This window comes from Microtus pennsylvanicus, chromosome 9 (genome assembly GCF_037038515.1).
Source record: "Microtus pennsylvanicus isolate mMicPen1 chromosome 9, mMicPen1.hap1, whole genome shotgun sequence".
Classification (NCBI taxonomy): domain Eukaryota; kingdom Metazoa; phylum Chordata; class Mammalia; order Rodentia; family Cricetidae; genus Microtus; species Microtus pennsylvanicus.
Genome location: NC_134587.1, coordinates 86,341,686 through 86,485,864, shown reverse-complemented (window position 1 = coordinate 86,485,864; position 144,179 = coordinate 86,341,686). Strand labels below are relative to the sequence as shown.

The 144,179-nt window shown below is 43.7% G+C and overlaps 2 protein-coding genes and 1 pseudogene across 7 annotated transcripts; 1 reads left to right on the top strand and 2 right to left on the bottom strand.

Annotated features, from left to right (window-relative positions):
- Positions 1-8,132: 8,132 nt before the first annotated feature.
- On the bottom strand, positions 8,133-14,782 carry LOC142857038 (fatty acid-binding protein 5 pseudogene; annotated as a pseudogene).
- A 50,524-nt stretch (positions 14,783-65,306) lies between these two features.
- Rwdd4 (RWD domain containing 4) lies at positions 65,307-80,402 on the bottom strand. Of its 4 annotated transcripts, XM_075986744.1 has the most exons (8): positions 80,126-80,400; positions 75,617-75,697; positions 71,292-71,401; positions 71,062-71,212; positions 69,961-70,078; positions 67,337-67,386; positions 67,202-67,204; positions 66,448-66,610 (listed from the first exon to the last, which is right to left on the bottom strand). In XM_075986744.1, exons 1-8 carry the CDS (start codon positions 80,147-80,149, stop codon positions 66,578-66,580), a joined length of 570 nt encoding a protein of 189 aa, XP_075842859.1. In that variant the 5' UTR covers positions 80,150-80,400; the 3' UTR covers positions 66,448-66,577. The 4 variants fall into 4 exon arrangements, with proteins under 4 accessions (XP_075842858.1, XP_075842859.1, XP_075842857.1 ...); XM_075986743.1 differs by lacking the exon at positions 67,202-67,204 and having other exon boundaries at positions 65,307-66,610; positions 80,126-80,402; XM_075986742.1 differs by lacking the exons at positions 66,448-66,610; positions 67,202-67,204 and having other exon boundaries at positions 67,265-67,386.
- Positions 80,403-80,580: 178 nt separating this feature from the next.
- Positions 80,581-124,219, top strand: Trappc11 (trafficking protein particle complex subunit 11). Of its 3 annotated transcripts, none has more exons than XM_075986740.1 (30): positions 80,581-80,750; positions 83,431-83,656; positions 84,610-84,779; positions 86,240-86,310; positions 87,228-87,342; positions 89,482-89,581; positions 89,924-89,997; positions 91,423-91,519; positions 94,038-94,171; positions 95,240-95,387; positions 96,984-97,077; positions 97,778-97,857; positions 97,960-98,038; positions 98,114-98,168; positions 98,477-98,622; positions 99,240-99,301; positions 99,423-99,555; positions 100,814-100,944; positions 104,678-104,833; positions 106,137-106,324; positions 106,431-106,579; positions 108,482-108,603; positions 109,086-109,205; positions 110,662-110,727; positions 110,834-110,990; positions 113,090-113,201; positions 117,603-117,694; positions 119,269-119,402; positions 121,545-121,712; positions 123,286-124,219. In XM_075986740.1, the coding sequence occupies exons 2-30, from the start codon at positions 83,453-83,455 to the stop codon at positions 123,328-123,330; spliced, it is 3,402 nt and encodes a 1,133-aa protein (XP_075842855.1). In that variant the 5' UTR covers positions 80,581-80,750; positions 83,431-83,452; the 3' UTR covers positions 123,331-124,219. The 3 variants fall into 3 exon arrangements, with proteins under 3 accessions (XP_075842855.1, XP_075842853.1, XP_075842854.1); XM_075986738.1 differs by having other exon boundaries at positions 80,582-80,750; positions 123,292-124,219; XM_075986739.1 differs by lacking the exons at positions 113,090-113,201; positions 117,603-117,694 and having other exon boundaries at positions 80,615-80,750.
- The last annotated feature ends 19,960 nt before the right edge of the window (positions 124,220-144,179 follow it).

The following is a 144,179-nucleotide window of genomic DNA, read 5'->3' as shown; positions in this document are numbered from 1 at the left end:
AACAAACAAGCAGTCTCCCCCAATAGGTGTGTGCTGGCAGGTGATCCCTTCTACAATGGTTGGAACATTAACAATTTCCTTTGGATGGTCTGTTCCTAGGTGGTGCCTGGGTGGTCTCAGTTTGTGGTCTCTCTGGGAACCAGGTATTGCCTTAGGGTAAATTACTTGTCATGGCTGGGTCCTACAACCTGCCTGGACTGAAATGTCTTTGAAATCGTGAGCTAAGATAAATGCTTCTTTCTTTATGTATTTGTTTGTTTGTTTTGTTTTTTGTTTTTGTCAGTTTGGCCATAGCAACATCACAATAACTAATACGATCCACTTAAGGCAACGGCTGGTTTGCGTTGTCTTTTACTATGGAGTTGAGCCATTTTTTAACCGTCCACATGGGACCTTTCTAGATGGGAGGTAAGGGAGAAAGGTGAAGAAGATTTATTTAGCTGGAAATGTGGTTATAGCAAGTCTCTAGATGTCAAGAAGGCTTTCAAGGATGTGGTTTAGCCGCCAATAGCCCCAAGAGCTAAAATCTGGCATTCCTGCATTGCCTCAGTTTCCCTGTGCTACCAGAAGAACTGGCCTGCCCTCTGAGGAGTGGTGTGGAGAGAGGAGCTCCGTGTCCTTCATGCTACTGTCAAAGCCATAATCAAGGCTCGTTGACTTCTGATGGATTGGAGCAGAGAAAAAAATGGGAAAGGAATATTCAAAGGGAAAATATATTCATAGATGACTGGTTTTCAACCTTCCTAATGCTGCAATGCTTTAATTCAGGTCTTCATGTTGTGGTGACCCCCAACCATAACATTATTTCATTACTACCTCATAACTGTAATTTTACTACTGATATAAAATGTTAATATCTGGCTGGGCCATGGTGACGCACACGCCTTTAATCCCAGCACTCGGGAGGCAGAGGCAGGCAGATCTCTGTAAGTTTGAGACCAGCCTGGTCTACAAGAGCTAGTTTCAGGTCAGGCTCCAAAGCTACAGAGAAACCCTATCTCGAAAAAAAAAAAAAAAGGAAATATCTGGATAGCTGATATGTGATTCCCTACCCCACACTCCCTGCCACTGTGGGTTTGTGACCCACAGACTGGGAGCCGCTGATAAACACAAGTACCTGAACTATGGCTCTCTTCTGTGTTCATCCTTTCCTCTCTCTCTCTCTCTCTCTCTCTCTCTCTCTCTCTCTCTCTCTCTCTCTCTCTTCTCTCTCTCTCTCTTTCTCTCCCATTCTCCTTCTCTCCTCCCTCTCTTTCTGTCTTCTATGTTTTCAGCCAGCCCAGGCCTTGGTTGAACCCAGGTTGTCAGGCTTAGTAGGAAATTCCTTTACCTGCTGAGCCATCTTGCTGGACCCAGCTGTTACTTTTTGACTCCCTTTGACAAAACTTTTCTTAAGACACTGAGGATTTTGGTATCACGAAGGTCAGCCCCCTTTTCCTGAATGTTCTCCAACTATTTTCTTTGCAGACAAATAAATACACATCTGTTCATTTCCAGCAAACTCTGTGTTCTATGGAAGGAACTCCAGAAATCTCATTTTAGGGCAGCATTCTCTTTTTTTTTTTTTATGCACATCGTCACTGCGGGACAGCCCGGCTTGCTTTCCAGCAGATGAATCACAAATCTGATTTTTACACTGGGATAGGAAACAAAGCCGTGTCTTCTGAACCCAAAGTTATTGTACCCCAGTGCTGAATTCGGGGATGGTGTGCACAGCATGCATTACAAATTACATACTAATTAAATGGCTGGCTTCATTAGTCCCCTCTGAAAACAGGCAGCCTGTCCCAGACAATTAGCATTTGATTATGTTTCCATATTGCTGCCTAATTGCTCCTTGTGTTTGGTCTTTAGTCTCCAGCCAGACTACCCACCTCTGGCAGGCAGGGATGAGGCTTCCACTTCTTTGAACCCCCAGCTCAGCAGGACTCGCTGGTCCTAATCAGCGTTGTCCCTGGCGAGCGTGGGTGTGTTAGGACAGAGATGATCACATGAGGACCAGCTAATTGGGGAAAAGGCTGGGCAAAGCTGAAATAAGCTTACAAAAGGAATGTTGCAGAACACTCAGTGAATTCATTTATCGCTCGCCTCCTCGGAGAGCGGGATCCCGTCTTTCTTTGCTGTTGCTGTACGCTAACATCCAGCTCGCAGTTTGAAAGCATGCGCCGTCTTTAATTAATGAATCAATAGATTTCTGGAACTCTCCCTGTGGCAAAGCCTTGTGCTGTGCTGAAGATATCATGCTAGTCTTTTCAGAAGGTTCTAGCTGGGAGAAGATAAGGAATGGCAGAATTGAAAACAGACATTGAGCCGGGTGGTGGCTCTCACCTTTAATCCCAGAACTCTGAGGCAGACGCAGGCGGGTCTCTCTGCGTTCAAGGCCAGCCTGGTCTACTCTACAGAGCGAGTTCCAGGACAGCCAGAGCTACACAGAAAAACCCTGTCTGAAAAAACAAAAACAAACAAACAAAAGGATATATTGAACTAAAGTGAGCAAGTGAGGGCCGTGTTTGCAAGAGTCTTGGGGTTGATCTTGTAGGCAATGGTTTCCAGGGGACATTTCCGAGCTGGGATTTGATATCAGTAGATTTGGATATGGAGTGATCACTAAACAGGATGGCAATAGAAAGGACCAGAGTGAGAGAAACGGTAGACACAAAGATCGCTTTAAAGGGGGCCTTGGCACTTTGAGTTACGGATGGTAAAGGAAGGGATGAAGAAGTCTTTTACTTCTAGCTTGAGTAGAGACCACGTGACAAACAGCAGCATGGGCTTGGGAAAGGTTTCTTTCTAGGCTGGAACAATGCAGCCTTGTTCTGTCTGTTCACTTAGGCCTTGCTTTTTCTCTTCATACTGGAGAGGGGTCTCTCCTTTGTGGAAAAGGGAGAGAGGTTTCTTCCCTGGAGGTCAAAACTTTACACGTGTGGAAGCCACCTTGGAAGGAAAAAATGTGGACTTAAGCGAGAGGGCCCTCTGACTCTCTTGAGCCTGATGTCATGATGCCCTCACCAGACACCACAGGCTTCCAGACTCAGAACGTGTTTTATTACCTGTGTGATACACTCACATGGCGTCCTCTGGTTTTCTTCACTTTTCCTACAGTTGAACTATCGCTGCTTTAAGGAACAGTATGTCTCCTCCTTCACACTGGTGAGAAAAAACGACAAGATGGATTTGGGGTGGATTCTCTCTAACACGTGACTCAAACACTGGCCCTGGTGGTGGATTTCTTTAATCCCAGCAGTTGAGAGCGGTGGTGCCAGATCTCTGAATTCCAAGCCAGGTAGGTCAACAAAGCGAACTTCAGGGCTAAAAATTGAGGAGGAGGCCACTAAGGCATTTCTGCCACTAACTGCTTAACATTAGCTAAACAGTGATGGTTAGAGGCAGGTCTTCCCATGATTCCTTGCTTCCATAAACAATAGATACCACACACTAAGAACATCAGATACATTCCTAAGGCTAGCCCTTTCTATTTTGTTAGAAAGGTATTCCGGGGGAAATATTTTCCATTATTTTGCCTTCATCTTCCATGTATATCCAATTAATTTTGCCAATCTCTTCCTTTTCTTTCTTTCTTTGTTTTTGAGACAGCGTCTCCCTATGCATCCCTGACTGGCCTGACATTCAAGAGACCTGGGGGAAAAGGTGTTTGTCACACATTCTCCCCTTCATCCTACTGTCGTGGCCCCACGGTACAGGTCGGGCCCAGATACTTGGCAGCTGCACTGACCAGCTGACATCCCTGCCCTCTTATCTTGCCCATCCCATGTTGTGTTGCTGCCTGAATTATCGCTGAAAACAAAGCAAAGCAAAACAAAACAAACAAAAACCAATTAAATCATTCTTTTTAGAAGCCTTGGTGGTTCTGTTTTTCTTCTGAATGTTTAGTATTTACTGTCAGGTCCAAAGGAAGCTGATTCCTCAAAGTCATGCATCTAGACATGAGCTCAACCTGGACTATAGGAGGATTCCTGGTAGCCAGGAATCCAGAAATCCTCCTAGAAAGCCAGCATTCCTCAGAAACTCGTGAAACCGGTTTCCATTTGCCAAAGGAGTCATTTCCCTTCTGGCAGAAGGGGCAGTGATGCCTATTAGCATACCAAAGCCCGTGCTGATCCGACCCTCAGCGTCACAAGTACCTGTTACCTAGCATCTCAACCCTTCTCACCTCCTCCCCTACTCTAAACTCCCTCCAGCTCACTTCCCTCCCCACGGCTACGCTCCTCCACTCTGCTCTGCCTATGTTTTCTCCATTCTCTGGTTCCTGCTCTCCCTCCCCTCTGCCCAGTCCTAGCCTAGTCTGCTGTCCATGTTCAGTCTACTTTTTCACTCTACTCTGGACTCTTCCAAATGCCTCTGGCTGTTCTCTCTCTCTCTCTCTCTCTCTCTCTCTCTCTCTCTCTCTCTCTCATATCTACACTAGAAAACAAAACAGGGGGCTGGAGAGTGGCTTAGAGGTTAAGAGCATTGCCTGCTCTTCCAAAGGTCCTGAGTTCAATTCCCAGCAACCACATGGTGGCTCACAACCATCTGTAATGGGGTCTGGTACCCTCTTCTGGCCTTCAGGCATACACACAGACAGAATATTGTATACATAATAAATAAATATTTTAAAAAAACAAAACAAAACAAACAAACAAACAAAAAAAACCTTCCCCTTTAACCACACCACGGAGCGGCCACACAGCAGTTTCTTTACTGCGCCCCCCTCGAATACATCTGGTGTCCAAACTATCACATCCATTAACTGTGAAACTACCCAAAAAAGACAAAATGAAAGAACTGGACTCTTTTCCTAAAAATACCTCATAAGAACTTCGTAGTATAGAAATGCTTCTATGTATAGAAATGCTCTTTGAATCTTTTCTTACAGATTTATTTTGGCTCATGTGTTCAAGTGTTTTGCCTGTATATATGTGTGTTTACTACATGTGTGCCTGGTGTCTTCAGAGGTTCGTCTGAAAAAGGGGTGGAACTGGAGTTATGGATGATATTGAGTCACCAGGCGGGTGTTGGGAAACACACCATGAGCGATATTACCAAAGTTTCTGTGACAAACAGTTTTCCCCACTCACCATGAACGCCAAACACGGGCGTGTGGCTTGCTGGGACAGGTGAAATGTGAGTGGAGCTGATGTTTGCCACTTAAGAAGAGGCTCTTTCCTGAGGGAGACACCTTGAATTGCTAAGAAACATGGACACCACGCTGGTTGCCTTTTTAAGAAGTGGTGTGATCAAAAGAGGTTTTGTTTTGTTTGGCCTGGCTGTTCAGTGGCCTCAGGGAAACACTTCCTTTGAAAAGCACAACCTTTAAAAGACTTTTTAAATTTGTGTGTTTCCCTGCATGTATTTATGCATGCTTCATCTATACTGGGTGCCCAAGGAGGTCAGAAGAGGGAGTCAGATCCCTGACTGTGAACTGCCCTGTGGATGCTGGGAATTGAACCCAGGTCATCTGCAAGCGTTACAGGCGCTCTTAGCCAATGGGCCGTCTCTCCAGTACTTCCTTTATGACATTCTGGCCTGGTTCTGCACATGCAGAAACTTTATCTTCTCAGTAAGATTGACACCGTAAGACTGATTTGACAAATGGGGAGGATGGGTCTTGCTGACGTCGTTCACAAGGAAACAGCTATACATACACATACGATCATCATTCCAACTTAGAAGACACCAGTCTCCTTCTTGTTGGTCACAGTTTACTTTCCAGTTCCTTTTGGGTGCTTGGTTCAATCTTAAGAAAAGCTGCTCCGCTGACGCAAAGAACTCCAATCAAACCAGGTTAGACAGAATTAAAATGCCTGTGGGTGGACCTAGACAGCGTGGTGGGCAGAGTATCCCATGTAAACCCAAAACCACGTGTTCCTTTTCCTCGTGGGAGCCTAAATAGCCTGTGGGACAGGTCCTGCTCCTCCCCGGGGGAGGGGTCAGCGCTTGGCAGGCTGGGAGTTGTAGTCCGAACCAACGCAACTTCCAGGCCAGGGGCTGTGATGATGTCTCCAATCATTCATCCCAGACTCCTTGGATATAGGGGTGTTAGAGGGCTGGGGTCTCACTTTCAATCAAGCATTGGGTAGAGAGGATATATATATATATATATATATATATATATATACATATACATATACATATATAAATATTATATATATATAAAATTCTCCAAGAAGATCTCAGAAACTCATGATAAAATCTCTGGGTGAGTGTGGAAATATTGAGGAAATACAGCTCAGCTCCTAAAGTTGGGAAACCAGGCGCAATTAATGTAAATTGCTTGACTATGTGTATCAAAGGCATCAATCTTCTTTTGCGCAGGGCCAGATTCATTCCCCATTCCCCTCAGAGACGGCCCCCCTTTCTTCTGTGCTCTGCCGTCTACCCCTCGCTGATGCTCTTCTTCCCCGTGTGTACAGCAAGACTCTGTTAGCAATCAGATAGTTATTTCTTCGTTTTGCTCTTGGCAGATCTTCCAGTTCTCAGTTTAAAGCCACAGTAGGAAGTGGACATTTGTGTTGTGGATATTTGAAGGCACAGTGAAACTCCAAGACTATGTTAATAAAATTAACCTTGGATCAGGGGGTGGAGTTAGCGACTAGTTGGCAAGAATTAGCCCTAGAGAGTAAGAAGGACCTGGGAAGGCGGAGGAGAAGGGAGGGACTTAGATGTTGTAAGCTTTCCCTTCAGGATCACCAGACTGCAAATAATGACATGGAGACTTCTCATTGAAAAATTTCTGCATCACAATAAGCCTCTCCTCCGACACAATAATACAAAATAGACCAAATCAATCAATCAAATAAATAAATAAAACAGACCAAATCAAACCGAATTAGAAAAAGCCCAGATACAAGGGCTCCCGGATGACTTTCCACACCCCCAGAGAGACGGGAAAGGAAGACCGGAAAACCATGTGTTTTCACTTAGTAATTATGGAGGCTTGGCCATTAGCTTTGGCTTGTCCCACTAGCTCTGATAACTTGAATTAACCTGCCTTTATTAACCTACATTCTACCACATGGCTTGGTTACCTCTGCTCTGTACCATATGTCTGACCTCTTTAGTGTCCCCCTCTCGTGTCCTCTGGACCTAAATTCTTCCCCCTCCGTTCTTCTCTTCCCCCGGAAGTTCTGCCTGTCTATCCTGCATAGCTATTGGTCATTTAGCTCTTTGTTAGACCAATCAGGAGGCTCCTTAGGCAGAGACACGTCTTTACAGTGTAAACAAATATTCTGAAACACTTAAAGAGATTTGTGGGCGTTTTTTGGTTTGGGACAATGTGGAGAGACACTCTCCTGCGGCATCTCTGGCCACAAAGGAAGGTCAGCTGGTGGCCTCTCGGCATCTCTGATCTAGCAGAGAATATTCACCCCAGTATTTGACTTCTGAGGCTTTATTGGTAAACAGAGCAACTTAGATTGAAAGCATGTTTGTAGCCAGACAGATCCAGGTGCAAATCTAGGCTTTCCTACTTACAAACTGTGTGTTTCTTAGCTGATTTCAATTTTGTTATTTGAACTATGAAAAAAAAAAGATATCCATATTTACCTTTTAGGGCTATTAGGAGAAAAAATAGGTCATTCTAACCTAGTTAACACACATGTACACAAAGAAGGATTCTATTACTTTCTATTTCTATCAAACTATAATTATGTTTAATAAACCCTGATAGTGGGCTAGGTACTTGTGTGCCGTTACAAGTCTCCCTTATGGTGTTCTCACAAATCTTAGTTTTGTATAGACGCTAGAGACTTTCTGAGACCCAGGAAGCCTTATTTCTTAGCCTCCTCCTCCTGTAATTACGAGGCCTCTTCTTATCCACACAGCTGGATATCTTCTGAAGCATTCTTTCCATGAGCTCCCAGCTCCCGTCAAGGGCTTAGGAAGGCTTGAGTGTGTATCAGGCGGAAGATGAACCTGTAGCTCCACAGGACCATCCTTAAGCTTCTCACCGATGGTTCCTCTTCTTCTTTCTTTCTTTTTTTTTTTTTTGAAGTAGCACAAACACGTTTATTTACTAACCAAAAGGAAGATCCCAGATAAATCAACACTTTGACATGAGTTTCATGTAAAGTGCTGGTGATAAAGGTGGTTGAGCAGTCATGAAAACTAAAACTGAAGAAAAAAAAGCAGTCTAGATATTTATGACCTGCTCATTGAACTGAGCTCATTCACTCCTGTCCGGGGTGGAGAGGCATCCTTATTTCACCTTCTCATAGACCCGAGTACAGGTGACATTGTTCATCACACAGTCCGCCACCAGCTTTCCATCCTTCACCCTTCTGGTTATTGTGCTTTCCTTCCCGTCCCAGTTCTGGTGCTGGACCAGGGCACCGTTGGTGAAGGTGCAGATCATCTGAGTTTTCCTGCCATCGGCTGTAGTTTCATATCAAACTTCTCTCCCAGTGTACAAGAAAACTGTCGTCTTGAAAGTGCTCTCGGTTTTAACAGTAATATTGTTGCCGTTACATGTGATGACACAGTCTGGTTTGGCCATGGCACCCATCTTCCTAAGAGCCAGTCCTACCCCTAGCTCCTTCATGTATTCCTCAAAGCCTTGGCTTTCCGTCAGGCGCCACCTCCCCTCGAGGTCCTTAATGCTGGCTATGGCGGGCGGGCAAGCACGAAAGCAGCAGCAGGGAGAACGCGGTGGCAGGGGCGCTGTGCTGCTCCGGGCTCAAACCCAAGGACGGTTCTTGAAGACGGTTTACTTCTCTTTCTGTCAATCTAGCTGAGGTCTCTACCCAGAACCACCTTTGGCCACACCCACTAGGCCACGCCCACCACCACACCTGTTAGGCCCACCTCTGGTCACGCCCCTGCCCCCGCCCACTAGGACTACATAGCCCTCCTCTGGCCACGCCCACACCCGCTGCTTCCTTCACATCAGCTTTGTTTTGGCTCCTCCTCTCTCAGACAAAAATCCTTCCCTTGCTTCCTTTCACATAAATCTTACACTTCCTTTAAGTCACAATTATGGGCTTTGTCTCATAAGATTTTCCAAGATTAAGCAAATCACAAACTTATAAAACTGTCTCCCTAATTTATTGTACTGTTTGTCTCCAAGCCTAAGTCCGCCCAAGGGAAACGGCCGGATTTTATGCGCTGAAGCAAATCATGGTTGGAATGATCAGTAGGCCAGAGAAATGACGGTCACCAAAAACCTCCCTGGACAGCAAAAGGGTTCATCTTAGTCTGTGGAAAACACCAGGGCTTAATTGAGAAGGACTCTATGTAGGGTTAATTTTGCTTTATAAATTGTACATTTGGGTATTTTTAAATGCTTTTATTTATTCTTTGAGAATTTCATACAAGAAATGTCATATTTTGATCATCATATTCTTTCCCCTTCCCCAACTCTTCCCTTCCCCTATGAACCTTTCTACCCATTCAACTTCCTGTTCTTTCTCTTTCTTAAAAACAAACAACAACAAAAATCCATGGAGTCCCAATTTAAGCTGACCAGCCACTCCTGAGCATGGGGCCTACACTGCATGCAGTGTCTGAAATGCCTAGGGTTTTTCCACTGAAGAAAACAAACTTCCTTCATTTCCTCCCAGAAGGGATTGGCAATTTGTAGATAATATCAATTGATAAATTGCAGATGGCTTCTTGGACGAAATGGATTTGGGGTTAGATTCTCCTCTTCTGTATTGGGATTTTTTTCCTAGCGAGTTTATACGCGCTGTCACCATCTCTGTGAGCTCCCATCTGTATCCGTCCCACTGTGTCGGAAGATGCTCTTTCCTTGGCGTCAGCATTACCTCCGGCTCTTAGAATCTTTTGGGCTATTCTTCTGCATAAGCCCTGAGCCTAGAGGGGTCTGATAGAGACATCCTGTTTAGGGCTGAGCTCTCCAAAGCCTCTCGCCTTCTCTTGTACAGCCAAGAGCCTCTGTGTTAATCACTGTGTCCTGCAAGAAGCTTCTCTGATGAGGGTTGAGCCACGTACCAACCTGGGGTTCCAGTTGGAACTATATTTCTGTTTTTTAAAGCCAACCTTCTCAAAAAGAGTCTAGCAGAAAGCTGAAGCTCAGCAATTAAGAACACTTGCTCCTCTTCCAGAAGTCTGAGACTCAGTTCCCAGCAGTATCACAGATCACAGCCCTACATACTTGAGCAAATGGGAAATTGTCAGTGAGCTTCTACGAGAGACAGAAAGAAAACAAAATTGTTGTGGAGGGGAATCTTCCTGGAGCCTACTGTGGACAAAACCAGTGGCCCAAACAGAATCGTCACACTTACTTGTCTCTGCACTAGTACATCACAAAGGAGGCAGACACACTAAGGGGAGGCCTGAGTGTTTCCTCCGGACTCCTGGTCCAGAGTCTGCAGGTGGGCCCAGAAGCTCCAGCTTGGCATGCATGAAGGGGTAGGGAATTTACCCTTTTTTTTTTTTGCTACTCTGTTTCAGTGTCTAACTGCGAGACACTGATCCTGGGACTCTGAACAACTAAGACAGGCGAGTTTTCTATGGAAATTACAAAAACATTTGGCTTTTCCTGTGGGAGCATTTCCACTGGGCTAAGCCTGGTCTGGCTCCAGAGTGCTAGCACCTAGCCCTAATTTGTCTTTTGTTTAGCAGATACCTTTTGTTTCTCTTGTGCCCTAATGTGAATCTTGTGAGCCTTTCCTGAAGGTGCAAACTCTTGGTTAAAAAACAAGCCAGAAAACTGCGCTTTTTTTTTGTTTTAAATCGAGAATTTGCACTTACCATTGTCCCTTTGGACGCTTCCTCAGGATGTTCTAAGGATATAAAAATCGACTTACTTAAGTATAAACGTGGAAAACAATAAAAATGCCCTGGGCGAAGGGAAAACAGTTCAGTCCTTAGGGACAGATCCACCCTACAGCCCAGAACAGCTAAATTCATTCTTAAGGTGCCTCTGAGTTTTCTTTCCATGATCCCATGTGAACCCCCACCCACGCCACAACATTTTCCTGTGAAATTCAAAAGCATAATGTCTAGAAATTTCTGTAACCTGTTTTGATAGAGAGCCAGAGTGATTTAATCTGTATAAACTTCTGCATGAGCAAGATTAAGAAGAGGCTGTGAGACTGGGTGTGGTGGTGTGTCCCTTCAATCACGGCGTCCAAGAGGCAGAGTTACGTAGGAGCTCCAGGATAGTCAAGGCTTACATAGGAGACACTGTGTGTGTATGTGTGTGTGTGTGTGTGTGTGTGTGAGAGAGAGAGAGAGAGAGAGAGAGAGAGAGAGAGAGAGAGAGAGAGAGGAAGGGAGGGAGGAATGATGGAAGGAGGGTACAGAGAAGAACTTAAATACTTCAGTGGGTTATTTTCTAGTTTTTATATTTCAAAGTTGCAAACAGAACAAAAGACTATTTAAAAACTGAGACTCAGGAGGTCAGGCAAGCAAGGCAGTGCCAACCTTTTAAACTATTTGTTTTGATGAGTGTTCTTTATGTAGCTGGTTGTCCCGAAACTCTACCTGTAGACCAGGCTGGCCTCACAGTGACAGAGATCTGCGTCCTCAGTGAACTAAAGGCCACCACGCTGTTCTTTGTTTTACTTTTGCTTTGTACCAGATTAAAAGGCAAATTATTGCTAGTAATATTTGACTATCAAAAATGAAGTAACCTTTTTCAAGCAGTGGGCAGCCTTTGCTGCAAAGTGCTTGTCAGCTGTCCTGGTCTGTGCTGTCATTTGGCCGCAGTGGCACTAACCACATAGACAGGGTTTCCAGGCCTTCAGTAACCAGCAAGTTGGGAGGGGATGGGGCTGAACCTGTTTCTAGAACTTGCCTTTACTGTCTCCTTTGGCCTGACGGGAGGCCTTCTCATTCCATTTCGCTTCTCTTGTGAACTCTATCCCAGTATTGTCCAAATAACCTTTCTTAGGATGCCCTGAGCATTCATTCACAGAAGACACCAATAACCTGGCTTTTGCGTGTAAAGTTTTACAAAACATCAGTTTATTTGTTTCGAGACAGGGTTTCAAGGTTCTTTCCTGGAATCTATTACATAGACCAGGCTGGCCTTGAGTTTATAAAGATTCACCACCTCTGTCTTCCAAGTGCTGGGGTTAGAGCTGTGTGCTGTCTTGCCCGGCCTTGGCGTTTTGTTTTCAGATGACTGCTCTCTGGCCCCACTGAGTCAGCCTTTACAAACCTTAGCTTTCCTGTTCCCCCTGGAGAAGGCCCCTATGTCACAGAGACACGCAATTAAATGTCTTTAAGAGTGGGCATGGTGAATGTCCACAGGCACCTAAGAAAGTTACCTGGACGATACTGGGGTTAGAGTTCATAAGCAAAGCGAACGGAATGAGACGGTTTCCCTTCAGGCCAAAGGAAAAGTGAGCACCGTCAACCACCTTGAACTGCAGCCTTCTGAAACTGTCTAGCTTCTCTGGCACCCTAGATCCAGGCGTTCTTTCCAAACACACGTCTAGACCTCCCCCCACCCCAGTTCCAAGCAGATCCATTATCCAGGAATTGACCCAAAGAAAGTGGGTAGCTCCAACATCTCTGGCTTAATCTTGGCATGCCCACATGGATGATTTTGTGTGTGTGTGTGTCTGTGTGTGTCTCTCTCTGTGTGTGTCTGTGTGTCAAACGAGCTTATGAACTTGGAAATGAAGGAAATAGGGTTCCTCAAAACGTTATACCATAACATTAGACTAGAAATCTACAATTCTCAGTGGCTCTGGAACAGATAAAAATACTAACAAACACAAAGGGCAACATCGCTTGTCTCCATAATCTGTCGCCATAAAGTGGGTGTTTGTGCACAGAGAGGGTTGCGAGCCGGTCTGAAAGGCTGGTGGCAGGTCCTCTGTAGAATGTCACCTGACAGAGAGGCTCACTATGTAGCCAAGCGAAGAAAGCAGGCAACGCAAGTCATGTGTTACTAAACATGAGAATGATCAATGTCTTTACTTTTTGGGAATCCACGCCTGTTAAGAAACACGCTGCGATGCAGCTTCCCAAATGCACAGGAGCTCTGGGCCCGTGTGCCAATTCTCTTTCCAATCGTAACGACAAATTGGAATTCAGATGAATATAACTCAATACCATCTCATCATCTTCCTCCAGTTGCATCAAATCTGGAACACATCTAGTTTCTTTGTTTTCAAAAGACTGCGGGCTGCTCTGGGAGTTTACTTATCGCTCAGCCGTTCAATCTCAACATCACCGGAAGCTTCTTATGGCCTGATTGGGCTCTGGAATACAGTATTGAGCCGAATAGATTGATCCTGAGCCCCCAGCGAGCATTCCAGCAGAGAAGTATAAGAAAATGTGACAAGCATCAAACCTTGAAGGAAAATGGATTCTGAGTCTGAATGGCAGGCGTGTGTTTGAGAAAGCCCCGTGGAGCATGCATTCAAACATCAGATTGATGGGTGGGAGGAGAGAGAAGACAGCGGGGAAGGCAAATATGGAGAGGCAGAGAAAAGAGCGCCGGAGAAGCTCAGGTGGGCTGGTATTTTAAATGCACCGGCAGGAAGCAAGACCCTGGGCAGATGAAGGGCCTCGTGAGCAAGCGCTAAGAAGCTTGACATTTATGTCGAAGGCCCCTGCACTGCTCAGCAATGAACTAGCATGATCAGATTGACAGCGAGAAAAACCCCTGGCTGTGTAATTACTTGCCTAGGGAAGATGAAGAAGTGGGAGTGGCCAGAACTGTGGCAGGGGATCCCTTCTAGAGGTGATGGTCATTCATAAAAACATGAGTGATAGCTGAAGGGACAAGCCAGGATTGGGAGAGAGGTATGGGGGTGGGGGAAACCTTTCAGAGCCATAGCTGAAAGGACTTATGGATAAAATAGGAGTGGGCTTTAGGGAGATGGGGGCTTTGGTATATCATTTCCAGCCTGCTGGACTGGGCAAATGACTGGATGGTGCGGGGACCGTGTGACCTGGGTGCTCTTTTGTTTAGACTTGTGTTGAACCTACACAAAAGGAGAGAGAGGAGCATGAGTGAAGAGAAGCATCTTGGGGCTAGAGAGATGGTGCAGTCACTGAAGTGTCTCCGTGTTCAAATCACCAGCCAACACAGAAAAGGCTGGGTGCAATAGCATTTGCCTATTGCAAATGAAAACTCCTCAATAGTGTGAGGGGTGCTGTGGGGCAATGGTTTTACCCATAAAGATTTGTTTCTTGTACTTGTTTAATAAAATGCTGATTGGCCAGTAGCCAGGCAGGAAGTAGAGGCGGGGCAATGAGAACAGGAGAATTCTGGGAAGAGGAAAGATTCAGTCTGCGGTCATCACCAAGATGCAGAGGAAGCAAAATGAGAATGCCTCGCTGAAAAAGGTACTAAGCCAAGACAAGAATTATGGGCTAATATAAGATGTAAGAAAGGGTTAATAAGAAGCCTGAGCTAATAGGCCAACCAGTTTATCATTAATGTAGACCTCTGTGTGTTTCTTTGGGACTGAATGACTGTGGGACCAGAGGGAACAGAAACCTCTGTCAACATTAGGGGTGGGGGGTGGGGTGTAAATCCGTGTTTACAGAAACTGACTGACTGATTAGAGTTTCAGTACTATAGAAAGATGGAATGTTACAGGTACCAAGGCCAATTAACTTATTTTGGGCTAAATTTTGACCCTCCAGAACAGCCACCCCACCCCCACCCCATCTCCCATGTTAGAAACAGATGAAAGCCTTTTGAGAATCTATTAGCTTAGCAATCATTAGCTTCTATCAATGCAAAAGCTAAGAAAGCCATCAGATAACACAGAGCCTGCAGAAAAGCCTCCTCCATCTCGATGTAGACGCCTTTCTGATGGACCCACCAATGTATTTTAAACTCGCCTTGGTCCATGACGTCCTCTTTTCTGTAAAACTATAAATACTTTGCGAAACCACTTCTGTGTTGGAACACAGAACTTTGGGTAGCCCGGTCCTACCCACTTTAGGATAAACTATCTTTTTTTTCCCCCCCCTAAGACAGGCTTTCTCTGTTTAACCGTCCTGGCTGTCCTGGAACTCACTTTGCAGACCAGGCTGGCATTGAACTCTTGAACTCACTGAGATCCACCTGCCTCTGCTGGTGCTGGGATTAAAGGCATGCACCACCACTGCCTGGCAGAATAAACTATCTTTTACTCCTCTGAGGTGAGAACTTTTCTTTCACGGCCAGCTTTCACTGCCCAAAGTGGAGCTCCAGGCAATCCTGCTTTTCTAATCTAAGTAGAGGAACCAACCAGATCAGTTCCAGAGAGCAACCCAGGGCTCCTTTTTGTGCCAGGTAGCAGCCCCGGGCACCCTTGTTGCCCACCATCTTGTGTTGCCTTCTTAAGTGGAAACTGTTGAGTTCATCCTCTGGACTTCCCTGAATTTCGTTTGTTCATTCTGAATGGAGTTTAGGATCCCTTTTAGATACTTCTTGGATCGTTTTCAAAGTGTTTTGCTTTAAGATAGCCATTTTCACTTGGTTAGAAAACATTTTGGTTGCTAGGTGGTGGTGGCACATGCCTTTTATCTCAGCACTTCCTTGGGAGGCAGAGGCAGGTTGATCTCTATGAGTTTGAGGCCAGCCTTGTCTACAGAGCTAGTTCCAGGACAGTTAGGGCTGTTACACAGAGAAACCCTGCCTCAAAAAACCAAAAAGAAAAAAAAAGAAAAGAAAACATTTTTTGTCTAGACATCCAGATTTGGAAGCTTTTAGGTCTCTGAAGACATTTTACGTTCTAGCTGTGTAGCTTGTTTTCAGTATTTTGTTGACTTTTAGAACTTTGAAGGTGTTTTGCTTTCGTTGGGTTTGTCTTGATTTTTGTGGCCTTTGAAATTGTTTGGCCTTTTCCTCCTGTCATTCCTCCTCAAATCCATACTTTTTCATTTTTCTGATGTTTCTTCTGTGACCTTGGCAAGCCTTTATCTTAGGAATCTTCCCACAGCGAACTCCCAGGACATGAAGAACTAAATGAAATAAATCCAGATGATTTTGCCTGTTGAAAAAGTCATCCCATCAAAGACTCTTTCCTCAGCCTCCTTGGAAAAAAACCTTATCTGGTACGTTTAACAACCTCCTGCACTGCAAAACCTCAGGGGGCAGATGTTTGGTTCATTTTTCCTACATCAAACATGTCCCAACTTAGGACACATCCATGTGGGCTTTAGAAGGATTGGGTGATGCTCATCTTTCTTACCTCCTCAATCAAGAGCTGTAAGTAAGTGACCTTAAACCCTAACTTGTTTGTGTAAACAGAGACTACACATTTGTTTCCCAGCTGTCCAGACCCAAATAGTCACACAGAAACTATATTAATTACAACACTGTTTGGCCAATAGCTTAGGCATATTTCTAGCTAGCTCTTACATCTTAAATTAACCCATTTCTATTAATCTATGTGTCACCATGAGATTGTGGCCTACAGGTAAGGTAAGGTTCTGGCGTCTCTTTCCTTTGGCAGCTACATGGCATCTCACTGACTCTGCCTACTCTTTTTCTTTAACTCTGTTTGGATTTCCTGTCTGGCTTTATTCTGCTAAACAATTGGACAAAACATCTTTATTCATTAACAAATAAAAGCAACACATATACAGAAAACATTCCATATTATCTCCACTTTTCTATTTAAATAAAAAGGAAGGTTTTAACTTTAACATAGTAAAATTACATATAGCAAAACAGGTATCAAGCAAGAGTTACAATTACAATATTCCTTTATGAATCTAAAGTTTCATATCTAATTTATCTCTTGTCATAACTAAGGAAAACTATAACTATCTAGTCTTTAACTCTGTCAAAGATCCCAGAAGGATATAATATTACAGGAAGTAAACAGGAAGTGCATTATAAGCAACTTCCAAAACTTTAGAATTGACGGTGGCATCTCACTGCCAGGACAGTCACCCAAAGTCCTTCTGTAATGTATGAGCATCCATCTTCAGCCTACAGGCCCATAATATCTGCAGACTTTTCCATGAAGCAGGAAGTTTAAAAGACTGTTTTGCCTATCTTGACAGTTTGTCAGTCATTTTCTTTTGAGTCCTACTGAATGTCTGGCAGACTCTTATTTTTTTTTTATATTTTATTTATTTATTTATTTGTTATGTATACAATATTCTGTCTGTGTGTATGTCTGTAGGCCAGAAGAGGGCACCAGACCTCATTCCAGATGGTTGTGAGCCACCATGTGGTTGCCGGGAATTGAACTCAGGACCTTTGGAAGAGCAGGCAATGCTCTTAACCACTGAGCCATCTCTCCAGCCCCCTGTCTGGCAGACTCTTTCATGAAGCAGGAACCGTGAAGGACTTTTTCAACTTCTTTTTTTTTTTTTTTTTTTTTTTTTGGTTTTTGGTTTTTCGAGACAGGGTTTCTCTGTGGTTTTGGAGCCTGTCCTGGAACTAGCTCTTGTAGACCAGGCTGACCTCGAACTCACAGAGATCCGCCTGCCTCTGCCTCCCAAGTGCTGGGATTAAAGGCATGCGCCACCACCGCCCGGCCTTTTTCAACTTCTTTAGTCAAGTTCAGCAGTCATTTTTATGTGGGTCCTGTATGTCTAGTTTATACAGCATACTGTCAAGCAGTCCAGACAAGAGCAATTTCTTGCCCAAATGGCTATCCTTATTACACCGAAGGCAAATTCCATAATGAGTTTCTTCAATGCCTATCAACCTCTATGAAGTAATTGGTACTGCGAGAAGCAGACATGTCTCACTATTGAGAACAGTCTAAGTTCTTAAAACATTTTAAATGCCATATCTGTAGGTCTTTGAAAGGTTTGAAGAATACCTATTCATCTGAAATATATCTCTGTATATCTAGAAAATCTAGTTAACATGTCTACAGTTTGACTATTATAAATGATTATTAATCCATAACTTTTAAATATTCATTACATTTTAAATGCACGGTATAAACATAATACCTTAAACAAGAGTAGAAATATACATATAACAAAACTGGACCTTAAATTTGTATCACTAAACCAAAGTTCATATCAATGTTAAGTATTCATTTCTATATCATATTCCCCTTTAACCGAAAACAACATTTATAAACAATCATTTTGGGGAATTTGGGGAATTCTCCAAACTGCTGTTTGTTGGGCAAAGTATTTTTAGGGTTCATGGAGATCTTCTAGAGGGTCTTGTTCCATCAAACCATATTAGCCTGGAAGGAATCCACAGGTTCTCATCTTCTGTGGAAACAAAGGCAGAACCTCTTTTCCAAAGCAACATTTCCTTATACTCAAATTTTGAAGTCAAGATACCCTTAAATATGTTGGTTTAGCTTAACAGCCTGTAAAATGAAGTGTCTCTCTGTACTTAGCTCATTCAACATCAAAAAATTCAAAGAAAATACAATAATATACACAATCCAGACTCTCTGTGTATATTAACCAAGATTGGCCAAATGCAAAAGACAAAAGAAATATCTTTTTAGAAGTGTAGGACGAAATTCTAGGAATTTAGAATTCCTAAAGACTAGGAATTCTCAGACATGCTGGATTCACTACAAATGAGCAAAGACATTCCTTAGAAAATAATTACTTTTAAGCTGGGTGGTGGTGGTGCACACCTTTAATCCCAGCACTCGGGAGGCAGAGGCAGGCGAATCTCTTTGAGTTTGAGGGTATCCTGATCTACAAGAGCTAGTTCTAGGACAGGTTCCAAGACTACAGAGAGACCCTGTCTTGAAAAACCAAGCCAAACCAAACCAAATCAAAACAACAAAAACAAACAAACAAACAAATCAAAAAAGACTACTTTCAAAAATAAAATGCATAGAGGGGATGCTTTTTGCAGAAGAGGGGAAAGGACTGGGAACTCTTCCAAAGGAAATGGTCTTCTACAGAACCAAGCTTCCAGGATGTGGTTCTTTAGGCTCAGGATCGCCCTTCAGCTTTACCCAGCATGCACTCAGACACACACTAGCATCCTTAGTTTAGGCAAACTGACACTTAAGGTTAACACGCAGATAGCCCTTGGGTTGTTCTTTCAAGGTAGCATTGCAATTTTCCTTTTGGACCTAGGGTTTAATTAACTTTCTGCGTTTCATCCTGAATTCCAACCCCTTGTCTGGACCTTAGTGAGTCATTCATCCCTCATGAATTACTGGATTGTGAACACTCTAAGCTAACACGTTTCCCAAGACCACTTGACTGACACAGGCCACTGTTTCCAAGCTGAGGTTTTCATCTACCAACTGTTACTGGCATTCCGTGCACTAATACGGAGATCTGTATTTTGAGGCATTTCAAAGACTATTCAGCTTTTTAGAAATTCTGTCACATTCCTTTAAACATCAGGGGGTAAAAAAGCTACATTTTGTTTGCCCTCGTTCTTTCTGAGGCTTTGAATTTGGTGTTGAAAGCGATGAATGAAAAACACAGACAATAAAATATGTGAAGAAAAAGCGCTATGCTGTCTGTATTGAAGATAATTTTCAGGAAAGATACATTATTTAGCAAGCCTCTGGGAGTCTTTCCATTAGAGCTGAGAAGAGGAGCATTCATTCATTAGCGAAACATCATCCACCTCCAGGAGACAGCGCTGCCTGGAAGTCTGAGCGTGTCCCTCTGGTTCCCTCTCTTTCCGGCTCTATAGAACAGCGGTTGTTTCCCTCAAACCTCCAGTTCTTTCCTGTCGGTTCTCTCTCGGAAGCCATCAGCCTCCAGATCTCGGTGTCCTCTTAACTAATAGCCCGGCGCCCGCATCTCCACTACGGAACCTGCCGTCCTCCGCTCTCACCACTCGCTCTGAGGAACCTCACTGGGCTATAGTTTTAACTGGTCCCTTCCCACTGGATTCTGCTCGTGATTTTTTTTCCTCTTTCAACCAAGTAAAAGCAAGCAAACAAACCAACAAAAAAGCCCCGCTCTAATTTACTTTCCCTGTGATAACCAATATCTCCCTCTCCATCCTTAAGCACCCAGGCAGTAGAAAATGCTTGGTTTTATGATTTTTGTTTGTTTATGGATTTTTGTTTTTTGCATGTTGCTCCTCCCACTCCCAGCAGTTCCCAGCATCGCTCCTTGTTCATTTCATCTGGCTCTAAACCACACTTAGCACAAGAACGATCTACCTTCCCCTAAAGCTCAGTCCTAAACTCTGACATGCCAGGAATCCATCCATTTCTATTAATCTAAGCTATGTGGTAATGACTTCCAGTTGATGTCACTATCCCAGGCTTCTAGTCTCAACTCCAGATCTTGTTAACCTCTCTTGTCTGCTTGCATATATATAATATTCAATTAAATTATATATATTTGGGGCTGAAGAGATGGCTCAGAGGTTAAGATCACTGGCTGTTTTTCCAAAGGTCCTGAGTTCAATTCCCAGTAACCACAGTAAGCTCACAACCTTCTGTAATGAGATCTGATGCCTTCCTCTGACCTGCAGGTGTGCATGCAGGCAGAACACTGTACACACAAAAAAATTATAAAGAAAACATTTAAAAAACCCCAAGAAACTTAAAATATATACATTTTAATTGAAAATATCTTTTCATACAATTATCTTTCTGATCAATTTCTCCTCTCTCATCTCCTACCAGATCTTCCCACCTTCCTTCTTATCCAACTCCACACCTTCAATTTTTTCTCTCTTTAGAAAACAAACAAGCAAATTAAAAAGAAAAAAAGAAGAAGAAAACGAAACAGGAGAAAAGATACACACAGACACATAGAGACACACACAAAACCCATAAAAACACAAAACCAGAGACCATAATATATAAGCAAAAGACTAATAAGGTTAAAAAAAAGCCCAAAGCGTTATGAAACAAACAAACAAACAAACAAACAAACAAAAAAATCTCCAAAATTACCACTGAGTTCATTTTGTGTTGCCATTTACAGCTAGGCATGGAGCCTGCTCTAAGGGGTGGTTTGTATACTGAGGGAGACTCGGTTGGAGGAAACTCATTTTTCCTTTGTGAGAAGCTGATACTTGAAGGCAGCTTCTGGGTCAGGGGTGGGGGCTTGTGTTCTCCTCTCTCAGCACTGGGACACGGTCTGATGTGGACTTGGGCAGGCCCTCTGTGTGCCGCCCCTGTCTGTGAGTTCATGTGCACATCAGCCCTGTTGTGTCGGGAGGACACCATCTCCACGGTGTGGTCCATCCCGGCTGACTAACAATCTTCCTACCTCCTCGTCTGCTGCGTCTGCGTCGATCCCTGAGCCTTGAGGGGAAGGCTTGGATGGAGACGTCCCATTCAGGACGGAGTGTTCCAAGTCTCTCGCTCTCTGCACCCTGTCCAGCTGTGGGTCTCTGTGTTCGTTTCCGTCTACTGCAAGGGGACTTTTCTCTGGTGATGGCTGAGCAAGACAGTGTGGGTGAAGAGCGTCGCTTCCTCAAAACTGCCTTTTGCTCAACACGTCTAAGACTGGATTTGTTGTCTTTCAGCTCGAAGCTGGGCCTCTCCCGGCTCCTTTTCTTAGTGAAGGGAACTGCCACGCACGTGTGGAAGAAGTTCTCCGGATGCTGTCTCCAACTACAGCTTTTCTTCACCTTCCAAATTTAGTAGGACAGAATTTTGCTGATTTAAACCCCTAACGGGCCTTGAACCTTCTTCTGCTGTTACGTGCTAGGTTAAGCAATTTCTAAGGATCTTCAGGGAAAGCAGATCACACTCAGGGATGATTTCTCCCCTGTCTCCCTTCAGGTTTAAATAGTAAAATCCAGTGGGCCTGAATTTTCAAAGGCGCCAACCAAGAGCCGTTGGATAACAATGAGGCAATCACCTAACAAGTTCATATAAATGGAAATTTATGATGACACTGTTGACATTTTCACAAAATTTATTGATTTTTATTTCAATTACATTCTGAATGAGACATTACTAAAAATTAATGTATAATTGGCAGCAATTACTTAATGGAAAGTATGCCTGGTTAAAGATGTAAACCGACTGAAAATAGCCCCCTAACCGATTATTGTAAAAGGTATACATCAGTAAACCAAAATAGGACTACACAATCCTATTTTACATAAACTCAATTTAAAGATAAGAGAAAAGTAAACAAGTCTGAAGTGAAAATATTTCAAATATAAACCGAATACAAATCAGGTTCAAATGAGAAAAATAAATACGTATCTTCAAAGATGCCTCATCGGGCAACACAATTACCATACACAAACTATGCCCTTCATCAAATGGGCATTGCCTGTCCAAAGTGGTTCCTGCAAAGAGGCCATGCAATATAACATGCAGACACGGTTTTAACATGGAAAAGAAAAGCAAAACCCAAAACGAAACCCCCAAATCCCTCTCCCTCTCAGCCCTGCAGACTGGGCTCTTCACTGTCACAACCAATAGCTGCTGGCAAGTAACCATGACAACAGGCTCTGCACCGGTTAGCAGTGAGTCTCAGAAAACTGATATAGTTCAAGGTCAAACACTGCATTTGCTCTTCTGTACAAACAAGTCATGAACTAACCAGACAGAATTTGAGGCTCTCTCAGTTTTGAAATGAGGGCCCCACATTAGTGGGGCCACCATGATTTCCTGTTCCTGGGCTTTCTACTTAAATCCACTTGAACCCCCAGCTACTGGAGATGTTGCTGGAGCAGGATTAGGTGGCCAGGAAATATTTCCACTTAGTCTGTCCATCCTGTGGTGTCTGGTGACAGCCGTTACAGGCCTCAACATGTCCAGCACCAGAACAGAAATCATATTCTCTTTTCTAGAATTTGTTGAGCATTTTTATGTGTGTGATATATCTCTTTTTGTTTTAGTTATGCCTCTGCTTTATTTAGCTCATTGGTTTGTAGTTTATGGCATGTGTCAAGGGTTCTCAGACTCTAGTCCAGGAGCCAAACGTAGTTTGCTACCTGCTTTTACTTAGTAAGACATCTCGCTTGCTTTTGCACCATAAGACAGAGCTGAGCCACCGTGGCTAAGATTACATCCTGTGGAGCTTAGAATACTCATTTCTCCATACTTTACAGGAGAAGTTTCTTCACTCCACATGAACATTTTAACTTACAACCCATTTCCTTCATGTTACGATTCTTCCCCCATACCCACTTCAGAGACAGCAGTTTAGAGCTGGGGAGATGGCTTGGTGGTTAAGGGTGTGTTCTGTTCTTCGCATTCCCAGGACCCAAGCTGGGATGCGCAACTGCATAGCCACATATTAACATAACTCACAAAAGAATCCTTAAAAAGTAGTCACTGTTTTGTTTAAAGAGAATGTTTCTTCTTTGAAGCAAAGTCTCATTATGTATCCTAGGCTGGCCTTGAACTTGTGAACATCTTGCTTCATGCAGCCTCTGGAATGCTGAGATAAAAGGCCTGCACCACCACCCCTGGCTTTTTAATTTTATGTGTATGAGTGTTTTGCCTTCATGCACCACATGTGTACCCGCTGTCCTCAGAGGTCACAAGAGGGTGTGGAACACCCTGAAATTGGAGTTCATAAACAAACAAAAATTATTTATGAACTCCACAAGCCAGCATGTGCTGGGAACTGAATGCTGGTCCTCTGCAAGAGCAAAAAGTACTCCTAACCTGCTGAGTCTTTCCAGGCCCATGCTTAAATATAGGTTTCCAGGCCATAGCTGTAAATATAGGTTTAGATATATAAGATGTTTCATGAGAAAAATGCAAAACAAGACATTAAAAATTGCCTTCCTTGCATTATTGTCACTGCTGATATCCCCTATTTCAGACTTTGATGTTAGACTTTCTCCTCAGGGATTTCTCCTCCTTTCGTATTTGCTTGTTCTGTTTTCTGAGGCAAGGCTCATATAGCCCAGGCTCCCTCCAATTCATTGTGGAGGTGAGGATGGCCTTGAACTTCTGACCCTCCTGAATTTGCCTCCTGAGAGCTGGGATTCTAGACGTGTACCACCGTGCCGGGATCAGAACCCAGGGCTTTGTGCCTGTCAGGCTGATACTTTCCCAGCCGTGTGCTGCCTAGTCCTCCTTTTCCGTTCCCTGCAGTGCGAATCTAGTGGTGATGGGTATGGTCAGCCTTTCTATGTCTGAACGTCTTCATCTTGACTGTGCCTTTTTTTCCCCCCTAGTTTTTCGAGACAAGGTTTCTCTGTGTAGCTTTGGAGCCTGTCCTAGAACTCCCTCTGTAGACCAGTTTGGCCTCAAACTTACAGAGATCTGCCTGCCTCTGCCTCCCGAGTGCTGGGATTAAAGTGCCACATCAGATAAAATTTAGAAGATATCTAACATCCAATAAGACATCACTAGATTGCAGTGAGGAAATGATAATCTATAATGAATAGAAGTGTCAATCAACATAAGCAGCCCCACAAATGAGAGAGACGGTAGTGAACAAGGACAGTTAGAAAATATAGTGATTTTTATATGTTCAAGAGTCAAAAAAAAATAAAGCATGTTGTCGTGGTGTTTCATTTGTATTTTAATAAATAAAGCTTGCCTGAGGAGCAGAGAGTAAAACAGCCACACTGGCCAACCTTACAGACCACGCAGTGTGACACACACCTTTAATCCCAGTAGCTTGATAAAGATTGCTATAGAAACTGGACGGTAGTGGTGCATGCCTTTAATCCCAGCCCTAGAGAGGAATATAAGACAGGAGACAGCCCTCACTCACAGTCTCATTCTGAGATTCCTGAAGGCAGGATCACTCTTTCAGTTTGAGGATTTCGTAGAGGTAAGAGCTCTCTACTGACTTGCCTGTTTTGCTTTTCTGATCTTCAGGTTGAACCCCAATCTCTGTCTCTGGGTTTTTATTATTCATGCTACAGCATGTGCCAGAAGGTAAATAACAGCATGCCCATGCTTTAAAATGGCATAGGAAATAAAAAGGTTCGTATGTCATGTCTGGTTGCACACACCTGCCATTTCACCTGGCCAGTCAGCTGAAGCAAGGTCATTAAGACTAGGGGTTCAGGACTAGCCTGGACACCAGAGTAGAAAGCACAGAAGAAAGGGTTAGCAGATGAGATATGGAAAGGGATTACCTCAACTAACAGAGGGGGTGGGAGGGAGGACTGACCAAGGAGCGGCTCCGTAGGAATTGTGGGGTGACTTCAGTCACTCAGGACCATGTGACTGTGGAACTGGGGTTTGCTGAAGAGGAATTGAGGGCCCTAAAAATGTTTAGGTAAGTTCCTGCAGAGCCTGATGTGAAACTGTCGATCTCTAATGCTAAGAAGCTCAACACAGTCCAATCACAAGAAATGAGAAGGAAGCTACCGTGACGGACACCAAGAACAAATTGTGGAAGAACAAGAAGGGAAGCAAAGCAAGGAAGTGGGCTCAGTAGGTAAAGGGGCTTGCCACCAAACCCGGTGATCTGAGTTCGAGCCCCTGGACCCATAAGATGAAAGGAGAGAACCAACTCCTTCAAGTTGTCCTCTGACCTCCACAGGCGCACACACACACACACACACACACACACACACACACACACACACACACACGTGTGGGCAAGATATTTTTAAAAACAGAAACACAAAACCAAAATCTCAACAAAGCCCAACATAATCATGCTGTCAACTCTTCCCAAGTCACTAAGCGGCAACCCTAGGAGCCGCATTCATTATCTAACTTTCTAATCATTATTATCTAATCTTTCAAACATCCACAACACCAAAGAAGATAGTTTAATGTGTTCGTGTAGCCACCTGCAATTTCAGCAGTTGTCAAAATTTCCACAGTTTTACGCTGTGTGTTTTCCCACTATGATTCTTTCGCCTTAAGCATCTTGAAGCAATCACAGACATATGTCTTATAAATACTTCAGTGTACATGTCTTAATGGTAATTAGCAAAGACTTAAAGCATGTAACACTCCGCCACTCATCGGTTAAGGAGATCAGTAGCTGTTCTTGAGTACTGTCTAATGTTGAGACTGTGTGAAGTTCCTGGCTTTAATTCTCCTTCCCTTCCTCCCTCTCTTTCATTCCTGAGCTCTTGGGATTGAAACCAAGACTCCCAGGCGAAGTAGGAACTCTCTCCAAGGTTCTCCTGCCCCATTTGACAGTTGACCTGTGACAGTCCACTCCCACATAATTATCATGGTTTATGTTAGATCACGGCAGCTCTTAAATCTTTTCCACATTTACAATACCATAAGGATTCTGTTATCTATAAGCTATCTTCTAGTCTGCATTTGTTGTTGTTGTTGTTTTTTGAGACAGGGTTTCTCTGTAGCTTTGGAGTCTTTCCTGGACTCACTCTGTAGACCAGGTTGGCCTTGAACTCACAGAGGCCACCTGCCTCTGCCTCCCAAATGCTGGTATTAAGGGTATGTGCCACCACTGCCTGGCTACAGTCTGCATTTTTTTGATCTTCCTTTGTGTTATCATTTCAGATGTGGATCAAACTCTTAGATCGCCCTCTAAACTGACAGTTGGACCTAGAAGTCTAAAGACTAGCTCAGGTTCAATTCTGAAAATTTGCATTTTATGTGTCTCGGTGTTTTGCCTGCATGTACATCTGTGTACCATGTCCACACCTGGTCCCCATGAAGGCCAGAAGGGGGCACCAGAACCCCTGGAACTGCAGTTCCAGGAGGTTGTGAGCCTTCAGGCGAGTGCTGTGAATTGAATCCAGGTCCTCCAGAAAAAGCAGCAAATGCTTTTATCTTTTAAGTCACTGCTTTCCCAGTCCAGTTTTCTAGGCAAGAACAATTGATATTCTTCTTCAGGCATTAAATTACCAACGACTTATTGTCCCACTCTTAGAAAGGTTCAGACTGAGTAGTACGTTCCAGACATATCAAGCTGACATCCTCTATTAATCTATCAATGTCCTCATCAGCATTTTATCTAATGGTCTAGACATCCTTCAAAGAAGGTCAGTATTATTAGGATTGGTTATTGGGCCTAGGATTTTTAGGGATGAAACTGGTTGAAGTGTTATGATGGTGGTTGTAAGAATATTTTTGGTCAGGCTGAGGTAGCATCTCTTTCTCTGTTCTCCATCAATCTGCCTGACCCATAGCAGAGATTTCTTGGCCTGTCGGAGAGACAGCAGCATTATTCTCATGTATGTTTTCAGTGGAGGAGTCATGCGGAGCCATATGAGATGTTAGAATCTTAATACTGGAAATTAAGCCCAATTGGGGATGGTGTGTGTGTATGTATGTGTGTATGTATGTGTGTGTATGTGTGTGTATGTGCATGTATGTGTGCGTATGTATGTGTATATGTGTGTGCATGTGTGTATGTGGTATATGTATGTATGTGTGTGTATGTATGTATGTGTGTGTGTTTAGATAAACTCATCTCTGAAAAGTCTTTGTTTGCAGTCATTCCTCTCTTCTGAAGGTTCAGCATCTTCTATTGATGAAATCATGTTTATTGTTCTTGGTCAGCAGCCATCACAAAGCTGGCAGGTTTATTTTAGTGGTCTGTGAAAGGAAAAAAGTCTCAGATAACAGGCCAAGACGATTCTCAACTAGGAATATATGAGACACACAGTGGCATGAAGCTTTTAATACTTTTTTTTTTTGAAGGAGGGTATGAGTTACGAAAAGAACAGATTGAGAAATACTGATCTGAAAGACAATGAAACCCGTGCGAGGAACATAAATCTATCAGGCGACAGTCGGAACTGGACATGTCTTCCTCTGTTTCCCTTGTAATGGCCCAGTGAAAGTAGACAGTTACATGAGATACCACTTCACACCCACAAAGATGGCTGTAACAAAAAAAGAATAACAAATGTAGAGACTGGTGTGGAGACACTGGTCCCTCACCTGTGGTTGAGGGGGACATAAAATGGAGCAGTCTACTTGAACAGTATCCTGGCAGTTCCTCAGACACAAGCCTAGAACCGTCATGTGATGCAGCAAGCCCATGTCTAGACAGCATTCAAAGGAACTGAAAACTTATGCACAAAACTCGTAGTATGGTCATAGTGTAAGTTGGTGATATGCCTCCAGGGTAAAGTGTTTACCTAGCATGTGTGAAGCCATGGGTGTGATCCCCAGCACACAAAAGGAAAGAAAACAGGTGAACTATTATAACCGTGTGCCACTGACTAGCTAAGACATTAAACAACTCGAGTCCATTTACTATTGATAGACGATACTACACCATGGATGGACCTTCAGGATTGTATGCTTAATGAAGAAACTAACCCATTCCCAATCGCATGCTGTATGATTTCTCTTACATACAATGCCCAGAATGATCAAATCCATACAGACACAAAGGAACTGGTGGCCTGTAGCATCTGAGGGGCCAGCATTGTACAGAGGAAGATGGATGAACAGCTCTGCTGTGAAATTTCTTTGGGATGATGAGGCATTCTAAAATGATTTCATTATAGCTGTACTCTATGCATATAATGAGTCACTGAACTAAACACTCTAAATGGGCAAATTGTTTGCTGGGTGAAATATGTCTTGATAAAGCTGTTATTAAAAATAAAATTGAGCTTCTTTTCCTTCTCTTTCTTTTGGCCAACCCCAGGGCCTCATCAGGCAAATGTTGTACCACTGACTTCATCCCTACTCTGGAACTGATATTTTTAGCCATCTGTTCTTTCTAAAAATTTCCTTCCTAATTGTTTTTTTTTTGTTTGTTTGTTTTTGTTTTTCGAGACAGGGTTTCTCTGTGGTTTTGGAGCCTGTCCTGGAACTAGCTCTTGTAGACCAGGCTGGTCTCGAACTCACAGAGATCCGCCTGCCTCTGCCTCCCGAGTGCTGGGATTAAAGGCGTGCACCACCACCGCCCGGCTTCCTTCCTAATTGTTATCTTCTGCCTTTATTAAATTCTTTTTGGCATTTATTTTCGTATGTGTCATAAGCTTGCCTGTTGAGGTCAGAGACAACAACTCGCCCAAATCAGTTCTCTCCTTCTATCGTGTGAATCAAACCGGTATCATCAGGCTTGGTAGCAAGCACTCCTACACACTGAGCAGTCTCACTGACCCTTTCTTTCTTTGTTTTAACGTTTTTAACTAAATTAACAAGGTTATCATGTTACCAACTATGAAAGATAAACCTACCAGCGTAACTGGCATCGAGAACTTCACTGAAGCAAATTAGATTAGAAGACTGTATAATGAATACAGACTTAGAACAACCATATCAGATGAAGCTGTTTCCTAAGAGCAGGGAGCTTAATATTTCCCAGGGCGTACTTAGACTAGTAAGTTATATGTTTATTTTACAGCTAGTTTTTTAAAAGAAAGAATGAGAGCTTTGGATATGAAAAGACAGACAGAGAGGAGCTAGGTTTGTTTAAATCTTGGAGCTTCTAGCACAAATTAGACAGGAAAACAATCTCCTAAGATAAGCAGAATAGAAAGAATATGAATCTGTGACTAGCTCTGTTCAATCTGAGTGACAGTCTATGAGAGAGCATCCTACCTGTCTTAGTAACCGAGTCTAGCGATGGATGGTGCATGACTATGGTGTTTTAAACATGGAAAGCTTTTTCCCATATGGAGGAAAACTGGTCCCAGACCACATTGAACTGCTTGCAAAAGGGCTCTATGTCATAACAGAAGGGCTCTGTGTCATCATAAAAGGGCTCTATGTCATCACAGAAGGGCTCTATGTCATCACAGAAGGGCTCTATGTCATCACAGAAGGGCTCTATGTCATCACAGAAGGGCTCTATGTCATCATAAAAGGGCTCTATGTCATCACAGAAGGGTTCTATGTCATCACAAAAGGGCTCTGTGTCATCATAAAAGGGCTCTATGTCATCATAGAAGGGCTCTATGTCATCACAGAAGGGCTCCAAAAGGGCTCTATGTCATCACAGAAGGGCTCTATGTCATCATAGAAGGGCTCTATGTCATCACAGAAGGGCTCTATGTCATCACAGAAGGGCTCTATGTCATCATAAAAGGGCTCTATGTCATCACAGAAGGGTTCTATGTCATCACAGAAGGGCTCTGTGTCATCACAGAAGGGCTCTATGTCATCACAGAAGGGCTCTATGTCATCACAGAAGGGCTCTGTATCATCACAGAAGGGCTCTCTGTCATCACAGAAGGGCTCTATGTCATCACAGAAGGGCTCTATGTCATCACAGAAGGGCTCTATGTCATCACAGAAGGGCTCTATGTCATCATAGAAGGGCTCTATGTCATCACAGAAGGGCTCTATGTCATCACAGAAGGGCTCTATGTCATCACAGAAGGGCTCTGTGTCATCACAGAAGGGCTCTATGTCATCACAGAAGGGCTCTATGTCATCACAGAAGGGCTCTATGTCATCACAGAAGGGCTCTATGTCATCACAGAAGGGCTCTATGTCATCACAGAAGGGCTCTGTGTCATCACAGAAGGGCTCTATGTCATCACAGAAGGGCTCTATGTCATCACAGAAGGGCTCTATGTCATCATAGAAGGGCTCTATGTCATCACAGAAGGGCTCTGTGTCATCACAGAAGGGCTCTGTGTCATCACAGAAGGGCTCTGTGTCATCACAGAAGGGCTCTATGTCATCACAGAAGGGCTCTATGTCATCACAGAAGGGCTCTGTGTCATCACAGAAGGGCTCTGTGTCATCACAGAAGGGCTCTGTGTCATCACAGAAGGGCTCTATGTCATCACAGAAGGGCTCTATGTCATCACAGAAGGGCTCTATGTCATCACAGAAGGGCTCTGTGTCATCACAGAAGGGCTCTATGTCATCACAGAAGGGCTCTATGTCATCACAGAAGGGCTCTGTGTCATCACAGAAGGGCTCTATGATGTCACAGAAGGGTTCTATGTCATCATAGAAGACTCTATGATGTCACAGAAGGAAGGGCTCTATGTCATCACAGAAGGGCTCTATGTCGTCACAGAAGGGCTCTGTGTCATCACAGAAGAACTCTATGTCATCACAGAAGGGCTCTGTGTCATCACAGAAGAACTCTATGTCATCACAGAAGGGCTCTATGTCATCACAGAAGGGCTCTATGTCATCACAGAAGGGCTCTATGTCATCACAGAAGGGCTCTATGTCATCACAGAAGGGCTCTATGTCATCACAGAAGGGCTCTGTGTCATCACAGAAGGGCTCTGTGTCATCACAGAAGGGCTCTGTGTCATCACAGAAGAACTCTATGTCATCACAGAAGGGCTCTGTGTCATCACAGAAGGGCTCTATGTCATCACAGAAGGGCTCTGTGTCATCACAGAAGAACTCTATGTCATCACAGAAGGGCTCTGTGTCATCACAGAAGAACTCTATGTCATCACAGAAGGGCTCTATGTCATCACAGAAGGGCTCTATGTCATCACAGAAGGGCTCTATGTCATAACAGAAGGGCTCTATGCCTTCACTGATGGGCTCTATGACGTCACAGATAATGCCACTGACATTTAACACACTTTAGTTAATTCTCTTCAAAGACTGTGCCTGACACTCTCGCAGTGTTGAGTGAGAACACAGGGCTCAGGTTGGTGGGTTATCAGTTTACAGGCAGTTTACCTTTGTTCCCGAGTCTCAGTTCTCCATCAATCAGCCTTTAACTCAGTGGTTCTCAGCCTTCCTACGGCTTCCTAATGCCCACAACATTATGTCGTTGCTACTTCAAAACTGCAAGTTTGCTAATAGGAATGATTGCAATATAAATATCTGATATGCGACCCCTGTTAAAGGGTCGGCGGACCCACAAAGGGGTTGCAACCCACTGGTTGAAAACCGCTGCTTTCTCTGGATTTGTGAGCTTGGACGTCCAGGAGCACACCACGATGGCCGGGGCTCACTTTTCTCGTACCAGCTTTAGATTCTCACTGCAGATTTGACGCGATGTCAAAGAAGCAGAGCTCTCATGTTACCCAGCCAGAGGGGCACGACAGCCAGGCTATTTATAACCCTGCCCTTTTAAAACTGTAGCGTTTGGTGCCTACCACAAGGCTTTAACCTGGAGTTAATGACCCAAGTGACCCAGTTGCTCAACCGCGATTCTAATTGTTAGCGTTACGTTCTAATTAGAAATGAACCATTAACACTTTAAAATCTCAGGGCGAAAGCATGGAGCTTTTTGGAGATATGAGGTGCGTATCATACCGTCCACCCTTTCAAAGTGCACAATTCAAGTTTCTCGCATACATTTGCCGGCTGATGCAACAGGCCTCCCATCTTCAGGATGTCTTGTATAAAGCTGCCGTGGTCTGCTCTGACTTCACTTTGCAAGATTTTAAGACTCATTCATGGTACACCACATGTCAAAAATTTCATTTCTTTTTATTGACAAATAACATTCCAAATGTTTGAATCTGCTACTACAAATTATCTATTTATCAGGTGGCAGATACCCTGTATATAAATTTTCTTTTTGTTCTTCTTCTTTTGGTTTTTCAAGACAGGCTTTCTCTGTGGAACAGCCCTAGCTGTTCTAGAACTAGCTCTGTAGACCAGGCTGGCCTCGAACTCACAGAGATCCGCCTGCCTCTGCCTCCCAAGTGCTGGGATTACAGGCGTGCGCCACCACCGCCTGGCTACACAGCCCCTTCTATAGTGAGGACGTATCTGCATGGATTCTCAGGATGCAGAGGGATGGAGGCCTAAATGGGACCCTCTCGAAAGGGATGGCTCAAGCTGTATAAAGGACAAGCTGGGTCTCACTTTGAAAACATAACAGAACCAGTTTTTGCAGAGCTGTGTAGTTTCCCTGTCAATAATCATTTCCACTAATTGATGGTTTGTTGTTGCCTGAAGATTAGGACTTCAAGACGTTCTGGAGCAGCTAAATAGTCACGGCACTACAGCAGCGTCGGTGGCTGTATGAAAGAAACGGCACCTTCAAAGCAGTTCCAGGCAGGTTGGAGCGATTTGAAAGAGTTCCGAATAAAGCATTGCAGAGCAGGGTGTAGGGGCAAACGGGTGGAGATGGAAGCAAGGCAGTCGCACTTAAACTCAGGCAGGCAACAAATGTCCTGGAAACACAAATGTTCCGGTGCTGGCTCAGCTAATGGACACCGTGCTGTGACATATGTTTACTGAACCGTAAGTGCAGATGGTGGAACAACTGTTAGAGTAGTGAGTTAAAACAGTGTCTACAAAGAGCCTAGAGCCCATCAGGCGTGCTGTAACTATAAGCCAACTCTGGAAGGATTCCAGTTTGGCCTATGTCAAGTGCCAGTGTAGAAATCTTTGTTTTATGAAACAATTCCCAGGGCTGAGGAGAGGACACGGTGAGTTCAGTGCTTGCCACACAAACGTGAAGACCTGGTTTTGGATGTCTGCAAGACATGTGAAAGGCCAGGCTTGGCACACATCCGAAACTCAGCACTGTGGGCCCCAGGGACTTGCGGGCCAGAAGGCCCTGCCAATCAGTGAGTCCCGGTTCAGAGTTTCTCTCAGAGAGTAATGCAAAGAGTGATAGAGGAGTATAGCCAGTGTCCCACTCTCCGACTTCCTCACGCGCATGAGCAGGTGAGTGTGCACACACACACACACACGTGCATTCTCTCTCTCTCTCTCTCTCTCTCTCTCTCTCACACACACACACACACACACATGCACACACATACACACGTGCATTCTCTCTCTCTCACACACACACGTGCATTCTCTCTCTCACACACACACATGCACACACATACACATGTGCATTCTCTCTCTCACACACACACGTGCATTCTCTCTCACACACACACATGCACACACATACACACGTGCATTCTCTCTCTCTCACACACACATACACACGTGTATTCTCTCTCTCACACACACACACACATACACACGTGCATTCTCTCTCTCTCTCTTTCACACACACACACATGCACACACACACACACACACACACACACACACACACACTTTCTGAGTCAACCACTGCAGCGGTTTTGAAAGTCTTTGCACAGTGCAATCAGTGGCTAGTTCACTTCCACATGACATCATCGGGCAAGAACAATATAGGACAAACACAGTAAGCAGTAGGAGGTCAGAGGTAACCCTACCATGCACTAGATGTAACTTCTGAGGAAAATGTTTTTGAGTCTCTTTTCCTCAAAATTTGATATTTTGAAAGGCGAAAGATTTATACCATCTGAAGAGAAACCAGAGAATAAAACTCAGCATTTTAAACGCATCACGAAATTGATGGACTTCTAGGAGACACGGTGGTTTATTGATGGAGATTTGGAACAGTGGCTGGAAAAGAGAGCTCAAGGCATCTGCCCAACCAGCAAATGTGAAAGTCTTGTGTGCCCGAGTGCCTTCTGTTTCCATTCAGGTCCAGGAATCACCTCTGTCTATTCCCCTACCTACTCCTCGCTGCATGAAGAAGAGCTAGGCCAAGGCTGTCAAGAATCCAGATGCGTGGGAACTGGTAGACCTTCTAATATCTCTGCAGTTCTCAGGTTCTATCCTAATTAGCTTCAGCTGTCAACTGAGACGAGTCACCTGGGAAGACGGAGGCTCTGCGAAAGGAGTGTCTTGCTCAGATAGGCCTGTGGACATGCTGCTTTCGGGCAGTGTTTTGGTTTTGTTATTATTTTGGTTTGGTTTTTCAAGACAGGGTTTCTCTCTGTAGCTCTGGCTGTCCTGGAACTCACTCTGTAGACCAGGGAGTGGGCGGGGCTTGTCTCTAAAAGGGACAGGACAGACCATTACACAAGTCCCTCCCAGACTCTGCAGGAAAGTGTGAATTGTGACTTCTCTTGTCAGCTTGACTTTGCCTTGAAACGTTACAGCTTAAATATATATAAACACATCAGTAGAGCAGGTCTTCTCTGGTTCCCTTTAGCTGATCCCTGCCTCAGAGGATGTTGTCTCTTGAGGTTGCCCGAGTCCCAATCTTCCCGGCATTACCACCAGCAGAAAGGACAGATGTGGACTCATGAGTGGACATAGGGCCAAGATAAAGGCAGAAAGGGTATCATGTTTAAGGAAGGAAGAGGACATATTAATCTGAGAGCTCTGCTAAATGAGAAGACCATCAGACTTGTGAAGCAATAGTCTCAGAAATTTATAGTTAAGATAGGTGTGGCTGTCACTGGGGGACTTCATGGGGACAACCCTGGGTGACAGGGCGTGGGTAACACTGCAAACAAAGCCAAGTACCTGCTTCAACGGCCCTCAGTGTTATTGCCAGTCAACTGAGAAGTGACCTGGTTTCATGAGTATGTAACTGCCTTTTAAAAATGGAATCAGGGACTCAAGAGATGGCTCAGTGGTTAAGAGCGCTGACTGCTCTTCCAGAGGTCCTAAGTTCAATTCCCAGCACCCACATGGTGGCTCACAACCATCTATAATGAGATAAGGTGCTTCTTTCTGGCATGTAGGCAGAACACTGTATACTTAATAAATAAAATCACTTAAAAAATTAAAAATAAAAATGGGATCATATTGTGTAGGAGGTATTTTGTGTCTGGCTTCCTTCATGTAGTATAATGCCTGGTTTTATTCTGTTCTTTTTTTTTTTTAATTTATTTATTTATTTTTGTTATGTACACAGTATTCTGTCTGCATGTATGTCTGCAGGCCAGAAGAGGGCACCAGACCTCATTACAGATGGTTGTGAGCCAACATGTGGTTGCTGGGAATTGAACTCAGGACCTTTGGAAGAGCAGGCAATGAATGCTCTTAACCACTGAGCCAACTCTCCAGCCCGGTTTTATTCTGTTCTTATGATCTGGAAATTCTTACGAATTTTGCATTTGAACTTACGTTTACTGAATGAAACTTGATGGAACAAATAGGCATGCTTGTGGACAGTGGAGATGCCAGGGACAGAGGTTCCGAGTGACAGCCAGGCAGCCAAGTGCTCTGTGGAGTTGGTAGGTGGCCAGTGCAGAAACTGGAACCCGAGCGGAGGTGACCGCAGTTGCCACAATTGCAGCCATGATAAAAAGGGAGGCTCCGTATGGGTCAGCCAGGACCAGAGATGGGATGCTGTTTGCTACGCTGTCTCCCTGCAGTCTGAACAAGCATTAGCTCTCTGGTTAAGAGCAGAAACAGGAGCTGTGGTTGACTAGGCAGCAACCTGGTAGTAAATTATTGAAGATGAAACTCATACACCTGGGCGCTGCTGTGAAGCACATTGGGAAGTGATTAGAATCTGCAGAGTATAGAATCTCTATTTTTTTCCCCCTAAATGTTGGACTATCACAGAGCAAATCCCCAGAGGCTTACAAGCGAAACTGAAAGTCATTACATTCATCGGAAAAGAACATTATTGCCACGAGAAGTATCTAAGAAGTTATTATCAAGAAAGAAAACTTTAAGATTAAATTTTCCTTGCAATAAAATTCTTTTTAAAACTACTGAAATTATCCTAGACTATAAATGAACTTACCAAGGTTATTGAAAATTGACCAATATAGAAAAGCAATGTGATTTTATTATGCCAGCAATAAGCACTTGAAACTTGAGATTAAAATGTGTGTGATGCATGATAGCATTGCAATTCCGAAATGTGTAGGCTCTCAGAGGATAAACTTCTGACGCATGAGTAACATGTGCTTCAAAGACAGTGTGCCAAGTAAAAGAAGCCAGACACGGCTTGTTACATAATGTGTGTTCGTTCAGGTGATCATCCTGGAAGAGAGAAAGCTAAAGCGGCAGTAATCAGCAATCAAAATAAGCTTGCCAGTGACTGAGAAACGGAGGTGGGGTTGTGGCTGCTTTGACTGTCAAAACAACAGGGTTTAGAGTCACCTAGGAGACACACAATTTGAGCACGTCTGTGTGGGTACTTCCAGGGAGGATTAATTGAGAATCGAGATCTGCCCTCAAAGTTCTTTTTAATGTCTTTGTTTTTGTTTGAGACAGGGTTTCTCTGTGTAGCCCTGACTGTCCCAGAACTTGCTCTCTAGACCAGGCTGTCCTGAAACTCAGAGATCCTTTTGTTTCTGTCTTTTGTGTGCTGAGATTAAAGGTGTGTGCCTCCATACCTGGATCTATTTGGTTCTTTTTTAAAATCATTTTTACTTCTATACTGATATTCTGTATTGGTTATCACTCTCAAAGCTTCCTTCTAATCCTTTAGATATAACTTTTTCTAGTCTTTTGGAGATGTTTTAAATAGCTGTCTTATGAGGGAGGGGGACTTGATCGTGGGAGGGGGAGGGAAATGGGAGGCGGTGGCGGGGAGGAGGCAGAAATCTTTAATAAATAAATGAAAAAAATAGCCATCTTAGTCATCATTACTATTTTTAAAACTATTTTATTATTATTTTATGTGCATGAGAGTTTTGTCTGCATGTAAGTTTATGCACCACACAAATATCTGGTGCCCTTGGAAGCCAGGAGAAGGCTTCAGATTCCCAGAGATTGGTTGTTAGCTGACACGTGTGTGCTGGGAATTGAACCCAGGTACTCTGGAAGATCAGCCAGTGCTCTTAACTACTGAGCCATCACTCTAGTCCCTCATCCCACCTCCTTTATGTCAGTCCAGCACCTAGACTTTATAAAGGACACTTTCTGTGCTGGCTAGTCTTAAGCCAACTTAATACAAGCTAGAGTTATTTGAAGGGAGTGTGGGTAGAGGTTGCTCGTTTGTTCCTGGCTGCCCAGATCTGAAACAATCACACAGAAACTATATTATTTGGCCAATAGCTTGAGTGTATTTCTAGCTAGCTCTTATATCTTAAATTAACCCATTTCTATTCTTTTGTATTTTACCATGAGGCTTGTGGTTTACCGGCAAGTTTCTGGTGCATCTGTCTCCTGCAATGGCTACATGACATCTCTTTGACTCTGCCTACTCTCTCCTCCTCTATCTGCTTGGAATTCCCACCTTGCCTTACTCTTTGCTGCAGCAGGTCCAAAGCAGCTTCTTTATTAACCAGTGGTATTCACAGCATACAGAGGGGAATCCTGCAGCAGGAGGGAACCTCAAATGAGAAAATGCCTCCATAAGATCCAGCTGGCATTTTAATTAGTAATTTATAGGGGAGGGCCCAGCCCATTGTGGGTGGAATCACCCCAGGTTGGTGCTCCTGGGTTCTACAAGAAAGAAGTCTGAGCAAGCCAGTAAGAAGTACCCCTCGACTCTTGCCTCCAGGTTCCTGCCCTATTTGAGTTTCTGTCCTGACTTCCTTCAATGATGAACAGTGCTGTGAAAGCGTAAATTGAATAAACCCTTTCCTCCTTGGTCACGGAGTCTGGTAGCAGCAGTGGGAACTGTAATTAGACACTTCCTTTCAGTTGCTGCTCTCTGAATACGTGCCACGTCTTCCTGCTGCTTGGTATGTCTCAAAAGTTTCTGGTACATTTGTAACAAGATAACATGGCAGCTGTATTCTCTATACTGCCTGGAGTTCTAGTGTTGTTGTTGTTGTTACTGTGTTAGTGTTGGTTAGTGTCTTTCCCGAGTTAATTCTGTAGTCTGTATCTTTTCTCACGCGTAGCCACTGGAACTCTTACTCAATTAGTTGAGCACTAGCTGTTAATTAGAGATTCCCTTAATAGCCCTCCAAGTCACTGCAGGTAGGCCACTTCTGTGTGTTAGCACACCTTCAACACTCAGTCAGGCAGCTGAAAATTCTGACTTAGCTTACACACTTGTGCCTAAAGTCACAAGATCAACCAGAAGCCAGAATTTAGAGCCTTCTTTAGTTATTCTGGGATATCCATATCCCTATCTATCTATCTATCTATCTATCTATCTATCTATCTATCTATAGATAGATATTGTGTGTGTATGTGTATGTGTGTGTGTGTAGTTGGTTCTCTCCACGGATCAAACTCAGGTCACTGGGCTTGCATGGGAAGGACTTCTATCCACTGATCCACCCCAGAGGTCCAGCAATTTGCTTTTAAATGTTCTCAGCAAACATCTCCAAGAAAAGGCTGTAGTACTGGGCATGCTCAGAATCAGAATAAAGACAGTCTTTGAGTACAGTCCCCAGGGACCAACCAAGCAGGTGAAATAATGCCAGCTCTCCAGGACAGAGCTCTGAAGAACTCTGACTCAGGTGGCTCCTTCCATTGCCTCCTGGCTGCTGGCTTTCTTCCTGATCAGAAAGCTGTGCAGGCTTCAAAGCTAACACAGCTGGGGGTGGTCGCTTTCTTTCCAGGTTTCAATCATTTTTCTTGCATAAATACTCCTTGCTTTGCTGTAAACCTTTAGCTAATTTTCAGAATTCTGGAGAGAGAAAAAAATTGGTTTTGACCATTTTGCCCTTTTTTTCATTGATTTTAGTGAAGAATGTTCAAGGATTTTTGTTATTTTCCTTCCTGTCTTTTCCTTTTTACTACAAACTTGACACTTTTTTTTTGTTGTTTTGTCAGAGGTACAGAATTTTAGAGATGAAAGATTATTGATAGAAGTTTTTAAAGAATCTGTGAAGTAGTCAAGAGAGATGAAAGAAAATGTATATCCAGCAATATCCAGGATATTTGCCATCTTCCCCCTCTCCCTGCTATTTTTTTTAAGTATTAAAATATAGGGCTGGACAGTTGGCTCAGTGGTTAGGAGCACTCACAAAGGACCCAGGTTCGATTCCTAATACCCACATGGTAGCTCACAACCATCTCTAATTCCAGTTCCATGGGATTTGATGGCCTCTTCTGACCTCTGTGGGCACCAGGCATGGATGTGGTACACGTCATACATACAGGCAAAAAAAATTAATACACATAAAATAATGAAATATATCTAAAAAATAAAAAAATATATAATTACATTACTTCCCTCCATTCTGTTTCCTTCCTCCATCCAGTTTCTCTCAAATTCCTGGCCTCCTGGTCTTTAATTGTTATTGTTTTAAACACACACACACATTCACACACACACTACAAATACAACCTTCTGAGTCTTTCAATGCTGTTTGCATGTACACTATTTCAAGGCTGACCACTTGACAGTGGATGACCAGTTAGGAGCTATCACCCTGAGGGAGACTATTTCTCCACTCTGGTCTGTGAGACACACCCACTACACATTATCATGTCTGTTGATGCGACGCTTGTTCAGGTCTGTTGTTCATTTCTCTTGATATCACCACACAATAAGAAAACATTGTCTATAACAAGAGGGAAAAAAAACAAGAAACAAGAAAGGGAGAGAGAGACTGGCCAATCCACATCATCAAGCCACACATATCCTTCCTGTCAATCTTTTTACCATTTTGTAGTAGGATATCACTGTTCTTTTGAGTGTTCCCAAAAGACCTACAGACACGCATCATTGGCAATGTGTGTCTGTGAGCAGATTTTCAGATATCCTTCTGAATTATAATACCAGGGATTGCGAAACATCTTGAGATAGCCTGTCCTTAAGGGACCAAACGAATAAATACGAGACAAAATGACATCTCAGTGGCTCCAATTAATTTTGTTTTATTAGTTCTGCATTTCCCGTGTTCCTGTTACATAATTATTTATAATTTATATTCATAACTGCTTCTTAATTTGTAGTAATTTTATCACTCGGAGGATAATTGTTAATTATTTTTCCCTGTGATTATCATGGAAGAGAAACAAGGCTTTTGCAGAGTGCAAAATTAAATTGGAAGGGAATTTCAAACAGTCACGCTGCCCTCGGCCCTGGCATCCCAGATGGTGCCGACGATTTGTGTTCGGAGTTACGCGCAATGACAGATGTCAGGGAGCAAATATTTTCCGCATATTAATGGGAGCAGATGCACTCTGCCCCTTCCGTATCAGCAGCTCTCGCGCTGACGAGGAATGCTGATGAGAACTTTCTCCACTGCAGCAGGAGAACGGTTCGCCCGCGCACGCTTGTTCTTCGGTACCCGGAAAATGAAACATCTTAGGCTCTGCTGCCCATTTCTGGAGAAAGTCACCGTGTGACTTCAGCGGTTCTCCCTTTGAAATAAGCTACTGGACTGACGCACGTGCTGGTGAGATGGCTCAGTGGTTGAGAGCATTCACCGTACTGGCGGAGGACCCGGGTTCAGGTCCCAGCACCCCTGTAGTGGCTCACAACCATCTATAACTCCACTTCCAGGAAATTCAGTGCCTCTTCTGACCTCCTTAGGTTCCTGCATGTATACAATGCTCATACACACACACACACACACACACACACACTTAAACAAATTAATATTATGTTTTAAGGCTAATAAGCATATAGTAACAACATATGCACTCAGCATCATAATTAAGAATAAGGCAATAAACAATTTTTTCCAAATAATTGAAACTTATTCTGAGGTCTGAAATATATATATATACATATATATGTATATATATTTAAAACACACACACACACATATATATATACATATATATATATATATGAATCAAGGCTGGAGAGATGGCTTAGCCTCTAAAGACTAGACTCATAACCAAAAACATGTATTTGAGGTTTCATAACCCAGGATGATCTTTAACCCATTGTGCAGCTGAAGGTAACTTTAATTTACAATCCCATGCTTCCACGTCCTAGGTGTCGGGACTATGGGCATGCGCCCAATACCCAGCTTATGACTGATGTCATATTGGCAATTATACTCTTGGAAATCTCTCTAAAACTTATCCCATAGTTAACTCGTTGATAACTGAGAGAGTAATTTCAACTTCAGCTTCGCACTTTAGGTCACTAGTGGGAAGGCTGAGGAGGCGGCTGAGTGACGTGTGTCATACACGGGGGTTAAAGAACAAAGGTCCTGCAGGAAGTCCCCCAAGTCTGATGCTCCATCCTGGAAATCCTGAGAATCTGATTAAAGCCTGAGCCCAGGTTTTTAATGAAGCCTAATGTATCTTTGGTATAATAGCAAAAAATATATCTACCCTAGACACATCATAATGAGAAAAAGAAAGCCAGAGATACAAGGGAAGAAGTTATGGAGAGAAAAAAAAAACCTTGTTCCTTAAAAAGAAGTTTAATCCCTCTTAACTCCTCATCGGTGACAGCAGCAGACAGGGTGCAATGACATCTTCTTGAGCTGGGAGGAAGTACCAGCCAGTCTAGAATTCTATATCTGGTGAGGGTATCTTTAAATAACGAGACTAATATAATAAGCTTTGAGCAACAAAAAGTTTGTTGGGAGTTTGCTGTGAGCGGATCTACCCTTGAAGATATCTGAAAAGATGTATTTTCTTTTTTAAAGGATTTGTTTTTATTGTGTGTACCTGACTGGCTGCCTGCATGTACGTGTGTGCAGCACAAGACTGCAGGACACACGGTGGCCAGGGGAGGGCGCCAGATGCCCTGGGAGCACAGTTACCGGCAATTGTGACAATTCTCCTGGGTGTGGGAACCGAATCCAGATCCTCGGAGCAGTGAGTGTTCGTAACTGCTGAGCCATCTCTGGAGCCCCGAAATGACACATTTGAAATAGGAAGAAGGCTAAGGCTGAAGCTTCTGGGGAGACACTTTACGACGTAATGTATAGCACCAATTCTGTGTTCTTTAGTCTCACGCTGCTGCCTCTGGAGCAGCGGTTCTCAGCCTTCCTGATGCTGCGGCCCTTGAATATAGCTCCTCAGGCTGTGGTGACCCCAACCATAAAACTATTTTCTTGCTACTTCATAAATGTAATTTTTCTACTGTTATGAATGGTAATGTAAACATCTGCTAAGCAGAACATCTTATATGTGACCCCCCCCCCACACACACACAAAAGGTTGAGACCCAAAAGTTGGAGAACCACTGCTCTAAATGATAGATAGATGACAGGTTTAAAGATCAGAGACAAGACATGAACAGGGTCTTCGTTTTAGATTAAATGCATGGAAATTGGATTAATCTTTCATTAGTAACTTCATCTATAACCCAAGGGCTAGGGGCATCTCTGATAGGAGCTGTAAAGAAAGCCATGTAGACAGAGAAGATAGGATTGCCGAAGCAGCTCTGTGTGCCTGGGAGCCAGCAGCAGGCACCCGTGTGTAATGGACATCACACACGTATTTGTTGAAGACTAAATGAGTAATGCTGAGCTGCAAATAATATGATCAAATTGATACAATAACAAAATTAATAGGAGCTGGAGAGATGGCTCAGTGGTTTAGAGCACCGTCTGCTCTTCCAGAGGTCATGAGTTCAATTCCCAGCAACCACATGGTGGCTCACAACCATCTGTAATGAGATCTGGCACCCTCCTCTGGCGTGTGGGCATACATGGAGGCAGAATATTGTATACATAATAAATAAATCTTTAAAAAAAACAAAAAAAAACCAAAATTAATAGCGAAAAAGGAAGTACAGTGAATGAGAAAGTAATTTTTGTTTCGTGTTTCATGTGAAGGTGGTTTCTTCCCAACTAAATTAAAGTGATAGTACCTACAAGCACAAATCAAAGTCTGTCCTCCAATGTCCTTCCCTTCCTTCCTTTCCTCCTCTCGCCCTCCTCCCTTTCTAAACTGCTGAAAAGAATGAACCAAGGATGCTGTCCCAGTATCTTTGCCTTCTCACTGCTGATTCTCCCTTAAATCTGCGATGGAGGTCCTGATTCTGGTGCCCTTCAGGACCTGAAAGTCATTAAATATCCCAAAGACCAGTAAGTCCTTTCTGTTGGCTTGCTCCCTTCTTGAAGGTGTGAAGGTATTTGACATCTGCAAGATGTTATTCCTGGAATCTTTCCAAGATGGTGAGATGGTGAGAAAAATATGTCCCTTCGACTGCCCTTTGTTTGTTTTGCCTTTTACTCTTCCCCCAAGAACAGCAGTTCCCTAAAATTCTGTGTTTTGTGTGCTGTGTCCAAACACTTCTCTTTGTACGTCTCTCCCCATCTCTTTGAAGTGTACCGCCCACTTTTAGAAGGCCAACCATTGTCACCGGAAGAAAAGCAGTGCTAGAGAAGCCAAGAGTAGGATTTTCTGAGGCGTTTTCCAATGCTGACCACTGACCCCCCCCAACCCCCATTCTCTGGACACTGTGTACCCTACAGAACAATTCAGTTCTGACACTAAGTGTCAGATTCCACAGGCTCAGACCAGTAACACGGACCCCATATCTGATAACTCACTAGTCTTGGCTACCTGTTCTGACTAAACAGTTTTTTAACTTGCATGTTTCATAAACCCACTCATTGGATGAAATAAAAAAATTTTAAAAAAAGGACGTGCCTACTCTTTGGCATGGTGGAGGGGAAAGTTTATTATAGATAAAGGGAGAACACAGCCAGAGGCAGGGACGTCTGGGAGAGCCCAGAGGGGCATGACCAGACTGAGCTGGTCCAAGTGAAGGGGGAGGGGGTACTACGTGCAACAGCCTGGAGACCAAAGGTACAAAAGGGGTGGGTAATGTAGGGGAGAGGCTCTGGGGGGCTGGAAAGTTCAGGGTAGGGGGTATGCCAATCACACCCTACGCCAGGTCTTCTTTGATATGTTAAACTGACACCTCAGCCTTTTGTCCTAGGGTCGAAGACTCAATATTCATCAGGCTCTACAGGGTCTCTCACCCCAGGGAAAGTGTCTTAGTGTTTTCCAGCTGACAGTAAAGGTAGCCGTCAGACAGCCAATGGAAGTGATGCATGGTACTGGGTGTGGGTAAACGTTTCTGTACCCCAGACACAATAATCCAAACCAGACCAAATCCAACAGAATTAGAAGCAGCCCAGATTTAATGGATACAAGGGCTCCTGGATGGCCTTCCAGCCCCCCAGAGAGGAGACAGGGGAGGAAGATGGAAAAAGCAGAGTTTGTTCTCTGGGGGAGTGCTCTTGAGCACCTCTGCAGAGGGGCCATCGTTGGGGGGGGGGCTCTCTTAGGGGCGGAGTCTGGACTGAGGCAGCTCCCAGGGGAGGGGTTGGGGTGGAGCTTCCACCTGAACATTCTAGGCTCTGGATATACGGATGCCAGGGGCTAGGGTGATGCTTCCACTCAGCACGCTTCACGTGTTAGTTTTCTTCTCTCGTCGTTGAGACAGAATATCTGACAGAAGCAAAAGTAGATTTTTTTTTGGCTCACAGCTTAGAGGCACATTGAGGTAGAGAAGTCATGACGACTCATTCTGTGGCCGCCGACACTGACAGTATGGCTTGTTCTTCTGCCAACTGCTCAGGAAACAGAGCGCTCAGACCAGAGTAAGAAATGATGAACTATCATTTTCCGGTCATTTGGCTAAGCTTGCTTGCAAAAGTGGACAACTTCTAGGCCATGCCTACCACATCACTTCTGCTGGCACAAGGCCACCATCTCAAAAGTGATACAACTTTCCTAAACAGTGTCACAAATGGGAAAAGAAACGTTCAAACATACGAGCCTGTGGGGGACATTCCACATTCAAACTACATCTTTCTGGAACTCTTACTGAAATTACCTGGTGCAAGTGCCAAGGAAATATGGAACGTGTAGAGGAGAGAGAGAGAGAGAGAGAGAGAGAGAGAGAGAGAGAGAGAGAGAGAGAGAGGAGTGTGTGTGTGTGTGTGTGTGTGTGTGTGTGTGTGTGTTTCATAAAACTTCACCTGGTAAACAAATATCCTGGTAAACAAATATCAGGACTCCCTCTGTTTTCAGCATCGCTAGCGACACAGGGCACTGTGGTGGTTCTTAGTTCTGTCTCAGCCTGTTCATGCTACTGTAACTGCATACCACAGGCCAAGCAGCTTTTTTGTTTTGTTTTGGTGTTTGACACAGGGTCTCACTCTGCAGCTGTTGTCTGGAACTCTCTTATGTAAACCAGGTTGGCTTTGAATTTATAGGTATCAGCATGGCTCTACCTCCGGAGTGCGGGGATAATAAGGCGTGTACCACCACTACCCGCTCAGACTGGGTCACTTTTAATGATCAGAAATGTGTTTAGCTTATGGTTCTGGAGGCTGGAAAGACCAAGTGGACAAGAGAGGGCAAGAGGGCATAAACCTAGACTTTTTAACAAACCCACTCTAAGGCGCCTACTCCAGCAGAGATCAATCTGTTGTTGCTCTGTCTTCACGATTCCAAGCATCTCCCACTAGACTCCTCTTCCCCATATTGTGGCTTCAAGGACCAAGTTTTCAACACATAGCCTTTGTAGTATACATTCAAACAGGGACAACCCCAGAGCACTGTTTCCAGCAAGAATGAAGAAAATATATTTCTATAAATCAGAGATTATTGAGTTACCTCTGGCTAATATACTGAAATAGGTTTTGTTCCTGGTTGCCCACAGAGCCTCAATGATCTCATTATTAAATGCTGATTTAAACTGAGGTGCAGCGAGGCAGTGTTCAAGGTGTTTCATTAAAATCTGCGAATTTGAGTATGATGTGCCCTGACTTCTGTCCCCCACACCCACCCCCAGTTATTTATATGGTTCCCTTTGGAACAGGGATAAAATTAGCTGATTCATTAAAGTGGCAATGATACAAAGGTAAGAAATAAATGTGAAGCCGAGCTGACACAGGAAAATCAGGTTGCGCAAGTGAATCATCCCACACACCCACCTGTATTTCTTTTGTATCTATAGTTGGGTGCATCGTAGAGTGCAATCATGAGGACTCATAGAATCTTTCTAAGGATATGCTTGGATTCGTACCAGCAGGATCCACCGCTTCCTTTACGGCCCAGTTCTAGTCATACCTTGAGGTCTTTGAGGAGAAAAGAGAAAGAATTAGTGACTCATAGATTAGTGACTCAAAAGGACTTGTGGAGGGCCCCATGGTCCCCTTACAAGCTGGGGACAGCTATAGAATGCAAAGAGAGAAGGAACAGGGGGCTGAAATCTTTCCATTTTTGTCTTATGGCCAGCAGTTATGGGGTGGTTGGGAAGGAAGTGGTGAGTGAAAGAAGGTCAGGTGACCAATAAACATCTTTTGTCATCAGTCATTACTGGGGTCAACAGGATGGGCACCTGGGTAGCTAGAAAAACAAGCTGGAACCAAATTACTTTAGTTTTGGGAATTGCATTACCTAATTAGAATGGAAGAGCTTTACAAAATGTTGTGATCATTCCTACCTTTTGGTTTATTAGATAGATGGAAAATGAGAATACTTTACAGTCTAACTACTTTTTGCTGAACAAGCATAGCACCTATGGTGACCTGGATGAGGATTGCCCCACCCCTATCCCCGCCCCATAGGCTGGCATCTTTGAATACTTGAACAGTTCCACCAATTCGTGGAACTGTTTGGGAAGGATTAGGAGGTGTGGCCTTGGAGTGGGTGTGGCCTTGTTGGAGAATGTGTGTCACTAGGAGCTGGCTTTGCGATTTCAAAAGCCAGTGTCAGGCCCAGCGTCTTGCTCTCTGACTGCTGCCTACAGATCAGCATGTGAAACTCTTAGCTAACGTTCTAGAGCCATGGCCCATCTGCTTTTCACTACAATGATCATGGAGTAACTCTCTAAAATTGCAAGCAAGCCCCTAACTAAATGCCTTATTTATAAAAGTTGCCATGGTCATGGTGTTTCTTCACAGCAGTTGACCGTGAACTAAAACAGCATCCCCATTAGAGGAGTTTTGGGGCAGTCTTTGGTAACAGACATTTTGGAACATGTCTTTTGGTGGTGTCCTAGGTAAAGGAGGTTAGCCTCTGGAAGACAAATTAGGCTAGGTATTTAGAATGACAAGATAGAAAGCCATGCCTTTTGAGTTAGGGTCTAAGAAAGTAGTCAGGTTCAGGAATGGAGGTCAATAAACAGCCACAGAACGGATGAGCAGCTATCATGGCAAGAGGTGCAGATGGGACAGGGCTTCAGAGAAAAAGCGACAAAGCCTAAAGTGTCAGGGGAAATGTGTGTAGAATTTGGTCAGTGTTCCAAAGAAAAAGACATAAAAGAAAAGGAAAAGGAATGCTTTCTGTAACTCAAAAAAAAAATGTGTGCAGGGTAGCAGAGTTACATGGTGACTCTGAGTCTCTGAGGTGATGTAGGAGGGAGGGTCTTCTATCTATCTGTTGCTTTCATTGGTTAATTAATAAAAAAAAACCTGCTTGGCCTGATAGGTCAGAACATAAGTAGGTGGGGAAGACAGAACAGAATTGTGGGAGGAAGAAAGCAGAGACAGGAAGACGTCATGAAGCTCCTACTCAAGATGGATGTAGGTTATAATCTTTCCAGTAAGCCACGACCCTGTGGTGATACACAGATTACTAGATATGGGTTAAAGCCAAGATGTGAGAGTTAGCCAAGAAGAGACTAGAATGAATGGGCCAGGCAGTGTTTAAATGAATACAGTTTCTGTGTTATTATTTCCGGGGCTAAGCTAGCCATGCGGGAGCCAGGCGGGATGAAAAGCAGGCCTGCTCGCCTCATCACTACACTGAGGGACTGCAGGGAGTGAAGACTTCTGAAAAGGATGAATACATTATCTCATTAAAGGGATAATTATTCCTCCCATCTCCTTAGCATGCTTCTGGCGAATTAGCTTTACTGAGACATGGTCTCTTGACCAGGTGATTAACAGCCCAGTTAGATTAGCTCTTAAAGGAGAAGACAACAGTTTGTGATGTTCTGATCTCTGGAGCAGAGCAAAATGTTGAGTTCCTACTCAGAGCCAGAGGCAGTACTGATTCCTTTCTTTTAACCAGAAGAAAGTAGTTTTTCATTTATAGACCTCAGTGAAACCTTGAAATCTCTATCTTTTCACATGAAATTTTAAATCTTAAGCGAGAAATTATGATGTTTCCCCTTTTAGGGTTACCAGGGAGTCAGGAGGCGGGGACAAAGCTGATTATGAGGGAGGGATCCATTCTCAATGACTTCTAAGCATGTTAATCCCTGTCTAGCTACATCGCAGATTCATATGTTGAATTAGTAACCATGATTGTGATGACACGGAAGCTGGGGACATGAGGAAAGAAATGAACTTATGAGGGCGAGGGCACCTGAAGTGATTCGGCGGGTCCTGCCAAGATATGCCACTAATTGAATATGCCGTGCAACAGAGTTGGTGGAAGAAGTTTATTGGGAAAGAGGAATAGTGAAAGAGTGAAAGGCCCTGTCAGAGTCGGGATGTAAGAGTGACAGGCAGGCAGGCAGGCAGACAGACAGACAGACAGACAGCAGGGAAGAGGAGTAAGAGACAAGAAAGGTAAGAGAGGAACAAGAGAGCGAGTTGTGCCTGGCGGACACACGCTAAAGAGCTGAGGTAGAGAGGCAGCTGGGCACAGGCAATGACATAATGGCCTCGGCAGCAGAGGGAGGTGGGCACAAGCTCTACAGGAAGAAGAACCAGGCTATGAAACCTTAAAGCCTGCTGGGTGGTTGGTGTACACCTGTAAGCACGCAGAAGGCAGAGACAGGTGGATCCCTAAGTTCAAGGCCAGCCTGGTCCACAGAGCAAGTTCCAGGACAGCCAGAGATACACAGAGAAACCCTGTCTTGAAACACCGCCCCCCAAAACTCCAAAACCAAAAACAATAACGACAACAAAAAAAACCCCTTAAAGCTCATGTCCAGTGATGCACTTCCTTCATCAAGGCTCCACACCCTAAAGATTCCATAACAGTGCCATTATTATCTGGGGAGCAAGTGTTCAAACACACGAGCCTACGGGTGGGGGACATTTCATGTTTGAACCACCACGGGTTACAGGATCCCAGGTCTAAAACCCAAACCTGCTGATGCTCGAGTTCTTTCTTCTCCTAATGGCCTGGAACACGAACAGGATCTTTTCCGTATCCTCTCTGCGCATACAGTTATCTTTAGATTATGTATAATACTGAGTACAGTGCAAATGCTACTTAAGCCGTTGCTAACATGGAGATCTCAGGAAGTAGAGAGAAGGAAAAAGAACTGTGTCCATGTGCAGCACAGAGCAGCCATTGGAGGCCAAACCACACTTTTGACTAGTGGTTGAATTCACACACACAAAGCCCTCATATATACAGGGTCCACTCCCCTCTGGCCAAACTTCCTCTCAGCCGAATTCTTTATAACAGGAAATTACTTTGCTGCCGGTGCTTCAATGTCACCTTTTGATATCAGAAACATATTTCTTTTTCTTCCCAGAAGTATTTGCTTCCGAAGAAACGTGAAGCTCAGAGTTCAGAATAAGTTTTAAAAGGAAGAATGGGAGCCTTGGTAGCTTCTCCTTCTGCCATAAAAACAAACCAACCCTAGAGTAAGGCTTCTTTATCTGGTCCTCAAAGAGGACCGAGGCTTAAGGGATTGGCTTTAGCAACAGGAGTTGGATCTGTTTTCAGTCAACTTGCTGAGCCGGTTCCTGTCGTGGCTGTGCTGACTTTTAACACAGCATAGTTACTTTCCATGCAGAAAACAACTAGCCTTTTGTAGACATAATTAACGAGAACTACAATAACCCGGAGTAAAGGATAATAAGTATTTACTTGGGGAAAAAGTCACAATAAGGGTAGAGAGCTGCGGTCCTCTGTGGGCGCTGGAAGCTGCGAACAGAACTCCGGCTGCCACCCAAGAGAGTGTGAGCTTGCTTTTTGTTTGTGCTTATAAGTCCACCCGTAAAGTACATCAGACAACGCCCTAATGGGCTGGTACCCGAAAGGCTATTGGCTGAACGAATTCCCACAATATAATTTTATAATTTCAGGTGACACAGGCCTCCAAGTCTCAGATGTCCTCAGTGACAGAAGAAGGGCCCAGGGAGGGAAGTGATCACATCTGTTTTATGTATCAGCTTGAGTAGGTCCTGGTCCAACACCATTCTAGATGTTTCTGTAAACGTGGTGTTTGTTGTTGTGCGTATAAGTGTGACGTTGTTGTATGCATATTCCAGAGGTTGATGTCAGGTGTTTTCTGCCTTATCTTTTGACACAGGGTTTTTCACTGAACCCTGAACTCACTCACCAATTTGACTAAACTGGCCCACCAGCAAACTCCAGGGAACTTCCTGTCTGTCTTCACAGTGCTGGTATTCCCGGCATACACCATTGTATGTTTGATGTGCTTCTGGAGGCTGAGTTCAGGTTCTCACGCTTGCTCTATCGTACAGATTGAGCGATCTCCTCAGCAACGCTGAAGGTGTTGTAAACAACAGAAACATTTAAACAGATTAGATTTCAAAATGAGGCAGATTAGCCTCCATGTGTGTGGACCTCCTCCAGTCAGTTTGAAGGCTTTGTGAGAGGTGAAACCAAGGTCTAGGGAAGAAGGAATTCAGGCATCAGATGCCTTTGGATTTGAACGACAGCTTCAGCCCTTCTCTGAGGTTCCAGCCTGCTGGTCCTCACTGTAAGAGTTTGACCTCCCAGATCTACAAGCATATGAGCTGTGATATAAATTCTTTCTTAAATATTGATCTATTTTGGGCAGTGGTGGTGCATGCCTTTCCTCCCAGCACTTGGGAGGCAGAGGCAGGTGGGTCTCTGTGAGTTCGAGGCCAGTCTGGGCTACAAGAGCTAGTTCCAGGACAGAGAAATTCTGTCTCAAAAAAACCAACATATATACATACACACACACACACACACACACACACACACATACAAATAGATCGATATATATTGATCTATTTATATCAGATTAGTTCTGCTTTCTGTTGGATCCTGAGTGGTATGTTGAGGGTTGGTGGCCCCTGTGGTCAGTAGCATGTGCCTTATACTCTCTTCTGGCTTTGAGATGACACACGTATGCTTATTTCTATCCTGCTCACATGGCTACGTCATATGTCACTGCCTCCCACGCTAGATACACAACATGGGTCCTGTTGCGACTTCTCCATTCCAGGGAAGGTGGCCCTACTGGACACCCAGGTCATGCTCATTAATACTCTACTGGGTCTCTCTCTCTCCCTTGCTCTAATAGACTCTGCCCCTCAGTCAGCATCTTTGTGAGGAAGCATCAAGCACGGCTCACTGGCACGCAGCCTCTCAGGGAGCTAAGCACCAGTTCCTTCAGGCTTTACCATCTCAAGAGCTTTGAAGCATGTTTCTAGGGGAGACCATCTTCAGCAGCATCAAGGGCTTATTTCTGAAAGGAAATAAAAAGATATTTATATATGCAAACGCGTTGCCTTCCTGAGACAGACAGACAACTGAGAATCCTCTCAGTCATCAAACGATGTCCTGCACACTCCTGCAAATTTCCAGTTACACGCTTCGTTTTAATATTTGATGTTCTAGTCCTGAGGTTAAATTCGGCATCATTTGGAAAAAATTGAGCTTTGGACTCTCTATTTGTGCCCCAGGGATGCTCACATTTAATTAAAAACTAGTGGAGAAGGTGTTTCTTTAATAATTGATTAGTCTTATCACTTAAGCATGTCGTGACTGTTGCCTTGGGGAATGAGTGACTTTTACCTTTGCTCTTCTGTGTAAAATTCACACATGCCTGTTAGCAACTCTTGGTATTTGTGCTGCTTCTCCTTTTGAGAGAGATAATCCATTCTTCTATATTATTTGAAAGCTTCCTTTTGAACATGACCCCAGAAACCAGTAGAAAAAAGAATAGGTCTCTTGTTTGAGGACACGCTAGTTGGTGTTTGTCTTGAAAATCTTTATGTAGTTGTTTATTTGAGGATTTTAAATTGTGTATATGTGGGGCTGTTGTGGGTTCTACACAGGAGTTCAGGGCCCATGGAGGCCCTAGGAGGACATTGGATAACCTGGCTAGAATTACTGTGTATTGAGCTGCCCTCTGTGATGCGGGGAACTGAACTTGTGCCCTCTGCAAGAGCAGCATGTACCTGCAATCCCTGAGCCATCTCTCCAGCTCTCAGTGTTTGTGTTTTTCGTCCTTCCTGTATTCTCTAAATCTGGTGGCAATGACACAGAATATAGGCTTTAATAATCCATACCAGCTGAGGGGAAAACACAACAAAGCATGGTACATCTAGTGAAGGAGAAGTCTGGGTGTTTACTGAGCAGGTTCTGGAATCCTGGCAACATCGAAATTTGTTTGAAAACGAAGGCAAAAGTTGTAGAACTCAACACAGGATGGAGAGAAGTTTGTTCATGGAGTAAAGCCATTTTCCCCAAAGGTTCATTTAGCTTACAGGTCACTATCACCGTCAATCATTGAGGGAAGTCAATCAATGCAGAAACTCAAGCAAGGAGTCAGGAACTAAGGCAGGAAGATCATGGAGGTGCATGCCTCATTAGCTCCCCCCCCAAGACTTGCTCCATTTGTTATCTTATACAACCCAGGACCCCCTACCCAGATGTGGCACCACCCACAGTGGGCTGGGCTGGGCCCTCCCATACCAGCCATTAATCAAGAAAGTGCCCCATTGCACCTGCATTCAGGTCAATCTGATGGAGTATTTTCTTGATTGAGATTCCTCCTTCCCAAGTGACTCTGAGCTTGTGTCAAGCTGAGAGCAGAACCAGCCAACACAATTAGACTTTATTTTTGCTGCGGGTGCTGGAGAAGCTTGACAAACACTGCTACTGTCAGTTAGCAGGTAAGTTTCTCAGTTACACGAGCCACATGCATGTAAACATCCATGTCCAGCAACCACATGCAGCTAATGGCTAGCTCATTGAACGGCACAGCTGTAGCATGAGACCATCATCGAGCAGGGTTATACTGGTCAGTGATGCTGATCTTGGGCAGGAAACAAAACCTTGAATTGGCCCATGTCCACTTCTCATCAGAAGCCCTTTGAAAAGAAGCTCTGTTTGCTGTGGACTGCTGGATGGGTGTGGGTTCCTCGGATTACTCTGAGTTTTAGCCTTGGGCCAAGCAAAACGCACCATCTGTAATCCTAGCTCCAAGAGTCTTGGCTCTCTACAGACCTGCTTTCATGAACCCACATTTTGAGATTTTGCTTATGAAATTGCTGAGAAATAGCCTCTTGTATATTGATGCACCAGCAAGTGAAAAATTAGTGAGGTCTGATGGGGACCTGTCTGAAGATTGGGTAATCCCTGACAGATGGCCTGTAAACAGAAGAGCATCCAGCCTGGGAACTACAGGACGAATAAAATCAGTGGGTTCAGAGAATGCAGAGAAGTTTATTCTATAGAGTTCTGTGCACTTACAATAGTTAGCCAGCAAGTTAACTTTAAACTTTCTGCAAATCAAGGGAAAAGAGAGTAAGTGGCACCCTTCAGTAAGCGAAAGAAGAAACGATATACTCTTTGGGAAAAGCCAAGGCTCTTAAAGCATTTGCCACCATGGGGGCTGCTTATGTGACATTCCGCGCTCGGAATACAGAGAGATTTAAAGAATGGTTGTATAAGTTGATATCTGGGTTTGTTGCATTTCTTTATGCTTTTGTTTTGTGAGGCTGGAGTTTGAGCCCAGAGTCATAGCCCCAGCCCCTGCCATTAATTTCATTTTGAAATAATCTCAGACCTACAGAGAAATAACAAAAACAGTGTGAAGAGTTCAAAGTCCCACACTCTTCCCAGATTCCCCTACTGTGAAATGTGCTGTTTTACTGTGCATGTACTTCGTGGTCGTCCCTCTGTCTCTGTTTCTCTCTCTACAGGTTTATATCTACATCTCTCTATAATTGGACCAAGAGATAAAGAAAATACATGCATGTATGCATACACATACAAACTCACAAACTACATATATATATGTATATATATGTATATATATATATATGTATATATGTATATATATATATATATATATATATTTCTCAGCCATATTTGGAAACACTATGCTCCTTTACTTCTTAATACTTCAATGTGTATATCTCTTTTAAAAGAATGTGGGGGCTGGAGAGATGGCTCAGAGGTTAAGAGCATTGCCTGCTCTTCCAAAGGTCCTGAGTTCAATTCCCAGCAACCACATGGTGGCTCATAACCATCTGTAATGAGGTCTGGTGCCCTCTTCTGGACTGCAGACATACACACAGACAGAATATTGTATACATAATAAATAAATAAATAGATAAATATTTTTTTAAATGTGAGTTTTTTGTTTGTTTTTTAAAATTATTTGTGGCTAGAGAGATGACTCAGCAATTAAGAACAAAGGATGTTCTTCCAGAGGATAAGGACTCAATTTCCAACACGTGTGTGGTGACTCAAAACCATTTGTAATTATGTGTATATGGGTGTGGGTACCCAGGGAGGCCAGAGATGCTGCTGTCTGTGGAGCTGGAGTTACAGGCAGTTGTGAGCCACCTGATGTGTGTGCTGGGAACCGAACACCGGTCCTCCGCAAGCACAGGAAGTGCTCTAACCCTCAGCAGCCTTTCTAGTCCCTCAATGTGTGTTTCTTTAGAGCAAGGACATTCTCTTGCATAACCATAGGACAATTACAAAAATCAGGAAATGGACAATAAAGCACTCTTTCCTAAGCTACAGACCTTCTCTTCTCAAATCCTTTCATGAGATAAAGAAAGCTCTCCTCAAGAACGTTCTCTAGAATATATGAAATACACAGACAACATACATACATACACGAGAAACACACACATATGAGAAATACACACACATATATGAGATGCAGACATATATATGGGAAACACACACACATATATATGAGATACACACATATATGAGAAACATGCATTCCTTAGCACTTCATGGTGCTGTTAATTCTTCTTCATTTTTTAATACTGTTTTTTGAGACAGGTTTTCTCTGTGTAGTTGTGGCTATCCAGGAACTCACTCTGTAGACCAGAGATCCAATTACCTCTGCCTCCCGAGTCCTGGGAGCTTTTCCTAATTCTAACCTATGTCCCTTGGGTGACTGCCTGGTTGGCCCCTGCAGGCTTTAAGGTATGCAATTCCTGCTGGTATGATTCTCCTTGGGTCACAGAATGAGAGCAGCAAGTTCAAATCTTAGCGATTCTAGGCTTTAGTAAGAAGCATCTCTTTGGAGTCTGGCGGACTTACATTGCATACTGTTGGCTGGCGGGGGACAGACAAAACATCACAGCACAGGAGGGTGGCCTCAATGCACTTCCACTGGTTTGAAATGTCACATTCTCTTGTCTTTAGGGTGGCTTGAAGGAACAAGATACTGTATTTACCATGTCCATGTTTAAATTTGGGGAGATTAGGCTTCTGAAAGCCATATTTTGAAACAGGCAAAGGAACACAGAAGATGGGTGACCGTATCAGGCTGAGGGAGGGACAGGGAAGGAGAGTGGTTGCTCCGGCATTCCTGAGGACTTCTCTGGCTATGTTTTTCCTGCATTTTCCCATCTTGCTCTATAGGCTGATGGTATTTGGGCTTCTATAAGCTGACAGCAGAAACACTTGCTAAACTCAAAGCCGTCTGCTCTGATTGCTGATGCCAAGTCGTAGGGATACCCTGGAGGAATACAAAACAAAGCAGAACTTACTCTATGGGGGCCAGACCTGACTTTGATATGCTGTGGAATAATCCTCTTGTACACTGTAAAGTTTTGTAATTAGAATTAGTTTAATAAAATACGGATTGGCTAGCAGCTAGGCAGGAAGTATAGGTTGGGCGACCAAACTAAGGATGATGGGAAGGAGGAGGGCGGAGTTAGAGAGTCATAAGCAGACATGTAGAGAAGCAAGATGAGAATGTTGTCATGAAAAAATGTACCAAGCCACAAGGCTAAACATAGATAAGAATTATGGGTTAATTTAAGTGTAAGAGTTAGCTAATAATGAGCCTGAGTTATGGGCCGAGCATTAATAAGTAATATGAAGTCTCAGTGTGTTTATTTGGGAGTTGCTGATGGGACAGAAACTTCCACCTACATTGGTATTTGGGGGAGTCAGGGGGGGCTAAAATAACCTTTGCCCTTCTGTGGCTATCCAAAAGCTAGGAAGACAGTGTCCTAGTATTCTATACAGCATAGTTTTCTATCAGGTCAGGTCACAACTAGGTAAGCTAGTGTGTCTCTCTGGGGAGAAAGGGGGGACCTGGCGAAGGAATGTGCTTGCTAGTGACATGTGACGTGTTCAAATATCCCTCATGTCCTCAGTCTGTTGTGCTTGAAGGACACATCAGCCAAGGCAAATCAGAGGTAATGAGTATGATGGGACCCACCGTAAAGCGGGGAGCAAACGGAGTTTCACTCAATGACACACAGTACGGCCAACAAGGAAAGGGAACTTTGTTGGCAGTTTTAAATTAAGTACTCCAGGACTCCGTTCACCAGCATCCGACCAGAGAATTCCTGTTCCTGATCTCATTGTCAATCCTAGATGAAGCCAGTCTGGTGAGCCAACCACTAACCATTCAAACCAAACCAAACCATGGTTCCCAGCTGGGGGATGAGTTAAGAAAACAGCCAGAAAAACTACCTTATCCCAGGATCATAAGAAAAAGGATGACTAGTTTGTTTGCATTGTTGTGGTAAAACATTGACCAAAAGCAACTTGGGTGGAAGGGGTTTATTTCAGTCTAGAGTTCACGGAGGGAAGCCAGGGCAGGAGCTCAGGGCAGGAACCTGGAGTCAGGAACTGAAGCAGAACCTCGGAGGGAGGCTGCTTCCTGTGGCTCCACCCACAGGCCGATCTGATGGTGGCAATTCCTCTACTGAGGTTCCCTCTTCCCAGGGGACTTTAGTTTATGTCTAATTGACAATAACTAACCAGGACAGCTAGATCTGAACATATGTTCAAATGTTTATTTTTCCGTCAGATCTGGGCCCACTGTCTAAGCGGATGTGTCGGACAGGTCTTTCAGGACCCTGTAACTCAGCGTTTCTTGCAGTAATAAAAAGTCACCATGTCTGGAGTTGGAAAAAAATCACCCGAGGGGTGCCATTTTAGGAAGATGAGATTTGAAACATTAATCAACGGCTCCTAAATGTGGCGCCTCTGGTGCTTCGATGAAAGAATCACACCGTGGGTGAAGTGACTGAGTCTATATTTGTCTTTAATCACCCACTCAACACAGTAGTCCAGTGGGCATCCTGCCGTAAAGCATGCCGTGGTCAGAATGACTCAGGCGCAGCTCAGGTGGGGCTCATTGTACAACCCTTTCTGCGGCGTAGAATAGGAACCTCCGGAGTGCTTCCGCGAGATGCGCGGTTTTGCTCTGTATTGAAAATAAATAAAATTATGCAGAATCCATTTGCTGATGATAAAGCGCAATGGATTTCTTTGTCTGTTTGTTTGCTTTCATCTCAGCCTGGACCCTCTTGGGACTCTTGATCTGCTTCACCTCCTGGCTGGGGGCGGAGAGCGGGGTAGGGCTCTCAGGATGCTGCCTGTCTGACTTGTCAGGATTCACTCTTGCTGAGGCTGCCACCTTTGGTCCCCCCCTAAGCACTGTTAGGGCTACACACAAGGTCACAGAACCTGATTCTACTCATGCCTTCAAGCCAGCTAGCAACACAGGGCTGAGAAAAATGGTTTTTGATTTGTCATAGAACGCTCAGGTTTTCTATCAGAACCTCGTTCATGCAGAGCTGTCCATTCTGACACAAGTTGAAAATGTCTCATAAAACATAATCCTGTCTTAGAATATATATGACATTCAATCTCTTTTGTTCATATAAAAAACAGGCTGCTTAAAGCCTACCCAATTGCTTCAATAACAAATGGGTTGTGAGCCAGTTTGGAAGCAAATAAAGGCTGGGAAGATGTATTCTCCTCATTTTAGGTGTCTACATAGTACGAGGGGCAAGGTGTTATAAACTAGGCAATCCCTGATATTGATATGTTAGGTTATTTGAGTTGAAGAACAAAGATGATAAAACTATTTATAGTCTCTCTCTCTTCTAAGGAGGATTAATCTTAGGTTGGAGAGCATGCTACACATCACTGAGATAAGCCTCCTACACCTGGTGTTTTGTTTATTTGAGACAGGATTTTATGTGTCCTAGGCCGGACTTGAACTTGTTGTGGGGTTAGCAGAAACCCTTGATCTGTTGGAGACCAGCTTTGACAAAAATACTAGGGTAGGGGTATGGAGATTAGAAAAACAGGAAAGAGAACAAAGACACAAGTGAAAATAATAAAGCAGAAACATAGGATAGTACCAGGAGGGAGTTCCGGTGAATACTGGAATCATCCACATTTAATCTCCACTTGCTTAAAATACCCCAAGCCCAAAAGGTAGGAGTAAGATAAAAAGCTGCATTAACAGGACACAAGGAAATAAACAGACCAGTTGAAAGTTGTGGTCCACATCCTTAGTTAAACATTCTGCTGCTAGAACAAGACAAGTCCCTCTCAGGCCCTAGACCAAAACCTTCTGTAGGCAAACCACTCCCTGGGTGGAATCATTGTTATCTCCATAAGGAAGTAGGAACTTAATTGGATCCTTAGACTTTTGTTTGGGGTAGAAACATATCTACTTCACTATTCCTGAAAGCCAAGGTCTGGATATTATAGTCAACACTTATTGATAATAACCTTGAAAGCAGAACTCCCTGAGCCACGTCTAGGTGGGACCTTTGAGGTAGAAACACAATAACCTTGAAGGGACAGAAGTTCCAACTCTCTGACCTTGGGTCAAGGTGGAAATAGGCTCACATTTTTGGGCCTCCACATTGAGCTCTGCCTCCCCAGTGCTGGGATTATGGGTGCACGCCACCATTTAGGTTTATGCCAGGCTTTCATGTGCTCTGGGCAAGAGCTCTGCCAACGGAGCTACTTCCCTAGCCTACTGCTTAAAAACCAGTTTATTACTTACCCCTGCTCCCTAGTTCTAGCAGGCCCTTGACATAGTTTTCCTTCCTAACAACCTGTGGTTTGGGGTGCTATTTATTTTCAAGGGAAGAACTCCAGCCTCACAGGGGAAGGCAAGAAGTGACCAGGAAAGAAGAGAGACGACATGGCAAGCAAATAAAATGGATGTGTCATAGTGCCACAGTTGCTGAAGGAGGCACAACAAACCAGAGCAAGACAGTTGAGCAGCTCAGTGTGATAGAACCAGCCTCCCCAACTCCAAGTCCCATGGGATGGGCCAAATGACAGCTCTGTATATAATGACTCGGGTGTGGCTGTTAGGGATACAGACAGGCACCACTACACCCGGCTTTCAATTTTTATTTTGCTCACTTATTTTTATTTATTTATGGCGATTAATCTTTTTTTTAAAAAAAATATTTATTTATTTATTATGTATACAATATTCTGTCTGTGTGTATGCCTTCAGGCCAGAAGAGGATACCAGACTCCATTACAGCTGGTTGTGAGCCACCATGTGGTTGCTGGGAATTGAACTCAGGACCTTTGGAAGAGCAGGCAATGCTCTTAACCTCTGAGCCATCTCTCCAGCCCGCGATTAATCTTATTTAACTTTGTGCTGCTTGAAATCCGCTCACTAAACTATTGTTCGGTTGTTTCAGGATTTCATTGTAGTTAGTCTGGATGCTGCTTTGCCTTAAGAAACTGGTTTCTTACCAGGTGTACATGACTTTATTGCCAGCACTTGGGAGGCAGAAAGAGATAGATCTCTGTGTTCAAGGCCAGCCTGTGGCAGGGTATTTGTTTACACTGCATGAAGATGTGTCACTGTGATTGGTTTAGTAAAGAGCTGAATGGCCAATAGCCATGCAGGAGAGAATAGGCGGGACTTCTGGGCAGAGAGAGGAACTGGGAATGAATCTAGGTATGGGGGAGATGCCAGTGAGACACTGAAGTCGGACATACAGTACAGAGGAGAGGTAATCAAGCCATGTGGCAGGATGTAGAATAATAAAAACAGGTTAATTTAAGTTATAAGAGCCAGTTGGGGAAAAGTCTGAGCTAAGGCCAAGCTTTCATAATTAATAGTGAGTCACTGTCCTTATTTGTGAGGTAGCAACCCAAAGGACAGCCTGACTATGTTTGGTGTCCAATATGAGGCATCGGATAATGCGTTTTTCTTCATTGTTCTAGCATTAATAAAAATCCATGAGTCAGAAAATGAGATAATAACCTGATAAACCCAAAGACCAGCAGAGAAATGATCAATCTCAGCTGACCCTACTCTCCATGTTTCCTAGACTGAAAAACCCATGGAACCTCTCCAAGCCCCTCCTTATCTCTCTCTCTCTGACTTCCTTAGTCCTTTAACACATCCATGACTAATTCTGGTCAGTCAATTGCCGACTCTACCCTCTGGTTCAAAGCCTAACTTTATTGGAAGTCTGGAGTGTCAGTGTGAACTAGGCCAGCTAGAGCCACATAGTGAGAATTTGTCTGGAACACAACGACAAACCCAAAAACAACAAAAAAGGAAGGAAGAAAAAAATGTTTTCTCTTCTGCTGCGGAATATTAGTTTAAGATGTGTTATACTTGTTTATGCGGTGGAACATTTATTTAATGTGTAAAAATGTGTTACACTCTTTTATATTGCATTTGTGCAACTCTGTTTGCAGGGTTAAAGAGATGAGCTAAGAGCACCTGTGTGCTCAGGTTTGATTCTCAGCACCCACACGGCGGCTCACGACCATCTGTAACTCCAGTTCCCGGAGATCTGACCCCCCTCTTTGACCTCCAATGACATCGGGTATGCACACGATGTACAAACATATACATGGGGAAAACATTCATAAACAGAAAATAAAAATAAATGAGTCCTTAGAACATGTATTTCCAGCTGGTGGCTGTAAATGCTTACAATCTCATCACATGGGGGGAGGAGGCAGAAGAATCCCGACACTCAGGGACCGCTGAACAGATGGCTGTTGTCAGCACATGGCGGGGATTAGACTTTTCTTTTAGCTACAACCCAGACTCTATAACTTCTCGGCTATCCTGGGGATTTTAATGAAAATAACTTACATTCATCGACTTAAAAGTTAATTTTTGAGCCGACATGGCCAGGCATTTGTCACGTGAAATGCAAAACTGAGGAGCTGCAGATCTGCAGGGGAAGAATAACAAGAGAAACGGTTTTGGCAGTTTTTAGTCGCTTTCATTTTCATACTTTAGAAGTCAGTGCCTTGGTAGACACGGAGGGAAGTAGGAGACTGAGAACCCAAGACAGCAAAGACTGCGGGGTCCACCGTGTACATCAGCTGAAGGGTCTCACGGCCAGTCTCCCAGGGCAACAGGGCAATCTGGCCAAAGGCAATCAGAATGTCTTGTGTCCTCCGTCAAACAGTCACAGGTCCTCCAGCTTCGCCTTGCAGCACACACAGGAGAATGAAGCACTGGTGTGCCCAAGAGAAACACCTTCAGTCTGTACAGGGGAAGAACCTCAGTCTCCTGTTCACACCTACTGTTAATCCCACAGATGGCGAATAAGACCCCTACCACAGTTCAATTTGAAAGCAAGCCTTAATTAGATATACGATTGCAGCAAGCTTTAATTAAATACCCATCAGGTGGATGGACTCAGGCCAGGTTCATACCCAGAGTCCCAGGAAATGGCCCAGAATCAGTTTGCAGAGGTTTAAGAAGGAAAACCCATAATTCATCGCATTTCCCATCAGGTCCAATCAGGAGCAAGCATACATTCTGATGGACCTCTAGTTTACATCCAATCAGGAGCAAGCATACATCCTGATGTACCTCTAGCCTGCATCCAATCAGGGATAAACATACATCCTGATGGACCTCTAGCCTACATCCAAGCAGGGGCAAGTGTACATCCTGATATTTTCCTGCCTGTGAACTTCCCATCCACATGTGATCAAGCACATTAGGTGCCAATGGGTCAAACAAACTTGTCAGGGGAGTGAAAACCTGCTGCTTGAATCTCCCATAAACAACAGCCTCCAGCATTTCCGGAAATGTCTTTCCTTGGGCAGTCCAGAGGCATTTTTTGTTTCAAGGATTTCTTAGGCATAATAATTAAAACTGAAAATGTAATTATGGCTCTCACACTACCATCAACGAAAGTCTTTCCTCTTAAAAAATTATTTGTTTGCCTGTACTGTTGGTGCACGGACATGCGCAGGGCCAGAGTGCATAGACTTCCCCTGAGCTGGAGTTACAGGTGGAGAAAGGCGAGCCCAGAGAGTGCTCTTTGGAAGTCAAGGGCAGAGCCTCAGCTGGCAAACCCTGGTGGGGGGTGACAGATGCAGCAATTGCTGCAGGAAGGCCTGCAGGATCTCTTCCTGAATCCCAGAGACCTGGACCTCAAGGAGGAAAAGCAGGCAGGGTGGGGCCGGTTCCTGTCTGTCTCGTCTCATCCACACCTTCGGCCCATTAGAACAACTTATCTTAGAAACTAGATTCACACACATGAAACTCAGCAAGTGGGAATGGTGGGAAAACGAATCCCATTTTCTGATTTTTGGTCCTCACCAGTTAGAGAAGAGAACAAAGTATTTATCTGCCTTCGCCCAGAGGTTCCCTCGGATTCCTCACGTCAGCAAAAATCATCACACAAGGATTTTCCTCATTATGATTTTAAAAATCAAGTCTTTGTGCCTTCACGGTCAGTGGCTTTCAGGTTCTTATTTATACCTCTGCTTCCCTAATAACTTTGACATCTTGACTCAGCCACCCCCCCCCCCCACTTCCCCCACCCAACCCCTGCCCAGCAGAGAAATGCAAACAGGCTTTCACAAGAAAGAAAACACCCCATAAAGGGTAGAGGGCATGACGGCATTTTCTGCCCAGTCCAAGTGTTCCAGTCCTTTAAAAAAAAAAAAAACTAGCAGTTCCTCGATGGAGGAAAAGTGCTGGGTGAGTGTGACCTCACCACAGCCGTGCAGCCCCACGCTCCAACCCCATCTGCAGGAGGCCAGGCCCACCAGGAAACACCTCCAAAGCCCTGTGCATTGAGCCCTTCTGCTCTCCAGATTCAGCATGAGATGCAGACTTGGGGGTCTGTGCAGTGACTGCCCCAGACTGGATCCCAGGTGCCCATTTCCCTAGATAAATGAGAGCCCTCAGCAGGTGAGGCCACTTGCCATCAAGCCCCAGGCTTGAGTTCCATCCCTGGGACCTACAGTTGGAAGGAGAGAACCGACGGCCACAGTTGTCCAGACCCCCACAAGTACTGTAGCAACCTTCCTCGCCATCTTAAATAAATGTTTAAAAGGAAAAACAGAGAGCCAGGCGGTGGTGGCGCACGCCTTTAATCCCAGCACTCGGGAGGCAGAGGCAAGAGGATCTCTGTGAGTTTGAGGCCAGCCTGGTCTACAAGTCTAGTTCCAGGACAGGCTCCAAAACTAGAGAAACCCTGTCTCGAAAAACCAAAACCAAAACTAAAACAACAACAACAACAAAACCCAGTAAATAAATAATGCTAGCAAAGCCCCTCCATTCTTTCCTCATGAATGTATCATAAACCACAGTTTGAAACACTCTGGATTTTGTGGCATAATGGGAAACATTGAATTCTGGGATGTAATTTTCCTGGGCTATCATTCTTGTTCTTACTTTCTGGAACAAAATAATCTCCGCCGATGGCAGGAGTTTTTAGCTTCTCTTTTCAGAAAGGCTCTCTGTAGCCCAGACTGGCCTCAGGCTCTCAGATTCTAGTGCTCCAAGGCACGAGCTACCAAACCCAGCTTAAGTTTGTTATTTTGATTATCCCTCAGTCCTGGGGAAACACACACCAAATCCTGGTGTACTTGTCTTTAGAAGCAAAACTGAGGCTTGGGCTTATATCTAGTCATTAGCAGAGTTTGGGTGAGTGGGGAAGCGGGAGGGAAATGGGAGGAAGTGGAAATTTTGAATGGTATTATTTTTAAAGTAATAAAAAAAGAAAAAAAATAAGCCACCCCCCCAAAAGTTCTACAACCTTACAGAACAGCGCCACCAGCTGGGGAACAAGTGTTCCAACACAGGAGCCTGTGGGGTCATTTCATCCTCAAGTGGGGACAATCACCAGAGGGCAGGTAGTACTTTTGGAGAGAACATGTAAATTCAAGATGGGAGCTCTTCCTCGGAGGCCTTGCTGGAGAAAAGATCTCAGCTGCTAAACACACAGGCAGGACTGGGTAAGTGTAACTGACCCCGGCCTTGGCCTCTTTTCTTCTGAGGCCGGGAAGTTGTGGAAGTGCAAGCTGTTTTTAACTTCCAGATAGTAATCCCCGTCTAGGAATCTTTGGGAATTCCTTCCTTTCTCCTGAGCTCTTTCGGGATATCTCCTCTCTGAAGATGACACTCACATGGCCCCCAGCAGGAGCACACATCTCGTGGCGTAAGATTATAATGCAGATTTATAAAGTTAGCGATTCTTTCTCAAGTGATTTGAAACAAAACAAGTAGAAAACAATCACTATGATTCCAACTTTATTGCTTCTCAGGCATGTCATCCATACAGTCGTAAGGAAATAAGACTCTGAGAAAATATACCGGGGGCGTATCCGGTGACGGCAGCACCGACGGAAGAATTCAAGTGTCCACACAGGTACCAGGAGGCACTGCTGCCACCAGCTGCCCCAGAGATTTGTACAATTCATAGAAAAGAGGAAAAATAGTTCATTGGCATTTAACTAGCATTATTCTTTGCGATCTAAGACCCACAATAACTTTGACCAGTGTGATAGCTTTAAAACAGAACGAAACACTTTTTTCCATTACAAGATGTTTCTTAAAAAAGAAAGAAAGAAATCAAGATGACAATAAAAACTACACAAACAGAACCTTGAAAATAAAAGATGTCATAGTCTGGGTGTCTTCAATGTCAATGTTAACCCATGAAGCCACAAGGGAGTCAGCTCTTTCAAGAGCGAGCAGACGCTTTCAGTGTAGGAACACTTACTTTACAGCTCACACGGTTTATCTGAAGCCAAGGGTAACTCTGGGAAATCCATGGACACCTCTTAGGCTGTTCTCATGCTGTGCTAAGTTCTTTAAAAGTTAACTGTCGGCTACAGTACACGGTACAACTTGGCATTCTGACAACGTTGAAGCACACACAGTCACCACACCACACACACACACACACACACACACACGTCTCCAGGTGAAACTACCGTAGGTTTCCTTTCCTAATGAGTTTAAGAACCAAGCATGTCCAACAACAGTTCAGCATGTGAAAGACTTGTGTGTCTATTATTAAAAAGACACAGAGGCTGGGGAACACATCTGGACATTTGAAAAGACACTATAAAAACAAACAAATAAAAAACCCACCGAAAAGCAGGACCACCCCCTACCCAATAACCAAGCAGTACGCCCAGGATTGGAAATGTGTTTTATGCTGAATCCACTGAAAGACCTTAGTTACCAACAAATCATCACAATAGCAGATAATAGGAATTTATTAAAACCACTGTCTCCAACAATACAAAAATTAAATATTAAGGCATCTTATACTCATCCTGGCATATGTAGCAAAGAGAAGTATTTGAAACAAGAGCTAGCACTTATCCAAATGTCTTCTGAGTATTTGGCAAACCTGTTGTTTTTGTTTTGTTTGTTGTATGATATATCTATATATTTGTGTGTGTTGCCTGGTGAGGCCCGAGATCTGTTATGTGTCTTCTTCCTGTATTGCTTTCTACCTTATTTATTTGAGATAGCATCTTTCACTGAACCGGGAGTTCAGGGATTCCACCAGACTGGCTGGCCAGCAAGCAGGAGGGATCCTCCCGTCTCTGCCCGCCCAGCACTGGGTTTCAGGCGCATGCCCGGCTTTCTCCGTGGCTGCTGGGGACCTGAACGCAGGTCCTCGTGCTTGCACGGCAAGCCCTTTATTGACTGAGCTCTTTCCCAGGCTCTCAGTTTTCTTCTTATATTCTTTCTATTATTGGAATTGGAAGATCTCATGATCAAACACCTTCACCCAAGCTAAGAGAAAAGTAGAACTAGATATCAGTTTATTAAGGGGAAGCAATTGACTGCTGACGAACGAGGAACTACAGAAAGAATCAGAACCCTCAGCACCAGTGCTGAGATTGCTCTGTAGCAGCTTTCTCTTGGTTATCCAAGCAGAAGGAGATGGCGACTTACGGGGAGACGCCTGTTGCTATGGTCATGCCATGGAATACCAGTGATGTCACCACTGAACTGCCACCTGCAAGCGGCTTGGTGGAAGTCACCGCTGACTCGCCCTCCAGGGCCATCCACTGCTGACGATGCTCCCGGCTGCAGAGAGTACTCTCAACGGCTACACTTTCACCTTTCATGAAGGCGAGCTTGTGAAAATAATTTACTACAACCAGATCTCGTCGTGGACTTTCCACTTCTATTTTTAAAGACACATACAAAAGAGCTATGTCTTGTAAAAAGCCACTCGGTGCCAGAAAAGGTAAGGAGACATGTTGATCCGGGCTTCCTACTTCTTCTGCAGGTGCTACTCATTGTCTTTAGAGCCAGTTTTGCTTAACTTTAAAAAAAAAAAAAAGATCTACGTATTAAGTGGAAGTGAGGACAGTACCTGAGGTATTATTTCTATCAGAATCAAAAAGTAAATAAACAATCGGAAATCAAGTTCAAGTCATGGGAGTTTAAACTGTAACCGTTCAGACAAGTACTTTCTACCTCTAGGCCATATTACTTCCAAGAGGTTTAAAAATTTAAGAGTTCGTTAGTTTAGCTAGACTTGCTGGGCGATGAGTCCTGACTCCCCAAATGTATGCCACTGAACCCGGCTTTTTATGAGGACGCTGGAGATCTGAACTCAGGCCCTCATGCGTGCACAACAGGCAATAGACGGACAGAACCATCTCACCATCTCTCCATCCCTCAGTAAGAACTACGGGTTCTGAAAGAAGACTTGGCATGGTGCCAGCTCTCCATTCTGCAGCTCTCTTTATGATCTAGCTCAACAGGAGATGTCTGGATTCACACACATCTATTCTCCAGTGAGGCTGACCCTGGGGGACATGGCAGCAGAGACGGGAGCTACGCTTCCTACTTAGCTTTAATGCTCTAAGACCGAGGAAGCAGAGAATGCGAAGGCTTCAACAATACTTACATGCTGAGTCCAAAAATGTAAACAGATATCCATGAGATCCCAAAGGAGGCAGGAAGGAAATGGAAAACAGACAACTCATTATTTGATGGCAATAACTGTAACAACTTTGAAGACTTGAAAGTAAGTAAGCTGTACCTTCACGACATCAACCCAGTTCCAGCCTCGAGGGAGCTCCCCTTTGTGATCTAGAGGACAAAAATCAGTAACCTTAGTAAGACCGACCACTGGTTGTAAATGAACCAACATCCTAGCAAATAGTGTTCTTTATACTACTGCACACAACAAGTAGATGAAAGTGTGCAAGACAAACCCGTTACCAAGGAAAAGTGAGGGGTGCGATTACCACACTGCTCCGACGCAGGTGGGGAGTTCTACCTCCTACAAGGCCAGTGTTTATGTGGGTAGGACGCGGGACTAGCTCTGTTCCAGGATTCATATCAGGGCACTTGGCTCCAGATAAGCAAGATGACACTGATAAATGTTTGGCTTCAGGACTCAAGGGGAGTGAAAGTTAACTTATGGACAGCTTGACCACGCGCTGGTAAAACGTTTTTCAAAGGGAGCTTCACCCTATTGCTGTGTTCTCAACCTGTGGGCCATACCTCCACAGGGGTCAGATATTTACATAATGCTTCATAACAGTAGCAAAATTACAGTTATGAAGTAGCAACAATAAATAACTTTATGGTTGGGGGTCACCACAACATGAGGAACTGAATTAAAAGGTAACAGTATTAGGAAGGTTGAGAACCATCGCTGTATTGAGAATGTTTGGACCAAAGCTTATAAGGACTCATATAAAAATGCATAGTTTACAAAATGATTTCATCCTTTTAATATTTAAATTTAAAGAACAAGTTAACAAGTAAACGATTTACTTAAAAATTCTTCAATATTAGGGCCAAAACGATGGCCCAGCAGGTGAAGGTACATGCTGCCAAACCTGACCCCTGAGTTCATCCCTGGGCCCCTAAAATTGTCCTCTGATCTTCACATACATGCTATGGTACACATGTGCCCACACATGACACATATGTGCACAAAGTAAATAACATATAAAATATAATAACAAAAATTCTTCTATTTCAAATGGCTTAGCTTTCTTATTCTTCACGTAGGTGGCTAAGCTCATTTTATGGAACCTTAAAAAAATTGATATTTGAAACAAGTTCTATACAGATCTGAAAAAATGCTCCAAAATCGGAAACTGTTTGAGAAGTTTTAGATTTTGGAACATTTTAGATCTTGACTTATGGCTGTTCAATCAGGAACTATGACAACATTCCTGAATCTGGAAGGCCGTGAGCTCTGAACTCTTCTGGTCCCAAGCACGTGGACAAAGGGTATTCACCTGTATTGACTGTCCAGCAAAGCAGTCAGAAACCAATGGTTCTCTCAGAGAGAGGCAATTATAGGAGCCCAGTCCCTGATGCCCACGGTTCTGTTCTCTTTCAGATCAGCAAGAATCTTATGTCACAGATTCTGAGGGTACACGGTTGGACCATCAGTGCAGATGCCCAGGCTATCCCATTAGAGTTATGCTAAAATACTCCAGAAAGACAATAACCAGAATTCTAGAAAACAGACCGCAATAGCTAATATATTTACTTCAGTTATTTACGCTTTACTGCTGCCTGCTCTGAGGTGAACAATGCCGAGACTTTTAGACCACAAAGTTGCAGTTTCAAACTGTTTATGAAAACCAACACAGTGTTGGTTTCTTTTTATTCTATCATCCACAGACATTAAATAAAATATCCCTAATATCCCTTCACAAAAGAAAGGGCGGGGGCTAGATCACTTGCTGCCCTTCCGGGATGAAAGACAGATTCCCAGCATCCACATCAGCAGCTGCCTGCAATTTCAGGTCGAGGGGCTCCAACACCTGTTTGGGGCCTCCACGAGCACTTCACAGACACGGTGCACATGAGCCCACGCACATTTTTATGTAAAAGTGTGTGTACACCAACATTTTCCTTTTCCTTGATTGGGAAAATTCAAACTGATGTCCATTTGAAATTTTCTTTTTTTTTTTTAAATTTATTTATTACGTATACAACATTCCTTCCATGTATGCTTGCAGGCCAGAAGAGGGCACCAGATCTCATTATAGATGGCTGTGAGCCACCATGTGGTTGCTGGGAATTGAACTCAGGACCTCTGGAAGAGCAGTCAGCGCTCCCAACCTCTGAGCCATCTCTCCAGTCCCCATTTGAAATTTCCAAGTTAGAGAAAAAGGAGCAAACATTACTGTTGATTGAGCTGGAGTTGATATTCCTTTTCCTAGGAGTCTGCTATCAGACACGTGGGAATTCTTTTCTGAAATCTCATTGTACAATGAAGTTAACAACAGGCAAAAAATATGAACTGCCTGTGCTCAGATGGGAATGATGCACCAGACCGTGAAAGCTTTTTATTTTACACAGCCCTTAAACGTCCAAACCTGTCACACAGGTAAATAAAATCCCACACAATGTTACAGTGTTCAAGTGGGCCACATGTTTTGTCCATTTTTCCAATGTTCCTCAGAGGGAATGTTTATAACTTCTTTGTGACTCATTGTCTTTTTCCAAATGATGATGTCACGATGGAGCAGTAATAAATAATGGTATTTTTGACTGTGACTAACAGGTCTCTGATTCAGATGTTCCACGGATAGACTAAGGAATTAATCCTGTAACCCTAAACAGAACAAGCACCCCCACCACAGTGAAGTCCACCCATGGCCCGTGTTAACAAAGACAAAGAACAATGCATACCCGTCTTATCTGCCAGCTTGCGTTTCTGAGCTTTGGAAAGTTGTTCTTTCTTGTCTTTTTTCTTACTTGATGGGGCTGTGCTGGGAGCTTCAACAGAGACGATATTGGCTATGGGTGTCTATAAGAACAGAAACAGATCTTAGACTCGCGCCTTAAAACCTACTGGATCAGACTCAACATAACTTCTTCTTGAAGGGGGCGGCGGTGGGTTTCTAAATTTACAAAAACCGAAGGCGTTACTGCTGTTATTCACTTATTCAGTCAGGTGTCCTTATACCTCACTGGTCTTGCTCTCGCAGAGGCTCATTTTCAAGGACACAACAATGGGGTGGCAGTTCAACTGGGACCCCGAGAAGGAAGTCTGATCACCCATGTTATGTTGAAGAGGTTCCAACAAAATTGTCTAAATCACCGAACTTGCTGTCATTATTGGTACATCTTTAGAAAACTCATACATTCCACCCAGCTCTTTTGGTTTCCTGAAAAAAATCTTTAAAATATTTGGGCTTGCATAGTTAGCAGCTATGATAGCTAAAATCTAAAATACTTAGCACATGACGAGTATTGCTGTGACTGCATTATACCATTTATTTGGGCCTTACCACAATCGTATAAAGTAGACGCTATTATAACTCCATTTGACAAATGAGAATCTGAGCACAGAGGTTAAGAAAGTTGGCCAAAGTCACAGGGTTAAAAAAGATGGGCAGGGAGGATTTGAACACGTGTTGGCCTCGAATGGAACTAAGATATGACTTTTTTTCTTTCTTCCTCTTTTAAGACAGTATCTTACTTACATCCCAGGTTGGCCTTGAAATCACAGACCTAGCCTCTGCCTCCTCAGGACACATCGCCACACCTGGCTTCAATTTTAATGGTTAGAAAGAAGTATTTTAATCTTTGCTGAAGGGTAAAATGGACAGAACATAATTCCATTTTCTCCACAAAATAGAAGAAATCTAAGATTCATTGTCTTACTTAAATCAAATGTAATTCTCTGTTTAAATCTAACACAAAGTCTTTAATTAAAAAAAAAACGCAGCAAAAGTTAATTAACATGCCCAGACCAAAACCAGCTGGCAGAATCAACCACACACTCACTGGCGTAGAATTCCCAGGATGGTGGTTCTCCATGAACTGCTCTTTATTGTCCTTTGCATACTCGAACAACGTGTAGGTCATGGCGGTGCCAAGGTTCACTTCTACCGCTTCCTGTAGCTTGGCTAAGATGCTCTGCTTCACAGCCGAGGAGCTACAACGCAGAGACATCAGACTGTCAGAGTGTGTCAAACAGAAGGCAAGGACCAAGCAATGAAAACTAGACTACTCACATGGTGTTGTTAAAAAAGGCGTTCATAGATATAACCGGAGGCGTCTGGGGATAGGTCTCTGTCCAGGAAATCTCTATTAGGAAGGCTTTGGGATCACCATCTTCACCTATCTGAAGAAAAGGGAATCTTAGGCTTGTGGAAAGTGACCAAAAGACCTAAATTACGACCTGCAAAATGATTCTTTCCAACATTCGCGTTCAGACTCAGAAGCACATAAGCTGAGAAGTTCAGAGGTTCTGGGGAGGACTGGCCAAGGTGAGGGGACTAGATAGAGTTTCAATTTTAGTCCCCTGGGGCTTCAGGGAGCTCCATTGCTGCCGAGGGCCCATTTCTCAATCAGCGGCCAGCTCGACAACCGCCAAGGATACACTTTACATGTTTTGTTTCGGAGGCTGCAGTTAAGACAAGAACAACAAGGAACAGCATGACAACAGGGCTGGGGGTGGTAGCGCTGGGAGGGGGTGGTAGCGCTGGGAGGGGGTGGTAGCGCTGGGAGGGGGTGGTAGCGCTGGGAGGGGGTGGTAGCACTGGGAGGGGGTGGTAGCACTGGGAGGGGGTGGTAGCGCTGGGAGGGGGTGGTAGCGCTGGGGGGGGGGGGTGGTAGCACTGGGAGGGGGTGGGGTGGTAGCGCTGGAGGGGGTGGTAGCGCTGGGAGGGGGTGGTAGCACTGGGAGGCGGAGGCAGGTGACTCTCTTGAGCTTGAGGCCAGCCGGGTCTCCAGAAGACATACACAGAAGAAACCATGTATCGGAAACAAAACAAAACCTAAGCAGCCAATGGACAAAAGTAATTACCCACAAACTTGTAACAGATTGCCTTTCAGCTTTCCAGCTGCTAAACAGCAGCAGGCACAAAAAACAGGAAGGCCGGTACAAGCTGTTCAAGGGACCGGAGACCAGAAAACACAGTGTAAGGCTGAGACAAGCAAAGCAATGGACTCGGGGGAGGATGCCGCAGGCCAAGAGAATTCCTGGTAAGAAACTCCTGTTAAAAATTCCGGGTCAAGTTTTTATTTAAAAGTTTTACTCTTAAGGAAAAGCTAAACTGGCATGATACATACTCACTGGTACGCATTTACTACACACCCGGTCACTTCCCTGTCTTCCCCTTAGCACAGAGGGCAGCACCTACTCCTTTAACGTGGTTTTCCCCACTTTGTTTTTTGTTGAAGCATTTAGAAGTAATGAAACATCTTTAGTTATTAAGAGTGAAAAAAAAAAACCCTTAGGATATCTTATATAGCCCCAAGATAATCATCCCACGTCCAACAACTCAACATTGATATAAAAAAACCTCATCTAATATATAATTTATATTACAAATTCCCCAACTATACCCTTTATCAAATGCACTTCCAGCCTAGAAAGCTGAAATTCACTGAAGGTTTAACTCTGTTTGGTTGTCTACCTTAATGGAACCTTCTCCCTGGCTTTTGAAAGTCTGTTATGACATTAAGAGCTCAGGCTGGTTTTTCTGACTAACATCCCCAAATATAGACAACTACTTCCTCTGTTCAGGTTCAGATGGGGCATGAGAGGCGGTGTGGGAGCTCGTGGGCATCCTATCAGGATTCGCCACTGGGGCTAATTTCTTCAGCGGAGAGGGTAATAAAGAAAACCCATGCAGTAATAACACACAAATACGTCACTACCCTGTTTCTTAGCAACCTTTGCCTGGAGATTTTAACGTCTGTTAATAATGCTGGTCTGAATCGAGCTTCTCACTCCAGGGGCCAGCGAGACAGGTCAGAGGGGTAAAGAAAGGCACCTGCTGTCAAGTCTGATGACCTGAGTTTGATCCCTGGAACCCGCATAGTGGAAGAGGATGACCAACTCACATGCGTTGTGGCATAGATGTGCCTCTCCCTGAACACACACACACACACACACACACACACACACACACACACACACACTACATCCAAGCAAAACACTCATATACACAAAATAAAAATAAATCTTTTTCAAAGTGGACTTGGGTTATGGATCTAAGAATAGAGCCATCACTCTACAGGCAAGAGAAGCCCAGGAAGAAGCCTCTTTAAACAGGCTATTGCCGGGCTACTTAAATGCTTCAGAGTGTTAAAGAGCTCTGAACTTGTGGTTCCATATAAGAGGGAAGCTGAAAACGCAGAAGTAGAAGTGGGGTGGGGGTGGGGAGTCATTTAGGAGCCTACTAAACTGTTCTATTGGAGAATAGAAGGTCGGATGGGAGGATCCCTGACTCTCCTCCTTTGACTGTGGACATGCGCTATCCAGTTCTGTGTTTCGTTCTATTGCAGAGAACACCGCATATCCTGGACCATTCTGTACACTGTGCTCAATAAGTAACTGACACTGTTACTGGAGACAATTAGGAAACCACATGGGAATTCTTAGTGTCCCTGGTAGAGAAAAGGCGGCAGTGGCTGGGGAAATCTCAGAAGGCAGCTAGCTGGATTTAACCAGAAGGACCAGGTCTTAATTCCATCATGAAGTTTGGCCTTAAGAGTTCCCTAGTGGTTGTGATGGTTGATAGCGACAACTTGATGGGATTTAGAGTCACCACAGAAACATCCTCTGGGCATGTCTGTGAGGGATTTTCTGGATTGGGCTAAGTGAGGTGGGAAGGCTCACCCTGATGTGGATACCATTCTATGAGCTGGAGTCAGGAGAGACAGAGAAGTGGGCAGAAGCAACGTTCTCTGTCTCCCGACTTTGGGCACTGTATAAGGAGCAGCCTCCCACGGGACCCTTGTGTCATGGCTTCCACCAGTGGGCTGCACGTCCAAACTCTGAGCCCAGGGAAACTCTTCTTTCCTTAAGTTTTAACGTTTTAAAAAGATGTATTTATTTGTTCCTACTGTGGGATTTGTGTGGTAACAGAGGACAGCTTTGCGGACTGGTTCTAGCTCAGGCCGTGGAGCCTATCTCTCTGGCTTGGTCCTCAAGTTGCTCTGTCAGGAATTTTGTCACGGCAACCAGTAAAGTAATAACTATAGTTGTCACCCAGATGAAGGCAGTATAAAGATCGTGGGCCTGAAGAACCGGGGACTGCCAGAGAGCAGTGGTTCTCAGCCTGTGGCTCTCCACCCCATTTTGGGTCAGATGACCTTTGCACAGGGGTCACCTAAGACCATCAGAAAACACAGATGTTGACATTACGATTCATAACCGTAGCAAAAGGACAGTGATGAAGCAGTAGTGAAAATACTTTTCTGGCTGGGAGTCACCACGACATGAGAAACTATATTCAAAGTTCACGGCATAGGAGGAAGGCTGAGAATCAGTGCTTAGAGCATGTGTTCCCTAGTCACACTTGGGAGTCTGAGATAAAAGAAGCAAGAATTCAAGGCTAGACGTGGGCTACGTGGTGACACTCTGCCCTAAGCAAATGAACAAAAACCCATTTCCAGTTATAGTCTACAGGTCAAGCAAATTTGAGGGTTCTAGAGCAACGTCAGCTGTGACAGAGTCCAGGAAGCTAGAACTCAGGGAAGCCATCTTTAAGAGAGATGCCTTAGCCGGGCGATGGTGGCGCACGCCTTTAATCCCAGCACTCGGGAGGCAGAGGCAGGCGGATCTCTGTGAGTTCGAGACCAGCCTGGTCTACAGAGCTAGTTCCAGGACAGGCTCCAAAGCCACAGAGACCCTGTCTCGAAAAACTAAAAAAAAAAAAAAAAAAAAAAAAAAAAGAGAGATGCCTTAAGATTTCTTTTACCTCTAATGTTTTATAATCAATTAAAACATTTTTTTAAGGTTCTAAATTAGGTTGAAGAGATGGCTCAGTGGTTGCCCTTTCAGAAGACCTGGGTTCATTCTGCAGCACCCACATGTCAACTCACAACTGTCTATGAATCTAGTTCAAGGGGATCCAGTGCCCCCTTCTGGGCTCTGGGAGTACCTGACATGTATGTGGTGCACTGACATACTTGCTGTCAAACACCCAGACACATAATAAAATAATATCTATGTTAAAAAGGTTCTGGGTTAAGTTTTCAAATGTTACCAATAACAATGTCATAGAGATAAGTTTCATTTAACTGTGTCAGGAGGGCTGGAGAGATGGCTCAGTTGTTAAGATTACTGGCTGTTTTTCCAAGAGCCCCATTTGGTTTACACCATTTGTGGCTTACAACCCTCTGTAACTCCAGCTCTAGGGGATTGGATGACATCTTCTGGGCCCCCAGAAACACACACAAAACATTTCTAGAAAAGTAGAAATTTCAGAAAACACAGGAATATAATAAAGTTAACTCACTAAGTTAGAAGATGGAGCCGGACTCTGCAGCCTCCACACCCCTTCCCTAGCAGAGAAATACATGCACTGTACATGCTGTGTCTTACCCTGTACTGAAACGAAACCGGACTTAATTCCCGGAAGCTTTCATCTCCTTCATAAATAGAACGTAAAGCTTCTAGTTCCATCTGAAAAAAAAAAAGGATATTGTTTAGTGGCATATCTGGATTAGAAAGAGACGTCTTTAGCTTGCTATTCGAAACCACTCAACTTTGTAAAACTTATGGTGTAACTTATTGGTCCTAGCTGCTTATGACATATGTGTATATACCAGCACGGAACAATTATACTAGCAGCGGGCACCAACACAGGACAACTGTACCAACAGCACAATTATACTAGCAGCGGGCACCAACACAGGACAACTGTACCAACAGCACAATTATACTAGCAGCGGGTACCAACACAGGACAACTGTACCAACAGCACAATTATACTAGCAGCGGGTACCAACACAGGACAACTGTACCAACAGCACAATTATACTAGCAGCGGGTACCAACACAGGACAACTGTACCAACAGCACAATTATACTAGCAGCGGGTACCAACACAGGACAACTGTACCAACAGCACAATTATACTAGCAGCGGGTACCAACACAGGACAACTGTACCAACAGCACAATTATACTAGCAGCGGGTACCAACACAGGACAACTGTACTAACAGCACAATTATACTAGCAGCGGGTACCAACACAGGACAACTGTACCAACAGCACAATTATAATAGCAGCGGGTACCAACACAGGACAACTGTACCAACAGCACAATTATACTAGCAGCGGGTACCAACACAGGACAACTGTACCAACAGCACAATTATACTAGCAGTGGGTACCAACACAGGACAACTGTACCAACAGCACAATTATACTAGCAGCGGGTACCAACACAGGACAACTGTACTAACAGCACAATTATACTAGCAGCGGGTACCAACACAGGACAACTGTACCAACAGCACAATTATACTAGCAGCGGGTACCAACACAAGACAACTGTACCAACAGCACAATTATACTAGCAGCGGGTACCAACACAGGACAACTGTACCAACAGCACAATTATACTAGCAGCGGGTACCAACACAGGACAACTGTACTAACAGCACAATTATACTAGCAGCGGGTACCAACACAGGACAACTGTACCAACAGCACAATTATACTAGCAGCGGGTACCAACACAAGACAACTGTACCAACAGCACAATTATACTAGCAGTGGGTACCAACACAGGACAACTGTACTAACAGCACATACTTTAAGACTATCTGTTGGGTACTGCTAAGGGTTTTTATATTGTATCAGCTCACTTAATTCTCACATCCACCTGTGAAGAGCTGATTACCATACTTCCTTCTTTGTATTGTGGAGGAAAGATGTGGATTAAAGCAATTTGAGAATATTTTGTGTCCCTCTTCTGAACAACTCACCTGAGGTATAGAAAATGCACTAATCGTGGAAAGGAGAAATAGGAGGCACAACGATTTCCCATTTTAAAAAGAACAACGGTTGCTGTGTGGTGGTGGAACAAGCCATGAATCCCAGCACTCGGGAGGCAGAGGCAGGCAGATCTCTGAGTTCAAGGATATCCTGGCTACAGAGTGAGTTCCAGGACAGCCAGGGCTACATAGGGAAACCCTATCCCAACAACAACAACAACAACAACAAAAATCAGTTACACTTCTTCTCATTTCTATAGAGTGATACAAAGCTTAAATAGTTGTAAAAGCCCCCTGGAAAGAATATCAGCAAGGAGGTTGACAGGACCTACTCAAGAAGACTGAAGGACTAGAAGACGCTCATAAGTAACCCTTGCTGGGACTTGTTCTTGGAATACTGTGGTGCCACAAATGAGAAATCTCAATCACTGTGAGTGACAGCCGAATCTTGGAGAAACAAAGACCTGTTTTAGCTCTCAAAAAGATTCATGTCATTATTTTTTTTCTTTCAAAACAGGGATTCTCTGTGTAGCCTTGTCTGTCCTAGAACTCAATCTGAAGACCAGGCTGGCCTTGAGCTGAGAGATCTGCTTACCTCTGCCTCCTGAGTACTGGGATTAAAGGTGTGCACCACTACCGGCTGGCTAATGTCATTAATTTTCCAGACAAAAGATGGTGATGTTGATTTGCCCTCTGTGTACCCATTTTAGAATACACTATAAAGAAACAGCAAAGCACTTGTGAGGGTTTAGAATCCTTAGGCTCCAACAAGCCTTACAACAAGATAGAAACCCCCCAAAGTCTTTTCAAATCAAGGATAATATTTGACAGTGTAAGTAGACCTTGCATTAGTACCTACATATCTAAGCAGAGGACGAGGGATGAACTGCTTCCTATGAAGCACTACGGCACAATGACTGACAGTAAGTCAGAAGACTGCGATATTTCAGTCTCAGAGTAAGAAAACGGAGACTCTGTTCACACACATTCAATTTCAGGAGAGCAAAGGAACTGAAAGAAAAGATGCATGAAGAAACGTGAACAGGAAGCACATGATTGCTGATTTTTGTTTTATTTTCCAAAGCCAGCACCTTCAAAACCGGGCAGGAAGCTATCTTCAAAGATCCAGACTGATCATGAGGAAGAGTAGAATCTTACTGTTAAAAATGGAGAGATTCCACAGCTCTACCCCAGACATTTTGATTCATTAGGTCTGAGGTGGTGTCAGCTCCAGTGGGTGCTGGGGGTGCTCCGTTAGTCAAGTCAGAGAAGCGTTACATTGTGCTTTGCTGGGAGAAAGGGCTGTTTCCAAACTGACACACAATAATTGTACTGATCGGGGCTGGATGGCTCAGTGGTTAAGAGCACTGGCTGCTTTTCCAGAGGACCTTGTTCAATTTTCAGCATGGACATGGTGACTTATGGCTGTCCATAACTCCATTTCCGGGTATCCAACTCTCTCTTGTGCCCTCTGTGGGACCAGACATGCAAGTGGTACATATACACATACAGACAAAACACTCATATACATAAAATAAACTATTTTTAAAAATTGCATTTGGGGGGTATAATGCAGCCCTTTGAAAAGTGTACCTATTGCCGGGCGGTGGTGGCGCACGCCTTTAATCCCAGCACTCGGAAGGCAGAGGCAGGCAGATCTCTGTGAGTTCGAGGCCAGCCTGGTCTACAGAGCTAGTTCCAGGACAGGCACCAAAAACTACAGAGAAACCCTGTCTCGAAAAAAAAAAAAGTGTACCTATCTATCACCTCAAATTTTCAATCATTTATTTGAGAAATGCAGAGGTTGCTTTTATCTCTCTCTCTCTCGTTTTTTTGAGACAGGGTTTCTATGTGTAACTCACTTGGAAGACCAGGCAGAACTCTCAGAGATCCGCCTGCCTCTGTGTCCCCAGTGCTGGGATTAAAGGCTTGCGCCACCACTGCTGGCATAACAGAGGACACTTTTAAACTAGCCGTGCTACTGTGTGGCAAGACATCAGACCTTGCTCGTCTCTTTTTAAGTTTGTATCCACTTACTAGTCATTCCTCTTCCCTTTCTCTCTACCCTCGCCCCTGAACTCATTAATGCTTTGGAGTCCCCAAACTGGCAGGAGTGTTTAGCGGGTTATTCAGACACCAATTAGTTTGTTGGATTTGGGAGTTCTTTACAGAGAACCTGTAACCTAAGAGCTTTTATTAACACCCACGCATGCTAACTTTTAAGCAACACACCCAAAATAGTGAATTACTACGTTAGTCTTCCAATCCTTAATCTGTCACGTTCTCTCTGGGTCACTCTACAACGGCAGACACGCTTCCTCACCTGAACACATTACAGAGTTAGAAAGGTTGATGACACGTGATTTATAACATGCATTCCTTCCAACTCTATACCTTCATGACATTTTGCAACAAAAAGATCAAAACACATACTATACAAAATTCTGAGCAAAAACTGCCCCAAACAGATTTTATATTCCCTTAATAACTGATTGACAAGCGATTTCACTAAACATTCTGGACAGAAAGAGAGACATAAGGGCCATTCATTTCCCTCCCCAGAAATTTTACTTTCTCAACCCCCTCCCTATGAGACCACAGGTTTTTCGAGACTGGATTTCTCTGTAGCTTTGGAGCCTGTCCCGGAACTAGCGCTTGTGCACCAGGCTGGCCTTGAACTCACAGAGACACGCCAGCCTCCGCCTCACGAGAGCTCTGATTAAAGGCGTGCGCGCGCCATCACCGCCCAGCTAAAATTCAAAGGATTTTAAGACAGTAGAACACGTAAGCGCTTCAGCCACACACGGGACTTAAGGACAACCAAGTGCACCAGGGTCGTGGACCAAGGACACTCATCTTAGCTAGGAAATCTGGGGATATCCCCAGGGTTGCAAAAATTGAGGGGAGCGGGAGGCTGGGTCGCACGTGACCCATTCATGCTTGCTGGCCTCACTGACGACCGGTGCCGTCTGGCAGTGGATCCGCCAACGTGGGACACCCGACTGGCCAGGCTGTGAGAGCTCTCAACGCAAAGGACACGCGAGGAGTCCCGGGTGCCCCACGTTGGGATCTGCGCCGGGACAGGGGTGTGCAGTCCTGGGTTCTCACCTCCTGGTCCTCGTTGGCACCCATCGCGCAGGGCGCACAGCGTCTGCGACCGCGAAGATCAGGCGGAGAGCGGGCGGGAGGCCGGAGCACTCCGTTTCCGCGTCTCGGTCTGGGGAAACCCTTCTCGCAGCCGTGGGTACGAGCTCGCGCGCTCCCGACCCTCGGCGGCACCAAGCCGCTGGCAGTCGGCTGCGGGCCGGGAACCCAGGATCGCGTTAGGTGGGAATCCGGACCGCGTTACGTTGGTGGGGGGGGGCCCACCCAGACCTCTGACCAGCCGCGGAGGGGCGGTCACGGAGAGGCCCCGCCCCCTTCACGATAGCTTCTCCTATTGGCTCCTCCTTTCCCCGCCCCCACTTCTTTCTCCTCTAGGAAATGAAGCCCCTGCGGTGCAACGTGCTCCGTTCTGCTCCAGGACTGGTTGGGAGTACTGTCACTCAGGCTCAGAAAGTGCTTCCTGTGCCAGCGGAGGCGGGGAAAAGGAAGTCTCGCCTTCTGCCGCCGGCTGTGGGGCTGTCGGAACTCGGTGGCCGCGTTCCGTGACGCCCCTGCCTGGCTCTCCCGGTGCTCTCGGGGCTGGCGGCGACTCGCCGCAGCTGCAGCGGGCCCAGGGCGTGCGGCCTGGGTGAGTTGGGCCCGGAGTCCCTTGCTGGCCAGACCAACCCGGCTGGCTTGGGGGGCCTGCGTTTTCCCTTGGCGTCCACGGGTGCAATCTTGGCAGTTCTCTTTCAGCTGCAAAGAAGAACGCGCTTATTTCTAGATAGAGAGCTCATTTCTGATAGAGGAAGATGGAGTCAGTTTCTAGGCCTGTGAGCTTACTCTCCTTTCCAGTTGTAGCTACCAGGGCCGAATGCTGTGACCCTGGGGAAAGTGGCTTTTCTAAGGTTGTGTTGCTTCTCTTCCTCCACAGTGTCGGTCATGCACCAAGCGATCGTTCTTTGTTTGAGCTTTTTGCAGTTGGACGTCTCTGAATCCTTGCTGCTAGCCGACGTCTTGTTCCCTGATCCATCTGTCCATTGATAGCCATCTTCGTTAGTAGCCACTTTGATTGGTTTAGCTTGTTTCTCTCCTACGCTAGCTGACACATTACTTCCGCTGCACTAACCAGGTGACCTGGTGCTGAGGTCTTACTTTGTGCTTCTGCCTGTCTCTTCCCTGTCCATAGTTTGCTTGGTTTCTCCATTTATTTTCCCGGAAGTCAGGAAACGACCCCTTTCCTGCGTGTCATTGAAATCTATTCAGCTAGTACTTGTCCTGTCCCATCCCTTTGAGTTCCACGGTGGCGGCGTAAGCAGGGCCATTGCAAGTGGCAAAGCTTGTACGGCAGAATGTGGCAGGGGTTGCTGGTGCAGTTTCCGTGATGGTGTTGGGACAGATTTGCTGTAATTGAGAGCTGCACTGTCGTTTGTGGTAGACAGTAGCCATGGGTGACTATCGAGCACTTGAAATGGGCTAGTCTGAACTAAAGTAGTCTGCGAGTATAAGATACAACACCAGAGTTTGAAGACAGTGCACAAATAGGTTTTTAAAAGTTCATCGATGAGTCATAGTCATGTTTGTTGGAGAATATTCTTGGGTTACAGTTTCTCTTTTTTCTTTTTCTTCCTTTTCCCCCCACTTTTCTCTTTCTTTCTTTCTTTCTTTCTTCCTTTCTTTCTTTCTTTCTTTCTTTCTTTTTTTTTTTTTTTGAGGGGAAGAGGGGTATGAGGTGCCATAGCCCTGGTCCTGTAGACCAGGCTACTATGGAATTTGAAGCTATCTTCCTACCTGTCTCTGCCTCTGCCCCTTGACTGCTGGGTTTACAGGAGTTTGCTGTCTAAGCTGGCTTCTCTTTACCTTCCGATGTGACTGCAGGGAATTTTCAATGATTTATGTGACTCGTACTGTAATCCTCTCAGGCAGTACTAATTTAAAAACGTCGTCAGTCCTTTCTGCTTACCCTTATGACCACACCATATTCAAGGGCCACAGCTATTTCCCCTGAGCCTCTGGAATTATTAAGGGAACTGGGTTTTTCTCCCTCTTGTCTAGATTGTCTGGTATTATGGAGCCATATTGTGTTGTGAGCTCTCCTAGGCTATTTCACTCTTGGTCCCGAATTCTCTGGAAGCAGTGTGTTTCTTTGTCCTCACAGCACAACCCTTCCTATGAGTCTTTGAGAGCAATTCTGCAAGCTTGTGTTGTAGATACACATCATTTCTGGCAAGTGTTCCAAATCACTTTCTGATACCCCTTGTTCCTTTAGCACTTAAGCATGTGATAGCTAATTAATTAAGATGATTAACTTTTCAGTTAGAAATAGTCCGCAATTTTGGGAAAAGTGGCGTTTTGCACTTCAGTTTTCCCAGCGACTGCGTTGTGTTTTGTATAATGTGATGATGCCAATCACTTCTTTAAAGGCGCTTATGAGAAGTCCTTTTGGAAATAAGGAGTCATTTTAAAAATACGGTGATAATTTTGTTTGGAATAAGAATATTTTTATACAATTGTTTCTTTCTTTTGGTTTTTCGAGACAGGGTTTGTCTGTCTAATAGCCTTGACTGTCCCGGATATATAATCATTTTCTAAAGTCAGTGCATATCTGCAGCCATTGTCGACATAAATACAGGACACAACAGAACCATGTTCTGTATGTGTTTCCACCCATTATTAGTGTTTCTCTTACAGACTTTCCTTTACCTATTGCATCATCTTACATTTTGAAAACTGAGAAACAGCTATTAGAGAATACACACATTGTTTGAATTATCTTCTAAGTACTTCTAAATTAGATATTTGCAATTCCAGAGAAATCAGAGGAAATTGGATGTGTGTGTGTTACATATAAGTCAATAACTTTTTAATTTTATTGATATAGAGCGCATAACTTGAATTAAAAGAAAAGCATTTTTTATGACAGTCTTACTATTTTGCTACCAACTGTCCTGAATGCTTTATCCTTCTGTTTTGGCCTCCTGGAGGCAGGGATTGCAGCATGTGCCAGTCTAGACCTATTTTAATTTCATTACTTCTCTGCTTTCTTAGCTTGTTTGTCCCAAACATTGCTATACATTTTCAAAGATAACTGTGAAAATAGCAAATTTGTCTACATTGACTATAACCTCTTTTATGAAATTTGAAAGAAAAAAATGCAATGCAATTAGTAATTTTAATAAATCTAATTTAGGAATTAAAGTTTTTATTTTACTGTCTTTGAGAGCGTGACTGTACATGCAGAGCCATTTGTCTTTTTATAATGTTTATATGTTATATGCTGATGTTGGTTTTTTTAATTAACTATGAATATCCTGACATTTGTATTTCAGATTTTTCTGTGACGTCTTAAGCATGAGCCCCACACGGTGGGACTTCCCTGTGGAATTATGTTGTCGGCCTATGGCTTTTGTTACACTTACTGGCCTTGATGTAGTTTATAATGCTGTGCATCGAGCCGTCTGGGATGCTTTCTGTGCCAATCGGAGAGCTGATCGGGTACCAATTTCTTTCAAGGTGCTCCCAGGTGACCACGAATATCCAAAATGTAGATCTAAGGTAATGGCATTAGAATTGCTCATACTCATTCATAGTCCCTGTCCTTTTCCCACCCCACTCCCAACCCTGGTGTGTGTGTGTGTGTTTGTGTGTGGTGTCTGTGTGTGTTGGACACTTGGGAACCCCCTGAGTTTATGGGGCAAAGGTTACTGTTGTGCTTAAGGAAAAACAGTGTTTTTATGTACTATGGGATATATGCATATGTTTAAAAACACTTATTTTTAACCTCAAGAGGATTGACTAATTACAGTACTTCTACACTGTGAGCCTACATTTTTCTTTAAAATTTTTTATTTGTGTATTGTGTGTGTGTAGGTTCACTGACAGCTCTTAGTGTCAGTCTCTTCTTCCAGTGTGTGGGTCCTGAGGACTGGACTCAGGTGGTCCTAGGCTTTGCAGAAGGTGCCCTTTCCATCTACCCCCACACCTCCACAATCTTAACGAAGCCTCCTTTAAAGCAGTATCTCACATTACCCATTCATCATTTCCAATTCCATTATGGAATCCATGACTTTTGGAGTTAGATTTAGTTTTTCCAGATTTTAAACCATTTTGATTTCATCCACCGATCAGGTTTCCACCATGGCAGTCTGTCTGTAAACAGATGAAGTGCAGTGGACTCCATTGTTGTAACATTTTACAGGAACAGAGGTGGGTGGGGAAGTAGAAGCAGACCCGGGAAAGGGCCGAGTCCCTCTTTACACATAGCTCGACCTTGGCGGTATTAGGCTCCTTGGTTTTGGCCGTTCTTCCTCCCGTGGAGGGGTAGCGTTCGTGTGGCTGAGAGTCCATTCTAACACCTAGACACTCATAGCTATTATTAATTTCTGGTGGACGTACCGTCCTCATCTTAGACAGGGCGGCGTGCATAGTGAGCACAGCAGATGTGGCACTCCGGAGGCGGTTCCTGCTGCTCCTCTTGTCACCTAACTCAGTTTTGTCACCGTCGGCAGAGAACGTCGTACGAGTGGTACATTCCCAAAGGGATCCTGAAGACCGGCTGGATGAATAAGCATCTGAACCTGGTGCCGGCTCTGGTGGTCGTCTTCTATGAACTGGACTGGGATGAGCCTCAGTGGAAAGAAAAGCAGTCTGAGTGCGCGACCAGGGTGGAAATCGTCAGGTACGACGCTGCTGGGCCTCCGTGGTACTCACAACTGTCTGTTGTTCACTGGTTTACTTGTTTGTGACATCAGGGATTGTGTCCATGGCCTGTGTGTGCCAGGCAAGCAGTCAGCCCTGTTTGCAAACACTTGACAGTAATTCAGTATTGTTTAAACTGCAGTGGTTACCTTGGAGACTGTTAGCCTCATTCTGTTTCTAATATGTATTAACTATATCGTACTAGGGATGTGAGGAAATTTAGAAGGCAAGTTGGCCTGGCGTTCCAAATTTTTGTTTATACTATGCTTTCTTTGGGAGATAACAATTTACTACCAGACCCCAAAGATATATTTTATTATTTATTTATTGTGTGTGAATGGGTGTGTGTGTCTAACCCTTGTGCATGCTTGCTGGTGCTTGTGACCAGAAGATGGCATCACACCCCCTAGACCTGGAGTTACAGGCTGTAGTGAGCTGCCCCACAGTGGCTGCTGGGAATTGAAGTCTGGTCCTCTGGAAGAGCTTCAAGAGCTCCTAATTGCTGAAGCATCTCTCTTGGACTCACATAAGCACTTGCCCTCTCTCTGGCACTTACAAATTATTAGTAATTTGTTATTGTGTGTGCACACGGTTTATATTTTTGTTCATGCATGCTATGATGCATGTGGGGGTCAAAGGACAGCCCTGGAGAGTTGGCTCCTTCCTTCAACTTTTACACATATATTTGGGCTCTGACTTAGGTTGCCAGGCTTGCCTAGCTGACACAGAAGCTCTGCCCGTCTCACTGGTCCCCATAATGCTTTGTTACCATGTAGTTCTAAGGCAATTATTCTGGATGGCTGATATGTCACTATGAAGAAGTACATTAACTGTAATTTTTATATAGAAGAATATGTTAAAATTTCATGTTAAAATCTTCACATTTATTTTGTTTGGGAGGCAAGTCGTGTGTGGGGCAGAGGACAACCTGGGGAAGTTAGGTCTCTCCTTTCAAAAATTATGTGGAATCAGGGAATCAACATAAGGTTCATTTTTTTAAAAAAAATACCTATTTATTTATTATGTATACAATATTCTGTGTGCATGTCTGCATGCCAGAAGAGGGTACCAGACCTCTTTACAGATGGTTGTGAGCCACCATGTGGTTGCCGGGAATTGAACTCAGTACCTTTGGAAGAGCAGGCAATGCTCTTAACCACTGAGCCATCTCTCTAGCACCCATGAGGGTCATCTTGCAGGCCCTTAAGTTTCACTTTTAGAGCAGATTTTAGTAAGATAGTAAGTGTGATATATGATTATACTCTGAAAATAGAAGTCATTATGGCAAATATATTTCTTTGTAGGAAAAGGTTTACTCTGATCTTGATGTGTTTTAGTTGGAATTTATCTTCAGCTGGATGGTGTGTTCTATGTGGAGCCTGACATAGATCTGCTAAAACAAGCTAACTGCTTTAGTAACCATGTTATTTTCCATTGCAGGCAGAGTTTGCAAGGGAGAAACACAAAGGTCGCAGTCGTCCTGATTCAAAAGAAAGCGCCTCTGCCGCCAGGTATCGGAAGGTCATCAATTGCTTTATGCCCCATTACTAATACCAGGAGGCAGATTTTTTTTTATATTTAAATGTTTTGTGTGTTCATTTTGGGGACTGATAGTATGCTAACTTCTAAAAGGCACTCATGAAAGGCCAGAAAGGTGGCTCAGCAGGAAAAGGCACTTGCCAACCACCCGAGTTCTGATTCCCAGAACCCACGTGGTGGAAGGGAAGAATTGGTTCTGAAAGTTGTCCTCTGACCGCCACAGGTGTACTGTGGCTCAGTGCAAACATGCATACATACCTGTGCACGTACATATGTATGCACACACAAAGCAAATAAATACTTAAAATGTCAGTAATATGCAAACTATGTATTTTATAAATAATAAGAACAAATGAAGTTTTCAGTTGCTCAGACTTGCTGTTTCATTTCTGCTTAGCCCCTCACATATACATGGATCAGTTGACAGTTAATCCAGTTGCTAAAAATAGTGTTATTTACTTGTCTGATTCTATTTAAAATTTGCTCCTACATAAAGAAACATAGGGTTTATAATATTGTCCGGAGAAATGTTTCATTTAAATGACTCCTTTACCTTCTCAGATTTTCCTAAGTTAGACTAATTTTTGTTGCCATGTTGGAGCTTGTAGCATTCTGAGGTTTTGGAAACTTCCTTCATAAATAGTTGCCCCCATTTTTATTTGTCTTTTCAAGCAGCCATGTGATGTGGTTTGTCCTGTCTGCCCTGCTCAGGCTCAGGAGGAAATAGGAACGTAGTCATTTGTGGGAGCCCTAAGCCCTCGGGGAGAGCAGGTATCCTACTCACATGGTGACAGGGGCTTCGAACTCTATTCCTGATTACAGACTTGGGTAAATTTTACTACAGAAGTCTCATGCCTTTGCTTCGTTTCTCTTTGGGGCTTGCTGACAGGAGAAGACGCCATCGCCTCGGAGCGGGCTGCAGCTTTATGCAGTGTGTGTGAACTCTCAGGCAAGTCTCTGTTTGTGCTGCCCCACACTGACCACCTTGTGGGCTACATTATAAGGTAAATCAAAGTTTTCTTCTTCCTCAGGAATGAAAAGTTGGTAGCTTAGACCCTTTTATTTACAGACAACAACGAAATGTTCATAATATAAACATCATGGACAGTGAAGTTCAGCTAGGCAGGTCACTAACTGAAGAGTCACAGGAGCTAGCGGCCAGCCTGGCACAGTAGCAAGTTCCAGGCTATCGGGGGCTGCGTAGACAGGCCCTGACTCAAAACAAGCAGTGAGCAGCACTTGGGAGGCAGAGGCAGGCGGATCTCTGTGAGTTCGAGACCAGCCTGGTCTACAGAGCTAGTTCCAGGACAGGCTCCAAAGCCACAGCGAAACCCTGTCTCGAAAAACCAAAAAAAAAAAAAAAAAAAAAAAACAAGCAGTGAGGCTCCTATTGCACTTCTCTAACTGTTTAACCTGGTTTTCTTAAAAGCAGGGAAGGGCTAAATTCCACGTCTTTCTCTAGGTTTTTGTTTTAGAATTACGTTTTTATGACTCACTCAGGGGAGAGGTCAGAGGTCAGCTTACAGGAGTCAGTTCTGTCCTTCTACTGTCTGGGTCCCTGGGATTGAACTCAGGTTCTTGGGCGTGGCAGCAGGCACCTTTACCTGCTGAGCCGTGTCACCAGCCCAAGTCTAAGCAGGTCAATTTGTTCTCAGGTCTCTTCTACTTGGTTGTCACATGTTCTGAGTGCACAGCCTGTTTAGAAACTCAAGCAAGCTTACCTTTGATGTAGTCAGAGCTGATTTCTTTGAGAAGGTTATCTTTTCATCTTTAGAGTAACCTATAAAATATTTCTCACTATAGTTAGGTGTTTCACAATCAGTCCCTTATTGTTCTCTCTTGTAAAAATTTAAGGACAAGTTTATATTAATAACATTTGTTTCAAGATTAGAATCTAACTTTATTTTTATATTTTAACATTTTCTTTTTTTTTCTTTTTTCTTAAATTATTTATTATACATACAACATTCTGCCTCCATGTATGCCTGCACGCCAGAGGAGGGCACCATATCTCATTACAGATGGTTGTGAGCCACCATGTGGTTGCTGGGAATTGAACACAGGACCTCTGGAAGAGCAGCCAGTGCTCTTAACCTCTGAGCCATCTCTCCAGCCCTATTTTAACATTTTCTAAAACTATACTTTTGAAAATAAAAAATTCTACCCTAGAAAATGCAATTTCCCAAGCATTCAGGAGGCAGGGTCAGGGAGGAAGATTGCCAATTTGAGGCCAGTCTGGGGTACACTAGTGAGTTTAGAGTTTTCCAAGGCTACTTAGTAAGATTTTGTCTATAAAGACGTGAATAAAATATTTGACTTAAAATTTTTTACTTATTTTCCTCAGATGTGGTAAAAATCTTTTGTTCTGTTTTGGTTTTGATTTTTAGAGATAGGGCTACTTTGTGTATTCCTGGCTGTCCTGGAACTTGTTCTGTAGAGCAGGCTGTCCTTGAACTCACAGAGGGCTGAGATTAAAAGTATGCGCCGTCACAGTGGTAAAAATCTTTTGAATATAGGTTAAAGTTAGGTTTTATTCTGAGTAGGAGAAGCTTGCAGTCACCTGTTCTCGCCCGTGAACACATCTTCTGTTGTGCCCTGCTCTAGGTCTTGCTCCAGAAGGTGTGGAGTGCTTACTGGTCCCTGCAGCTCTCTTCTGTGGTGTTCATATGACCTCAGAGTTGGTCAGGGAAGCAGGACCTTAGTAAAACCTCTAATCCCCCCATAAGTTTTCTTATTTATTCTTTTAAACTCAAAATACTAGAAGATTGAAAAATAGTAAAATACAATTTAATTTGAGATCTTTTTTCAGATGTTTTATAAAATTATAGTAGGGACGAAAGTATTCTTAAAGATCATCTGATATTTATGAAGTCCAAGTATTTCATCTGTTGTATTCCGTGCTGTAAATGATTTTCAGAGGCCTTAGGGCGGGTCTTGATTTTAGACTTTTTTTAGAAATACAGTGCTTCATTTTTCACCTATATTATCAGTAAAGCCCAGTGTTGATGACAAATGTCAGTTTTCAACAAATGCCATTCTTAAAAGGAGTTTGGCTTTGAATAACTGTGTGTGTGTGCGTGCACGTGTGTTATATATGTATATACAAATACATATTTGTGTGTATGTTTGCTGTTTGTTAACAGGTTAGAAAACGCGTTTTATGAACATGCCCAGACCTATTACTACACCGAGATCAGAAGAGTGAAGTCTCATAAAGAATTTTTGAATAAAACAACACACCAGGTACTTTGAAAAATAAATGAGACACAGATTATTCGTTTCTGGTTGCTTTGTGGATGGTTCTTATTTCTACAGTACTGATATTTTAAGTTGTTTTAGTACTTGAAAAGTTTTTTTTTTAAGCTCTTAAAAATGAGTTGGTTTTCAAATTGGAATCTTTCCCCCTTAAAGTTAGTTTCACACTCCTTTACCTGTGAGAAGAGCTCTCGGGAGCCTTTTCAGCTGTGTCCTTGTTGGAATCACTGTGAATTTAATTTTGAATAATTCTCTTTGTACCTTAATGCATCATAAAATAGCATTTTTACATTAGAAGTTTATATATAATCATTCTTTAATCTCTTTCAGCTCTTGTTTGTTAGGCATCAGTTCAAAATTGCCTTCTTCAGTGAGCTGAAGCAGGACACACAGAACGCTCTGAAGTAAGTTTCTGTCTCAGACTAAATCCTCATTACCTCAGTGCTAATGAGCCATAACCACTAACCTGCTATGAATCTCAGTCACCTTGATTGTAAGGTATTCATGTTATATTCAGATATTTAATAAGTTTTTTCCCATCTTAATGCTGGAAATAAGTTGTTATAAACTTCCTGGTCTAATTTAACTACATTTCATGATCTAAAGAAAAGAGTGTCACAATCTCTTAATTTTTCTGTTTTTATTTTTCTATTCGTATATTCAGTAAAATTCTTGAGACTAATTTTCAAAGTATAATAAACATGAAATATTCATTTATTCAACTCAAATAGGCTTTATCATTAATTGTTTAGTTTATTGCATCATTTTTCATTTAAAGACCCTGCTGGAGCCTTGAAGGTTAGTTGCAGGTGTGTTGACATGCTCAAACGTTTTATTCCTTTGTTTTTACCAACTGCAGTTTAATAAAAGACCATCTCTTTGTGCGGTAGCTCAGAGTTTTGGATATACATTGGCAGTGTGGAAAGGGATTTAAAAGGAATCAGTTATTTGTCTTATAATTGGGGAGAGACTAGCAGTAGATCAAAATAATAGCTGGATTTAATGTAGTTTATTTTTATTGGTGGACGGGTGGTGTCAGTTGAGACCTTCGGTTTTAGGTTTTCTATAAAAACTAATGCTGTAGAGGAAACCATTTGCTGGAGAGGTTAAGACCAACCTGGGTTGAATAACGAATTCCAGGCCAGCCTGGGCTATCTAGTGAGACTGTCTCAAAAGTACACACATACACATGTATGTATGTATGTATGTATTTATTTTTATTTTTATTTTATTTTTTTCGGTTTTTCGAGACAGGGTTTCTCTGTGGTTTTGGAGCCTGTCCTGGAACTAGCTCTTGTAGACCAGGCTGGTCTCGAACATGTATGTATTTATTAAGAGTGCTTTTTTTTTTTTGAGACAATCTCTGTAGCTCTGGCTGTTTTGGAACCCACTACGTAGACCAGATTGGCCTTGAACTCACAGAGATTCTCCTGCCTCGAGTGCTCAGATTAAAGGAGTGTGCTACCATGCCCAGCACACAGTGTTTATTTTTTAGTGTGATTTTAGATAACCATCCAATTTACCCTTAGTTTTCAACTTGTTTTTACTTGTTATTGTCTGGCTAGTTAATTTTAGAAAGAACAATGTACATGGGTTGGGTCTTTCTGTTGTGAAGTCATTGATTAGTGATCAGTAGATACTTCCTTAGACTACTGGGGATATATATGGATATATATATAATATATATATATATTAACAATATTAAGCACTCAGCAGCTCAATATATGTAATATTTGCTGTTATTGAGCTTCTGAGTGCTTATTATTGTTCTTGGGAATCTTAAACGTTAATTTATATCATAATTAACCACCTTCCTCATGTTTACTTAGGAACTATAGGACTGCCTATAACCTTGTACATGAATTGAGAGCCCATGAAACTAATATTCTGGAAATTAAGACGATGGCAGGATTTATAAACTACAAGGTATAGTTCTACTTTGAAATAAAGATTTACCTTTCAATATTACCTTCTTTAAATGCAAAAATCAAAATCAGTTTCTTGATACGAAAAGTTGGTATTTGATGAATTATGTTCCTTTTTTTTTTGATGTTCTTTACTCAAAAATGGCCTTGACTCTCAGCAGCCTCATAGTAATAGCTGTGTTTTGGGTTTTTAGGTACTAATTATTGAGTCTTTCAGTGTTTGTTTCTGAGAGAGAGTAGTCGGGTTAGAAAGCTGCCTGTTGAATTTAAACAATGCAGCATATGGGAATTATGTAAGCATTTCCTGGTGTAATGACTCAGCCATAGAATACATACATCTGTTTAGTATAGTGGGTTTATTATTATTATTATTTTTTTTTTTTTTTGGTTTTTCGAGACAGGTTTTCTCTGTGGCTTTGGAGCCTGTCCTGGAACTAGCTCTGTAGACCAGGCTGGCCTCGAACTCACAGAGATCCGCCTGCCTCTGCTCCCGAGTGCTGGGATTAAAGGCGTGCGCCACCACTGCCCGGCTAGTGGGTTTATTTTTGTGTTTTGAGACTTGCTCTCACTCACTGTTGCCTAAGCTAGTCTTGAACTCTGGGGCTCAAGTGATCTTCTTGCCTTAGCCCGTTGAGTAGCTGGGCCTGCAGCATACACTACCACTGTTGACTCAGTTCACTTTAGTGAAACCATAGATATTGTTTGAGCATTTTAAGATTGTGTATTGTAGAAGTAATCCTGTTTGTCCCATCCCTGTCCTCTCCCCGTTCCATCCTTGTGTCGTGACCTGTTCTTCCTCCCTGGCTTCCAGCCGACTGGAACAGCAAGGCTGTTATCGTTTTCCCACTCATTTAACAATGCCTGACACTGGTGGGTGATGTGTGGCTGAGAACTTTTTTAGTGAACACAAATCTAAAAGTGAATATTTCCTGATCTGGCAGTCCCCCCTTTTTTTTGGAAATTTCTTTGCCAATTATGGGAGTATCTGTAACTCAAAATCTATGGATACTTACTATATTTTCTAATAGGAAAATATTGGAAATAACCTTACAATGGGTGATTGTTTAATAACTATACATTTATGAATGTGGCAGCTTCATCAGTCAAGATGAAGTGGTAGTTATGTGTCTTAGTTTGGTTTTATAACTAAAAGCAACTTGGGAAGGAAAGTGTTGATTTGACTTAAATGGCTCAGGTCACAATCCATTGAGGGAAGCCGAGGTAGGAACCTGGAGGCAGGAGCTGTTGGAGAGGCCATTCAGGAGCGCTGCTTATGGCTTCCCCTTCATGGCTTGCTCAGCTGCTTTCTTACAGCACCGAGGACCATCAGCCCAGGGGCAGCACCACCTACAGTGGGCTGGGTCCTTCCCATATCATTCATTGCCTACTGGTGACCTGATGGAAGAATTTCCTCAGCTAGGAGCCCCTCTTCACAGATATGCCTAAGTTTGTGTCACGCTGACAAAAACCAACTCTCATATTTAGGATTAGATAGATAAAGTAAGGTGTAACTCAGCATAGTAATCCTGGTGCCACATGGTTCCTAGTTTGTAAATGTGAATACTCAGACACTTGCCTGTCTGTAGATTGTACTGGCCATGTGATAAATGCTGATTGCCTCTGAAAACAAAAATGAAATGACTGAAGGACACAGATGGGTAAAGTGCCTGCTGCGCAATCATGAGGGTTTCAGTTTGGACCCCTAGAACCCACGTAAAAGCTGGATGTGGGGGCATATACCTATATCTCCAGCACTGAGTGGGGTGGGGTGGGTGGGGCCCACAGGCAGATCCTGGAGCTCACTGGGTGGCTAGTGTGGCTGTAATTGTGAGCTTCAGGCTCAGTGAGAGACTGCTCTCCTAAGTAAAACAGACAGTGATAGAGCAAGGTACTATGGAGTCTTCTAGCTTTCACGTGTGCACACAGGTGTGCATGCATACCACACATACACACAGATCTTTTTATGTATTTCTTTGTACCTAAACAATAAATTAAAAGTTGTTCTAAGCTTATGGAAGTAAATTTAGGCTTTATTTCTGTTGCATTTCTGTTTACCACCAGCTCATGTGGATTGTACCATTTGGGAACTATGTGTGTTTAGTGTTCCAGGGAAAAGACATTTTGAAATTTTCTGTAGCCCTTGGTGATGTGTAGGCAACTAACCCTTGATTATGCAGGAGAAATGTTTAATTTTCTGACAATTCTAATGCTCAAAGTCAGTCTCTCCTTTATAAATTTCCATTGGAAATATTACAGCTCATGTTATGTTCTTCCTTGGTTATAATTTTTTAAAACTCCATATTTTGGAAAGCTTTTCTAAGGCATAGGACAGATTCAGTGTACTGAGTCATTTCTTCATTTCTCAAAGTGTTCTAATGAGAACCACGTTCCATAGGAGTAAAGGCTGAGATTGTGTGCTCTTTTAAAGTTAGTCCTAGCGTTTGCATATTTTCAGTGTGTATGAATATGTCTTTAGGCTTCTCCCTTACTTGGAGATTGACTTTTACATTTCCCTCCAGATTTGTAGGCTGTGTTTTCAGCACAACACCCCATTGGATGCAATTGCTCAGTTTCGGAAGCACATTGACTTGTGTAAGAAAAAGATTGGAAGTGCAGAGCTGGCGTTTGAGCATGCTGCGTGGATGTCTAAACAGTATGTTGAAGTTGCACTTTCTTAATAGTTTAAAAATAGAGTGTTGGATTTGAAGAGATGGCGTTAGCAAAGGCTTTGGCTGTATACAAAATTTGGTGGTTTTTTTTCCTTATTAAATAGGGCTTTAATAGAATGCCCCAGGTGTGTATCCAGGAGTAATATGTATTGATTGGTATGATTTCTTAATGGAAGTCAGATAGTTTATGGTACCATTTTTGCATTCAGCATGTATTTATTGGGTTTCTACTTTGTGTTTGTATCCTGAAAATATAGGAAAGCACAAAACAAAATTCCTGCTTCATAGAGCTTACTGTCTGTCTTAGAGTTAAGGTTTCCGTTGCTGTGATAAAACACCATGACTAAAGACAGCTTGGGGAGGAGAGGCTTTGTTTCATCTGACACTTCCAGGTCTCAGGAATCACTGAGGGAAGTCGGGGGGGGGGGGGGGGCGGGGGGGGGAGGCAGAAACTCAAGGCAGGAACTGAAGCAGCGACCAGAGAGGAACTCTGCTTACTGGCTTGCTCCTCATGACTTGCTCAGCCCATTTATTATCCATCCGGAGCACCTGCTCAGGAGTGGCTCTCCCGACAGGGATGGGACCTCCCCCATTACTAATTACTGGAGTTACTAATCCAGACAGTGCCCACAGACTTCCCACAGGCCTCTAATAGAAGCGTTTTCTCACCTGAAGCTCCTCTCCCAGATAACTCTAGCGTGTGTCAAATTAACAACAAAAAGACCAACTGGGACTGTGTTTATTTAAAAATTACCTAAATAAAGTTGCTTCCAGAAAGTTGGATTTAATTGAAGAGTGAGGCCGATGCTAAGGTCTGAATGGTGTAGTCATGGGCTTGAGTTATCACAGATAACGTAAATAAAGAACTTTATTTGTAACTTATCACTATTGTACATTATTATTTACAAATTAATTAGCTGTTATTCAGTAGTTTTATTTTAATAAACAGTGTGCTGAGCTTACGGTTTCCAGAATGAATTCTGTTAGAAGTAAGCTGCTTTTCCTTCCCTTTACTATCCATTCTTTTTATTCCTTGGTTTGTTTTCTTTAAGATTCCAGGCCTTTGGAGATTTATTTGATGAAGCCATTAAGTTGGGGTTGACAGCTATTCAGACGCAGAACCCTGGTTTCTACTATCAGCAGGCAGCTTACTATGCGCAGGAGCGGAAACAGCACGCCAAAGCCCTCTGTAATCATGATGTAAGTCCTGGCCCGCATCACCTCGCACTCAGGACACTAACCTTTCCTTCAGAGAAGCTAGGGCTCAGAGTATTGATTTTTTTCCCCCTTTGTCTTTGAATATCTTTTGAATTATTTTGACTTTTCAGTTTTAACCCAGGTATTCTACTTTTAAACTTGCTTGAGCAGGTTTTGCATGTATTAAATTTTTAAAATTTGTCTTATTGTGATTTAAATATAGTATTTTAATAGATGATTTAAACTTGGTTTTGTAAAGAATATGTCGACTGGGCATTAACAAGTTCGAGTCAATAGAATAGAAAGTAAATTGAGGAGCTTTAAAGCTAGGCATAATCTCTTGACACAGAATTTCCTTTTCAGAAGTAGGATGATGGATCTGAAGGGTCAGTACCAACCTTTAGTTATGACGTTCTCATAGGCTTATTGGTTGCAATGTAAAATAGGAATTCTTTTTTTAAAAGATTTGTTTACTTTTATGTGCATTTGTGTTTTGCCTTCATGTGTGTCTGTTTGAGGGTGCCAGGTCCCCTGGAACTATAGTTATAGACAGTTGTGAGCTGTGGGTGCTGGGATTTGAACCCTGGTTCTCTGAAAGAGCAGCCAGTGCTCTTAAACTTTTGAGCCACCTCTCCAGTCCTGTAAAATAGGAATATTATAAAGACTTTATTAATATATGTAACAGCAGGGAAGCACGAGAAGGCAAATGTTTAGAAAAATTTAGTGTTAAAGTGATATGGACAGAACATATTTAAATGGAAAAAGTAGCTTGACAAATGATGCTGATTGGTTACAACTAAGGTTTTGTGCTGCAGTAGAGAATAATGTGTATTTTAACAAGTGGCAGGAGATTAGTAATTTGGAATTTTATCTTTTTCCTTTGGGTGTTTTAGAATTTCTCAGTAATGTAATTATATTACATTTGGTTTTAGATACACAAAAGAGAAAAGGAATTGTAAATATGTTTTCTAGTGCCTGAAAATACCCTTTCCACCAATACCAGAATTAATACAGAAGTAATAATGAGAAAAAATGGCTCTTTTTGTCAGGACTCCATATAATGTCGATGATTTGTGAGTGAAGTCAGCATCAAAACCAGTGATTTCTCTGTCTCTGTCTCTCTGTCTCTCTCTCTCTCTGTGTCTCTCTCTCTCTCTCTCTCTCTCTCTCTCTCTCTCTCTCTCTCTCTCTCTCTCTCTCGTTTTTGTTTTTTGAGACAGGGTCTCTCTGTGTAGCCCTGACTGTCCTAGAACTAGCTCTATAGACCAGGCTGGGCTTGAACTCCCAGAGATCCGCCTGCTTCTGCCTGAGTGCTAGGATCAGCGGCACACACCACCACACCTACTTCAAGTTTATAGGATTTCCAAATGTTAGTAAAGCATGTTAAAATATGTATAATGGTGCTTTTAGACAGGTTTCTTCAGGTTTATAGGATTTCCAAATGTTAGAAAAGCATGTTAAAATATGTATAATGGTGCTTTTAGACAGGTTTTTGATGCTTATATTTATGGATATTTATTTATTTGGTCAAAGATTGGCCGAGAGTTAATTTGGGATGAATTTCTAAGCTCTTCCTTCGCTCTGTTTTTTGGATTGCAGGCCTCTGTAATGTACCCCAGTCCTGATCCCTTAGAAACACAAACAGGTGTTCTTGACTTCTATGGACAGAGACCCTGGAGGCAAGGAATCCTAAGTAAGTAATTTTTCTTCTTTTCCTTTCATCCTCAGACAGACAGACAGACAGACAGCTTTCCTACTGTGTAATGGCAATGGAGCCAGGGAAAACTATATTCAAATTCATAGATATGCTTTTTAAACTTCTTTTAAAATGTGCTTTCCTAGTCTGGTTTTTGTTTGCTTGTTGGTTCATTTTAAGATTTGTGCTCTTAGTTTTTAGAATGGTTTCTTTCATCATATATTAGAGTAACTTAGAGTTAAAGGCATTGATGTGACTAAAACATTTGAGTATTTAAGCATTTTAACTTTGGTGATTTTATTTAACATTTTAAAATGGCATTACCATGTATTGCCTTAAAAAGAGTTTGTGTTCATCTTTTTGCATTCAGCGCACATTTGGCTGGGCAGCATCTGTGGCAGTGGCACCTTAGGTGCTATGAGTCACACACTTCAGTTGTCCACAGAACATGACGGTGTGACGGGAGAACACTCGGCAGCTGGGAAGAGAACACCAGGGTTAGGAACGTTCTCTCAGAACAGAGACTCCGAGAACTCTCCATGATAATAAAGCTGCCTCTGAGAATCTTTGAGATTCCAGCATGTTCACAGTCTTAAATGCGCTCTGTTATGGTGAAGGCTCCAGGAGTTTGCTCTAGGAGTTTGTGTGAAGAGTTCTGTTCAGTGAGCTAAGATGGGTTGCTTCTTGTCGTACATAGGCTTTGATCTTTCTGACCCCGACAAAGAGAAAGCGGGCATTCTCGCCATTCAGCTGAAGGAAAAAAGTGTTGTCCACTCTGTGAGTTGCTCCCCGGCCCCAGTTTAAACCACGTGGGCACTATTCTAGTAAAACAGGAGACAGTTTTGACTCCAACGCCCCATGCCTTTTCTGTCCCAACAGGAAATAGTAATCACTCTTCTGAGCAATGCTGTCGCACAGTTCAAGAAGTACAAGTGTCCCCGGATGAAAAGCCACCTCAGTATGTACCCAGCACACCCTGCCCTGTGCTGCTCAGAGGAGTGCTCAGTTTCTTAAGCCTTCTTTTCCTTTGCAGTGGTTCAGATGGGAGAGGAGTATTACTATGCCAAGGACTATACCAAAGCTCTGAAGTGAGTCAGATTTGCTGTTTATTTTCACAAGTACTGATTGCCTTACAATGTAATTGGAATAGACGCTTACATTGCAGGATTACATTACTGTGCCTATTTTTATTTAATTCCAGTTATGAGATATCTTCTCAAGTGTCCTCTGCTACATAATTGGTTAAGTTTTTAGGTAACCTCAGCTGTAGCCAGATGTGAACAGTAGCTGCTGAGGCGTCCCAGTAGGACTTGTGTGTTTACGTCGTGAGAAAAGCACATGGAGTTCTCAGAGGCCTTTCCACCCTCTGGAGAGCCCGTCTTCCTCCCTCTCTTAGGCTGCTGGATTACGTCATGTGTGACTACCGGAGCGAAGGGTGGTGGACTCTGCTCACCTCCATACTGACAACAGCTCTCAAGTGTTCCTACCTCATGGCCCAGTTAAAGGATTACATTACTTATTCTCTAGAACTCCTTGGAAGAGGTAACGATACAATTGCTTGCATCATTAATATTTTTTAAGTTGGAATGATGGTTTATTGTCAGGTATTTGGAAGTACTTTTGTGCTGGACGTGGTGGTGCACACCTTTATTCCCAGGAGGCAGAGACACGTGGATCTCCTGAATTCAAGGCCAGTCTGGTCTACAGAGTGAGTCTGAGGACAGCCAGGCTCACATAAAGACTCTGTCTCAAAACAAACAAGCAAAAAATGTACTTTTATTATATGAAATTCACTGAGCTTAGTCATCTTAGAAGTATTGACTCAAAAATATCTTAAGTTGGTAAAGTGCTTGCCCAGTTTCAACTGCCAACACCCATGTGTATGCCAGGCATGGTGGCCCGTGTGTCTAAGCCCACTGCTGGGGCTGTGGACACAGGAAGACTGGGGCTTGCTGACTAATTGGTCATAGTTGGTGACCTCCAGGCCAATGAGCAGCCTTGTCTCAAAGGAGGTCCACACGTCAACAACATTTTAGCAGGACTGAAGAGGTGACCCAGTTCTTGGCACCCTTGGGCAGTTTGTAGTGGCCTGAACCCCACAAGTAGGGGGACGGACTGAGCTGCCTGCCTTACCGTTCTGCTTTCTTTTCCTATCTCAGCTTCAACTCTGAAAGATGACCAGAAGTCTCGGATAGAAAAGAACCTCATGAACGTTTTAATGGTGGGTTGATAATTCTTTGACGGAGGTGTACGGCATGTGCACTTTGTAAAAGTGTACACAAATCTGCATCTGTATGTACTTTTCCTCAGCTAATCTTGCAAATTTGGAACTCTCATTGCAGAATGAAAGCCCTGACCCTGAGCCTGATTGTGATGACTTAGCTAAGAAGACTGCACAGAAGCTGTGGGCTGACCGGGTCTCCCTGGCTGGAAGCAATGTTTTCACAATAGGCGTACAGGACTTTGTGCCATTTGGTGTGTAAGCAACACCCACAGTGTCTAGAGAACCCTTTGTCTGCAGTGGATAGAGGCAGAACAGTCAATATGACAGGTGGTCAGAGGACAGCCATCTAGTGGATAATAATGAATTATTCTTCTCCTCAGTGTCAGCAATAAGCTAGCAAATACTTTAAGTTAAACAAGTATTTATTGAATAAATACATGAATGATGAAGGCCTTTGTCTAATTCATTATTACTTTAAAGCACCACGAGGAAGAGCATTTTCCAGTTTTGTCTTTTTTCTTTTTAAAAAACTATGCTATATGTGTAACAACGTAATTGATATCAGGGTTCTCACCCTTCCGGATGGTGCAGCCCTTTAATATAACTGCTCAGGTTGAAGTGACCCCAGCCATAAAATTATTGCTGTTGTACTTCATAATTGTAATTTTGCTGCTGCTGTGAATCATAATGTGGATATTTAATATGTGAACCCAAAGTGGTTGCAACCATAGGCTTACATATTAAGTAACACTATAATAGAACGATTTGATGTATGTGTTTGTTAGGGTGACCTACTTAAAAAAAGTGAATTCAAATTTCTTATTGTTCTGGGAAGAGTGGTTTTACAGTTGAAATTTTCCCCTGCTCAAATTCTTTATTTATTAAAATATACTTTGCTTTTTTGTAATTCAAGTCTTATATGAAGTATTCTTGAATAGATACCTGTTTTGAATAAAGTTTTATGCTTTTTTGGGCTGGAGAGATGGCTCAGCCATTAAAGGCTAGGTTCACAGCCAAAAGTATACTTTATTGTCTAGGCAGGAGTTTTGAAATAAGCTAATTCAAAACGACTCCTTTTCCTTTTAAGTTTTGGTACCAACATTTTGTCAACAAGTGTGTTTTTAAAATTAAAAATGTTTATGGAGCTGGGCAATGGTGGTACACACCTTTAATCCTAGCATTCGGGAAGCAGGAGCAGGTGGATCTCTGAGTTTGAGGCCTGCCTGGTATACAGAATGAGTGAGTTCCAGGACAGCCAGGCCTACACAGAGAAAGCCTGTCTCAAAACAAACACACAAAAAATAGCAAGAGTTTTTTTTTACATTTTTATTTACCCTTGGTTTCTTAATCAGAGAGAGTTGTGTCTGTGTTTGCTGAACAGTTGCCCCCTGTAGATCACTGTAAGCAAGAAGGCAGTAAGACTGCAGATGTTTCTGTAGGGAACTCCCAGGGCAGTGTATGCTGGGTGCCTGGCCCTGCCTGACTCTGCTCTTCTTGTTTAATTTCTAGTACAATGCAAAGCCAAGTTTCACGCTCCGAGTTTTCACGTGGATGTTCCTGTTCAGTTTGATGTTTATCTGAAGGCTGACTGTCCACACCCCATTAGGTTTTCCAAGCTCTGTGTCAGCTTCAATAATCAGGTAGTGTATCACTTGATGTGTTTCTGTGTGCATGTGTGTGTGTGTGTGCATGTGTGTGTGCATGTGTGTGTGTGCATGTGTGTGTGCATGTGTGTGTGTGCATGTGTGTGTGTGCATGTGTGTGTGTGCATGTGTGTACGTACATGTCAGTGTAGCTCTCAGTAAGCTGTGTAACACGAGTTTAGTAAATTTTAGATCTTACTGGTTTTATAGTTATCAACTGACTTTTGGCAAGGCTTATTTAAGAATAAATGTACTTGCATTTCCAAATGTCTTGCACTTCCAAAATGTTTTTCCTGCTCTTAATTTTTATTTTCTTTTCAGGTTTAAGAAAGACAAGAATACTATTCTTATTTTTATAATGTGTAACCTTAATTTCAAATAAGATATATTCAGTGTGAAGATAGTCTAACTTTTAGAATTATTTGCTGTTTTAAGAGGCCACTTGTTTGTTCCTGCCCCCAAATAATCACACAGAAACCATAATATTTGCAATACTGTTCCGCCAAAAGCTTAAGCTATTATTTCTGGATAACTCATCTTAAATTAACCCATATCCATTAATCTGTGTATCGCCACAAGGCTGTGGCTTACCAGGTGAAGTTCCGGCATGTCTGTTTCTGGGAGTGGTTACATGGCTTCTTCTGACTTCGTCTTCTTTTTCCTAGCATTCAGTTTAGTTTTCCCCGCCTACCTCTAGTCTGCCCTGCACAGGCCTAAGACAGTTTATTAACCAATGGTATTTGCAGCTCTGTATGTAGCTCTGTATGCTGCGAATACCATTGGTTAATAAATCAACTTGCTTCATTTGTTTTATCATTATCAGTTTTTGGTTTTGTATTTATTTATTGTTTGATGCAGGATCTCATATTCAGGCTGGCTTCAAACTTACTATGTAGCTTGAAATGGCCTCCAACCAAATTCTTCTGTTGTTTTTTTGAGACAGGGTCTTTCTACATAGCTCTGGCCTGTCCTGGAACTCACTATGTAGACCAGGCTGGCCTAGAACTCACAGAGCTCTGCCTGCCTCTGTCTCCCTAGTTCTGGGATTAAAGGCGAGCACCATCATGACTAACTTAGTTTTTGTTTTCTTAGCTACTATGTATTTGTTTTTGCTGTAATCAGGTGGAGTAGGTGGGCACGGTGCACAGTGAACATGTGCTCCTGCAGTCCTGCCCTGCCATGGATCCTCTCTAGCTTCTGGAACAGTCTAGTGTTTTCTGTGCACACATAAGCAACGCTTTTATGCTGTATGCATATGAACATAATAAAGTCATGTGCAGGAGTCTATTCTCATTCATTTTTATGCTTACTTAATAGATAGTCATCTCCTGGTCACCTAGAAAGTATATTAAGCCTTTAACCAGCACATTTATTGGGAGTTATAATATTCTTCTCATTGTGACCCTAAGGAGATACTGTGTATCAGTCCCACTAAATGTAAGAATTTTCGGGACACTGAATGAATGGTAGATTTCTCAGTAAGCTGTGCAGCTAAATGGTGTCATCTCAACTGGAAACCTAATTACAGTAGCCGTGACAAAGAAGTGAGAGGTCAAATTAAGTATAAAAAGATGAGACTGGGAACACGTCTAAGAAAACGGTATGCAGGAACAGCACGTGTGCATTTATTTCTTGGTGAGTCAGGATAGCAGCCTTAGTAGAACAGGTGTGGGTGGGGGCTCTGAAAATGAAACAGGCCAAAAAAAAATTTTTTTTTTTTTCGAGACAGGGTTTTTCTGTGTAGCTTTGGAGGAAAAAAAAATTATTTTTTGGATGGTGGTGGCACACACCTTTAATTCCAGCATTTGTCAGCCAGAGGCAGGCAGATCTCTGTGAGTTCAAGGTCAGCCTGGTCTACAAGACCTAGTTCCAGGACTAGAGAGAAACCCTGTCTCAAAAACAAGCAACCAAACAAAAAACAAAAACAATAGCAACAAAAAGAATGAAACAGGTGCATTAATAAAGCCTCTTAAGATGTTTTTATTGATTGTTTTATATATGTATACATGTTAAAAATAAAATATGCTTATTTTAAATTTATGCATATTTTTATATATTTCATTCTGATAATGAATTTTATCTGTTTTAGTAGAAACTTATTGAGAAGACTAGAGAAATGCCCTGTAATTGAGGTATTTAGGTAAATCTAGGTCTTCTGAAGATCATTTTGTTTACTGTCCAGCCCTTACCCAGAGATTGCTTCTGATTATTTTAATGTTGTTAAAACAGAAACTTGAGAAAGTTTATTTTAAAGAAATGATATGGAAACTAATTTTTTTTTTGGTTTTTTTCGAGACAGGGTTTCTCTGTGGTTTTGGAGCCTGTCCTGGAACTAGCTCTGTAGACCAGGCTGGTCTCGAACTCACAGAGATCCACCTGCCTCTGCCTCCCAAGTGCTGGGATTAAAGGCGTGCGCCACCACCGCCCGGCTTTGGAAACTAACTAGACATTAATTCTATCTATTGCAAAGTGTGAGGATTGGATCAGGATGCTGGTTGTGGGAATGGAGACTTTAGGATACAAGGGCATTTCACAGCAGGTGAGTCTAGGCTGGGGTGATACTTCAGTGTGTCAAAGCATGTGAGGACCTGAGTTCAAATCCCCAGCACACACACAAAGTCATCTGTGCATGACCGCAGGCGCCTACAACCCAGTGTTGGCAGAGAAAAGTGGGCCCTGGAAGCCTGGAGGATATCCTGAGTCAGTGAGAGACCCCGACTAAAGGAGCTAGGGGCAAGTGCTCGAGGACGAGCCCAGGGTCATGTGTGCAGCACAAAGTAGGCTAGCCTGGGTTGGTGAGAGAGGGAGAAGGGATGGCGTAGGCTGATGAGGGGCAGGAGCTCTGTGCATGCTGCTGCTTTGGTCTGACTCGGGTTGCCTTCTTCGACTAGCTGAAACCTCCCCTGACTGCAGTGTCTCCCGTAGCCCTCGCTGTCTTCCGCAGCTAAGACTCTTAGGTTTCGAGACAGATTGTTGCCGTTGTTTCTGGTCCCCTTCATTGTGAAATCCTCAGCGTGACATTAGAGGGTCAGTCCAGGGACCGTTACGTTACTTTTCCTTGAATTGCCTCCAAGTCCATTTCTCTTCTAAATATGAGGCATGAGCTTCTTCCATAGTTAAAAACTAATAAAAATGCCATTGTAGAATAAAATATCAACTTTGAATTCTTCTTGTATGCTGATTGTATCTTATTTGAAATTCAAGCTGCAGACCACAAAGAAATAAGGAAAATGGGTGTTTGATAATCATCAGCCAGAAATGAGAATTAGAGTAGATAAGGATTTCCTGTGACGGTGATTAGTCCACTGTGAGAGGAGGCGGCTCTTAGGAGCTCCTAGGCTTCTTAGCAGATGGGAATGGTGACTCTGTTACACACACACAGAGGCACCCATGCACGCACACATACACACACACACACACACACACACACACACACACACACACACACACACACACAGGCTCACATAAATAGTAATGGAAAGGTTTTTTGTTTTTAAGGAAAGAGTGATAGATGGTGATCTCTGGTGTAACAAGGAATGCACCTTTTGTTTTTCCATGAGAATCAGTGCTTCCAGAAGTCAAGTCGTGTATACTAAATGTTTTTTTTTTCTTGGTGTGAGCACTGAGTAGGTAATCTCCTGAGTCCAGGATCATTTGGGCTGGAACTAATGTGCTTCGAATCACTTGGGTGTTTGATGCCTGCACATGACTCTGCTCACCTCTTTCCAAGGGCTACAACCAGTTCTGTGTACTAGAAGAAGCGTCTAAAGCAAGCGAAGTCTTGGAGAATCTGACTCAAGGAAAGATGTGCTTAGTTCCTGGCAAAACGAGAAAATTGTCATTCAAATTTGTTGCAAAAACTGAAGATGTGGGAAAGAAAATTGAGGTTAGTTATAAATTTGCTTAAATATAATTTCACTGACAAAAGCAGTATGTTTATGTTAAAAATTTAAATTATATGGTAGTTTAGTAGCTTTCCTTCCATATGCTCTTCATCAACATATTTGTGCTTTAAAATTATTCAGTTAAAGAATTGGGCCCCATGGATGTAGTTCAGTGGTACAACGATTCCTTCCTAGCATGTACAAGGTCCTGGATTCAACCCCCAGCCTGAGGGACAATAGGAATATACTCTATATATTCCTATATATTATATATACAATACTCTAGTTCTAGCTTTTTTTCACTCAGTTAGACATTGTTTGCTCTTACTACATAAGACCAATCTCATTTTTTAATGAGTAAAATATCAGTTAAAGAGTTTTCAACAATTTGTATTACATAATAAATAGGACCTAATTTAGAATTTATCTTTTGTTTGTTTGTTTATTTTTGAGACAGCGTTTCTCTGTGTATAGTTTATCTTTTTAATGTTCAAACATTGCTGCTTGCATCTATCTAAAGACAATGAAGGTAACTATTTTAACAGGTTGACATAGTATCGGCAGCTGTATGATGAAAATGATACCTTGTGTTGTGTAAACTCTGGAGCCCATCTGCTCCAGTTAGGAGACTCATTCCTGTCCACTATACCTGGGAGGGGCACAAAAGCATAATCTAAGAATAATACTGTGGTTTTGAAGAAACCGATGTCACAAGACTCTTGTCTAGTTTTCCCACAAACACTAAGAATTCTCCTAGCACAACTCCATTCTTGGACCATGTTCTGACACTTAAAACTGTATTTTATTTTTTACTTGGTATCTGAGGAAACCTATCATTATAATTAATAATCTTATGTTGAGTCCTTTTGGTAATGCATTTATTTGAAAGTGATATTCAGCTAATAAAACATTTCATTACTAATGCTGTAAGTACTTTCAGCAGAAATGCTTGTGGGTTAGACACTAGGTCGTGAATGTGTCAGCAGTACTTCCTTATTTCCGTCCGTCAAGTGGATCATCTGTCTGTCAAGTGCCGGCAGCATGTCTACACATCCACACATCACATCTGTCCATCCACGCATCATAGCTATAATAACACCTATATATCACGTCTATACATATCTCTACATTACTGGATGTCCCAGGTATAATGAGCACCTGCCCAGAGTGAGAGAGTTCTGTTCTTTCCCATCCTGCACGTGGCGAGGTGAGCTTAGGTGTGATGGTCCTCACTGTGATGTCATTGACAGGGGACGATGATCAGTAGGCATGTGATTGGATTTCTGGTTCATCTTCCTTGTACAGATCACCTCTGTGGATCTGGTTCTGGGTAGTGAGTCAGGCCGGTGTGTGGTTTTGAGCTGGCAGGGAGGAGGAGGAGATGCTGCGTCCACCCAGGAAGCCCTGCAGGCTGCAAGGTCTTTCAAAAGACGACCAAAACTTCCTGACAGTGAGGTTCACTGGGACAGCATCATAATCCAGGCAAGCACAATGTAAGTGTGTTTTGAAAACACATTGGAGATCGTCTTATTTCCTTTAAATGCTGCCCTGAATTATTTCACTTCTTTAAGTTGATTACTGAGCTGTTTCTTTTCAAAGGATCATTTCGAGAGTCCCAAACATTTCTGTACACCTGCGACATGAGCCTCCTGCCCTAATGAATGAGATGTATTGTTTGGTTGTAACTGTTCAATCCCATGAAAAGTCCCAAATCAGGGATGTGAAGCTCACTGCTGGCTTAAAGCCAGGTAAGCATTCATTTTTTAATTTGGTCAGCGTCAGTATATTATGTTGGTGCAAAAGTCACTGGGTTTTTTTTTTTTGCGTTGTTGAAATTTGCCATTTGATATTCGAATTATTAATAATGTGGCTATATTATACATGGTTTTAATATGGGTTTCTCCCTTTATGTCTTTTTGATAATTACTTATTACTTGCTATTCATTTTATATTTCTGTTATACTATGGAAATTGTGTTGCACAAAGAGCAAATTTGAATAACTTTCTTTGAAAGAAATTTTTGGCTGCATAAAGTTTTCCTTATTTGGGGGTAGGTTATATGCACCATAGCATACATGTGGAGGTCAAAGGACAACTTGTGGGCATTGATTCTCTCCTTCAGTCATGTGTGTTTGGGGGATTAAGCTCAGGTTATCGGGACTGGCAACAAGTGCTTTTACTTGCTGACCCATTGAGCAGTTTTCTTACACAAGTTAAAAACGGATAATAAAGCATTGGCAACAGCTTGCAACATCAGCAAGACTTTCGACTGTAAATGGAGACTGCCCTATCGTTTCCTAGCCACCCAGACCTGAATAATCCCACAGAAACTATATTAATTACAACACTGGCCAATGGCTCAGGTGTATTTCTACCTAGCTCTTACACTTTAACCCATTTCTGTTAGTCTTTGTATTGCCACGTGGCCATAGCATTACCTCATTTTCTACATGTCTTATTTCCTTGGCGGCTGACTGGCGTCTCACTTGACTCCACCTTCTTTTTCTCTATCTCTGCTTGGATTTCCTGCCTGACTTTACTCTGCTAAGCTATTGGCCGAAATAACTTTATTCATTAACCAATAAAAGCAACACATGTACAGAAGGACTTCCCACATCATTTGACCTTTGAACAAACACAGTGTGGTGGTTGTTGAAGGAGTTTTGGAAAGTCCTTGAAGATGCAGAGCTCAGTGACTGTTTGAGGGCAGTCATCAGAGCTGATCTTTCAGATCTATACAAGAAGTTGCCAAGGAACTCACCCTGGTCTGTTCTGTGGTGGTCAGCATCTGAGGCAAGAGGAAGAGGTGGGAAGTGCCATAAGTAGATACCTCCATGAGCTGACTGAAAAGGAAGAAGGGATCATTTCAACTGTTGCTCTCGTATTTTGTACAATAGCAAACTGTTTTTCTGACCCAATGGTGAGGTGAGAGCTGGCAATGACCAGCTCAGACACGGGTTAAGAGGCAGCTCAAAGCACTTTGCAAAGACAGACTTGCACCAAAAAGCTCACCAAACAGCACCAATAAGGTCGCTGTCTGCTGTCCTGCTGCTAGTTTGACTCATGGCGGCTTTCTGTGCCCCAGTGAAGCTGTCGATAGGAGAAGCATGCACAGCAGATCAGTGAGGTGCACTGAGAAGCGTGGCGCCTGTAGCCGGCACTGCACACCGGAAAGCTCCCCGTTTTCTGCAACACCGACCGCATCGTACAGCTGGTACTTCTGACACAGAATGAGCTGGATTCTGAAATGCTACCCCATCCACCATGTTTACCTGGCCTCTTGCAAACTGACTACCCTTCTTTAAGTATCGCTACAACTTTTTGCCGGGAAAACACTTTTGCAGCCAGCAGGGTGCAAATGATTGCCAGGATTCTGTTTAGGCCCAAAGCACACATTTTTTTTTTACACTATAAGAATAAAACTTTGAAAAAAAAAAGAATAAAACTTCGTTCTCATTGGCAAAAATACATTGATTGTAATAGTTCCAACTTTGATTCATAAAGATGAATTACAGTGAGCTAAAATGCAGTCGCACCAGCATAGTAACAAGACAGGATATTTGTTTAAAAGATGGTACAATATAGTGCGCTTCGTATAGTAGTCATTGTTACAATGATGTCCTAAAACACCACTGTATCAACCGTCATAGGGCAGGATGCCAACCTAACTCAGAAAACTCACGTGACTCTTCATGGAGCAGAGCTGTGTGATGAGTCCTACCCCGCCTTACTCACGGACATTGCTGTGGGAGACTTACATCCTGGGGAGCAGGTGAGCATGCTCGGCAGGGCCCGGAGCGGACGCAGGTGGGTCTCTAGTTCTAAAAAAGCAGGGGAGCAGAGGAGCATGCTCAGCAGGGCCTGGTGGGTCTGTCGTTCTAGAGGAGCATCGCAGAGCCCTGGGACAGTGGCCGCTAGCCCACATCTCTCACGCATTTTCATGTTTAAGTGTGCAAAGTGTCATAGTCAGTTTCTATGCAGTGTTTTAGAATAAGCAACCCTCCTGTGGATTGTTGCTGGTGAAATCACTGGTGTCTGTAGCTGCAAGAACTTCTCAGTCAATTTCTGTTTTCTGGGAAGTGGACAGAGAGAGTAAAAGAGGTGGAGGATCGTGTCCTGAGAGTTGGTTCCTCAGGGCTCATCAGTCACATCAGCCACACTGTAACAACCTGTGGAAACGATCTAACTAGGAGTCTCTAAATGGGAACCTTGTCTTCTCCATAACACTAAGTTACAGTGCTTACTGTGTTGCAGCTGGAAAAAACAGTGTATATTCGCTGTGGAACAGTGGGCTCCAGAATGTTCCTTGTGTATGTTTCTTACCTGATCAATACAACTGTTGAAGGAAAAGAAATGGTTTGCAAGTGTCACAAGGTATTTTTTTTATGATCACTTTTCATGTATGAAGTACTTCCATTTTGTGTTATTTTAATATCTTTTTAATCTTGGCAGTAACATGTCACCTTATAGATCCCCCTTTCAGCCCAGCAGAAACAAAAGCCTGGGAATTGGAGGTTATTATAGTGTGGGTTTTGTAGAGGTTGTGGGCCATGAGCTGTTTATAAGTTATTGGGAGAAAAATGGTTGTTGAAAGGGTGAGCAATGCTTCCTAGTTAAGAACAAGGTCAGTAATACTGTCAGGAACTTCACATAGCCTGGTGTGGGCAGAGCCTCTTAGACAGGACTTAGGAGATGGGCTGCCAATCTCCACGCTATTTTTTTTTTTTTGAGATAGGTTTTCCCTGTGTAGCCCTGGCTTTCCTAGAACTTACTATGTAGATCAGACTGGCTTAAACTTGGAGAGATCTGCCTGCCTCTGCCTGCCGAGTGCTGGTATTAAAGGCATCTACCACCATGCCAAGCTTGCACTATCTCATTTAATTCTCATCACCTCTGAATATTAGGAAACTAAGCCCTGGGGTCTAGGTTTATATGTGTGACTTTCCTAAGTCACATGACAAATATCTGTCTGACATTACAGCCTGAACTTCTAACCAACACAACCTTCTTCCATTTACATTTGTGTATTTTACACGTGTGTGTGTGCTCGTGTACATACGTGCATGCCATAGTGCGTAATGAAGGTTGGGGAACAATTGTGGGAGTTGGTTCTCTCCTGCTGTGTGGGTTTCAGGAACTGAACTCAGCTTTCCAGACTTGGAAACAAGCATCTTTATCCTTGGAGCCACCCCACTGGCCCAACATGATCTTCTAAAAAGATTTCTCACCAGTGTGTTGGGCTGTTTGTTTTCAAAGGTAGAAAATGCTGTGGCTTCTCAGTCTTTAGAGGGGAGATCCAGCTGTTAGGTTAGAGTCGAGCTCCGTGATCAGATGTTCACCTTTGTCACTCCCATTGTAGCCACGTGACTTCCATTTTAAAACTTAGACATAGTAGATAGTTACGAGCTTACATTATGTGTGCATGGCAATTATATCAGTGTCTGTAACATTACTCTGAGATTATTTCAGTTATTTTGAGCCAAAGTAAGGTAAAGAATTTGCATGAGAAGAGGGTGCAGATTCTGGACTTGGCCACATTTGTGACATTGGGCGGCAGTGATGCCTGTCCTGCCTTCTTCATTCCATCCTGAGATGAGGAATGCAGAAGGAAGCGCTTTCCCGGGTGACAGCAGGTGACTTACTAGACAGAGCAGGTCGATGTGTAGGCTTCTACAAATGTTGTTAGGAAAAGGCCCTTGCTTCTTAATGTGTGACTTGGAGTTGTTTATCAGTCAATTCTAGATTGTGCTTTGTATGCATTCTAACTTTAAAACTTCACGTTAAGAGATATTAAAAAGCCATCGAATAAGTGCCTGCTGTTGTCTTGCAGGATGAAACCGTAACCATAGAAACGGTCTTTCCGTTTGATGTCGCAGTCAGGTTCGTCTCCACAAAGGTATGCTCCTGTGGGGCATCCTGGGACTCATGTCAGTTAGAGAGTTGGAAGGGAAACGTGGAGTGGGTTAGAGCAATCGCTGACCTTTCGTCTTGCTTGGTGGCAGTTTGAGCACCTGGAAAGAGTCTATGCGGACATCCCCTTCCTGCTGATGACGGATGTTTTAAGTGCCTCACCTTGGGCCCTCACAATTGTGTCCAGTGAGCTGCAGCTTGCTCCATCTATGACTGCAATGGATCATCTGGAGTCCCAGGTGGACAAAGGTGAAACTTTGCATCATTCTCACATAAGGGGCAGAGGTTGCCTGTGTTGGTGTGTGTGTGTGTGTGTCTGTCTGTCTGTAAGTTAAGCAGTATAATAGTTAATTTTTGCCCAGACTTTTGAAGAGGTTAACAGTTTTGTCCAAAGCCTGCTCATCTCTTTTCCTACATGTTGCTCCTCTGCTTGCTCCTTGTGACTCATGAGCTTAGACTTTCTGATCCTCCTGTGCAGTGCTTCCTGCTTCATCTTCACCCCCACAGCATTGGCCACGCTTCTGTTGTAACAGCCCGCGACACTGCCATTATCCAGGGTTAAGTATGGCTCCTTTAGAGTCAGAGCCATGGCCTTCTCTTTATATTGTGATGTCATTTAATGAGTGTAGATTAAATTGAGGGATGATTTCTAGTTGGAACCTCTGGTGTGTCAGTGTCTTATTGCTGGTGTAACAGTGACCATGAAGTTAGTATGGTCTTAAAGTTCTGGAGGTCAGAAATCCTAGAAACAGTGTGTTGGTGTGGGGAGTTACCGCTCAGATGCCAGGGAAACTCTGGCTAGTGGCCTCTCCCAACTCCTAGGGGCCACCTGCGTTTTGCCTCATGCTCCTTCCTTATTCATAACCAACAGTGTAGCACTTCTTTGCCATAAATTTACCACATTGGTATTTGCTAATAGACATCATGATTATTTTGGTTAACTTAGGATTTAGGGAGAACCTCTGTAGCCTATGTTATGAATATCCCAGGTTTTTGTAAAAGCTTGAACCCCTGCATTTCTAAAAGTGTATCCGGCTACATTACTGTTACTCTTTAGGTTTACTTGAAACAACTTAAGAAATGGGCCAACCCTTTTTTCTTTCTCACTGGGGACTACTTTTCTACAATCAGATGATAGCCATTCATCTAGTACAGCCCTTTTCACTGGACAAGCGGGTGAGGAGGGCTGTTGTTGTTTCGTAGTTGGTCACAGATTTGTTAAAGTTGTGTTAACTAGACTCTTGTCAACCACTTGCATTTAAAGACTGACATTGTGGCTGTGAAGGCAGAGACTGGGGTTGGTTAGATGTTTAACGTCAAGATATTTGCTGTGATTTTGGTAATAGGACACCTTCCCATACAGAGGTGAGCACCCCCAGGGAACAGTGGAGGACGGTGACTGCTGATGTTTGAGCAAGAGTTTAGTAGTGAGGAAAGAAGAGTAACCGTGTGAATAGTACCACAGTAACAAAGGTTTTTTTCCTTACCTCAAAATGTTTTTCTTTCTTAATTTTTTTGTTTTGCAGAGGAAGTAGGTATTTATTTAGTGGGTTATGAAGGGGTAAGGGAAAAGGGGAGAAGGGGAGATGGGGGAAGAGGAGAGAGAGAGAGAGGAAGTGGGGGGAGGAACCACGGCAGCAGCTACCTCTTTGGGAGAGAAACAGAAAGGAAGGAAGGGGCTTGGGCTGCAGGCAGGAAGGAAGATATCTGCCTACCTCAGTCCTTACTTTTTTTTTTTAAAGCCATAATTTGGAAAAAGGAAACTAATAACCATAGTGTATCATTCTTTCTTCAAGTTATCTGTGTTCATTACTTTTCAGTAGGACTTTGTTGCTGATATATGGATGCCCCGTTAGTGGTAGTGGTGTGTGTGTTGTGTGTGTGTGTGTATACTCATCTATGTGCACATGCAAAAACCAGAAGAGGATGTCAGGTGTCCTTTATAGCTACACCTTATTCCCTTGAGATAAGGTGTCTCACTGTGCCCGTAACTAGACTGGCAGCCACCAAGTACCAGTGATAACTCCTTTTTTCCCCCCTCCCCTCGATACTGGGGTTACAGGTGCATGTTCACCGATACCCAGTGTTTTGGAGGCGCAGGAGATATGAACTCTTACACAGCTATGTCCCCAACTGCCTCCCACTAGTTTTCACTATAAAGAATATAGATAGATTAGTCCAAATACTGGACTTTTATGACCTAGAAAATGTCACATGGCAATTCTGAGCTCTGGTGTCTGTGTTTCTAAAACGGTTAGTTTGTAAGATAAGGATACTGCTTTGCTGTCTGCCTGGGGTGAAACCTCATAGATGAGTCATGCTTAGGCTGTAAGGGTTCTGTCTTACAGTCGTCCTACAGACAGGAGAGAGCGCCAGTGAGTGCTTCTGTCTTCGCTGCCCGTCTGCCGGGAATGTGGAAGGTGGAGTGGCTACCGGACATTACATTATCTCCTGGAAGAGGTAAATCCACATCGCCCTCTCTTCCCTCCCGTGTCTGCTCGGATGTCTTTACTGTTTGTCATCGCCCTTCATCACGCTGATGTGCAGGGTAGAAGCTGCGGCCATACATGTGATTACCGTGTTAAATCACAGATGAGGAAGATAAATCCAGCTTTGTTTGTCATGATTCCTGACTAAAATGCCAATAAAATTTTAGTCACACTAAATCTGAGCCACAGAAAGCACTAGGTGAAGCGCCCTCATTTGCAGTCAGTGAGATTGTTTACATAAAAACCCAAGAGGGGTTGCCAGCAAGGTGGTTCAGCAGCTAAAATTGCTCGCTGCTGAGCCTGACACCCTGAGTTTGATCCCCAGAACCCATGTGGTGGAAAGAGAGAACCAACTCCCACAAGTTGTCCTCTGACCTCTACGCTCATGCCGTGGCACACACGAGCCCATATACATGTGTGTCCATGTATACACTTAAACATATACAAAATAGTTTTTTACAGAGGGAGTTCAAAGGATTAAGGATTAATCACGGTTACTGTATAAACGTTAGTACACAACTCTCAGTGGTATTTCTGTTGGTCAGAAAAAGGCTCTTAGCAGTGCACTGGAGGAAGGGTCATTTGGGGCTGGAGAGATGGCTCAGTGGGTAAGAGTACTTTTCAGACCTGGGTTCAAGTCCTAGCACCCACAACTGCCTAGAACTCTAGTTCCAGGGGATATAATGTTCTCTTCTGGTCTCCTTGGGCATCAGGCATGAACATAGTACATATTACATACATGTAGACCAAAAACTCATGCACATACAATAAAAATAACCTCTGAAAAGTTTTATCATTTCCACAGCAATCATAATTCTAAGAAACCTAGGCGTTTGCCTAGTAGGAGATTAGCATTCTCTTTACATAGGAAAGGATAGAACTATAAAGTATTAAAAGAACAGCTGAGCTGGGCTGGAGTAACCTATGCCTTTAATCCCAGCACTCGGGAGGCAGAGGCAGGTGGACCTCTGTGAGTTTGAGGCCAGCAGAGCCTACAGAGCGAGTTTCAGGACAGCCATAGCTGCAAAGAAAAACCCTGCCTCAAAACCGTAAATAAGTAAATAAATAAGTAACGAACAGCTAAATAAACAGAGAAGACACACGTTTTATATGAATCGGCCTTTTAAGTTCTACAGATTCATTGTGATTTGTGTAGTAACTTTTATTTCTAAAATGTTAGGAAAGGTGAAAAGCTAAATGGACCCGAGGCTCTTCATATCTTCTAAGTTCTAAGCCTCATTGGGAAGCTCTCATACAGTGTGACTGGCCAGGAGTCTCTGGAGTCTCTGAAGCCAGTGGAGCAGATGGGTTGAACAGGCCTGTAGATCCACACACAAGGAATGGATTTTTACAGAGATAGCACGGCAGGTCAGCTGAGGAAGGCAAGGCAATTTGGAAATTGAGAAAATAATTGACTATCCATTTAAAATGAGTTGTTTGCTATGTACTACAGGCAAATATTCATTCCAAGCATATTAAAATTCTGTCTGTTAGGAAGCAAAGTCTTTTTACTTAAAAAAAAATAGAATTGTCAGGGGCTGGAGAGATTGCTCAGAGGTTAAGAGCACTGGCTGCTCTTCCAAAGGTCCTGAGTTCAATTCCCAGCAACCACATGGTGGCTCACAACCATCTGTAATGAGATCTGGTGCCTTCTTCTGGCCTGTAGGAATACAGAACGCTGTATACATAATAAAAAATAAAAAAATAGAGTTGTTTTATTACCTTGGAGTAGCAGCTTCTTTAGGCACATAAAATAGAAAATTAAAATTAAATTTCCTGGGGCCAGAAGAAGCGGTCAGCAGTTAAGAGCACTTGTTGCTCTTGTGAGAAGACCTGAGTTTGGTTACCAGCCCCACATAGTGGCTGATAACTATTCATAACTGAGAGATCCAGTGCTCTCTTCTGACTTTCATGCAACCAAGCACACATGTGGTACACATACACACACAAAATAAATAAATCTAAAAATATTAAAATTAAAATTTCCAAGTCTTTGGAAAAAATCATAAAGAATGAAAAGATAAAATGTAAACAAAATAGGTGAAGGTTTTTGCAGTGTGTGAGTAGTGTGTTAGTAGTGTGTAACCGGGTTAGTAGTGCGGACAGGGTTAGTGGTGTGTAACCGACAGGGTTAGTGGTGTGTAACCGACAGGGTTAGTGGTGTGTAACCGACAGGGTTAGTGGTGTGTAACCGACAGGGGTAGTGGTGTGTAACCCACAGGGTTAGTGGTGTGTAACCGACAGGGTTAGTGGTGTGTAACCGACAGGGGTAGTGGTGTGTAACCGACAGGGGTAGTGGTGTGTAACCGACAGGGGTAGTGGTGTGTAACCGACAGGGGTAGTGGTGTGTAACCGACAGGGTTAGTGGTGTGTAACCGACCGGGTTAGTGGTGTGTAACCGACAGGGTTAGTGGTGTGTAACCGACAGGGGTAGTGGTGTGTAACCGACAGGGGTAGTGGTGTGTAACCGACAGGGGTAGTGGTGTGTAACCGACCGGGTTAGTGGTGTGTAACCGACAGGGTTAGTGGTGTGGACAGGGTTAGTGGTGTGTAACCGACAGGGTTAGTGGTGTGTAACCGACAGGGTTAGTGGTGTGTAACAGACAGGGTTAGTGGTGTGGACAGGGTTAGTGGTGTGTAACCGACAGGGGTAGTGGTGTGTAACCGACCGGGTTAGTGGTGTGTAACCGACAGGGTTAGTGGTGTGTAACCGACAGGGTTAGTGGTGTGTAACAGACAGGGTTAGTGGTGTGGACAGGGTTAGTGGTGTGTAACCGACAGGGGTAGTGGTGTGTAACCGACCGGGTTAGTGGTGTGTAACCGACAGGGTTAGTGGTGTGTAACCGACAGGGGTAGTGGTGTGTAACCGACAGGGGTAGTGGTGTGTAACCGACCGGGTTAGTGGTGTGTAACCGACAGGGTTAGTGGTGTGGACAGGGTTAGTGGTGTGTAACCGACAGGGTTAGTGGTGTGTAACCGACAGGGTTAGTGGTGTGTAACAGACAGGGTTAGTGGTGTGTAACCGACAGGGTTAGTGGTGTGTAACCGACAGGGGTAGTGGTGTGTATGACCAGTAAGGGTTAGTAGTGTGTGTAGCTCATTTATAATGAGTAGGACAAGGTTGCTGTCACAGCTGTCTCTAAAGTGTCACAGATTACCAGGATGAACTAAAATAGAAACATTTTAAAACCTGTAAAACAAAAATTGAAAAAAATGCTAAAGTTGCCTTTACGCTTTGAAAACAATGTTTAGTAGACACAATTCTATGATATCAATATTCTTATGTTATATCAAATGCAAAACAGAGCATGAAAGTGCCCAGAGATTGTTCCTGGTCTTGTGTGCAGTGCTGGGGAATGGACTCGCGGCCTAGCATGTGCTAAGCAGGGGCTGTCCTCCAGCTCCCATCCCCAGCCCTTCCTGCAGCTCTCCTTGAAGCTGCTCGCTCCGGGGTCTGACGACAGGGCTGTAGGCCATTGTTAGCAGCTCGGAAACAAATACTGATGAGGTTGTTTCTGAGTTATATGTATCAGTATACTCCGTATTAGAACTTCAAGGTAGAATACCTGAGAATGAAAAAATAGGTCATTTTACTAAGATTAAAAATCTTTAAAAAACAACCTAACTTGTCATTTCCTTCCACTCCTTGTGAATCTGCCGTGTTGGTTCTCAGTTTATGTTGTGGGAGTTAAGCAGCAACTGAAAGGCAGTTTTTCTTCCATGCTGCCATCTGTGGGGTAATTTCTCACGGTGGTCACCTGGTTCCTGCACCTTGCTGGCTTTGCTCTGTGGTGGGTCCCACATGTCAACTGCTTTGCGTCTCCATACAGGGGGATCTTAGAGATTTCCCGGGGAGTTCTGCAGCCCGCTCTGTAGCTCCCCACCCAAGCCCTAACACAAAGGAAACATTGAACAGTCTTTATTATTTTATCTCAGTAAATCTTAGAGTACTTACTGTAATTTTTACTGATAGTAGAATGTTTGAATTCTTTGTTTCTACTGTGTTCTTATGACGAGTTAACCATGCCCTTTGAAAGTGGTCTGGGGCCCACCTCAACATCCCTCAAGAGAAGAGGGGGTCTGTATCACAGTGTAAATCTGCAGTACTTTTGCCCTGAAAAAACTCCTGCTCCAGACGCAGCGTGCTTCCCTGACAGCCAGGCAGAGCTCCTGTCTTGGCTACCAGTGGGAACGCATGGCCTCCCTGGTTATACTATCTGCTTACTAGATATTCACAACAAAAGTTGGGTTCAGAAGGCTCCTTTGCACAAACTCAATTGATGGAGCTTGAAAATGGATAGGTTTTCTATTAAAGCTAGTTGGTTGTCGAGTGTTTGGAAGTGTGAGTTCAATGCTGCCCTTTGTGCCATAGGGCCTCGGGCATGGACAGCATCCCAGTGATCAGTACCATCATCACGCTGCCGCACGTGATTGTCGAGAACATCCCTCTCCACGTGAACGCAGGTAGTGGGTTTCAGATGTTACTTGATAAGGGGCTTTTCAGAGCTTGGTGTTTTCACAGTGTGCTGTGTAGATGGCTAATATCTATAAGCTGTACGTGAGAGCGCTCCACGGTCCTACCCAATTATTGTCAGGCAGATCCCACCTATCATTTCACCCGAAGTGCTTTAGTATGGTTGCAAACATGGCTTTTGGTGGACCTAATTGTTTCATTATTACGACTTAAAATGATCAATGGATTCTTTGTGTAGGAGGGTGGCTAAGGCAGGATCTCACTATATAGCCCTGGATGGCCTTGTACTCGCTCTGTAGACCAGGCGGGCCTCAAACTCATAAAGATCCTTGCCCCTGCCTGGTGGGTGCTGGGACGAAAGGCTTGTGCCACCATGCCCAGCCTATGCTCTTAAGCTCACTAGATTCTGATGTTTAGACTGTGGTTGGCTGAATGTTCCTCAGCTTATTTTAAGGTCTTTACATTGCAGTTAATGGATAAATCTGAGTCTCCATCTAAATCTCACGGTAGGCTCTGTCCTGTCTCCCATATCCTTCCCTCTCTCTTCACCCCCACCCCACCGCCTCTCCTAATTCCAGCTTTCCCTCCCCCTCTTCCTGTTTGTTTATTGAAGAACCCAGGTCATTGGTAGAATCTCTAACAGATTGTATGATATTGTTTTTAACCATTTCCCTGTCCCTGTAAATTGACAGTCATCTGACCTGGTCAGATTCAGGGCTAGATTTCTGTTAGAATGCTTCACAGTTAATGTTCCCTTTAATGGGCACATAGCCAGCCCTTCCCCTTTAACATCCGATCTCATATGGTCCAGGCACATAGTTTTTTTCAGATTTCCAACCCACCTCCTTCTGTTGCTCTTCCTTGGCCTTTTTAAGATAAGATGACATGTAGTTCAGGCTAGTCTCAGACTCCTGTATAGCCAAGGCTGGCCTCTCCCTTCCAAGTGCTTGGCTTACAGGTATGCACCACTCAGTGCCTGGCTCGTTTCTCCTCTTTTGGTTGAATACTTCTGTCAAGAGAAATTTTTCTTTGCCAGCTGCTATCCTGTCTATAATGGTTTTAAAAGTAGCTTACAGTGCTTGCCTCCTCCCATGCCGCCTCCCGCAGTGCTTGCCCTAGCAGAGCTGCATGTGACTGGAACAGCGCAGACAGCATTAGCATAGCCTCCGCAAGGATGGTCGCAAGTTCATGAAACATTCCGGTTTTGCATGTCAGTAAAAACTAGTCTGCAGAACTCCAGGAAACAGAGCATCTGCATGAGGGGATGAATGTTTTGCTTCTCTCTGTAAAATACAGTGCTGGCTTTTTTAGTGTAGGAACTTGATTGATATTTTGAGAGAAGTTTTGCAGATTTGTAATGTTATTTGTAAATTCCACTTCAGTAGACAGGCTCTCTTTCTGTGTCAGGCATTTTTAGACTTCCTTCCTTCTCAGCCTGTCCTATCAGCATCCAAACAAAAGATCTCGTACTAGCAAAGCCATAACTCGATAACGCTGTGTCCACACAGTATGAGCCCACGAGTGATGAGCTCTGTCTAACCGAGAACTGTGCCTCTCTCTCTAGACTTGCCCTCGTTTGGACGCGTCAGAGAGTCGCTACCTGTCAGGTATCACTTACAGAATAAGACTGACTTGGTTCAAGATGTGGAAATTTCTGTGGAGCCCAGTGATGCCTTCATGTTCTCAGGTCTCAAACAGGTACGGGTCACCTTTGCGGGAGCCGCTTGTGTGACCACAGAGTGTGACCAGGAAACTGGAGGCTGGGGTTTGTGTTTTGATAGTAGTAAATTTTTAGGCCTTTTTAAAGATTAAGTTTAACTAACTTCCTGCAGAGGTGGGTTTCCCTTTCACATCTTCAAGATCAGACAGATGGGATCTTTCTCCTTATAAAGCACAGCTCGCTGATCACTGGGCTCTATTATAGCAACACATTAGAATTCCCAGGAACCGTGAACCTCCTCTTTATTTGCCTCATGTCTTGGTTGAGGCCTGGAGCACAGCCATCCTGAGGTTAAGCCTGCCTTTCTGAAGAGCTGTACGGGTTTTGATCTTGCATGGAATTTACTTGCTATGTTCGGAAACAATTTTTGCCTGTTCAACCTTTCTTCATTGTTCAGTCAAATCAGTTGGAAAAGTTTATCAGCTTTTGCAGTGAATCAGTACAACACTCAGTCAAAAACATGTTCCAGAGAAGAGTGAGAATGTTAGCAGACACCCATGTTTGTCAGTGAACACCTTTTATTAGTGATAGTAACAATTATAGGAACAAGCATGTCTTCATGCACAAGTGTCTACCCTGAACAAGTCAACCAGTTAGCTCTGCATATTCAGAATTCTGGGTTTGTTGTTACATACACAGTGGAGGGCTAGAGAGATGGCTCAGAGGTTAAGAGCACTAGCTGCTGGCTGCTCTTCCAGAGGTCCTGAGTTTAATTCCCAGCAACCACATGGTGGCTCACACCATCTGTAATGAGATCTGGTGCCCTCTTCTGTCGTTCAGGACTTACTGCATGCAGGCATACATGCAGGCAGAACACTGTTTAAACATAGTAAAAATAAATATTTAAAAAAAATACACAGTAGAATTATGTATGGATTAAGCAATACAGCTGTGCACCGTTACAAATTTATGGCATAAAATATTCCATATCTTAGCTTTTGTGCATCAGAAGCCTGTGCTGTGGCCTCTGGCACGTTGTGTGCACAGGCACACTTGTTTCTCATTTGCACATGAGTAAGCTGTTTCCAGGCATTGACTTACAGAACTTCATAAGTTTATATATTTCTAAAGTAAAAAACATTTTTTGTTGTGCTTATGTATTTATTGTGTGTCTAGGCACCGCATGTACTTGTGCACCAGGGTGTGCCTGTGGAGGTCAGAGGAGTTGGTTCTCTCCTTCATCATGTGGGACCTGGAGACTGGGCTCAGGTCATCAGACTTGGCAGCAAGTGCCTTTACCTGCTGAGCCATCTTGCTGCCTCTCAAGTATTAGCAGAATTCCAACACCCCCCAAGCTGTTCACCTTAACATACAGTATAAAATCCCCAAAATAATGTAGTATAAAATCTCAAAAAGAAAATAACCAAAACCAAATCGTTTGTATTTTGTTGAAAGATACTATAAAGAGATACTTTTTTATAATATTTTTTGAGGATTAAGATATTCCTGGTCTAAGACACAAAATGATAGCATGCAGAAGTTGCCCTTCAGGCTGTGGTAGACACAGAACAGTGCCGCCTGTGTCGTACACCATGTCCTACACCGTGTCCTACACCATGTCCTACACTGTCGTACACCATGTCCTACACCGTGTCCTACACCGTGTCCTACACCATGTCCTACACCATGTCCTACACTGTCGTACACCGTGTCCTACACCGTGTCCTACACCATGTCCTACACCGTGTCCTACACCGTGTCCTACACCGTGTCCTACACCGTGTCCTACACCGTGTCATCCACCGTATTGTACACTGTATTGTATACTGTGTCATACACTGTGTTGTACATTGTGCCGTACACTAACGTACACCGTGTCGTACACTGTGTCGTACACCGTGCCGTACACTGTAACCTACACCGTGTCGTACACTGTAACGTACACCGTATCGTAGTATACTGTTCTTCACTGTAACGTACACGGTGTCCTACACTGCACACAGTACGTCTCCCGTCTGCCTGTCGTCCTGTCCACTCGCTCAGCCGTACGTCTTAGAAGATGGCTGGAAGAGAGCATGCACGCGTCACCAGGAGGATTTGTCCATCATAGATAACTGAGTACATGCCTACTCATAGAGCAAACTGTGTGTGACTGTTTCTCTCTGGCTTTCTGCGACTAGATTCGATTACGTATTCTGCCTGGCACCAAACAGGAGATGCTGTATAATTTCTACCCTCTGATGGCGGGGTATCAGCAGCTACCATCGCTCAACATCAACTTGCTTAGATTTCCCAGCTTCACCAACCAGCTGCTCCGGCGTTTTATACCGACCAGCATCTTTGTGAAGGTGAGGCTTGGCTGTTTCCCGCCTTTTAACGTCAGTCTCTTAGAATTTCACTTTCTTCCTGTTGATGGGCTCACAAACACGTGCTACCATGCCTCCCATGGCTTCTGGGGGTCAGACGCATATCCTCATGCTGCAGAGCAAGCGCCTAACCCACTGAGCATCTCTGCTCTGTGATGTCTGTGTTTGTTCTTAGCACTGAAGTCTGTGCTGTCATGGTTTACATTTTATTGTCAGCAGTCTTAGAAAGGGAAAGGATGGATGGGTGGGTAGATGGGGGGTGGATGGGTGGATGATGGATGGATAGATGGGTGGATGGATGGGTGGATAGATGGGTGGATAGATGGGTGGATGGATGGATGGATAGATGGGTGGATGGATGGATGGATGGGTGGATGGGTGGATGGATGGGTGGATAGATGGGTGGATGGATGGATGGATAGATGGGTGGATGGATGGATGGATAGATGGGTGGATGGATGGATGGGTGGATGGTTGGGTGGATGGGTGGATGGATGGATGGGTAGATGGGTGGATAGATGGGTGGATGGATGGATGGGTGGATGGATGGATGGTTGGGTGGATGGATGGATGGTTGGGTGGATGGATGGATGGGTAGATGGATGGGTAGATGGATGGTTGGGTGGGTGGATGGATGGATGGATGGTTGGGTGGATGGATGGATGGTTGGGTGGATGGATGGATGGTTGGGTGGATGGATGGATGGATGGATGGATGGATGGATGGATGGATGGATGGTTGGGTGGATGGATGGATGGATGGTTGGGTGGATGGATGGATGGATGGATGGATGGATGGATGGATGGATGGATGGTTGGGTGGATGGATGGATGGATGGATGGATGGTTGGGTGGATGGGTGGGTAGATGGATGGTTGGGTGGATGGATGGATGGATGGATGGATGGGCGGATGGTTGGGTGGATAGATGGTTGGGTGGATGGATGGATGGGTGGATGGATGGATGGTTGGGTGGATGGATGGGTGGATAGATGGTTGGGTGGATGGATGGATGGGTGGATGGATGGATGGGTGGATGGATGGTTGGATGGATGATGGATGGATGGGTGGATGGATGATGGATGGATGGATGGGTGTGTGGATGGATGGGTGGATGGGTAGATAGGTGAATGGATGGATGATGGGTGGATGAGTAGATGGTAGGTAGGTAGATAATAGATAGATGGTAGGTATGTAGATAGGTAGGTAGATGCATGTGTCTATGCATGCATACTTTGAAGTTCATGTAAGTCACATTTTTCTCAATTAGGAGATTAGAAGATCTTGAATCCCCCAAAAGAGCTTTCTGTAAGTTCAGATCTTGAGCCATAGGAGGGCCTGAGCTTGCATGGTGGGCAGGCATGGTAAGTAGCTCCCGTTTTACAGCAGCTATGAGGATCTGTGGGTGCGAGAGCACAGGGTTAGGAGAGACAGACCGACTGGAGCAGACCTGCAGGTGTTCAGCTTTGTAAGACTTAGAGAAATCTCAAGATGCTTTCGGTAGTAGAACTCCTCTGTTAACATTTCATAATTCCATTTTGTTGTCCTGTTGTAAAGCCACAGGGGCGACTCCTGGATGACACCTCTATTGCTGCTGCATGATGCCCAGGACCAGCCCTCAGCGTTCTGACAGAGGACCCAAGACAGTGCCTGGGAGACCCATTGTGACTTGTAGCTTTGATCATGGTGGAAGTTAAGCTTGCCTATTTTTTAATGGATATAATACCAGCTATTCAGAGAAAGTCATGCTTAAGGTATTAAGAAAATCATCATCTCGTATAGTTTAACTAATAAAATTTGAAGTCTGTCAGTGTGATGTGAGAGGACGTCAGGTCATTGCTACCGTTAAAGTCATGTCATGGTCAGCACGATGTTTCCACGGGAGGTGACTTGGCTGTCCAGCATCAGTGGAAACAGATACCCAGCTGTGATTGGACAGAGGAGCTGCATCACACCTGGCTCTGCTGGAGACGACCCATCTCATAAATTCCCTGTGTGCTTAGCACAGCCCCTCAGCAAGCTTCGCAGGTCTGACTGGTGTACAGACCTCCAGGGCTTTCTGTTGCTGTTTTGTTTTGTTCCAGACAGGGTTTCTCTATGTAGCCCTGGCTGTCCGGGAACTCGCTGGCTCTGTGGCTGTGGAAAGGTGCCAGTTTTTTACTTACCATCAGAAAGTTTCGAGCTATTCTCTCGTGTTCATCGTTTATAAAACAGGTTTATATTCTTGAAAGGACCTGATTATAAACATCATTCCTAAACTAGGTTTTTGAGAATGACTCAAGGTCACGTTGAGTTCTCAGTCACTTTACATAATTTCGTAAAGTGCTATTTAAAATATCTTTAAATTCATGTAAATGAGAAAATTATATGGTGAACATTTGCTTTGTAAAATATTTTAATTTAAAACTAATTTCTTGGAAAACTTTATTATGTAGATTGGGCATATTGTAAAAAGGAAATAGTTATGTAAATAAATACGTTCTCTTTCACATCTGCTTGTGGATAGCATTGATTTCTTTTAGCTGGTTTGATTTCAGCTGTGGGAAACAGCCTTTACCAAGAACACGCCGTGAGGGCCCTGGGAAGCACGGTCAGGAGCCTTCTCTGCGCTCTAGGACTTGCTCTGCTAACCCTGCTCGGGCAGGGGAAGGCTGTATGGGAGACATGAGTTCCTCATGTCGCGGGTTTTCAGATAGAGGCCATCGGTGTGGCTCTGGACGGACTGCGACCAGATCTCTCCTGTGTCACTTGCTGGTCAGGTGACTGCGTCTGTGTACCGAGTTTTCTGGAAGAGAGGCTGATGAGGCCTGTCCACAGGCTTCCTGTGAGGATGTAGATGGACGCTGCCAGAGCCAAGGTTCACGCTTAGCTGGCCTGACCCTCTCACTTCATGTCTGTGGACTTGTCATGCATTGTACATAGTGCAATGTGTAAATGAGATACATGTATATACACATGCATACCTAATCTAAACACGTTTGCTGAAGTACACCCTCTCAGTCCCTGTCTTGTACCCTAGTGTTTTCTTTTGATTCCTCACTGTAACCTGTCAAGTTGATCCCATGACCTCGGGTGAGTTAAGTGGAAATTTCCAGATTTCCAGATGGAGGTGTTTAAGGTCCCCATGGACTCTACAGTGCTTGACTGCAATGCACAAACAATAAAGCCCCATCACGCGTTGACACTGATGTTTTCAGGTGTAAGCTGTGTGCTTGTAAAATAAGTCACTCATGAGCTTAGCTTTGACATTAGTGTGAGTTACTTAATTGTGTTTGCTTTACTAAATAAACAAATTTTTTTTTGGTTTTTTTTTTTTTTGGTTTTTGAGACAGGGTTTCTCTGTAGCTTTGGAGCCTATCCTGGAACTAGCCCTTGTAGACCAGGCTGGCCTTGAACTCACAGAGATCCGCCTGCCTCTGCCTCTGCTGGGATTAAAGGCGAGCGCCACCACCGCCCAACTATAAATTATAAATTTTCCATACAGCTAGTAATGCAGAATTGTAGCCAAGAATTTTCCCATATTGTGAATTTTGTGTCTATATTCTATTGGCCTGTTTTGAAACTGATATTTTTTTCCTTTTTTGGGGGGGGCAGGGTTTCAAGACACAGTCTCTCTCTCTGTAGCCCTGGCTGTTGTGGAAATCCCTTTGTCCCTTTGTAGACTCAGGATGGCCTTGAACTCAGATCCGCCTCCCTGTTTCCCTAGTGCTGGGATTAAAGTGCCTCCACTTCCCCTATTTTCAGCTTTTTTGTTTGTTTTGAAACTGAAATTTTCTTATTGAAAAACATAAAATCGTGAGTATCTTGGGCTCAAAAATCAAACTGTCATAACGGTGTGAGATCTGTCGTTTCACAGTCTTTCCTCCTCCTTTCTTCAGCGTGTCACCTGGGGCACCTGCCCCTTGTGAGCACGTCTGCCTCCTGTCTCGTCATGTGTTACTTTCACTTCCGGAACTGCTGTTTGCCCGCACACACCATTGTGGTGGTTCTTAACCACGACAGCATCAGTCCGGAGGTTTGTGTAGAAGCTGGGCTCCCAGACGCTGCTGTTAGCACCAGGGCCCCAGCCAGAGGTTACCACCTGTGATCCTAAAGGAGCAGCCTGTAGCTTTGATCCCTCAGCTCCTGTTGCCTATACCATCTTGGCCCCCTTATCTTTGAATTCTCAGAATGAAAGCATTTTAAAGAGCGCGACTGCCCTGGTGAGGTCTGAAGTGTCCCTGTGTTATCCGAAGGGAAGAGTTTAGCTTTGTTTTGATGTAGTCACTTTTTCATGTTCCCACCACCAAGAATAGCGTTCCTTCCTGCCAGCACTCTTAGAACAATGAACTTTGGGTTCTGAGCTGTAATTTCCACATTAGCATCGCAGTGGAAGAGCTGCTGCTTCCAAAGCTAAAGCAAAGGCCAAAAAAAAAAGAGCAGCTGGAAGTTTTAAACTCCACCCGGCGCCTGTCCATGGGTCTATGCAGTCTGTCTAGTCTATCTTACAGTTGCTGTGATCAAACACCATGACCAAAGTGACTTGGGGAGGAAAAGGTTTTTTGACTTACATTGCCTAACACCTAGTTCACTGAGGGAAACCATGGCAGGAACTCAAATTGGGTGGTTACTTGGGGGCAGGAGCTGATGCAGAGGCCATGGAGGGGTGCTACTTACTGGCCTGCTTTCTTAGAGAACCCAGGACCACTAGCCCAAGGTGGTCCCACTCATAATGGGCTGGGCCCTCCTCCATCAATTGTTAATTAAGAAAATGCCCTCCAGGCTTGGCTGTAGCCATCTTTATGAGTCATTTTCTTACTTGAGATTCCCTTCTCCCAAGCTGACGCGGATAGCCAGCATATGGTCCCAGCAAATACCTTTCTATAGCTCTGTCTCTTGACCTCAGAACTCAGAAAAAAATACCCTCTGGTCCAATTCTTAATTTATAAATGACTTAGTGATGGGTTATATTATTTAATGAATAAATTGTAATGTCTATATTTTTCAAGAAACAGTTATCTATATTATTAATGACTGGAGACTGTCAAACAAATACCCGTTGTCAAATACAAATGCAGGCTTTATCTTGTCCAGTCAGCTTATCCCTGGCGTGTGGCTCCTGCCTGTGGGGCCTCATCCTCTCCATCCCTGTGCGAGGGTGCTGATGAGAACCACAGCCCTGGGCAGGAGGAACATGAGAGCAAGTTTTATTGTTACATTCAGCTTTATTGTTACAGTACTCTGAAGTAGCCTTTTACTTCAGATGAACCACGTTTTTGGAAATTTTTAGAGTGAGTTTTTCAGTGCTTTGTAGCCATCTGACTCTCAGCAAACCTCCACCCTCAGACATTTATAGAGCTCCATAAATACAAAGTCCCATTTTTTTTTTTTTGATTTTTCGAGACAGGGTTTCTCCGTAGCTTTTTGGTTCCTGTCCTGGAACTAGCTCTTATAGACCAGGCTGGCCTCAAACTCACAGAGATCCGCCTGCCTCTGCCTCCCGAGTGCTGGGATTAAAGGTGTGCGCCACCACCGCCCGGCTAAAGTCCCATTTTTTCAAATGACAAAGAAATCTTAGTTATATTCAGTTTCCCCTCCAAGATCACATTAATGAATGATTTTCTTTTCCATTCAGTTTACTTGAGCCAGGTACAAAAGCCAGGTAGCACAAGGCTTTATTGTCCCCACTTTCTGAAGCACATTTTTTACCTGAGGGAAAAATTAAGTCACAACTGCCAAGTGGGCCTGCACCTCAGGTCTTTGTGCCATGTAAACCATACCCTGAGCAATGCCTAAGTTTTCTTGTCTGAGCATTTGGCAGAATGCAAAAGTCAGAGCAGCCATGAGACGGATGTCTTGTGTTCAGAAGACTCCCTCACCCACCGTGTTTCAGATGACAGCCACCCTTGGTAGGCTCCTTGAAACGTCCTAAAGTCGGGCGGGAGGGATAGTTCAGTGGTTAAGGGCACTGGCTGCTCTTCCAAAGGATCCTTCCTGGGGTCCCAGCACGATATGGGAGCCCACAGCCATCTGTAATTCCGGTATCAGGGGATCTGATGCCCTCTTGTGGCATCTTCCTGAAACTACAGGAAGAACAGCTATACACAAAAAATTAAAATCTAAAATATTGCTAAAGTTGTGTATCTTGCCAAGTGGTAATTGCTAAGACTGAGTGCTACAGTGTTCCAGGTGGGGTGTGTTTCTCTCAGCCCCCCAAATACCTGCCATTGCAGGCGGGTACTTTACTCAATGTGGTATACGGCTTTGTTTTAAAGACAGGGTCTCCACCTGTGACTCTGGTTGTCTTGGAACTCATTTCAAAGCCTAGGCTGAACCTTCCTGGGTTTCATGCTTTGTACTCCTGCCCAGTCCTAAATTGTTTTGAGTGTAAGACTTTAAGACAATCCTGAAGCCATTTTTGACAATTCTGAATCCTCTCAGCCTCTGTGCCATAGTGCTTCCCCTCCTCCCCTGGGAACCAAAGACCTAACAGCTACACTCGCACGTACTCAGTTCCTGAACAATTACCCATATATGTATGTTTTGGTTCTGTCCCCTGGGAAACGGGGTCAAAATGACCTCTTACCCCATCTGATCTGGCAACAGCTCTCCAGTCAATTATTGGTAATAGCCCTTTCAAATAAGTCAATCAAAATAGTCAAAGAACAGCCCCCCTTGCTTCTATGGCCCCTTTAAAAGTAGACTGTACCCGCTATTCGAGGTCTCTCAGCTTCCCGAATGCTGGGGGACCCTGTCATGACAGAATTAATAAAATCCTCATGCTTTTGCATCGGCTGTGGTGTATGAGATGGTCTCTGGGGGCGACTCCTCCTCGGTGTTTGGATGCTAGAGTCCAACATGAGTTAAATATGTCTCTGATGATCAATGCACCATGCGTTCTATGAGTTGAAAACCAGCCTTAAGACTGTGGTAGTAGCCAGGCGGTGGTGACGAACATCTTTGATCCCAGTACTTGGGAGGCACAGGCAGGTGAATTTCTGTGAGTTCAAGGCTAGCCTGGTCTACAGAGTGAATTCCACAACAGCCAAGACTAAACAGAAAAACCTTGTCTTGAACCAGAGAAACAAACAAAAAATACCATGGTAGCAAATTTGTATCCCGACATCAATTCTAAATGTTCATTGTGGGTTCCCTATGAGCCACTTCCTGTGCTGATTCCTAAGCCATGGGAGACTTAAGACCAGTGGCTAGTCAGAGAAACTTCCAGGTAATAGAAGTCCAGGTAAGTACTTCCAAAAATTAGATAGGGCACTTCTGTTGTCCACAACTTGAGAGGCAGAGGCAGGCGGATTACCACTAGTTTGAGGTTAGCCTGTACTACATAGGGTACTCCAGACACCTGGGGCTACACAGTGAGGCCTTGTTGGAAAAACAAACAGACTAAAAACCCTAGTTGGGATGAGATTGTAAAATCTGGAAGATGCTGTGGAGTGTTAAAGATAAGAAGGGCACGTGGGCACGCTGTGAAACTCTTCGGATTCCTTTTGGGGCGAGCTTGAAGATTTCCATAATAAAAACAAAAGGGAGGAAGGAAACCCAGGGGGAGCCTGAGGGCCAGGTGGGAGGCAGGGCTTCTTCAAGGAGTGACAGGGGAGTTGTTTTAGCCCTCGTGTTCATAAGGAATTATTCTATGTTTTCGTTATACGAGAATGCATCTCCATCATCCACAGACAGATGATAACGGGCGAGCCGCGGTTCAGAGCACACAGAAAGACTTGTAGAATAAACAGGGCAAAGAGAACGTTCCAGGTGATGAAAAGGAATGCTGGCATTCCCTCCTGGCAGCACCGAGGTATGCGAGGGCTTCCAACAGAGGCTGGTCCACCGAGAGTAAAGCCAGTGTTTCCTCCTCCGCAGATTCCGGTTCCCTGATAAGGCAGTTGGGCAGGAAGATGAAACTCACTTAAAACCCAGAGCTCTGGCAGCGGCCCCCACCTCCCAGCTCCGGAGCTGCAGGGCAAGGCTGCCTTCTGGATTTGCGTCGTGATTTGTCTGGTTAGTAGTAATAAATGAGCTTGTATTTGGAAACGGATCTGATCTCTGGCGATAACGGCTGTGAAAGGACTAAATCCGCATGCCCGCCCTAACCGGAAGAAAAGCCAAGACATCCACTGTTGAGGGGAAACACCTAGTGATTGAAGCTCAGGGTGGGAAAGGTGTTACCAAGCTGGCTTGGCGTTTTTCTTTTCTGATTATTTTTTAATCAGATAGCCGATGGTGTGTAGTGTGTTTGAGATCTAAACTCTGTAGTTTAGACTAGCTCCAAGATCTGCCTTCACCTGGCTACTGCTAGGGTTACAGACGTGAGCTACGGTTGTCAGTGCTGGGGATACAGGTGTGAGCCACGGCTCACAGTGCTGGATGGGTTATAGGCGTGAGCCACAGCTGTTGGTACTGGGGATACAGGTGTGAGCCAAGCTGACAGAGCTGGGTGGGTTACAGGCGTGAGCCATAGCTGGGGTTACAGGTGTGAGCTACAGCTGGGGTTACAGGCATGAGCCATAGCTGGGGTTACAGGCATGAGCCATAGCTGGGGTTACAGGCGTGAGCCATAGCTGGGGTTACAGGCATGAGCCATAGCTGGGGATATAGGCGTGAGCCAAGCTGATGGAGCTGGGGATACAGGCGTGAGCCACAGTTGACAATGTTTCAAGTGAGAGAAGCTGGAGACCATTGGATGACCAGACTACATTTATCTTATTCCCTTCGGATTGCTGTCATTTTATTTTAATTCTTTGTAAGTTTCTCTAAACACACAAGGTACTTTCCTTGGAGTCAGCTTCAGCCGTTAATATGATGCCATTTACTGTCTGCCTTATGGTTAAATCATGTCACCTATAAATAAATACTACCATGTATTATTATATTATTAAATTTATCGATTTTAACTTATTAATTTAACAAACGTATTAAATCTTGTCACCTGTAAATACTTAAATATAACCATGTGTTATGTTATATTAAATTGAGTACTCTTAATAAATTTATCAGTAATTCCTTGAAATTGTCTAATGCACCATACGTATGCGGTTTTTCCTGATTGACTAAGGACTGTTATTGTAGCTGGCTTTTGTGAATCAAGATAATATTTAATTCAGTCATACTTAACTGTGCCTGACACTCCACTTAAGTTAGTCTTTTGTATTCCTTATTGTGGGCTTGATCATCCCCTGGTCCAGGATTCCCTCGATGCTAATAGCATCAATCCAGTTGAAGAAATGGAGTCCCTTGTAGAACACCCAACATTGTAGATTTGGCCGCTTCTCCAGATATATTTTATGTAGCTGGTTTCTTTTCTTTTTTAAAAATTTTTAAAAAAGATTTATTTATTTATTAAGTATACAGTATTTTGTCTGCAGGTCAGAAGAGAGCACCAGATCTCATTACAAGTGGTTGTGAGCCACCATGCGATTGCCAGGAATCAAACTCAGGACCTTTGGAAGAGCAGCCAGTGCTCTTAACCTCTGAGCCATCTCTCCAGCCTTGTAGCGGGTTTCTTTACCTCCAGTATTCCTAGTTGACTGGGAAAGAGAGCAAGAAGTTGGTGAGTCTAAAATGGTTAGTAAACTCCTGTAATCCTGGCACTTGGCAAGTGGAGGCAAGAATCTAAGACACAGCCAATGCAAGGCCAGCCTGGACTACATGAGACCCCCCCCCCACACACACACACACAGAGCAGCAAAATCAAGATTCTTACACTCAACTAGAATTCTACATAGAAACGCCCCCCCCCCCCATAAGCTAACTATATTCACTTGCCTTGGAATGCATTTCCTATGAGGGACAATTTTTCTTTGTCATTTGCAGGAGAGAGAGAGGAAGCTGGTGCCCATGTAGACTCCAAAACTCGGCATGGTGGTACATGCCTTTAATTCCACAGCTTGGGAGGGACCCCTATGAGTTTGAGGCCAGCCTGATCTACACGGTGAGCACCAGGCCAGCCAAGCCGACACAGTGAGACACTATCTCAAAAAAGAAGGAGAGCAACACTTCAGCTTTTGTTCTGCATGTTCCTTTCCCTAGGAAATACTTCATTCTATGAACTAATACCATAAATGACTGACTGGCTGGCTCACCAGGATCTTGGACTGGTTGTGGTGGCTTTAGGATGTGAGTTTTTAACTCTCTTTAGATCCCTCCCCTCTGAAAAGTAACGTTTACAAGGAATCTTCAGCCCTAGGAGTAAAATCAGAGCAGCTACATAGACAAACCTTTATTAATTATACACCTCATGTCAGTATTAACCTGTGTTGTTCCAAGGACAGCCTCGAGAGTTCAGCGCAGGATCTGGCACTGGTAGAAGGTTATATTTAAAAGACACTTGACATCAATCACTCAGGAACGGAACTTGTGCCCCACACCAGCCTAACCACACACAGACTGCTACCTGCAGCTCTCTCCTTGGGTTCATTGCCGCTCTAGTGTGCACTGTGGTTACGGTCGCCTTTGCCCAAGTGTGGGGTAGCGAGGACCATTTTAAGAGATGCTTCCCCTTTTGATTCGTTGTAAGTTAAACTGTAGCGGCCTTTTCGCAGAAATTTACCTTGTCACGCTCCCGTGCACAAATCATAAACAGCGCACCTCCCCTCCCTGGGCCGGTGTGGAGTGACCAGTTCCAAGTTCAACGGGTGCATAATGAAATTTCCAAAGTGGTCCGACAAGCTGGGTGAGTTTAGGACAATGAGCTTTTGTGTTTAAAACCGGGACCCCAGCTGTGACAGGCCCGGAAGGCTTTCTTGTGTGCTTGTCTGTTGGGGGGTGGGGAGGGGCTGGCTGAGTGAATGGATTACCTGCTGGGTATCATTAAGAGCTCCACTCTCTCCTGCGACAAGTCAAGTCTGCAAAGGGTTCAAGCCTGAACCCTGTGATAGTGAGGACATCAGGGAGTGTGTATGGTGAGATGGTCTGCCCTGGGCCCCAGGGGAAAACCAGCCATCCATAAGGAAGTTGCAGGTACGGCCTCCACTTTCAGGTTGGGGTGGTCCTTGAATGCGTGTGGCCTCCACTTTTCAGGTGGGTGTGGTCCTTCATACACCCTGTCCGAGCACAAGAAATGCTTGCCTATCTGAGGCACTGTGTAAAATGTCTCACAAGGCTTTTGCCAAGCTGCCCCGAGAGGTGACTTATTTAGAAACTTCATTGAAATGCTTGAACCCTAAGGGGTCAGGCCTTGCTGGGTGTGCCATCGTTGGGGCTACTGGGACTTCCCTTTTGTGTCTCTCCCGGCTGCTATGAGATGCTAATGAACCAACCGGACCCCCTCCACCCCGACCTCAACACTGATATTCTGTGCTGCGGCTACTGAACTCTTCGTCTTACTAAGGAAAAGAATTTAAGAATGGACTCAAAGGGAAGTGCAAAGACAATTTTTATTAGATTTCAAAGGAAAACCAAACAAACCAGGGGAAAACGGAAGAGAGAAAGAGCCACGGCGTTTTGAGTTGACATGGATGGAGGTCAGACCCATAGCAGACAAGCAAACACATGCAGTAAGAAAATAAGGAGGGTGAAAATGTTGGGGAAACTCCAAGTGACAAGAAAAGCATCCTTTAAAAAAAAAAAGAAAGAGCCAGGCAGTGGTGGCACATGCCTTTAATCCCAGCACTTGGGAGGCAGAGGCAGGCGGATCTCTGTGAGTTCGAGGCCAGCCTGGTCTACAAGAGCTAGTTCCAGGACAGGAACCAAAAAGCTATGGAGAAACCCTGTCTCAAAAAATCAAAAAAAAAAAAAAAAAAAAAAAAAAGAAAGAAAGAAAAGAAAGAAGGGTGTGCTTTGGATTTGATTTTTAAGACAGGGTCTGTGTAGTTCCGGTTGGCCTGGAACTCTATGTAGACCAGAATGGCCTCGAACCCACAGAGCTCCACCTGCCTCTGGGCGAGCCTCCACTCCTGACTACACTGGGCACTGTTGTGTGAGCCCTTGGGCTTGCAAGGCAAGCGCTTTCTTGGCACAGCCATCCAGCCCCACTGAGGCTTTTGAGAGCAAGAAGCCAAGCACAAAGGATTCAAATGGGCTCCTTTGTTCTATTGCCAACCGTGTATAAATTCAAGACTGTGACCTACATAACACACCTTAAAGATGCCAGTGACTTCTGTCAACACAGAAAGAGCCATCTTCTTGGGTGGACAGACGTTCCTGTGTAATTCAGACCCCACAGGCAGACTGAGCCTACTTCCTTTGCAACAAGTCCTCCTGTCAGCGAGCTGTTTTTGGAGACAGTGAACTGGGCATAGCAAGCTGTTTCTGTGTTCTGCCCACCAGAGTGGACTGCAGTGCCTTCTTGAGAAGAAGGGAGTGACCTGAAAGGGTCCTTAAAAAAGACAAAACGTAGTACAGGTCATGTCCTTTTTAGCAACGTCTTCAGCATTTTCATCAACCGCATTAGGAGCTGAGTCTCGTGCTCAAGGCCTGAAGCCCAGAGGCAGTTGAGGCTCTAGGTCCTGACCAATGAAACTCACTCTTTCTCCTTTGCTCGCTGTGGTGGTTTGAATAGGAACAGCCCCCATAGACTCATGTTTGAATGTTTGACCACAAGGAGGGGCAGTATTAGAGGATGTGACCTTGTTGGAGGAAGAGCGCCACTGTGGGGATAGGCTTTGAGGTCTCATATGCTCAAGCACTGTCTCCTTTTGCTACCTGTGGATCAAGATGTAGAACTCTCGGGGCCTTCTCCAGCACTGTGTCTGTCTGCAAGCCACGGGCCTTGATAATGGTCTGAACTTTTGAACTATGTAAGCCTGCCTCTATTCAATGTTTTCCTTCTCAGAAATTGCTATGGTCGTGGTGTCTCTTCACAGCAATAAAAACCCTAACTAAGACTCTCTCCTTTGGCTGGTATTTCTGGAACTACTCCACTGTGTGTATTTCATGCCTTTGGAGCCAGCTACACACACACGCACACACACACGCACGCACGCACGCACGCACGCGAACACACACTCTCATACGCAACAATTTAAAAAAGAGGTGGTGAATTTGAAAGCAAGGAAGGGGACTATCAGAGTGGAGGAGGTAAGGGAAGAGGGAAACGATGCAATTACATTAAAATCTCAAAAAGTAAGAAAGGAAGAAAGACAGACAGACAAGGAGTTAGCTGTGTTTTGAACAGCTTAGAATTGTGCAAATATTTACCCTTCTTCCCTCCCTGCCTGCCTGCCTATACTGCCTGGGATTACTGTCTCAATAAAGCGTTAATGTACTTGCTTTGACTTTGTTTCTGGTGTTTAGACCTGGGGTAGGAAAGGGTAATACCAGAATAACTTGGACTTGTTTCTCAATTTAAAAGCTTGTAAAAGCTCACCCCATTTTAAAATGTAGTAGCATTTTTTTTGCATATATGTCTATCTCTGTATCAGGTGCATCATTGACCCCATGAAAGCCGGATATTTGGTTATGGGTCACCATGTGGTTGCTTGGAATCGAACTTGAATCCTCTGGAAGAGCAGCCAGTGTTTTTAACCACTGAGCCATTTCCCCAGCCTGTCCCCACCCCCGCCAATATTCTTATTTATTATCGTATGATTGTTTTGCCTGCATGTCCCCCACATGTGTGCCAGGTTCCCATGGAGGTCAGAGGAGGGCATCAGATTATAGAAGGCCATGAACTGCCGTGGAGGTGCTGGGGATTGAACCTGGATCCTCTGTAAGAGCGGCCAGTCCTAAGCACTGAACCACCTCTCCAGCAGCCTTGTCAAAGGTTTTGATTTTGACCACTTGTTTTCTTATTTTTGTTTTATGTTGTTTCTAAAAGCCATGCATAGCTATAGTAGAAAATTTGGAGGAAAATGCAGAAAAAAAATACAAAGATAATGAAAATAATTATTAAATGATAAAAACCTTAGGCATGCTAAAAAGTTTTTATTTGGCTTTTATCCCTTTCCAAAGCTGCCTGCATTTCTGTTTGCTGACTGCTTGTTGCCTTTCTTTTGTTTTGGTTCACGAGGTTGAGGGGCAAACTCACGCTAAGCCAGCCCTCCACTGCTCAGCGGCATCTCCGGCCGATGTGTGTTTATTTCCTGCTGTCTTCTAGATGGATTATTTCTAAACACTCTCTGAGGTCCACAGTAGACCATCTGTGGGTTTGCATGTGCACCACTTACATGGGGATGCATATAATGTGAATAATATAAAAATAATACAAACATATAGGGTAAGAGTCCCGAGTGTATTCTAGAAACTGCTAGAATTTCCCAGCACCCCCCACCATGCTTTCAAAATGCCTCCGTCTTTGGTAGATTTTCTGAGCATGCATGACTACCGCTCCTCCTCTTCACATTCAGTGGCGCTAATAATAATCTCCCGGGTGATGCTCCGAGAACAATAGGCAGGGGAGGAGGGCTGATGAGGCACCACTATAAATACTCCCTGAAATAAGAACTGTCAGGAGGTCCTCAGTGCTGAGCAGTGCTGGGTGAATACTGCTTACACAGGGAATGCTCCTGCTGGCTGTGGAGGTGGCCTCAGCACTTCGGGAGACTGGTCTAGTTATGAGTCCCACAGACTTGGGATGAGCCAACCTTGACTTTTCTATCTGTCTGCTGTGTGACATTTGGATGGTTTTTAAACACTATGGGTTCCTGTTTTCTCACCTGGAACATGAGGATGACAGCAGAAACCTTGATGGATCTCTGTACCATAAGGAATCTCCTTTTCTCATCCCCTTCCCTCCCCTGCCCTCTCCCTTCCTTCTTTGTCCTCCACCCTCCTCCCCTTCCTCTCCTATTCTCTCCCCCTCTTCCCTCAGGTTCCGCACCAAGCTGTTAGCCCATGAAGGTTCTGGACAGGTTTTGGACAACAGTGATTCTACTCAGAATTTCCTGGGATCCCTGAGGAAACTCCACCTCTTACTTGAATGGAAAGCATTGAGAATTATGTAAATATTGCAATCTTAATTTCTGGGGATATTTGCAAAGCTTTATGATGGCCTTGCCAGGATTGAAAGTTCCCAGAAATATTAGCGTTTTCCTAGTTAACGTTTTTCCTTGTTTTTGAGAATTTCATGATGAAATCTATTATATCTGCCCTCAGTTCTCCTTCAACACCCCCTACCTTCACGTAGTCCCTTCAACATATTCTCCCTTCAACGTCATTTTTTTTTTTTGATAACCCAGCAAGTCCAGTTAGGGCTACTTGTATGTGGATGGGTGCCGGCCACATCTACAGGAGCATCTCCTAGTGGCCACATCCTTCAGAAAGAATGATTCTCCCTCCCCCAGCTGCTGTCCATTGCCAATGGCTCCTCAGAAAGGGGTGGGCCTGGAGATCATCTTTCCCTCTGTGCTGGGATTTGGGTTGGCTTGATTTTGTTTGGCTCTTTTGCAGGCAACCACAGCAGCTATAATAGCAATTTGTATCTTATGTAGTTTTCACTTGGCCCTCTTATAAAGCAGAACAGGAAACAGAGGGCAACAAGAATCAAGCGCTTTCTCTTTGCAGTTGATGAGGGGCAAAGATAATTCTGAACTGTTTTCTAGTTCAGATCTAATGACCTATATTAAAATATAATTTTATTTGCAAGAAAATGCTTCCTTTGAACTGATAAGTTGTCAAAATTGAAGGCAATATTTATATTCTTTCTTTCTTTAATTTGTTTGTTTGTTTTTCAAGATAGGGTTACGCTATGCAGCCCTGACTGTCTTGGAACTTGCTCTGTAGACCTGGCTGATCTCAAACTCACAGGAATCTGCCTGCTTCTGCCTCCTGAGTGCTAGGATTTAAGCCATCACTGCCCGGCGTTGAAGGCCACATTTAGGTTCTCAGCATTTTACAAACTAAATGTCCAGATACTTGACTTAATTGCTTAGCTATCTTTGCACTGAAATGACCTGTTTCTCTCACGGCCCCCTTTCTGCTAATCACATCTTACTTTACTGAACACTCAGCCAGGCAGCAGGGCAAAGAGCGTTCTTCTAGGCTGTAATGCCAGAAAGCCCTTTTTTTTCCCTTCTCTCTACCCACCGCACAAATGCCTCCCAGTTCACTGATGTTTGAAATTCCATAATTTATTGTGTTGGCTGAAAGCCAGAAGAAGGAATGAAAAGTCAATTTCTACCTGGCTTCTGCCCGGCACGATCTTGTTTATATCCTTGCCGGTCTTAAACCTTGTTATAGATGAGGGAACAGAGGGTCAGAAAAATTTAGCAAATTTTTCAGGGCCATGAGATCAGAAGAAGGGTTTCTAAGTAAACCCAAGTTGGATGACTCCAGATCTGTGATTTATCTATACTAAAGGCTAATTCATCTGAGCCTGGCATTGTATCAAGTGTGTATCCCAATTCTTCCTTATTCTCAGTGTAAAAGAGTGTATCCCAGTGAACGCACCCACCGTGTCCCGCCTGCTCTTTGTCGGGTATCCCACAGGGATTCAGCCTGCATCATGTCTTTGAATCCAAAGCCTGCTTTCCCCAAGAAATTTAGTACCATAGACTACAAGTAAGGAAGTCCCTGACTCCAATTCCAGGAGTGCTCAGCCAGTGACTGATGGGAATGTCATATGGTCAAAGCTCCCAGTACCTACATCAAGTGACTCACAACTATTTGTAACTCCATTGCTCCCTTCTGGCCTCCATGGGCGCATGCATAGACATGTGCACACACACACACACACACACACACACACACACACACACACACACACACACAAATAAAATAAATCTTTAAAATATAAATAACCTTTTTCCCTTTCTTTCTTTTTTTTTTTTTTGTGTGTGTGTGTGTGGGGAAGAATCTTTATAATGTTGCTCTGGCTGTCCTAGAACTCACTATGTAGATTAGGCTAGCTCATAGAGATCCATCTGCTCCTGTCTCTACAGTGCTACCATTAAAGGTATGCAAAACCACATCTGTCTAGAAATAATTAATAAACAAATGGTAAAGTTTTTTATATATATTCATAAATAAGAAATATATGAGAATTGCATTAAAATGAACTTCTATGACTTATTGTCAGTAAATATTTGATTTATGTATGTATATACCTGGGTCTCTGTAAACATTTTTCCAGTTAATAAAAGGGGCATGGCAATATTAAGAAACTCAATTTCAGTTCTTCCACAAGAGCTTAAAAATGGATACTGTGGAAATGGTACCAGTCAGAAAATTTAAAATCGGTAAGATAACTTAAGTGTACGAAGACAGGTGAAACTGAGGACAAATGGAAAGAAATCAGACTGAAGCACATACAGAGAAAAAAGATCAAATAAGATGAACAGATCTTGGTTGGCCATGGTAGTTCATTTTTATAATCCTGGCACTTGGGAAGTAGAGGAAGGAAGACCAAGAGTTTAAGGTTATCATCAGCTAGTTAGTGAGTTCAAGGCCAGCCTGGACTCCCTGCTGCTCTGTTTCCAACAGCAATAACAACAACAAAATATCTCAATGATGGTGACAATGTCTGACAGGTTGATGTGCAGTTAGAATTTTAGAACGAGAGGAGAGAGAACATGTGAGGATGCAAATTTGAAGAGGAGTATGCCCTCCAGCTTTCTAAATTTGAAATAAAAACCCCCAAACCTGTTTCAGTTGAATCACTTAAAGAAGCTTAGAAAATCTCAACCAGGATAAATTCAAAGAAAAATGCTATTAGGCAAAGTGCTGGCAAACTGCCAAAATCAGAGATAAAACAACCAAGACAGAAGGTGCTGTAGATATGGGTGAGCAATGATCAAAAACAACAAAGAAAATAATGGGAAAATGAATCTTTAAAGTGCATAAAAAAGGGGAAAAAATCTGTCAACACAGAATTATATAATAATAAAATTGGTCTTAATTATCCAAAGAGAAGCCCAGAGACCTAAATAAAGCAGTGGAAATATGGTGTGGTGGATGAAAATAGTCCCCAAAGGCTCATACGTTTGAATACTTGGTTCCTAGTTGGTGCAACTGTTTGGGAAGGATTAGGAGGTGTGGTTTTGTTTGGAGGAGGTGTGGCCTTGTTTGGGAAGGTGTGGCCTTGTTTGGAAGAGGTGTGGCCTTGTTTATGGAGGTGTGGTCTTGTTTGGAGGAGGTATGGCCTTGTTTGGGGAGGTGTGTCTTGTTTGGAGGAGGTGTGGCCTTGTTTATGGAGGTGTGGTCTTGTTGGGGAAAGGTGTGGCCTTGTTGGGGGAGGCGTGGTTTTGGTTGAGGAGGTGTGGTCTTGTTTGGAGGAGGTGTGGCCTTGTTTGGGGAGGTGTGTCCCTGAGGCTGGACTTTGAGGTTTCAGAAAGAGTCCATAGGATTCTCAATGATCTCCATTTCCATCTTGTGATTGTGGATCAAGACGTGAGCCCCCAGCAGTTGCTCCATCACCGTGCCTGCTTTGAAGCTGCCATATTCTCCGCCATAATGGTCATGGCTCCTAACCCTCTGGAACTGTGACTCCTGAACTAATGCTTTCTTTTGTAAGCTGACTTTGTCACACTGCTTTATCACAACAGGAGAACATGTAGCTAAGACATGGGCCTGGATGATTTAAGTTTCTCAGTGTGTAGTAGAGCATCTCAGACTCAGTCTCTGAGATCAGCTCATGGCGATGCTCTCGGTTGCCTGAACTTCTTTATTATCTCCCTGCCTCACTGCCTCACTTGTGAAATGAGGAGGATAATAACATCTACTTGACATGGGCATTACAGAGAGATTGGTGCAACGTTAAATTTCTAGCCATCTGTGGATTTCCCAGCTCTCTTCCTGTTGAAGGTTGAGCCTCTATAATCAAAATACCTGAAATCCCAAATGTCTCCAATTCTTGACCTTTTTTTAAAATTTATTTATTTATTAAGGATTTCTGCCTCAATTCTTGACCTTTTGAACACTGACACAAGTGAAAAATTCTACACCATTGAACTGTTTAACACATAACATTATTAATATATTATATAACATTGGTTTCGGGCTGTGTTTATATATGAATGTAGCATGAACTATTTCATGTATAGACTTGGGGCCTACATCAAAAAGGTTTCATTATGTAAAAGCAAACACTTCAAATAGAAAAAAAAACAATTTGAAATACTTTCAATCCCAAACATTTAGAATACACAGCCTGTATTTCTTTTTTTAGCTTAATTCTGTTATGGCCCAGGAACATACTTTGTGTGTTCCTTTGAGCTGTAAAGGTTCATGCAGTGATACAGGATTAGTCTATCTTGATGAATGCTTCCTCTTTTTCTACTTGGAAATATTACATATTCACCATTGGGTACAGTGTTCTAGAGATGCCATCTAGACCCTGTTGATTGACAACACTGTTCAAATTCTACTAAATACTTCCGGGAATCTTCCTGTTCATGTTACAGTTCTGGGACTGAAATTGGGGTGTAAGATTCCCAAGTATAGCTATGGACTCCTCAGATCTCTCAGACGGTCTCTGTTGTTGTTCCTGGGTCATGAAACTCATCTGAATTTAAATGCATGTGCCTTTAGCCATGTGAGATGTGACGTGAAAGATAAGTTAAGTTAAAAAACGTATTTATTTATTTTGAAGATTTATTTTACTTTTTTTGTGGTGATGAGGTGAGCAGGCCTGCTTTTCGTCCCACTCAGCTCCCGTACAGCTAGCTTTACACCCAAAATAACAACACACAAACTGTATTCTTTTAAACACTGATTGGCCCATTATATCTAGCCTCTTACTGGCTAACTCTCATATCTTGATTACCCCATTTCTATTAATCTGTGTAGCACCACGTGGTGGTGGCTTACCGGGAAAGATTCAGCATGTCTGACCTGGTGTCTGGCTCCATGGCATCTGGCCAGAGAGGAGAGGCATGGCGATTGCCTCCCTCCCTCCCAGCATTCTGTTCTGTTTACTCTGCCTACCTAATTTTCTGTCCTATCAAAGGCCAAGGCAGTCTCTTTATTAACCAATGAAAGTAGAAGGTCCACATAACTTTTTATTTATGTGTGTGTTTGCAACTGTGTGTGTGTGTGTGGGGGGGCTATGTGCGTATGAGTGTAGGTGGCTATGGATGCCCAGAATGTTGGATCCCCTGAAGCTGGAGTTACGGTGGCACATTTTATACTGTTCAGCGTCGGTGGGAACTGAACACAGGCCCTCTCCAGGAACAGTATGTTCTTAACCACTGAGCTATCTTTCGGCCCCCAATGCCTGAACCAGGAAGAATGTTGCAGGAAACAGCTATTTCAAAGCGCCAGTGTCGGAGAGTCTTGTGTGACCAGCGAATAAAAGACGAGCATTACAATGTACAGATTCACCAAGGAGTCCACAATTTATTATGCTTTTATTGTGCTGACCTCTGACCTGAATAATCCGCAAGGCAGATAAGCAAACCATCAAGGTCATCGGCTCTATGGCAACAGCAGGAGAAGACTTCTTCTTTAGGCTCCAGGGTGTCCTTTAGGAAAGGGTGGGACTCTGGAACCAGTTTGCTCGGCCCGGTTTCTTATTCCAACACTGGCTTGCTGAGTGGACCTGAAAATTTTTCTTTTTCTACCTCGTTTTGCCCTCCACCTGTTACAAAAGAGCTTCAAAACATACGGATATGTTCTCATCCAATAACGACACCCACCATAAAGGGTTATTGTAAGGATTAAGTGAATTGACCCACGAAGAAGGGTGTTTAACACACGGTAATCTTTCAGCAAACAAAGTTGAGAGCAACTGCCTGCATTGATGGAATGAAACAGGCAGAACAGGCCCTTGTATTGGTTTCCATGCCAAAGCTCAGTACCACAAACGGGCTAGCTGTAAACAAAGATGAGTTAGCCACACAGTTCTGCAAGCCGGAAGTCTGAAGTCAAGTTTCCGTGCCGGGCCACACTCCCTCTCTCTCTAGGGAAGGGTCCTTCCTCACCAACTTTACCAACTCACCAGCAGTTCTTTGACCTGGTCTTCATAAATGTCCTCCTACTTTTCTGTCCTGCTCTCTCAGGGTATTTTTACCAATACCTGAATTTCAGTCCCATTAACAGATCCTTTTTCTTTTTTCCCTGATACCTTATCCACACTTGCTGTGCAGGCGAACTGTGTTTGAGCGGGGTGTGACTTACTTCGTCTGTAATGTGTGGAAGCTCGAGTGATAATGGAAAGGACGGTTCTTGTGTTACCGAGGCTCCGACTCCCAAGTGCATTCACCTCTCTCTGGCCCTTTCCTGCCAGGATTCAACAGAGGGGAAGTCACGAGTTTAAACTCCCAGGGAGGAGGAGAGCCAAATGTGTAAATGCAGATTTTCTTAGACATTAAAGTGAAGACACATGCTGACCTCATTGTGTCTGCAGCCATTCCTTCTGTGGAGAAGCATGGGCAATGCCATTTTCATGGAGCGTTGGAGCGTGTGTTTAGCCACTTTGCTATCAAATTCAACTTCGCACCTCTAGGCCCAGCGCTGGTAAAATTATAATTCTGTCTTTGTACCTTACATTTGATTCCTCCTCCTATGGGATATTTCCTTTCTGCTCCAGGTCTTTGTTGAAGCTAGCTCTCTCTCTCTCTCCCTCTCTCTCTCTCTCTCTCTCTCTCTCTGTCTCTCTCTCTCTCTCCAGTTGAACCTGAAGCTCCAGAACGTTTGATTTCTAAAGACATCTGCTCTGTCCTTTGTTCTGTTTCCTCAAAGTGCAGCAAGATACATGACTGGAAAAGAAACCCAAATTATGACTCTGCCCAGGGTCCAGACTGTGGGTCTACACTGCCTCAATTTGCAAGTCTCTACAACCGTGATCTCTTTCTATAGGCACGCACACACACTCACACACATATACGCACACACTTACACACACAAACGCACACACTCACACACACAAACTGCAGGAAGATGATTCAGTCCATGATGACATATGGGACAGCAGACCCCCGACACTACAGTAGAGCTGGAAGTTCCCATTGCCTACTGACATTATAGCTTCTTTAGTGTCACTGAATAGCCTGTCACACACTTGTGGGGATGCTGGCTTAAACAAATCTACTGCCAGGTGGATAAAAATCCCACACATACAATTATAGGTGCATGGTGCTATATCAGTTCCATGCAGACAATGTAACAGTTCTGCGCAGGCAATGTATAGATTCCATGAACAACACTGTAACTATTCTGTGAGTGATACTGTATCAAGTCCATTCAAGACACTGTAACAGTTCCATACATGATACTAAATCCAGTTCATACATGATACTATAATAATTCCATACTTGATGCTGGATTGATTATGTACATGCCACTGTATCAATATCAAGTATGACACTTCATTTATTCTATAAATAAATTTCCAATGACTGGAAAAGGAGATGGGAAAGAACGGGAAGGAAATACATGTAGACTCACATACATGTGTGGGTGTGAGTATACGCATGCATACCTAGACATTTGTTATGTGGCAATTTCTTCCTGGATCATCCTTCAACTTGGAAGCAAGCTTGTTCAGAAGCTGTATGTTAAAAGGCAGGTAAAGCCATAGGGTTTCTAAGAAGAGATGAGGTATCCCATCCTGCAGGAACAATAGTGACCTACACCCAAGCTTA

What these genes read in the sequence shown, in the direction of transcription:
- Rwdd4 (XM_075986742.1), bottom strand. Translation starts at nt 80,149, where the DNA reads ATGGGTGCCAACGAGGACCAGGAG. An exon ending in GTGCCAACGAGGACCAGGAG is followed by an intron (nt 75,698 to 80,125) that starts GTGAGAACCCAG and finishes TTTTTTTTTCAG; the next exon opens with ATGGAACTAGAAGCTTTACG. An exon ending in CGGTTTCGTTTCAGTACAGG is followed by an intron (nt 71,402 to 75,616) that starts GTAAGACACAGC and finishes CCTTTTCTTCAG; the next exon opens with ATAGGTGAAGATGGTGATCC.
- Trappc11 (XM_075986740.1), top strand. Translation starts at nt 83,453, where the DNA reads ATGAGCCCCACACGGTGGGACTTCCCTGTGGAATTATGTTGTCGGCCT. An exon ending in ACCAGGGTGGAAATCGTCAG is followed by an intron (nt 84,780 to 86,239) that starts GTACGACGCTGC and finishes TTTCCATTGCAG; the next exon opens with GCAGAGTTTGCAAGGGAGAA. An exon ending in CTTGTGGGCTACATTATAAG is followed by an intron (nt 87,343 to 89,481) that starts GTAAATCAAAGT and finishes GTTTGTTAACAG; the next exon opens with GTTAGAAAACGCGTTTTATG.